This window comes from Toxotes jaculatrix, chromosome 5 (genome assembly GCF_017976425.1).
Source record: "Toxotes jaculatrix isolate fToxJac2 chromosome 5, fToxJac2.pri, whole genome shotgun sequence".
Lineage (NCBI taxonomy): Eukaryota > Metazoa > Chordata > Actinopteri > Toxotidae > Toxotes > Toxotes jaculatrix.
Window position 1 is genome coordinate 11,424,024 of NC_054398.1, and position 142,573 is coordinate 11,566,596.

The following is a 142,573-nucleotide window of genomic DNA, read 5'->3' on the forward strand; positions in this document are numbered from 1 at the left end:
AAGCTCTACTGCGATAGGTAGTTAACGGAGTGAATGAAAACTCATCTCACTTCGGTGCTCTTTAGGCTTTAGTGGCATTCTCTGGGCTGAGCGTATGCAGCGCACAGTGCTGAAGTACCAGGTTGAAAGGTTCAGCTCCTGTCTACAGGATGGCCCTGGCCTTCTCATTGAGCCAAGACACAATGTTTCCCAAAGGCTCTAAGACTCGGTGCAGCTTTAAATACAGACGCCAAGTGTTTTTTTTAACCCTGTGTGTGTGTAGGGTGCTACACCACTCAACTGCATTATTAGCAGTCGTGGAGACATTAGTGCCCGAACAAAACGCTAGCTTCCCTTTCTTTTCATCTGCAAAACAAAGTCTCACAAGTGAAATCTAAAATCTGTTCTCATTTTTTTAATAAATGGAAAATACTCTTCCAAGGGGAAAAAAGTAAGTGAATGAAACAGTGGGCTGTAAAATGCAAAAGATAAATCAAGAGTATCTGCTTTAGCATTGACTAGACAGGCAGGGCAACATGCCAGTATGTCCCAAAGCAGATGCCTCCAGGGATCGTCGAGAGAAATCCTGGAGGACCTCGAGAAAAGAAGGAAACGCCTTAGCTGCTCTCTTATTTCACTTCTTAAATGAGACCAGTACAGATGAAAAATAAACACTCTAAGGTGTGATATAGGCCTTTTTAACACAAGGCATTTTGAAATGTCACACTAGAAAAAGCACAGGTGTAAACAATACTTTAAATGACGGCTGAATTCCATTAAGCTACTTCAGCTTCAAGATTGTGCCGCCTCATTGTCATGGCTTACTGGGACACTTTAATAGAATGGAGCCATCGTTAATTTTTTCCACTGTGACAAGTCAAAAATGTCTACTGTGAAAAAGCTCTATAACAACCTACCCAATATTACCTCCCTGACAACATTTTTAGATTTTTTTTTTCACACAATAAAAACAAAATTCTTCTCAGATGATGTTTCTAAATCTCAGGTCCCATGCTAATCCATTTGGGAGCCCTCGAAATCGAGAAAGTTTAGGAGTTCTTGTTTCGGACAGTACTATTTTCCTCTACCCACTGGGCGACCTGTTTAGCATTCAGCACCATGTTGCAGAGGACCTGAATGGGCAGTAACCCTAACCACCCTAAAACAGAGCCAGTTACCGACTGTGGACCCTGAGGCAATTCATAAAGCTCGTAAACTGAATCCTCAAAATAAAACTGAAGTGAGATAAAAATAATTTTAAAAAAAAGACAACACAACAAAGATATCTGGGCCTATCAAACTGTGTAACACAGTGATAAATGAAAAGCTGGGTGAGCTTTGCACTTTGTCTTTCCTCCATGAAGAGGAAAAAAAATCAACACATAAATCTGAGGCATTTTTTTGATTTTGTTTACCCCATTATCACATGACTGCATGTCAGGGTAACACGTGATAGACAGAATTAACAGACAAACATTTTTCTGCAAAAAAAAAACCTCTGAAACGTATTAAAATGCTTTTAAACTGGACATATGCTAAAACTTTGTGCTTTTTAGAAAAGGAAAAAAAAACTTTATTATTATTCTATACCAATATATTTTTTACGCCACGTTTGCAGGCCAACAAATATGTTTTATACAAGCCATCTGGCATTATTTGTGCGCCAATTTTCTCCACACACTTTAGAAAAAAACATAAAGCAAAAACAAATTTCTTACCTTTTTGAGGTGAAAGTCAAAATCCGCCTTGGTGAGTTAAAAGCCTGAGGAGTCCAGTCTCTCTCTCTCTCTCTCTCTCTCTTTCTCTCTCAGGTTACGGAAGTCATTTCTACTTTCGGTTATCTAGCTTTATGACAGGTATTTAACACTCATACAGCTAGATAACCAAAGACAAAAACAGACCTCCTCTTACACGCTCGTGCCGTAGCCCGACGTGACGCTGGCGTGATCTAGACAGAAGTGGAGATACATGAGCAGGCCTGTAATAACATTTGTAAACACAAAGCCAGCAACTCTTCTGCAGTGTTACTTAATTACAGGTAAACAATTGAGAATATATGTGAAATGTATTAATAGTTAGGCTAAGCCAGTTATTTTTTGGTCGGTTAAAGAAGCTACAAATGAGATATTTAGCCGTCACATATTCATGTCGTGTTATATAAAGTGTCTGGTTAAAGGCCTATTCAGTGTTGACCTAATTATAATTTACATTTCATATTATATTGTAGTTATATTTCAAAAGCTTCCTTCAAAAATATGATTAGTGTCGGAAAACAAAAACATTGTTTGGTATTTATGGGTAAATATGTGTGTGTGTGTGTGTGTGTGTGTGTGTAGGGAGGGGGGAGCTAGCTTTCATTAGCATCTCTTGTAATTAACATCCCACTGTATTCATATGAAAAGGACAATATTATATAATTTACAAAGCAGAACGTGTTTGTTTCTATCAGCTGTAAAAAATATTTTTAAAAGACTTTTAAAAAAAAGTGGCCAGTCACATTACACGTGCTAAGATGTATTCAAACACATCCACCTGCACACTGCAAGATATTAGTTAACACACTTATAGCCTGCAGATTATTTGTCAGACATGCCTGTGTTCTGCCTGTATCTCGTAATACTACCCTTCCCTCACACACGATGTATTTGCCATTTAGATCAACACTAAAACCAAATGCTTTCATCCAGTTAATGGCATTTTAACACTCATAATGAATGACTGCTGGTATTTGACAACGGTTGAAAAAAAAGGCATTGTTGTAAAATCTTAAATATATATACTTAAAGCCTATCTCCACATGTAAGTTGGTATAATATCTAGAAGCCAAATTTCCATAACAGCCTGTTTTCTGACCGTAAAACATCAGTGTGACCAAAGTAGGCTGGAGCGGCCTGAACGCATGACCACGACCATGAACCTGAGCCAGCGTCAGGTAAAGAAATGGATCTTTGATGCAGCAGGTTAAATGATGATCAACAGCTGACTCTATTTTAAATTATTATTATTATTATTATCATCATTATTATTATTATTATTAAATCTATTCTATCTAAACTGAGCTGGGTTTTTAAGATGCTTGAATTTGTTCTCGGCTCTTTGGTGCTCCTGGGGGCAACGAATCCCTACTTTTAATGAGAGTTGTGATTGGCCTACTTCTTCTAAAATTAGACTATTTCACATCACAAGGATTATCCGCCTGAGCTATTACAGGAACTAATTTATTAGGCCGAGGAGCGTGGTATAATATTCAAGCACTTTAAAGAACAAGGGGTTTTCTTTTTTTTTTTTTTGCCTGTTTAGAGACCAAATACCTATCCCCTCATTTTAAATTCAACGCAAGGGCGTTTGTGTTTGTTAAATCATGTTTCCTCTCGTGAACAACAAACTAACAGATAAAGTGAACGTGCATCTTCGGTGTCTCTAAATTCTCTGCATGAGACACATGGACATGGCATGAGAAGATTCAAAGCAGGTAAAAAAAATTGTAACGCTCTCCGTGCACATCAAGCCTATTTCCACACGCGGTTCTTACCTCTTTCGGAGGCAAAGCAGACTCTTGGAAGCAAGTGTCCTCAAGAACTTTAGCTCGTGCTGAATTTTCCAGATTCATTTTCTCTGCGTTTACGTGGGGCCCTCGTACAGAGTGGGCACCGCTGCGCTCAGATGGGTCCAGGTCCATCCTCGGTCCTCCAGCCTCTGCCTCTCCTCCAGCCTGCGCGCTTCCTCTACTGTCACACAACTCGCTCCCGCACTGACGTCATGCCGGGACCTGGGCTGCGTGTTGACCAATCACAGAGTCCTCCGGCGCCAAAGAACGTCCGAGCTCGGCGAGACGTCTCACTTCGAGCTATTTTCTCTGGCTTTTTTTCCTTCTCTTTTATCACAACTACTACTTCTATTACCGCTAGTAGTAATAATAACTGTCCAGATAATTATGGCCAAAAATGCACAAGACAAAGGTTTTTCTTTTCAGCAGTTGACAGAACAATCCCATTCAAATCTCCATTTAACAACTTTTCTAGAGCTTTTGATTATATCGCATCATCTTCATCACCACATGGAGTTTGTTCTGTGGTCATGGAAACTTTCAGTTTTCTTAGACCACTCTCATCCATGCTGGCACTGAGAGTTCATCCTTGACCTTGGATATAGCAGCTGACAAAACAATATCATCTCAAGGACAGTTTGGTAACTATTCTGGGCCTTTTGATCGTTTCCCTTGATCTTTATCAGTAAATGAAGTATTATTGTTTTAATTCTATATATATATTAATACACAGTATATTTATAATTTCATGTCAGGCCAGATGGTGTTTCCAGGGGAAGGGTTAAAATGGTTGTGCCACTGCCAGAGTTCAACTTCACTTCATATACCTCTTTTGTTCTTCTGTTTCTTGGGTACTGTGCTCTATTACCATTTTCTCAGGAAAATCAGTTCCACTCATCTCCTGATTTACAGTAGCAGAGGTACAATCCTTGCATTGCTCCACTGCCATGTTCTGTACACGGTTAAAGCTCAAGCAATTTGACCTTCTTGGAACAGCAATCAAAAATGTGTAAAATCCAAGATTTACAACACCCAAGACAGCACAGCCACTATGGCTCAAACCCATTTTAAGCAACTCTGGGGGCCAAATTGTGCTATATTTGCGTTTGTGTTTTATTTTATCACTGGAGGTTACTCTCTCCTTTAGAAACATAGCCTTAACAGAATAGTATTATAAATTTAGACAACAAGAACAAAAGAAAATGACTTCCCGCCCTCCTCTGTTTAAAGGGGTTTCACAGGTTGGAAGAGCCACGGCCAAGAGTCGAATGAGCAGTTTCCAAATCTGTGCGGTCAAAAGAAAATGTTTTCTGAGAGCTTTTAATGTGGTCAACTACACTTGGACCAATGTCAAGATAACAATGTAGTTCCCAAGAAGCCATGCGTGTCTTTTATCCACGTTTACAGTACACAATGCAGAATGTAGAACTGAAGACTGAGATAATTGATACAGTTTAGGCTTCTCATCGTCTCTGAACATCTAATATAATTTAAGCGAACAGAGCTGTCTGTGCTTGGTGATTTAATCATAGATTTATAAAGTCTATGGTCTGAATACTTTTTTGAAAACTCCCACTGCATTCAAGTTTTCAGACAGGCTCCAAAGCTATCTAAATTAATATTTACTCTGGAAGTGGTTTGACCTATGCCTAGACAAACTGGTCAGTGTAAATTATCAAATTCTCCTCCAGATTATATTTGGAATCACAGAGGAATGAAAAAAAAAATCAGTTTCTCATTCAAGTAAAACAAATTATAAAACAAATGATTATCCAAAAAGCTTTAAATTAAAAGTTCTCTATAAGATTTTAAGTTAATTTAAGTTTACGTTTAAGTTTAGTTTTAAGTTTTTATGTGCTTTGTGCTTCCTATTCTTCCCATGCTCATTTATTCCCCACGTGGTCCGCCGAAGCACCGAAAATGTGCCTGCCAGAACAAACAGCACTACTGCAGAACACAACTGCCTACTTTTCATCAAACTTTTAATTTGTTTATTGACATATGCTGTATCCTGAGGTTCCATCAGCATACACTGCAGTTAATAATTTTACAGGTGCGGCGGATCAGTCTGGAGACAGGGAGTGTCATTTAGATCACATCATGGAAAACACAATAGCTCAATTTTTTTCCTTCACTGAAGTCAGTCTTCTTAATGGGCTCTAAAACCAGCTCAGGGCTCCATAACATCAGATTTAGCTCTGTGTGTTCTGTCATAGGTCCTTTCAACAAAGAGGTTTACTGAAACCAAGACAAAGAACATCAGAGTCTAGAAGTCTGGCTTACATGAACTGTTAAAAAAACTATATACTTTCTACTTCCAACAACAATAATTCACTGAGTAGGAAAAACTATAAAATGCACTTATCTTTTATTGACATATAATAAATAGCAAGAATGATCAATGGGCAGCATATGAATAGTCAGCAGCATGAAACAAAGGCATTCACAAGGCACACGGCCATTGAAGTAGATGCAATTTGTGGAAACTCTCTGTATGTCTTTCTCTCTCTCACACACACACACACACACACAAGCACGGCAGAGTGGCTGTAGGTAGAGGAGGTAATCTTCACAGTATTCCATAGATGATGTCTGGCTGGAAGAGGAGACATTATCATTGAGCTCATGTTCAGTTTAAATGGACACTGATATGTGAATAGGACAACTGTACATGCTAAAGGCTGCAGCCATTGACTCACACGCTGCAGGAGGTGCTGTCCCATGAAAGAGCGGGAGTCTGGAGGCTGGCCATCTTGTCCCACCGCTTTGCATCGTAGATAACCATAGAGGTTAGCCAGTTGGAGGGAAATACTAGCGACCACAAGAGACTGGGGAAGACAGACAGACAAATGTATTTGAGACAGACATTATGTGATGTATATGCAGAGCATGCACACAAGCAAAATGTGTCTCACCAGCCATTTAATCTTCAGGGAGAACAGAGAGGTGAAGAAGAAGAATGTCCAAATGAGAGGACAGATAATTAGACCCAGCCAAAATATCCTCTCCTCAGCTTCTGTCCCAGTGTTATTGCCCCGGGAGGCCTGCATGCACACACATGCATTATACCCATGTTTAATATCCCAAATATGCTCTTCCACACTCAAAACGGCATAAAACAATAACAGTGTCTCACTTTTTTGGCCTCAAACACCCAGAGGCTCCTTCCATCTTCATCAATCTGATTCCACCAACGCAGCCCCACCAACAGCCTGCCAGTCACATTCTGAAACAACACAGGAACAACTGTGAGTGAGTAACGGAGACCAGTGAAGTGAAAGAAAGTGATTAAACAATATACTGAAGTTCATAAGAGGGCAAGAAAAGGGGTGAGGCATAGGAGAGTGAGGGGAATTAGCCGCTGACCCAGCTGACCTCTCACCTTGACAGACCAAAAGTCAAAAGAAAGCAGAGTGATGATCAGGACAAAACAGGGTGCAAAGTTCTTGCTGATCCAGTCACAGAGCAAATAGACAACAATGGCAACCACTCGGAAGAACAGGTGGAAGAAGGATGCCAAGGGGTGTCTGCAATCAAATGCATGATAGATTAGAAATGATGAGTGAAGAGGCTGAAAATCCCAGAGAAGCAAAAGTCTTTGTTGTTCAGCAAATCTAGTCCTAGGAGCACCAAAAGAGACAAGGACACTTCTGATGATGTACGCAAACATAAATTAATATTTTGTAAAACTGAAAAACATATTAAATAAAGCAAAATACTGCTCAAAACAAAAGAGTGTGTATAGAACGATGTCCTGCACTGCACCTTAAGACTGCGCTTCTCCGCGCCCTCTCCTGCTCGTCAGCTGCAAAGTCCAGCGCAACATCCTCCGTGTCATCCGCCATCGTCTGACAAGAAGCAAAAGACAAAACACAGCACAGTACAGGAAAAATCATCCCACATCATCTTAGCTGATGCAACACGGGTAAATGCAATATATTTAGAGGCAGACTGAAAAAAATGATGAACCTAATCAGAATGTGTAAAGCGAAGTACCCTTTGGGGAAAGCGTAGCAGTACTGTAGGGCTGGAGCCAGGTGTTGCAGTGAAATAAGACCGACACCGACACTGCCTCCTCTGTCTTTCGCATCCACATCAGAAAGCTGGGTTCAAAATCACTGCAAGGTACATACATTTCCATTACATTAGATCTATAGAAGAGTCCCTTTGTCGCAAAGCGGTAAAGTCAATCACAAGCCAACGCTTGTATTCACATTTTGGTGAAGGAAATAATCCACAGGATCAGGGTATTTAATGTGAAAGGACTTCAAAACATGCGACCGCGGCAGGACTCGAACCTGCAATCTTCTGATCCGAAGTCAGACGCCTTATCCATTAGGCCACGCGGCCCACGAGATATAATGAACACAGCAACAATAAGCTTTTAAAATAGTCTGTGACCATTTATGTGGTCTGTGTGTGTGTGTAAGGGGGGTATTTTATGCGAGACACTGTGGATTAACCAGTTTCGACCATGACACAAAACGGCGACTTGTCCACCGCAGTATGCAGCAAATCATTTTCTTGCACTCTTAGAAACGGGGGTGTGGTCATCCGGACCGCTTGGGGACGCTAACACTTCGTCTTGCTTTGGTCCCACAAACCCCCGTGATGGTTGACATGCTGAAGTTACAAGTTCCTTTTCTGTGAAGCGATCTTAAACACGTTTTTAGTTAATTTCAGTAACGTTGTACCTAATAACACAGACCAGGTGAGGCGCTTTTATTTTGCTTGTGGCGACCGACGTGCTAACAAACTTAGCGAGCTGACGGCTAAACCGTTATTTTTTGTAGCTGCTCACAAGTTAGCAACAATCCCGCTGGGTGAGTGTTAGTAAACAGCACGATAAACATACATTAGCATAATGGTGGTATGTTAATTCAAGCAAATAATGTAGATAACTGATTGTCGTTATACTGTGCTACAGTTGGTTAAGCTAACGTTAATTCTAGCAATCGTATTCAGTCATTTCTAGCGTTAGAGTTAAAGCTGAGTGAAAACTTTTTTGAGTAAGTTAACCAGTCCTCAGTATTGTGACTAAACTATATGACAGTAAATAATGTAAAGTAGGTGTAGATGAGTGACGTAGTAAAGACATTCATTAGCTCACAGAGTCTCTTAGATGGCATTTAATGGGACCAAGATCATTTAAGACACTTAAAAATATCACAATACTAAAATTACACGTCACAAAATACGATCAAACATTACTGATCTACTGATCTCTCTAGCACCTGGCTAAATATAGCAGTATATAATCTCTGTAGTGACCACAATTACATCACATGAAAGGCATAACCTGGGCCTGACTAAGCAGCATCATGTCATAAAATTATTGTCTTCCAGCTCTGGTGTGAAGTCCTCATGAGGTGATGCTGCATGTGCTGCGCTGTCCTCTGCAGAGGTCTGTCATCTCTCTACAATGGACGTGCCTACGCTCCCTGTTCTCCACCAAGCCTCACTCCCTTCAGGGCGAGGACTCCACAGAGTCCCGCCTGAATCCTCTCAACATTCAGATGCTGTCAAAGAACCTCCATAAGCAGATCTTTCGAGGGCTGGAACCAGAATACAGAGAGGAAGATGTGGAGCGCAGCATTAGGCATTTGCAGAAACACCAGCTGTGGGGGAAGGAAACTTCACTGTTGTCTGATGTGGAGCTGAAACTTCCCCAAATGTATGGCGAAAATATTGATGAGCACTTTCGTATGTTGGCCCAGAAACAATCTCTTCCCTACCTTGAGGCTGCCACCGCACTGCTGCAGGCCAAACTCCCTCCCATGCCACAGGAATGGAAATGGGAGGTTGGCTGGACTCGCTATGGGCCCAATGGGGAGAGTCAGAAGGTGGATTTCCCAGAGGAGTCAGCATTAGTGTTTGATGTGGAGGTGTGCATAACGGAAGGACAGTGTCCTACACTGGCTGTTGCTTTGTCTCCCACTAACTGGTGAGAAAGAACATGGATTTACATTTTCTCACTAATGCTCGTAAAATTGCAAAAAAAAATGTGAATGGAAATGGTTAGGTTAGGTTTATTTGTTTTTTCATTTCGATGTTTTTATCTCTCACTTGCTAGGTATTCCTGGTGCAGTAAGCGTCTGATTGAAGAGCGGTACTCCTGGTCAAACCAGTTGACCCTCTCTGACCTCATACCACTTGAGACATCTATCAACTCTGCCTACGCTCCTAAGGGCCGGTGGAAAAACAGGCTCATAGTGGGGCATAATGTTAGTTTTGATCGATCTTACATTAAGGAACAATATTTACTAAAGGTAAGTGTTCAGAGGAAGTTGACTTTTTTTCCCATTCTTTCATCTATTTGTTTCAACACAGCTTTCTAGTATTCTGTTCTCTTCTTTTTTGTTGGATCTTTGTTGTATGATTCACATGAGTTAATGTGCTAACTAGTATGTAAATTTTATAACATAATAGCTCATGTACTGTACACTGCAGAAAATAATGTGTTTTCTTTCCTAAAGGGTTCAAAGGTACGCTTCATGGACACCATGAGCCTTCACATGGCCATCTCGGGATTGACTGGGTTCCAGCGCACACTGTGGATGGCCAGTAAGCTGGGCAAGAAGAGGGGTCTGCAGGAGGTCAAGGAGCACATTAAGAAAGCAGGACAGAAAAGGGATGGCCCAGTGGTTTGTGTTTTTTTTCCCTCACTACAATATGCATTATGAGTGGTAGTGTTGCAGTTTTGACATCAGCAAAAACTCAATGAGTCTTGATGTTTTGGTATTCAGATCGGCTCCTGGGACTGGGTGAATATCAGCAGCATAAATAACCTTGCTGATGTCCATGCACTGTATGTGGGAGGACCGCCCTTGCAGAAAGAGGCCAGAGAGACCTTTGTGAAGGGCAGCATGATGGATGTCAGGAACAACTTCCAGGTCAGAGGTTCATGACAAATCGTGCCAGACTGTCAGTAATCATAAGCCAAATTTATTCATATTAAAAGGTCCTTTAAATGACTTCATCGTGATGCTCAGATTGGCAAATAATTTTGCTTTTACTGACCTCTACAGGAGTTAATGCAGTATTGCGCCATGGATGTTCAAGCCACCCATCAAGTCTTCACCGAACAGCTGCCCCTCTTCATGGAGAGGTCAGTAAACCCCCACCCACAGACATTTTCATAACAACTCCATCTGATTCACTAGAAAATCAACACAAAATGATTATTTGTTCTCAGTGCTGCATAATAATCTTATCTTCACTGTCACTGTCTTTTATAAGGTGTCCTCATCCAGTGACGTTTGCAGGCATGCTGGAGATGGGCGTGAGCTACCTTCCCGTCAATCAAAACTGGGGTCGGTACCTGGAAGACTCTCAAGACATTTACGAAGAGCTCCAGAGAGAGATGAAGAAGTCTCTGATGATTCTAGCAGACGATGCCTGCCAGCTGCTGCAGGATGACAGGTGAAAAGAGCACCTATTTAACACCATGTTTCTGAGTGTAGTGCCTTATTTAATTATGGCCATAACTGAGTGAGAAGGCAAAAAGGACAAGAAATTTATGCATAATCTGTAGTTCTATAAATCCAAGGGATCAGTGCTTTAAGGTACTTTGTCCACTGAACACAATATGTTTCATATTTTTACTTAAGATACAAAGAAGACCCCTGGCTTTGGGATCTTGAGTGGGATGTGCAGGAGTTCAAGCAAAAGAAAGTAGCAGCCAGCAAGAAGAAACAGTCAAAAAAGGAAGTTGAAAAAGAAGTTGCTACTCCTCTCCCAGTCTGGGAAGAAGGTGAAAGCTCAGATCCAGAATCATGTTTATAAAGCCAAAGTTATATCTCTATCTTCCTTTTTAAATGGCAAAAATGCCAAAAAGGTTTAAAATAAAAACCAGATGAGGTGATTCAGTTGAGCTGTTTTAATATTAGATCCAGGTCCACCATCTGAAGAGGAGATGGCGGGTCCTTGCCCCAGCAGGCTGGCTGTGGAGAAGCTGAAGGAAACAGTGGATCGACTTCCCAAAAGGAGGCAACACCTGCCTGGACATCCAGGGTAAGAGCACTCCTAAACATCACAGAGCCATCAAATGTTTAATATAGTATCTCTCAGTTTCCACTCCCATTTACTACTGACACTTATAAGTCAGTCCTTCTCCCCCTTTATTACTGTGTCATCAGGTGGTATCGTAAGCTGTGTGAGAAGATGTCTGCGGACGACAGCTGGTCACCTGGCGCCAGCCTGATCAGCCTACAGATGAGACTGACGCCTAAGCTGATGGGCCTTACGTGGGATGGTTTCCCCCTGCACTACACAGAGAAACATGGGTGGGGCTACCTGGTTCCTGGTCGCAAGGATAACCTGAATTCGCAAGAGGAAAACACTGGGCCTGTGTGCCCACACAGGTAATCGATACACTGCACTTGGTGCAAAGGCATGGTAGGGTGTTTTGTAGAAGCTTGGAAAATTTGGTCAGTTATTTATCCTGATATCTAAAGTAGTTTGCGTGTATTGATGCCTTGTTGTGTTCCACAGAGCTATCGAGAGTGTTTACAGAGAGTACTGTGAGCAGAACAGCAAAGAGCGGCCTGAATATCTGGACTCGAGCCATTCAGATGACCTCGTGTTGATGGACAGTGCAGTGTGGGAAAAGGTTCATATATTTGCGAAACGTTACAGACTTAAGCAAACAAAAATCCACTGAAATATGTGTTGCCTGGACCAGGTGTTGGTGCCACTTCTGATCACTGATCAGGCTCACAGGCTCGGGAATGACTGAATATGTATCATGACAGAGTGTTTCTTAACCTTACCTCAAGGTGGAGGAGTTAAGTTCCTTGGAAAGTTTGACCGAGGAAAATGGAGTCAGAATGATGAGAAGTGGGGAGAGGAAGAGAAACGCGGTCAGTGGATTGGTTTTTGTTGTTTGCAGATGCTTAACACCTTTGTATCATGATCACTAGCAACTCCACTTATAGCCTTGTTGGAACTGCACTATCTCGAGTGTTGTTTTTTATTCTACATGTGTTTTTTTTTTCTGTTTGTTTCACTGTGATTTGTTGTACAACATACTTTGTATTCTGTATCAACAGCAATCCCAAGATTCACATCAGGTCCCAGAGGAGAGTCAGTGCCATTATCACCATGGAAACGGGCCCTACAATGATGTAGATATCCCAGGGTGCTGGTTTTTCAAATTACCTCACAAGGTAAAAAGAGTGCCCTGAATAGCTGGCATTGGTGCAGCGTCACTTCTTCAGTGAGCTACTTTCGTCGTCTCACTGAATGTTTTTGTTTCAGGATGGTAACCACTACAATGTTGGCAGTCCTTTTTCAAAGGACTTTCTGGCCAAGATGGAGGATGGTACTCTTAGGGCCGGACGGAGCGGAACCAACGCTACACGAGCTCTGGAGATCAACAAAATGATATCCTTCTGGAGGAATGCACATAAACGTATAAGGTACATGTCAGTTTCCACCATGAAATTGTTCATCCTTTTGGGTGATCACAGGTCAGCTTTGTTAATGATTAAGTTGGTGGATTTATTTATTTATCATCTCCCCTCACAGCTCTCAGATGGTGCTGTTGCTGCGAAAAGGAGAGCTTCCTCATGCTGTCAACAGGTTTGTCTGTTACATCAATAGATATCCTGTGTTTATTGATCCGCCGTATGGTGTGGAAAAGGCATTCTTGTATATAACAACCTTTCTGTCTCCCAAGAAACAAAGAGTTTGATGAAGAGGGTCAGTATGGTGCCATATTACCTCAGGTCATCACGGCTGGAACGGTAACACGTCGGGCTGTGGAGCCAACGTGGCTGACTGCCAGTAATGCACGGGTAAGAGGCAGAGTCGGCAAAGAAAAAGTGCACATCACATTGCAAGTCTGACAGGATGTGGCTCAGCTGGCGGCTTGAACTGAAGTGTATTGATCAGTTCGTAGAGGAATTTTGTTTGAACAGACTGTGATTTGTGTCCACAGCGGGATCGGGTTGGCAGTGAGCTGAAGGCCATGGTGCAGGTGCCACCTGGGTACCACCTGGTTGGCGCAGATGTAGACTCTCAGGAGTTGTGGATTGCTGCTGTGCTCGGAGAAGCTCATTTTGCTGGCATGCACGGTGAGATTTATCTCTTTCAGATCTTGTTGAGTTCTTACTTAAATTTAAAACACCGCACTATTTAAATTGTAGAATGCAGTACATTAAAAATAAGTCTCTCTCAGTCTGAACAAACCCCATCTGATGTTAACTGTGCTGAACTCACGTCTCTGCCCGGGGCTCAGGTTGCACAGCGTTTGGCTGGATGACACTTCAGGGAAAGAAGAGTCAGGGCACTGACCTGCACAGCCGCACCGCTGATGCCGTGGGTATCAGCAGAGAGCACGCAAAGGTGTTCAACTACGGACGCATCTACGGCGCAGGGCAGCCCTTTGCCGAGAGGCTGCTGATGCAGTTCAACCACCGCCTCAGTCAGAAAGGAGCTGCCAGTAAGGCCAGGCAGATGTATGCCTTAACAAAGGGTTTACGCAGGTACACTCAATTGAATAGGTTGAATAGTTGTGTGTTTAACTAAATATTTTATTTTTACTCAGCTAGATGCAGCTGTTTGTATAAATGTGACAAAGTGTTAGCTCTAGCATTTTGCATTTGTGTTTACATTTTTCATCAGATACAGCCTGTCAGAGGAGGGTGAGTGGCTGGTCAAGGAACTGGATATCGAGGTGGAGAGGGAGGAAAATGGAACCATCTCCCTGCAGGAGTTGCGGAAGATCAGTAAGCTGGCCTCAAAGTGGTGAGAAAGCACCCAAAACTTCACATAAACCCAACAACTTGTTAGGAGAGCCACAACATTTTCTCCTACATGCTTTCATTTGCTCTGCTCCTTGATTTTCCCTCTCTCTGTTCCTCATTCCCCTTAGCTCTCGGAGGAAGAAGTGGGACATTGTCGGCAAACGTCTGTGGACTGCAGGTACTGAATCAGACATGTTCAACAAGCTGGAGAGCATCGCGCATTCAGCCCAGCCTGCCACTCCTGTTCTAGGCTGCAGGATCAGCAGAGCACTGGAGCCCAAAGCAGTTAAGGATGAGGTGAGGCACTGCTGATCAGTGGGACCGATCAACATAGATCTAATCAACATGCTTGTATTCAAGCAGTCAACCTCAGGGGAACTGCTTGCCAAAACCTTCTTTTTTTTCAATAGCCAAGTGGCAACTTACGTGAAAAACTAGGGTCAGCTCTGATATATGTTTATAAAAATTAGATTGGATTGTTTATTTACACATTTAGTTTAAGAGTAGTTAATAGCACATATATGCAGACATCTAGACCAAAGCTTTTATTATGCTGTAAGCATGTATTTGTGTGCTGTTGTGAGAGCTTTCAGAAATACACAATGTCTGTTGTTACTGCTATTTTTTTCTACTGGGAAAAACTGTAGCCTTGAATCACAAAGCAATCTCATGCCTTCCGGTTGGGCCTTGCATGTTCATGTCGCCGTATCTCTTTCTTTCGGGCAGTTTATCACCAGCAGAGTGAACTGGGTGGTCCAGAGCTCAGCAGTGGACTACCTGCACCTGATGCTGGTGGCCATGAAGTGGCTCTTTGAGGAGTACAACATAGATGGCCGTTTCTGCATCAGCATCCACGATGAGGTGCGGTACCTCGTCCGCAGTGAAGACCGTTACCGGGCAGCGCTGGCACTTCAGATCACAAACCTGCTTACGAGGTCTGCTCTCCAGCTTGACATTTATCTTCCCTTGTTAAAATGGGCAATAAAATTCACATCTTTTCTAATTGTGTGCTTTTGTCTCGGGGCAGGAGTGCGTTCGCCCATGCGTTAGGCATGCAGGACCTTCCCCAGTCTGTGGCTTTCTTCAGTGCCGTTGACATTGACCTGTGTCTGAGGAAGGAGGTCACCATGGACTGCGTGACCCCCTCTAACCCCACAGGTCTGGAGCGAAGATACGGCCTACCACCTGGTGAGTTCTGCACACCATCATCAGCCTTCATCTTATGTTCTTTTGTAGTATGAGGCAGGGTATATGTGTTGAACAGATATGTAATATACATAAAGTGTATAGAAAAGACAGGAGGAGAAATAAAAGATCTTCAAAGCTTTTTAGGTGTAAAAGGTCTGAAGTTATGCCATAAAATTGTTAAAACCACAAATATCCACGTCTCAGTCTAAAATCAAAACAAACCTATTTCAAACCCAAACAGCCATTTTCCACAGTCAGTTTATTTGTACTACATTATTAGCCACTTGTAATCTGACCAGGAAACAAAGGACTGAAATAACATCCAAAGAATTTATTAATTTGAGGGAACAAATTTATGGTAGAACTCCATGCCAAGACACAATAAAAACCAGAGACTATAAATCAGAGTAAATAAACAGAATAAGGAAGAAAATAATATTTATTTTAAAATATAACAGCACTTGACAAAGCCAGGCTAAAAATCTCTTCAGGGTGCATTTTTGTGTGTGGGAAACCATAGCTCTTCTGTTAGTGTGGCCAGTGACTGATAAAATAGGGCCATCTCGAGTATCATGTAGATACAGTTGTACTATCTTTAAAGTAAGAATTGATTCTTAACAACAGAGCAGCTTATTCATCCTGATGAAATGGGAGCAGGAAGTCAAATTAGTCCTCAACAAATCTTCCAATAATATAAAATACAAATTAAAGTGTGTTTAGAAGTAAATATACATATTACAGAATTATTTTGAATAAAGTGAACAATAGAAAAAAACATGTTCAACCTTTCCTTAGGTGAAGCCTTGGACATCTACCAAATCATCAACATCACTAAAGGCACTCTGAACAAAGAAAGATAGCACTTTTTGGACCACGCTACTGAACGGCAGCACATGCACACAACCTCCAAGAGGCTTTTCATCACCAGGCAGAAGTCGAGATTGGCGAGGAATCTGGAGGTGGGTATGTCAAACGGAGGAGCTCCTAAGAGTCAGCTCACTTTTTTCGCTTCTTCTGTTTGGGTTCTTGTGACTCCTCTGCCTCCTGTGACTCTGTGGTCTGAAAGGAATGGAACAAGAAGTGTAATCAACAAAACAAATAAAAACAAACACAAGTTTGGACCATTGGAGCTGCCAGTTACAGATGGCTCTTACCTCCAGACTGTCGTCCTGCTCCTGCAGGGCTGCGTCCAGAGTCGCAGCATTGATTCGGAAATCTCTTGAAGTGCTCAGCTTCATGTACTGCATCAGATTTACCTGGACAACACGCACCCAGAGATCTTGGTGAAACGCTGTACATAAGTGGCCTGACTGATGAAACTGTACTGACAGTGTTCAGAGATTACTGTATTTTGCTCAACTCAGCTCTGAAGTAATCCAGTGCATACATACCTTTGACTTCTTTGAGAGCGTGATGAGGTACTTCTCGTACTGTTCAATGCTAAAGATCAGTTCAGGGATGGCCTTTGTCTCTCGCAGAAGTTTTGCCTATCAACAGAAAAGAAAAAGATATTTAGATGTAAATGTGTTGTTGTTATAATCAATCACAGTCATTTCAGTTATACAATTACAGTGCAGAAGTTAAGTGTCCTTACAGAAGCAGCAGAGTTCACTTCATTCCTCTTCTTTTTCTTCTCTGCACCTCCTCCACTGAGTTCTCCACTCTAACAGAGAAAACCCATTAGTTTTAAAACATCAACACTTCCTCTCGAGGATGAAGTTGCTTGTGTCAAATCCATAACTGAACAACTTGAACGTCACAGTCAGATACAGATTGTTGCTGGAGACTTTTTGTCTGAATTGAGCTGTACCTGTGCATATGTGATGAAAGTGTAGCACTGTGGCGTCAGGTGCGAGCCAGAGAGTTTAACCTGCACAGACAGCAGAGGAAACGTTAGATTAGCATCATGTCAGACGTGTAAGAAGCTTCAAACGAGGAAACAGTACTTTGGGCTCACCAGCTTCTCGAAGCGTGATGCCAGCATACCGTGCTGGGTGGCACACACCTGGATGTACTATACCAAAACACACATGGAGATGAGATCAGTGCCACACTAGGTAAACAGCACAATCGCAGTGAAATCACAGAAAGGACTAATACGCACATATTTGACCAGGGTGGTGAGGATAGTGTATGTGCGACGCAGTTCTCTCAGCAGTGTAATGGTGCAGGTGCCAGATAGCAGGGCCGTCTGGACCAGCTCGTTTAAAGCTGTCAAAAGAGTCCCGAGCTGCAGCGTCACCGCTTTCTCTATTGGATCCTGCTGGGCTGCAGTCTGAGTGGCTTCGCCTACGCATCGGGAACACAACAATAACACAGAGGTTTTAGTACCGTTCCCTTATCCCCTCTCAACTCTCACCATTAATCCAAGTGAGAATGCGTGTTACAGGGCTTCTTACCGGAGCCAGATTTGTCAGAGGCCGTCTGGCTTTTCTTTTTGGCAATCAGCCAGTCCACTTCATCAAGCACTCTGTCAACCTGAGACAGGACCAGCAGCTGGGGAATAGGGATGGTGGGGCGGCACAGATTAAAATGACGATAAAGTCCTTGAGCACGCTACACAGACTGAGTCTGGGATACCTGTGTCACAGCAAATCAGAAAACTCTTAGCACTCACCGCTGCTGTTGTAGCTGTCTTCATGTTGACAATGGCAAAATGAGACTGTTTTTCTACTTCCACGTCCTGATTGTAGAGAGAGAAAACACATAGAAAAAAGGCACAAAAAAGTCAATTACTCAAGTGAAAAGTGACATGCCAGTTCCGCCTGATCTGTCATCAGTTTACAGTCATAAAACTATTAGTAATGCTGTTAAATAAAATGGAAATTCAATAAATCAATGTTCCAACATGTCAGAAATCTCCTAATCCTTCTATACTGTGAGGATGTGGGATGATGTGAGACTGTGGACAGCTGTCAACCTAAGTACTGGGATAACCCTGCGTTTAATTTATAGTGGTGCAGAATAAACAATTAGATATGCAATAAATTGCTGGTATCAGCTGATGCCACACTGTAATTGTGTTTACCTGATCGATGTCCCCCAGCTGGCTGTGGATGTCTTGGCAGAGCTCCAGCAACAGGCTTACAGGACTCTTATAGAGAACCTGTAGGTTGAAGAGAAGAGAGAGTAGCCCCTTGGAAAAAGCAGGATCCTCTAAAAGGAGAAAGAAACACACCTGAGAACACACGTCAATGCACCTAAAATCGATATCAAGTTCAGTTTTGAGTTTTTTTTGAGTTTCTCACCGAAACTGGTCTCCTTGGAGATTTTCACAGTCCATGTGATCATCTGAACAAACTGTGGAGATTCAGACGTGTGTTAGTGGAACAAGCAGTACTGAATATGTTTTAAAGAAGTGCACATAGGAGTGCACCCACCTGTTGGGAGGAGGGCTTTAGCTGGTGTGAGAGGATGCTCAAGATGCTGACCAGCAGCTGAGCCTCCTTGCTGTTAAAGTCGTCTTCTCCTCCACTTAACTGAGTGAACAGTGCCCTCTGTTGACGGGTAAAGGAAGTTGGATTTTAGTGGTGAGGCACAGATGGACTGCAATTTTCTGCTGTTTAAGTTCACATTTAAAACACAGCTGCCTGAGAAAGTTAATATGTCAGAGCAGAAAAATATGAAGCAAATTCATATTTTGATTTTAACCTTAAAATCGATTGAGAAATAGCAACTAGATCCCTAAGAATTACTGTACAAATGCACCTGAAACTGTCGGATGTAAAAGAAGTTCGTTGCTGTAACGTTGCCATCTTCTGGTTCTGGATTTTCCTCTGCGACGTCTGCAAGAAATACAAAATGTATTCTTAGTATTCAGGTGTAAAGCCGAAAATTCCTACCTACAGTCTGAAAACTGCGTGTGTATCTAACCCATGTTGGAGAGGAGCTGAGACATCTTGTCTGGATAACGCTGCTGGCAGGTTGTGAAGATCCTGAGCAGACCGTCCAGACACATCTGAGACAGGCTGGAGCGCTTCTCTTTCTTCCCTGCCTCCTCCACCACACTGGGGATGTTGGTGTAACGCCACATCAGCACGCTGGGAAGACATTTAGACAAAGACTCTGTCTGTCGGTCTGACAGTGTCACAGACAAACGCAGCCATGAACACAGCCTAAACTAAATGCTGTTATTTAGGCTGAGGGAATCCAACCTTGTCATGTCACAGAGGAAGCGGAAAGTCCTGTCTGTGCTCTGTCCATCTGGGCCATCTGTGTGTCCAGTTTCCTCCAACTGCTGGATTTTCTGCACAGCAGCACTTACTGCATAGCGCACAAATTCTCCACTTGAGCGCAGCACCGAGAGAGCCTCCTCTTTGCTCTGAGTACTGTCCCTGAAAGAAAACAATCCAGTAATTTTAACAACTACTTTTAATGTGTTGCTGTTATCAGTATTACTCTTGATTCAATGTACATTTAACACACAATTCTGGAAACTAGTTTGTGCGTTTACATAGTGTTTCTAACTTTTAGCCCTTCAAGTTTGCATAGTACTTGTCACAGTCAGTGCAGCAATCTTTGTAAACAGCATTAAAGAGCATTTACCTGAAGAGCGCAGTGAGGAGAGTTGATACGAAACCCAGAGAGAGTAAACTGCGGGGGATCTTTTGTGAGGGCACTCGGCCTTTTCCAGATTTCTCCTTCAGAATCTCAGACAGCTTGTGGTATCGGTTAAACAGCTGCATGAGCTCCTCAAAGCGGCTTTTACTGCAACACACAGAGAAGCTAGTACATTTTATGCTACACAGTATCCACAGCTACCAAAGTGAGGTGGTGCGTTGTTACCTGTAGTTGGCTTTGATGAAGTTGTACTCTATGAGAACCTCATACACTCCCATCACCAGCACTGCATAGATATTGTTCTTCACCCCAACACTAGATCCCATGGAGAACTCTGCTGACTTGTCCTGATCAACACACAGACAATATACAGCTTAAGATGATGCTTCCACTGCCATAACATACTTACAGTAGGTTACTAAAATACATAATTAAAACAACCAATAAAATGTTATCAAAGTTCTTCATGGAAAAAATTACTGCAGTTCCTGACCAGAGAGCGTGGGAGTTAAAGATTTAGCCAGACTTTTGAAAGTCATACAGCATAGTTCAGGGAATTTTTTTTTAAACATTACCAGTTCAAAGTCTTCCAGCTCACTCTTGACCATGCGTCTTGTCATGCTCTCTAGGATTGTCTGCAGTTCAGACTGGTATCCCTCCTCCTCTTCCTCCTCATCGTCGTCGCTGCCGTCAGCGTTGGGGTTGGCTGAACGGCGCATGTTCTGCAGCCACAGCAGGCAATGTACAGTACAGCTCACCAGGTGGGCCTGAGATGGAATGAGCATTATTTATAGTAGACATTAACACAGCGAGAGCACAAAGTCTCTAAAATGCTACAGTGCAGACAGAGGCCGAGTACCAGTGGTTCCTGGAGGTAGATTTGGTCTCCATGAGCTGTGATGCACGGCTCCAGTTTCACTGGGGGCAGGAGGTCTTGTTCAGGCTCGTAGTACCGCCTCAGCTGAGAGTACGAAGACATGACGTACAGCTCCCATTCATATGGGTGACATGACAACTGGGCTGTTATATCCAACACAGTTTGCACTTAACAGACACACTTACCTGTGAGAGGAGGGTCTGCATGATGGAACTTGAAAGCTGGGAGTTGCGACGGAGAACTTCATAGAAGCCCTGAAATGAGCAAGCAAATTATTTGCTCCTTAGCTTATCAAGATTATCAGTGATGGTTAGTAACTGTAAACCAACATGTGTCAAAATTAATCAATTGGTGATCTCTAACCTCATACAGCATGAGGCGCACATCGGCCTGTTGGCCCAGGCAGCGACGCAGGCTGCTGAGGATCTCCAGACAGAACGCCTCATTGGCCGCAGAGTTGTAACGAGAATGCACGTCCACTTGAATCTGTTCCAGGGTTCACACAGACGTTACTATTCGACAGACCGTCCTGGTCAAATTGCACAAATTTTCACAGCTCTTGTTGCGTGCGTATATGTATATGTATATGTATATGTATATGTATATGTATATGTATATGTATATGTATGTATGTATGTATATGTATGTGTGTTTGTGTGAAGGCCACATGTGCAGTCTAACTGTACCTGGCTGGAGGAGATTGCCTGGCTACACTGGCTTGACGCCAAGCTGCCCAACACTTTGAAGTTCTTCAGCAGCAACAGGAAACCAGTCACTGCAGACTTCCTGCCGTCCAGTTGACTAGCAGAGTCATTTACAGGGGAGGCAAGTGTAAGAAATCATTTTTATTCCTTTTTAATTACTGTCAAGCTTTCAAATGCATTAACCAAAGCATGATCAATTAACTGTACTGAGAGCACAGTAGTACACACCTGGAGAACATGGCCTTGCGGAGAACTAGAATCAAAGCATCTTTCAAGGACATACTGACCTTGAGCAGGGGCTGGAGAATGGAAAAAAAAAGTTAAATAAGAACTTCTACAATATGTTTGTGTGTAAGTGTGTAGGCGTATAGGTACCTGGACAGCTTTTAGTAGACCCTGAACAGTGGCTAAGGGCAGGTATGACAGGTGGTCAAATGTCTCTGTCACCTTGGAGGATGACTCCAGGAGAATCATGGGAGCAGAGATCACGATGTCAGAGAAAAGGTCTGATGAAAGCGGAACGAAAACAATAAATCCAGTCTAGTCTCTATCCAGACAGATTAGAAACTCGTGTATATCTCAAAGCTAGGATCAACATCTGAAGGTTGTATTACCTAAGTAATGACTGACAGGCGAGGCTGTCTTTGTGACTAGTCGATTCAAAACCTGCTCCAGTATCTCGCCTCTCATAGGCTCATGAATCTGCCGTAGAAAAACGCACATCCTCCAGTGAGAAAATAAAATATATACACATGTAGCGAATATCAGTCATTAACATTGTGATATCTCTATAAAATGAAAATCAAATGTTACCTTAAAGCCCTGGAGGAGCACCTGACGTCCCAGCTTACATGCCTGTTGAGTCGGGGTCCTGGCTACTGTAACAGACCCCTCTGTAGTCTTACCAAAGGGTCCAGGTTTGGGTCCAAATGTGTCCATGAGGAAGAAGCCAAGCTGCACCAGCCCCTGGGTCACATGATCCCAACCAAACACGCTGCACAGATGAAAGAGTAGAACCCATGTAAAAAATTAAATACAAATATTATTTTAATTAATAATTGAGACAACACAATTTATTTTATTGTGAAGGATATATGTTTTTTTTAATGTGAAGAAAGGGCTGATTTTCTTATAGTGACCATTATTTTTTATTATAATATTAAGTGCATGCCTCATTTTTATTTAGAAATTTTGAAATAGATTAATAAATATTTTGATGCTCTGACCTGTTCTTGACTGTGTCCAGTATCATTTGAGCCACACTGCAGTGCCCAGGCAGGAGGTCCTGCAGGAACTTCGACCCCTGCTGCAGCTGCTCATCCCTGAAGCTCTTGATGATCGCTCCCTTCAAAAGGTCAAACACCTACAGAAACCAGCAGAAGGCGAAAGAAAAAGTGAGTCAACAGAAGCGAAAAAAAATGAAATAAGACTCAAAATGAGCATGGGGAAAAAAATATTTGAAATTTCTCACCTGCTCTTCATAGCGCTGGATACGTGCCACTGAGAGCAACAGGGCAACACTAAAAGGGCACAGGTCGCCATATGATGTCTGCAGGAACGCAATTTAAGATTTAGGGCATAACATTTATTCAAGCTTTCAAAAATGATTTCAGACAGATGAGTCATAAATAACCTTAAAGCTTTTAAGGAATTCTCTCCCGAGTTCATGGTCGAGTCGTATGGCAAAGACTATGTGGAGGATGGCAGTGCCCTCCACGTGCCTTAACTGGTCCTGTGGAATGGACTGAACCTGTAGATCCAGGCTCCTGTGGAAGAAATAGTGAGTAAATGGAAGGTAAGATTCAGAGTAAATACAGTATGTGTCACTTGCAGTGTATGAGTCACTCACTCTCCATGTTTCTGCTCTTCTTCCTGGTGAATATCTTGCTCCTTAAAATAACTGATGATTCCATCCAGGACCTGTTTCTTACAACCCTAAGAGACAATAGAGGGGCAGGCATTTAGATATTTGACAACAAAAAGCAGAAGACATAATTACTTGTTTGCTGCCAATCAAAATGTTATTGATTGTCACCTTTGCAGACAGAAGCAGCAGCTGGTAAACCAGAGGTGGAATCTCCTGCAGATCCAGTGTGGTGAACATCCGCAGTACCTTCTCCACCAGGAACTGCAGCTCCTCTGACGACAGCGGCACATCCCTAAAATGAGGCAGGTGCAAAATAAAGCTGCTGACTAGTTGCTGCTGACTACCCCTGAGAGGCAGCACAAGAAACAAAGAATAGCAGATGCTATCATTGTGAAACACTGTGAAAAGAGGGAAAATGTCTAAAAATTGAATGGCCTGATAGTCAGCGGTGTTACCTGAACATGGTTGTCAGGTGGATAACACACTGTGGGTCCCATCTGCGTGAAAAAATGATGTGAGTTTAAAAGGACAAATGCATACACAGCAAAACACTGTCAAGACTTCCCTAAAACCTCTATGAACGTTTGCACGTGTACATACAGTTTCAAATCTGCAATGTCCTCACCTGCTTGAGCAGAGGCTGTTGATCAGCTGCTTCTTGTATTCCTCACCACTGAGTTCTCCTAAAGTTAAGTTGCATGCAACCGTGAAAGACACAGACTCATTGTCTTTTACTGTTTCCACCTTGTACCTCACACCACCAAGTAAAATGTTTATATATTAGTTTAATATTAAATAAAGTTACTAAGGATGGTGACTTCCACTTACCTTTGCCATAGGACAAGGCTTCACAGGCAGCAAGAGCAGTAAGCACAGCAGGAAATAACTCCAGGGATTTCCCATTGCCCATTTTTCCCACCTTAATGGCTTCAACAAAAAGAGATGCCAGTTGTGCAAGCGAGGGTCCAGGCAGTGTATGAGTCTGTGTAGAACATTTAAAAGGCAAATTAGAATTAGGCAGAAACTATTTTGCTTAAATGTGTGACGTACAGGACATACACTATGTATGCCCCCAAATAAATGCTGTTTTAATCATTAGGTCTGTAATAATTTCTAAATTTTTTAAATCTTTTCGCATTATGGTATTGTATCCTAATAAGCACTGATAGCCTGTACAATCACATATTTATTTATTTATTTATTTATTTTACCTCTAGCATCAGCAGTCCAATGATATCCGACGCCACCTCAGTCTGAAGGTCCCCGGACTCACACAGAGGGATGCAGTGTTGATAAACAAGAAGCCTGCGGTTTGATCCCTCGGTGGAGCTGGGTGGAGAACCTAGACAACAGAGCACACACTTTGTGGTAGGGGTCTTAAAGCGCACACGCTGCATGTGTCCGATTAAAACTAATGCAGTTCATATTAATTCTATTGATGCTCCTTAAGGGACATATGACAATTTAAGCAGCTGTGTTGGTGTCAAACCACTGACATAATAACAGTATCTAGATGAGAATGTATAACCATAGACTGTGTATACCTACCTTCAAATATGCCTTTAATCATGGCACCGACCCTCTTACCCTTTAATGCGCTATTAGTGATCGCAGTGATTAACTAGAAAGAAAGTAAGAGAGAAGAAAGTGCACAGTTCAAGTTTTCTTCCTTTCTTTTTTTTTTGTTGAATGAAATTTAGAAACCTGCTCATTGACAATAACTACCTGGTCATTTTTTAGAGAGGACAGGTACTTCTGAAGTTCTGCGGTACTGTCTCCATCTGCCAGTTGGATGATTTTATCAATTTCAGCCCTCATGATCAACCTGCAAACGGACACAACTGCCTGGTAAACGCAGAGAAATCCCCGTTTGTTGTCGACCTCGCTAAACCTCCCGAAATTTTATATTAAACAGACTATTTAATTTAGTTTTAGTCCGTGAAAAGGCAAAAATTACGCCTTTGGGATCTTTGACGCTTTCATAATAGTTCATGAATTTCCCGCCAGTGGATACTTCCTGTTTTGGTTCGCGGTTGCCACGTTCGACTCAAAGTATCCCACAATCACCGTAGTTGACGGTTCGTGTTAGATTCCAATGGACAGTATAATACATACAATAATGTGACATATGTTTTTATATAACGTGAAAATAATTTAACAAAACGCTATATCCGTATAAGCGTGCGACAGTTTAGTGGGGAAATGTGTTTTTTACAGAAATGCCAACCCCGTTTAGAAAACACACCCACATACTGGGTTGCCAGGTTCGCAAACTACGAAGGACTTTGGTTTGCTCGTGCATACCTTTGAAAATTACTGTTTCTTTGAACAGTGTGGTGGACTGAAGTTTGTCAGCTGTAGGACAGCGTTTCAGAATTGCCGTGAGTTAGTCAGTTAACAAACTAACATTGGCAGCATTCAACCTTTAAAAAAGTACGTAATCGCTTACGCTTTCGTTCGGGCCAGTGGCGCAATGGATAACGCGTCTGACTACGGATCAGAAGATTCTAGGTTCGACTCCTGGCTGGCTCGACTGCATTTTCTCCCTGAGAAGGGCAGCACGATCAATGTGTCCATTTGTAATTTATCGAAGTTTAATTCAAATGAATGTGTCCTTAATTTTTCTCCTTTCTGATAACTGTAAAAACGCTGAGTATTACCAGCGAACGAAAGCTGCTGTGGGTTCGAGATTCCAGCTAATGCTGTGATTTATTCCTGTGAAATACACAGAGATCATTATTCCCGGTGGTCTAAATGAAAGAAGTAACTATCATAATAAACCGCTAAAGAGGCTTAATACATGAAAGACAAAAAAAAAAAAAACAATACCGCCGTCACTGCTATGAAGCTGCTTTAACTTACTTAAGGATTATTATGTCAAATGGGGAAAAAGATGAACTGAACTAAACTCTTTGTACGAAACTTCTGGTTGTGCATTTCTATCTGCTATTGTACTAAAAGTGCTCACTGCTTGTTGCGCATGCGCAGTTGTCCATACTGTTACTGTTTGGATAGGTATTGCACAATGAGGCTGGTTTACCAGCAGGGTAAAATGGGCAGATAGAAAAGCAAAGCAAAAACAATGAGCTGCCAGCTAGAGCTGCAGAATGGGGTACTGATTGGAAATTTACTAAGTACATTAACTGTACAGAAGTTGAATTTTGAGGTACGTGCATTTTACTTTCATATTTCCATTATGTATTACTACTCGACTACTTTTAAATGAGATATATACATTTGACAGCTATGGTTACTATACTGTGCAGATGGAGAATTCACATAAAATACATGATTACCTTGTAAAATTTGATACACTTTCAGACTGAACTGCCCAAGAGTATATACATAGATAAAATTAGTTCCTCTTCGACAAACTATGTATATGTTAAAACATAATAACTACCTGAATGAAGGCATTATGTATACATTTTATTTTTGATACTAAATAACATTCTGAATGGGGGACATTTTGTTATAGTGTGTTATTGCTATTTTTATTAAAATGAATTGCCTAAGTACTTTTTCCCACAACTTATTGATCCCCACTGTGAGTATTAGTAACTCTGTCAAATTACAGAGACTCATTTAACCCAACATACTACTTTAATATAATGACTGTAAAAAAAAAAAAAAAAAAAAAAAGACCTCTTCAGCTGAATATCAACAAAACTGACTTAATCTTGCTGAATGTCAAGCGTGGGTAAACCTGCAAAGTAAACAGTAACACACACTGTGCGTGACCTGTGGTAAGGAGAGAGCAGACGGCAGGGAAGTTACTCTCTTTGCGTGCGCCGATGTGACGTCGGTAGAAATGTTTCTGCCCATGCTCGCAAGGACAGGAGATCAGCCAGACTGCAGCTGATAGATGTGTTGTAGTGATGTAATGTTGCCTGTTTGGTGACTACGGATGGCTGTTTGTGCCAGGCTCTGCGGAGTGGGTCAGTCGCGAAGGTGCCGGAGGCGACAGCGGCATAACCAGCAGGGTCAGGGTAGCGATTCCGACATGGACGACGAAGAAGGGGAGCGGATCGTGGGCCAGAGGCAAGGCGACGTCTGCGGCGGCGACGGCCCGGAAAGCGGCGTCGCCACTGCAGGGCCGAGTGACGCTTGCGAATATGGCAGCGGTGCTGTCAACAGAGGAGGCTTTCTGAACCGTACAACCACGGGACCTCCACACCCGCAGTCATTAGCGGAATTACCGCCGGAGCTCTTGGTGGAGATATTCTCCCTGCTCCCCGGGACGGTGCTACCAAACGTGGCCCTCGTCTGCAAGAAATTCAGACAAATCCTCAACACTGAGACCATCTGGAGAAGGCGGTGCATCGAAGGTAAATATAGCGGTCACTGTATGTAGAGATAATTTCATCGTTAAAAGCTCAGGTTGCTAAATTAAGCGCTGAGTCACATATTAAGATCAGATGTGTTATGGGGGTTCCTTCTTGTCGGCAGGTTATTTGTGTCAGGCTCGGAGCCCAGCAGCAGCTCTGGTTGCGCGGAAATGTTTTCCCCTAAAAGCATTTATATCGATCAGCACGGGAACCATGAAGGAGCTGAACTGAACCCAGTCGCTGCGTCTTCACTCACTGCTAAAAAATTAAAAAAACAAAAAATAAACAAACAAAAAACAGCAAGGCATCTGTTTTTTTAGGCCCACGTTTGCGATTCTGCGTGGCTGATAAGACTGTTGATGCAGGGTCGGCCTCAGCCTTTTGGGGGGCCTTGAGCGTTGTTATGATCATCATCACCACCATCATCCCACCACTTCATGTGGTTAGTCAGGATACTGCGCTATGGCAAAGAATGATCAAATATGTTTCATCATATGTACATAATCAAACACAAATGTTTCCTCGTTCCCTCCCAGCCATGTCAAGCGGTGCTGCAGAAACAATTATGCATTTAGGCAATGGATAAATTAGGGTCTTATTCATCAATGCATTTTTGCAATAGAAAATAAAATCCTCTATAACAGCCTGTGCAATTTTATATCAAAGTACAAATTGTGATATAAATTTCTAGTAAATCATTGTTCATGGATAAAATGACCAAACAAACTTGCAGCATGGCTAAAAATCAATTCTGCTTATTGATGTGCAACATTGCCCCAAGATGTGGATAAGAGTGCTAGTCATTTACTCAGGGAAGTTAAAGGCAGAAATGCCTCAGTATGTGCATTGTTGGATTGCCCAACCCTACCTCATTTATCAAATAAAAATGCCAGACATTTTCTGGCTCCAGCTTATAATAGCTATGAGCTGAGGAATGTTGTGTGCTAAAAAGTTACTCAACAACCGGCACACCAGGTGTTAATAGGATGAGAGGTAACCCCTTTCGATCACAGAACAAACTTGAAAAAAAAAAACTTGTTCTTCTTTTTTTAAAAGTTGTAAAACACTTTGAAGGAAAACCTTGATTTTTAGTGGTACTGAGATACAGGATAGCAGTTATAATAGAAACAGTAAACAGAAAAAATGGTTAAAGAGACTGTCATAGAAATTAGGCACTTACAATGGAAAAGGAACAATTAATATAAATTTAATAGGGATTTACTACGACTTCTACTGCTGTTTCTAATTGACTGTCAAAAACATTAAGAAATGTGACTTAGTGCTGAAAACACTGCAGCGTATAAAAACTTTCACTTATATTAATGACAAAGAATGAGCAGTCTCCAAGAGAGTTAACTTTTCAATTTTCTTTTTTGGGTTCTTGTGATGGCAGCTGGGACCTAAATGTCTGCGTAGTTGACTTGTGCCTCGGGCCAGTGTTGTGTTTAAGAAATCTTGTGAATCACTGTGTTGCACGAATGTGATCTGATCATGTCCGTGTCTGCTGACTGGAGTTTAAGTTTGGGCTTTTTGCCATAATGTGTAACACCACAGCTCACATTAGGGAACACTGGAGATTATAGTCAATACTGCTTAAAAACCTGACTTCCTGTATAACCATTTTCATTCCCTTATGTGTTTTCTCTCTGCAGAGTTTGGTATGAAGGAGGATCTGAGGAAGATGGAAGTGGGCGGGGTATCTAGCCAGGATCTCTATGTTAAACGTGAGTTTGAATGCCATTCAGACAGCTCTCAGGTCAACCATTAATTCATCCAGTTAAGTATTTGGTCTCTTCTCCCTCCATTGTGTCATTCAGCATTTGCACCCTTACATTTTTTTGTGTGTGTGGGGTAGGTGTCCACATGCTGCTGCAGATTGGAATTTTTTTTTTTTTTATGTGAATGTGGGTTCTCAGTCCCACTTAAATTCACATATGTTGATGGTACACACGCCCCCCCCCCCCCCCCCCCCCCACCCCCCCCCCACCCCCCCACCCCCACCCCCGGGTTCCTCGTTTGTTTATCAACAGCGATATGGGGTTTATTTTGCATTTTGAAATACCGGCTTACACCAAAACCAACCAGGCAAAGTTGTGGCACCTGTTGGTTCTTTTGAATAGGTTATTTTGGTACATTACTCAATTCATTAGAGTGCTGCGTTGGACTCAGCACACCTTGGTCCGTGGTTGCTCTACACATGCCTGTGTTGTGCCTGTCCAGGTGTCAACCCACGGGTGAAGTCTGGGCGCTTTATGAAGCTCCTCCCGGACTACGAGCACATGGACTATAGAGACGTGTACACACACTGTATGTACACAGGCTTCAACGTGGATGGCTGCAGCATGAGGGGTTGTGTGTATGTGTGTGTGTTTAATGATTGAATTTGTAAGCAAACATTTGTGGAAGTGTTATGCAACCTGCGTGAACGGTAAATGTGGTAATAATGCTACTCTGAAGTCTTTGCTTTCAAATTAAATGTGAATTGGGAACCTGGATAATTCAGTGTTGCGTTTGGGTGTTGTTTAGAAACTTGGCTGTCAGGAACGTGATCAGTTTACACGTTCTTCATTTTGGGTTTACGTCTCATAGACTCCATCCTGACGCACATTAAACAAAAAGTTCAGTCTGTGGATTTTAACATCTCCTTTTGTGTTTCTAACCATGCACAGTGTAGTTTGTAGTAAAGCATGAGTGCATCACTGCAGAAAGTCACTATTGTGGTATGATGTGCTTTTTATGTTACAGTGCTTCACCCATATAGACATATCTTGGGCTTATGGCAGCCTGACATAGGCCCTTACGGCGGATTGCTCAACGTTGTGGTAAGTAAAATTTCTTAGTCAAGACATTTGCATTAAGATGAGGAACAATGACTAAAATTTACAGTTTGTTTTCTTAAAAAAAAAACAAAGTAAAATGCTGATCATTTATGATGTCGCAATATTCAGCAGCTCTTGCTTTGGCATGAAATCTAAAATTATTTAAAATAATTTCAGTGGCTGATAAATTATAAAACATATTTTTCACTCAGGTGGATGGGCTCTTCATCATTGGCTGGATGTATTTGCCACCTCATGACCCCCGTGTCGAGGATCCCATGAGAAAACGGCCACTATTCCGCATCCACATGTGGGAGAGCAAAAAGGCCACTGTGGAGTGTATGTACGGACACAAGGGTCCCCACAAAGGAGACATACAGGTAAGAGGTAGCACTGTGGAAAACCTTCTCTGAGCACCAAAGAAATGCTTTTCGACAGAATTTGAAGTATCTTCTGGAGACAGATAACTGATTCTACTTTAATTTGAGGTTAGTGGCTTATAAAAGTAGGTTATCCTCTAATATGTGTCATATTGTGTTATTATTAGACCGTCAAGAAGGACGAATTTTCAACTAAATGTAACCAGACTGATCATCACCGCATGCCAGGAGGCAGACAGGAGGTGGGTCAAATCAGGGATGTCTTACTACCTGAAGCCTGTGTGCTTTGATAACGTCGACCTTCAAAAATTGTTATGAGTCTTCTGTAATTTTTGTGTGTTTGTAGGAGTTCAGGACATGGTTGGAGGAAGAATGGGGTCGCACGCTGGAAGAAATCTTCCATGAACACATGCAGGAGCTCATCCTGATGAAGTTCATTTATACTAGTCAATATGAGTAAGAGCCTTCTCCTTACATCACTTTTTCTCTGTAGCTGAAATCAAATGTCAGTTAGTTTAAAGCTCTCACTAGCTCTCATAGGTTAAACAGTAATGACAAGAATAGCTTTATATCTTAAGAGACGCTTCTTATTTCTCAGGTGGATGAATGTGTAACCCATCCATGTAGTTCTGAATCGGGTCAAGCTCTGGCTTTCATATTCTTGCTTGTGACAGTAACTGCTTGACATACCGGAGGATCTATCTTCCTCCTGCGATGCCCTCTGATCTGCTGCAGCCAGGCCTCTTCAAAGGTACCTATGGCAGTCACGGCTTGGAGATCGTCATGCTCAGTTTCCACGGTACTTCCACAAGAGCCACCAAGCTCACTGTAAGTTAGTGAATAATCATTTTCAAAGGCTTTGCTTGTCTTAAAAAGAAACTCATGGTTTTTAAGCGGTTTTCTAACTAATGGAAATGACTCGTATGCATGTTGGACCTGCAGTGTAAAGCAATCACAGGTTTCTTGTGAATCGTTTAATATCCTGCCCTACAGGTCATCAACTATTCAGCCAAAATTCCTGATGTAATAATTACTCAAGCTTTTTAACAGGCGCTCACACACACAAAGTGCCTTTTGAATGGAACATGTTCACATTCTTGCCCTGGTGAATGAAATATTAACCCACCAACTTCATCTGCTAGTGGTGCGAACTGTAATTTTACTTCTTCTTTCAGGGAGACCCCAATGTTCCTGCAGGGCAACTCACTTTGGATGTAGATCTGAGCCGGCCCGTGGTCCTCCCTGACTTAGAGCACCAGCGCCAAATAGAGGAACTGTCTCGGCTTGTACTTGGGGTACATGAAGAAGTGCAGAGGGAAGTCGAACAACGGGCCAAGGGCACCTCTGACACAGTCAGTAGTGTTGCAGAGGGGGGCTGTGGTGGTGCCACTGGAGCAGATGGGCTGGAGGTAGACCATGGTACCTGTTCAGACAGCTGTCAGCCTGGCCCCAGCAGCAGCACCAATCCTCCTGAAGCCCAGCCATTCGTTCTGCCCCTGGGGGTTATGGCTCGCAACGAGGTGTACCCTCGTACCTGCAGGAAATGGTGAGACCTCAGCTAAAAGGGCATGAAAAATGGATGCAGTATCAATTCCACTGATTGTGGATGCCTTTGCCACAGGACCAGTGGTGTTACACACACTGCGCCTATTGTTCTTGAGCTGCTGTAAGTTGCTTCATTGTTGAAAGTTCATGGCCAAAGGCCGAAACCAAATCGGCCTCTAATAAATTTTTTTTCAGTGTGTTCAAAATGTTGGTTGAACAGATATTGTGAGAAAAATGTTGTCTTGAATCCTAAAATTACAGCTTTACAGCCAAGGATATTTAATTTACGGTATAAAAAAAGATTATGATGATATTTGGCTTCCACAATTCATTAAACTGGGTATGGTGCAAAATGGACAGATGGTGCAGAGTGTCTGCTCTGGTGCATCAAGGTAAACTGTTTTGACCAGACACAGGCATTAGTTTGGAGCTCACTGATGAACAGAACTCAAAACGGCAAACCAGCTGTTTGGCTGTAGCTGCTCATTTATTACAATCAACATGAAAGAGAAACACAACCGCGGAAATTTTTTTTATTTGATCACATGCTATTGTGGCATTATTATTATCACCCATTCAGTGAAAGAAACACGATGGGATTAATTACTACAAATGAAAAATATATGTTTTTTCCTATTCAGTTTATGTGCATTAATACATAAGGAGGTTGCCATAAAGCTTTAGGAAAAATAATATTTAACAATTATTACAAGTTATTCCATTGCCTGTTATTATTTTTTCTACTTGCTGTTTGTTAGATCAGAGTCTGCAACCACTTGAAATGGATAACCATCAAAATTCTGATTAATTGATAAACCGATGTTCCTCCATTTCAGCTTCTATGGGACAGGCCTGATTGCTGGGCACGGTTTTACAAGTCCAGAGCGCACCCCGGGGCTCTTTGTGCTGTTTGATGAGGACCGCTTTGGTTTCATCTGGCTGGAGTTGAAGTCTTTCAGTCTGTACAGTCGCCTGACGGACCATCTAGCCCACGCTCACGCCCCAAACATGGAGCGATTTGAGGCCATGCTGCACAACATGCAGTCCTGGACATCCTGATGCACCAAGCTTTAAGTCTTCTCCCACAATACAATGCATAACAGCAACCATTACACACGAATCACCTCTGTCCTCTACCGACAACATTACTATCATGTTAGTTCATGACCTTACCTCTCCTGGCTCTATCTTTGTGTGTTTCACAAACTTTGGGTACTTTACTGTCTAATTAAGCTAGTTATATCACCCTGACCTAGCACACCCGCGCTCCTGTTCCAATACAAGCACTTTGACAGGTTTCTGGAGTCAATGTTTATCACCTCACCTCTGTATGACCTCTATTCTCCAGTGCAGCATGATAACAGGTCATAAATTTTTAATTTATTTATTTATTCCCTGTAGGAGAAAAGGAATGATAATTCATACCACTTATTATGGATCAAACTGTACGTGCCTCTGATTCTAAAACCATGTCTGTACTTGGTAGTGCTTGAAGAAGATGGTGTCCAATGTATTCTACTAAATAGTATTATAATAATTACAGTGCCCAACATATTGAACTGCATGCTGCATTTTATTTAGATCTAATCATACCATACTCATAACCAAGATGTTTTACTTTCATGAAGCAGCATGCTTTGCTAATTATTTTTTTGTGTTTTTTTGCTTTAGTGACATCAGATTTTTGAAAAGACAGCATCTCAGGTGTTTTTCTCTTTTCCACAAGTCAGTTAAAAACTGGACAAAATTATTTATGTTAACAAAAAATGTGTGACGTTACATTCATTTTATGAATTTGTCCAGTAGAAATAGTGAGTGAGTTTTACAACTTGGCAATTTTCTAACCATTGACAAGAAAAGACCTGCTGTCTTATCAAACACTGTAGCTTCATCAGCGAGTTTTGGACAGACTGATATGTTTTTGTCCTTTGAACTTAAGAGATATATTTTTCAGTGATACACTTTGGCTCATGGTCCCACATCAAACATTCTTTTAATGTTACCACACCTGACAAAATATTATGTAAGTTGGAAAGATGTATTGCAATAGAATAACATAACCTATACATAAGCTGGATTTAATCAAAGTATCAAAATTATACAGTTTATGTGCTTCTATAATTATGGTCTGAAACAGAAACTTGTCTTACCTTTTAAATGTATTGCATTGTTGTTTGTTTAAATGGCTGACAAAGTGTTTGCTTGGCTTTATGCCTGCAAAGCTGTTCCCTCCACTTTTCCAATTTATTTGAAACTTGAGACCAGGCTTGCTGAACATTATACAAACTCAAGCTCAAAGTGCATCTCAAAGTACCAAGTAAGTGTCTGTATGTCTCATTATGGCCTGATGGTGGTGCCCAGTAGCTTTCTTATTCCAAGTGCACTTTTCTGGGCAATACAGTGAATCATTCAAAACCACAGGCCAGCACTTTTATATCAGACTGCAGCTTTACTAAAATTTGCAAAAAATAAATAAATAAATGTCTGCTAAAGCATTGTTTAAACTATGTTGTCACATTTTATTAGTTTCCCCTCAATTTCAGTACACTTGTTTTATACATGCTCCTGTCTGTAAGCCCCCTGTACCCAGCTATTTGAATGATTTGCCTTTGAAAAGTGTTGCTTTGTACTATTTTCAGTAGTAATACGCCTGATTTTGTGAAAAACTTAAGTTTGACCTATTGAACTGCTCACATCGGACTTCAGGGAGCTTTTCAGCTTAAGCGCTCTTCAGAGTAATAAAAATAAAAAACTAAAAGAACCTTTTTTGCCCTGTCGGTTTATTTTTTCAATAGTTTGTGTGGGTATTGCATTGCTGTAACGCAAGAATGCCAGTCTCAACTATCACCTACAACTGATTATCTTTAATCCCCAAATAGAATTTTGATTCTGTATAATAAAGATTGTAGTACTTAACATAACAGCCCTATATTACACAAGCCCTGTGATATATGAAGCCCAACTTGGCAAACAAACTACTGTTGTCAGTTGTTACATAACCCATGTTAACCCTTTCACACCAATGACCAATGAAAACATAACAACTGAACAGTTTCAAAAGATTTTTTAATTTTATATTAGAATTCAGATCAGTAAGGGGATATTAGGTTTATGGGCAAACACTGTAGGTGTATCCCCTGACTTAAGGTGCTCTTAAATACAACATATTTCCTGTGGGGCTTATAGATTTTACAGAAGTATTCCCTGAAGCTTTCTGCCCTAGATTCAAACCAATGCTCAATATACACTATATCAAGTGTTCACACACCTTTTAAATACCTACTGCTGCCACACACACAAACTTGTACTTAAATCTTTGTGAGGATACTTGTTGATGTAATGCATTCCGTAGGCCCTTACGCTAACCTTAACCACCACAACTAAATGCCTAACCCTAACCCTTTCTCTAACCATAACCTAAATTTTATTCTAACCTGAACCATTTAAAACCAAGTCTTAACCCTCAAACAACCTTTTGAAAGTGTGTCAGGAAGTGAAGATGCACACACATACACGCATTGTTTTAAGTTAAATTGTGAGATTTTAACATCTCCTGAGGATACATTTTGAAAAGATCTCCTTTCATCTCATACAGTGTTTGGTACTTCGTAAAGATTACAATCATTAAAATAATGATTATTATTATTATTCTGGCTGACTTGTTTGTAGTTGATGAAATCATTTACAATATTGATGCAGCAGAGAGAGGAGAGGTGGCTTTTCTACAGCTCGCCGTGCTCCATTTTCTCTTTATGTTCACGGATCTTCTCTGGGAGGGTCTGAGCCAGGAAGACAAACCGCTCCTTCTTCAGGCGCTGACCAGTTATCTGCTCCTTTAAACTAATTGCTAGGTATTCTTCTTCTGCTCCATACTTTGGCCAGTGCACAAGGCCGTGTCCATTAGGAGACCTTCAAACACATGCACACATACATACACAAGTCATAAATAAATGTGTCTTATCGCCATGCATATAAAAACTTACTGTATAATGAGGGGTAATTCTTACCCTGTGCGTGCAAAGTTGGCCCAGTAGTTCATCATGGTTTTGCTAAATTGTACCTCCTCTTCAGGGCATGCATCTAAAATAATGATAATCTGGTAAAATACATTGCACCCAAAGACTACCACATATCTGGTGGTCTATTGAAACAGTAATTTCTATGTTGCTCTTACCTGCTAATTTGACATGAGTAGTTGTGAGACATAATCCTAATACTGTAAAGATTTCATCTCCGTGGTCACACTTAACAAAGCTTGGCCTTTTCGTCTGCTGGAATATGGGAGGATGCTGGTACTCATACAGGTATACAGGGGCGCCTGCATCTGGTGGCAGACAAAAGTGTGTGATTATGTTGTTTATGAAAGTATTTAACAATAACTATGAAAAAAAAAAGGTTCTTGCACAGATTTAAAAAAATTACCTCTGTGGGCATTAGCAGCCTTAATGGCTGGAATGGTAAAAAACAAATCTCCAAGCAACTCAGTGAACCCATTTCTGTTTTTCACACGATCTTCACCGGTTCCAGTGTACTCATCTGTCACCAAATCTCTGATGGCTGCATCTTTGGGCTTGAGAAAATGAGCGACAGATCTGTCAGAGAGCATGATAAAGAATAAAAAGAATAACATTGTAACGTCAGGCAATCTTACATCTTGGAAGAACATGGACAGGATGTTCACGACCTGCTCCCGATCCATTCCCTCTGTCCAGTTTGGAGGAGCAAAGAACTAAGGGAAGATGAAGCTGCAATTAACATTTCAGACATACACAGAGGCAATATAAAACAATTTCATTTTCATGGGCGGATCTGGAAATCAGTAAGTTCTTCAGTCACACAATTTTGACTAACAATTTAGCATTTTGCACTTACACCAGGAAGTAACCAGCCCCCTTCATCATTATTAACACCAGTCATGAATGGCACAGTGAGAAGTTCATGTTTACGGAACAGCTCATCCACAGGTTTTGTCAGGAAGTGTCCATCAACATTTATTGGTAATCTCAATTTTTCATCCTTGAGAGAATAAAATGTATATTAAAAAAGGAACAGTTCAAATACATACAACACATAAACAGCTACAGCAGAGGACAAGAAGGTCTCATGTTCAACTCATCCCATTGAGTCAGTAGTATCTCACCTTCACAATAGTCACAACAGTATCAATATCAAGGTTTCTCATGCATTGGGTGAAATTCTCTGTGCTTTCCAGACTACAGCCAGATACATTTGCAACCATCTGAGGAAAGATACAAGGGATCCATCTCAACTATTTAGAAATACATCTCAATATTGTGCAGTGAAGGACATTTACACGTAAAAGTAGCCACAATGATAATTAACCTGCGTCGCTGGTAGAGGATCATTTAACACAAGTAAATCCACTGCAGCAGTGCCGCTCTCAGCGATGGCACGGTGGAACAGGCCATCAGACAATGGTGAGAGAAGCTGTTTATTAAAGCAACAGAAGAAATGACAGGTTGTGTGGACAGCAGTAACTTTGCAGTGACTTAACTGTGTGATACTTGCGAAAAAAAAGTGAGTTTATTTAAAAGGTGCTGTCTCTGTGGATTGATTCTTACCAGGAGGGATACGCTCACTCCACCAGCAGACTCCCCAAATATTGTAACTAAATTTGGGTCTCCACCAAAGTTGTGAATGTGCTGCTGGATCCACCTCAGAGCTTGTACCTGATCCAGCATTCCAAAGTTCCCGGAAATGTGTTCATCTCCAGTGCTAAATAGAACGTACAATTACAGTTTACCAGGCTACGGTCACACCAGCTAGATCACATATGGCACTTATCAGGTCAAAAGTAGTAGAACTAACCTCTGTATGTTCATTCTAACTGTGATTAGTGACTTGGGTGTTTTTACCTGAGAAAGCCCAAGACTCCCAAGCGGTACTGGATCAAAACCACAACCACATCCTGGTGAGCAGCCAGAGCAGAGCCATCATACATTGAGGCTGATCCCAAAGTAAACCCTCCACCATGGATCCAGACCATGACCTAGTAAAGTGAAGAAAGACCCTTATGTTTTATACAAAGCATAAAGAACATTTTTCCTTTATTCTAACTGAGCTCACCTCATATGAATCTCAATAAAAAAATCTAACTTTAACCTGACTAAATCCTGAAATATGAATTTTTTAAAAGCAATCAAACCAGTGTTTCTATCCACACTTTTTTTGGAGCAGAACCTGAGTAACTGAGTCGCATAATTTCAAAACTGCAACATGGAGTTCTTACTGGTAGTTTGGCATTGGGAGCTCTGTTTGCAGGAGTGTAGATGTTGAGGTAAAGGCAGTCTTCTGAAATGTCTGGAATTTCTCCCACAATGCCACCAAGTTTATCAAGCATATCTATTGCAATGTCTTTATGCTGAATACACCTGAAAAGGAGAATTTTTATTAATAAACACTGGACATGATTCCCACAAGTGTGGTATGCAACAGCTTGAGCATATGGGTGCCTTACATGGGAGGCTGCTTGGTGGCATCTCTGACTCCTTTCCATCCCTCTACAGGCTGAGGTGCAGCCAGTCTCAGAGCAGGGCCTATGGGTGGCTTGGCATATGGGACACCCAGGTAGGCATGGACTCCAGCCTCCTTCTCCTTAACACTCACATATTCTCCTCTCAGGCTCCCGAGCTCAGTGTGGACTTCAGGTGCTGTCAGGTGTGAAAGCAACAATGTAACATGTCACTATTTATCATTTCAATTTCCCTGTGAAAAATATGTTTTATAAATTTCTTCATGATTAAAAATGTTCACTTTTTAGAAATAGATTTTTATACAACTAACAATTAATAAAAAATACTGACAGGTTATTCGTTAAAGAAAATATTAAATATGATAATAAATAAATAATGAATAACTGTTAGTTGCATCTCTATAACTACCATTATGCTTTGTTTTCGTTTTGTTTTTTTCAGTAAATGCATTATTGATGCTGACCAGTGCAAAAAGCGGAATTGTAGAGGAAAGCGCCCATTCGCCTGTTCAGATTTGTTCTATGCTGGTAGCTACACCCTGACTCAACTTTGGCCCACTGCAAGCAGTTATGCAATACAATGGATGTCTGCAACAACCGTTTTGGGTGTGTTAACACTTTATCTCAAAGTAAGTGGTTTAAATAGTTTGACCAAATTGTACATTGAGTGTATATTTAAAACAAGCTGCTTGCCATGATGACTCTGTAATGTCAAAATTGTGTATTTGCACCTAATCTCTGCGCACTCTGCGGAGTAAAATTTTATTACAGTAGAAACAGTAGAACAGGAACACGGTTGTGAAAAGAGGAGAAAAAGAAACCTCTTTTAGAAGAGGATTTCTCCCATTGTTCAATTCTGGTTATTTTACACCACACTGACTTTCTGTTTGTACACCCATTCCAGTCATTCCCATATAACATAAAGGTCAAAGGCTTTAATAGTGTAATTAGCATCTGTCTATCTTCTGGTTGTCCTGCATCAGCATGAAGTCAGCAGAATAAATACCCTGAATAATTAAAACTCGCAATGTGCAATCGAGTGATGTTATTTTCACCTTTGGACATGTGGTATCGCGAGTATGTGGGTGCAAGGTAACGTGGATTACATCGTTATAAAATGCGAACAGGTAAGACAGAACATCAAGTTTAAAACGGATTCAGTGCTATGAGACACACATTCAAACAACGGTGCATCTAAAGTATGTCATTCTAATTAACACTGAAGTCCTAAATGTAACAAATTCTACTTATCACCGATGTCTCTGTGCAAAGAAAATAAGTTTTCTCTTTCTTACCATGCAGGTCTGCAGCAACACAGAGACAGACAGACATTAAAAAGATGCAAGTTTGCTTTGCACCCAACTTCATGTTGGCCGTCTCTTTAGTCTCTGCTGGTTTCTGCCAAAACGAAGCGCTACGAACAAATGCCGCCTCCCACGAAGCTTTCCCGGTGTAACTTGGACGGAGGTAGCGCTGCACTCACAATTTATGACGTGATTCAGCGGGTTTCACCCCACAGCAACAGGTAATCAACAGACGCCCCACCTACCGTCACCCCCTCACTATTTCGTTATTCGCTATTAGTTGCATTACTTCCTTCCACTGTAGTTCAAATCATTTTTTTCCCATTAAGGATTTCATCTGCCTTTATGAATAGCCAAATGCATGGGCATGGTATAGGACTCATTTAGTGTAGTAACTTGCAAAAGTACAATACTGTCATTTTAACCAACATAAAAGTGCAATTGTTTTTGGTTGCAGTAGACATCTCCCATGAGCCACGCAGATACAGAGGCGCTGTCACCTTCATTTACAAATCCTGGTAGATTTGTGAGTGAGTGTCTCTCCTTTTGTTATATAGTCTGTGGTGTCTCTCTACCACCTGTTAATCGAGATTATTCATGTCAATCATTTCTGATACCACTGGTAGTCTATGGTTACCATGGTTTTTCTTTCGCCAAGACAGCATTAGCCTTCAGTCAACAGCCTTAGCCTTTAGTTTAAACCAATAGTGAAGTCTGTTAGAGGGCAGAGCATGTACAAAATAGAAATAGTTGGTGGAGAGTTTTGAGGAGGCACTTAGCTCTCTAACTACCGGCCTATGCATTATGGATCTCATGGTTCCACAAAAGGTCGTACTCAGAACATCTGTGCCCCACATTATACATAGTAGATTATATTGTTTTTCTTTTCAGTATTGATAAATTTGGGTGGTGAGTTAAGAGGTACAAGGGCCAAAACCTCAACAGAAAAGTGAACCTGAGGATGCTGTTGAAAACTGCAGTTACGACGACACCTGATACATTTAATTTTAAAAGTCATCGTAGACGTTTTAAATTTCGCGGGCCAGTGGCGCAATGGATAACGCGTCTGACTACGGATCAGAAGATTCTAGGTTCGACTCCTGGCTGGCTCGATATGTTTTTCCTTCCCCCTCCTTATGCTCCAGCCAACAGAAGGTAAAACTACAATGTAAAGACCCCCTCACCAACAGCTTAATAGTCATCCGGCTTTTCAGGACTTGCAAAACTAAAGAAAAAAAAAGTTATAGGATAGTCGAAACTGCTTTCCTAGTCAGTTCCAGACAATAATTTTTATTATTTTATTATTATATTTTAGGCGTTGCTAAATTGTAATTTCTGCTGGGGCACGTATGCATTCAGAATTACTATTTAGAAACCGTCAATATTTAAATAAGCACTTACAGATACATGTTTGTTCTTTTAGTAATGCTACGTAACCTAACGTTATTTACAGACCCCGTCCAGAAATTAAAATCAGAACGATGATTTCTGCCAAAGCCATTTCACATTATTGATATGAAACAATTAGATAAACAGCTTAAGCCAGTTTACTTCATTTAGAATGTAGGGAGATGTGCAGTAATTAACGTGAAATCTGCTGATGAATGTGAATGTTTCAGCTGTGATGACTATAGGAGGCAGACTGCTTTTGACTCAGCCCGGGTTTCCCTGACTGAGAGAGGAACCTTCCATGTACGGAACACACGAAGGCAAGGGCTCATCTCTCGCGAGGAACGGCGCCGTTATCGGAATCTCTACAAACAACACGAGAATTCATCATTCACACGGTAATATAACCCAATCTTACACGGTACATGTGTTGTGTGCCAGCACTGGGGGAAAGAAGCTGAATCAAAATCAAATTTGACTGTTATTTCTTCCAACAGCTTACGGTTTTGCATTACATTTCGATGGCCTTTAGGCCTCACTAGCATGCTAATCACCACGCTAGCTTAAACAGCGTGTCCTTAGCTCTGCTTCAGCTTTAACGTTAGCAAGCAAGCTTGCAAATCCGATTTTGTGGCGCCAGCTAACATTAGCTAGTTTGTTTCTTCTCAGGCTAGTAGCAGTGCAGAATAGAAAGATTTCACCCGAAATGAGGTAGTTGTAACGTCAGCTGGGATAAACTAACTGAGACTACATAATAGGTTAAGTTAGGCCAGTCGTTTGTTTTATTTTTGCCCATATTTCATATCGCCAAGAGACCCCCGCCCAGTTAGCTACCTAGCCGTAATGTTAACCGCTAAACGCAGTTAGCCAGGCTAGCGCGACTTTACCAGATCAGTCATATTTTCAGGGTCGTAGCATCTTGGGAAGCAGGGTTTTGCCCGTCCCGTCCCATCCCGTTTCCCTTACACTGCCAGAGCTAATCTCAACCGCCAGGTACTAAAATGCTTGAGGCTTTCTCAATATAAAGTCAGTTGTTATCGTTGATAACGACGTTTTTTTTTTCATTCTTATCACAACGAAACTGCCCATATTTATTTATAGTGGACTGAAATTTGTCAACTAAGAGTTAACCCAAGAGAAGGGTCACACATGACATCTCTAGATACCTGTCTTCGCATTGTCATAAACACCATTACTGTCACCCTTCTTGTGGTTTGTATCTGAGTTGTCTCTTTCCTCTAGGCATACATGTCCCTGTAAATAGATAATGCAAATATAATAATTACAATTTGTGTTTCACTCATAAGTTATGAATAAAGTTTTGTGTATCCTCACATTTATTACATAAACTGCGTAAAGAGATGTGTTTTGTCAGTGACTGCCCTTGCATCAGTATTAATTGTCATTGTCAGAAGATTTTTTTTTTTTTTTTCAATTCAGCCATCATACTCAGGCTTATAACTCTGTGTACGTAAAGAGGGCAAATTAATTTATATGAAAATAAATCCACTGTAGATTTAATCGCCTCTTACTCTCTCCAAGAACTTTGTTGATGTGGTGCACAGAAATGATTGTTTACTCCTGTTTGTGTTTCATTTCACTTGTAGATGCCTATGCAGTTATGTCACTCAGAAAATAGCGATTGCACAATCAAAACCAAATGTAATTACAACACAACTCTCTTTTACCAAAACAGACTTATTTACACCTTAGTGGTAAGACATGTACAAATGCAACATCAGTGGTGTACAGAAAAGCACTTTTATTGTAGCAGTTGTCTTTTATGCAGTTCCTGGATAGGTTAGGTACAAACAAGACAAAGAACAAACAAACAGTAATATATAGAACATGTGGCATTCATATCTGTACAGTAACAGGTGAGACTAAACATTACAAATGACATAGTATAGTGTTACATTCAAATAGATCAGTTGTGCTCTTCTTGGTCAGAAGTAACTTTTTCCTGTAAGAAACGCTTTCTTAAACATCCCTGAATAATACAAGCAAGTGAAATGCAGTATATATTCTTTGAGATGACTTCAGTTGTGTGACAAGTCAAATTTTAAGTGCAAGAGGCATCAACAGGCACAACAGGAAGATGTTCTGTTGTTCCATATAGTATCAAGTCAGTAAAAAAACGTGCTGTCCTCCTTTTTTATTTCAGCTGTGAACAATGTCTGAGCAAGATTTGGATGAAATTGTGCAAATAACAGTGGAGGAATTTAACCAGGATGATCGCACAGGTAAGAGTTCTATGAAGCAATGTGAAAAGTTATTATTTTTCTATCTTTTCTAATCAGTGTACTGTGTAGTGAATAGCTGGTTGTCGCCATTTTCTTCTCTTCTTGACCAGATATGGTTAGGTTCCCAACTAGGCAAGGAAACATGGACATTTAATCAATAACAGTGTGGTTTAAAATCTTTATAATCAGCATTAACTTGATTCGGTGTCAGCAGATACTCAGTAATATTGCCTCAGATTGGAGCAGTGACACAGCTACAATCTGGACATCCCATAGTAAAAAAAAAAAAAAAAAAAAACAGGCTGAAGCTTTTTGTTTTGAGGGTGTCTTTGTGTATGATCCATGCCAGACATGCTGGACAATCATGAAGATGATGAAGAAAGGCCTCAGAAGAAAAAAAGGAAATTGAGCAACAGTCAAGAGAACAACAGCAACAACCAAGACATATCTTTTATCAAGGTACCAGCTCTATATAATGGACACTCTGTAAAGCACTTGTGTTTTTTTAGTTTCCCAATAACCGGATGAAGATAAAAGTTTTGGGAATAAATAAATTTCTTATTCTTATTCTTATTCTTACACATATAATATCTTATTCCCTGTCTTCCAAGAACCTGTTGGTTTCATTCACCACATCAATCAGCCAGCGACTGGAAGGAATTGAGTCAAAGTTACAGGCTCTGGATGCCACATGCAAAGCCCTTGGACGCAAGCTGGACAGTATGGTACCCTGTGCCAAGAGTCCTATACAGGTGCCTATGGTTGCAGGGTCGCCTCAGGGGGCCACTCAAACTTGGAACAAAGTGCGATGGTAAGCTACTAGTGCTTGCCCACCATCACATTTTGAGTCAGTCCAACATTGTTTCCATTCAGGGTTATAGTGCAGTTCAATGGAGAAGAATAGAATTAAAATTCTCAAGCTAAAGTAGGTGTGGCTTTTTAACAATGCAGATAACTTGTTTTTTTTTTTAGTTATTTTACAAAGCTGTATCGTGATTTCTAGCAGAACCACATTACCTAGGCTTAGTTTAGATTGTACTAAGCACACACGCATGTGGCACTTAATCAGTGTGTTTTCAACTTCTCCCACAGTGTTGTTCCACAAACAAATGTGATAGTGAGCAGTGAACACTCAAAGGGCTCTAGCCAAGAAGACACCCCTCTAGAGAATCTGCTCAGCAAGTGAGTGACTCACGTTCACACTATACATCTAGTCTATTCAGAAATGTGAAAATCCTCCTCAATACAGTGCCTTATAAACAATGTTGTGGTCACTACTCTCAAATGTTCCTTTCCCCAATTTTCAGGACTGACTTCCTCATACGAGGTGGCCAATGCTATGATATTAATGTAGGTTTGACTTACTGATTGTATATGTTTTTTTTTGTTTGTTTGTTTTTTGAAGCACTGTGACCAGGCGGCGGCAGAACACAATCCTTGTAAAGGTGCCAGGCCCTGAGGAGAGTCAGGAGGAACAGGAGAGCGGCTCAGAAGCTAGTGACTCTGTTTCCAATGGTGGCCATTCCAGCAATGCCCAAAATGGCCAAAATGTCACGCTCATCACACTCAACTCAGAAGGTATGACTCCACTCTTTTGATATAGATGCAGAAACACACATGCAGTATGTATGTTATTGCTGTTGTTCTCTTTTAGGCTGTGCATGGATAGAAATGAGGATATTGGCTATGTGGTAGACAAGGTTGTATTTTTGTTTAAGGAGCACCTCATAAATTGTAAATGTTGTCCCACACATGCATATGTACACCATTACACTTGTCAGTATTCTCTATATTTACTTGGGAGATAATCACTGTTGCAAATCTATAGTAGAACCATCACAGATAGAACAGCTGTGAGAAGAGTTTCAGGTTTATTGGTTTCAAAATCTTTTTTTTTTCCTGGTAGAGAGAATCATTACTGACCTTTGGGCCAAAGTTCTTCAGTGAGGCAAAGGAAACAAGACTTACATGTACCTGCTACTTGAACAACAAGGCTCCCTTTGATTTATTAGGCTGTCAGCATGTCTTCCAATGCTTTGACTTCTCAACACTAGCAGAGGCACCCTGCTAGTCACCCATCTCACTAATAACAAAACAAAGGTGTCCCGCAAAGTCATCCGGTTAGTAATAACTGTTTTTAATTGGGTTTATTTAATGTGGCTAACGTGACTCTTTGAGATAGTTTCCACATTGAATGGAAAACACACTGTGCTGATGTGTCATTTTCATGTCCCTGTGGTTCTGTCTCAGACTGATAAATGTTCTCATTGGTCATTCATGTTTTCAGTAGCTTTACTCAGGGGCTCTGGCTGCACCTAAGAGAGAATAGTTTATTTCTAATTGTGAAAACCTAAATGGAGTCCACATTGTTATATTTGCTGTGACTGTTGGTTGGGTTATTTTCCGTGGACTTGGGAAGTTCTTGGTTATCTTCAAAGGCAAACTGTTATTCATTTATTGGCAGCTGTGGGTTACCATGATAAAACAGTGTTAGTCAGCATTAGCTAGATAGTACCATGTGGTGTTCAGGACATTGCGTCTCATGCTTTGTTTGTGTGTTCGTTTGTGTGGTGAGCTTAACAGTTAACATACGCTATGAGCAAACAGCCAAACCACATATTCTGCTTTTTAATATATTCAATAATAAGATGGGTTTGCCCATAATTTACGTAATTTGCCTTTACTGCCACTTGGGTGTGCTGTTGTATTACACAGTACAGAGTCCCAGTGGCTGAGTACCAGTGTAATATTTGTCTACCTGTGAATCACTAAATTTAAAGGATTGGATATATTTTGCTCTTTTATAGTGAAGAAAATTAAGGTAGAATTTAAATACTGCACTGGATTTCAGTAATGCAGGTTTGCAGAAAGAGAGCCACATAGCTGTGTTTGAAGAACTGTTCCTCCTCTGTTCCTCTAGATGATTATCCAGAGGGCACCTGGTTGGGTGACGAGAACAACCCAGAGATGCGAGTTCGTTGCCCGGTATCTCCAGCTGACATGCTTCATATCAGCACAAACTGCCGCACAGCAGAGAAAATGGCACTGACGCTGTTGGACTACCTTTTCCATCGGGAGGTCCAGGCCATGTCAAATCTCTCTGGACAAGGCAAACATGGCAAGAAGCAGCTGGACCCTCTCATGATCTACGGCATTCGCTGTGAGTCCTCCTGACATCATAACCGTCTACTGTTGACAAGTGTATCAGTTTCATGCTACCTGCTTCACTTTGTGATAGGTTGTAGACAAAGTGATGGTAGACCTGGTGGTAAACATTACCACATAAAGCGTCTTTTTATGTGCCACCAGCCAGCACTGATAGGCCCCCCAAGCCTCAGAGGTAAAAAAAAAAATCATTACAAGTGTGCATAGGAGGATATTTTGCTGTTTTACAACTCAACTCCGTGTCAAGTGTTTCTGATCTGTTTGAACTTGCCAGTTTGTGATGACTTAATTGGCAAAATGACCCATTTGTAACTGCCAAGGCTAGGCTAGTGTCTAGTAAGCGGTGTTTATCTCGTGATTATTACATTATTTCTGTATAATTTAAATTCTACTAATAAATTTCTCTCAGCTGGAGTTTAAACCCTTGCCCCCTTATAGCAATAAATGAACTCTCGGAGACCTTCCCACATTTCATCCCTGCTCCATTACAAAGCGGCAATGAATTGAACACAGAAATAGACTGCAGTCTGTATTCCCAAGACGGGTTACAACAACATGTATTCATCACTGCACACACGCATTAATGTGCAACACATTTTATAACATACCAGACTCTAAATGACAAGCATATGTCTGCTCGAAAGATCCTAATGGAGTCACCCTCAATTCAGTGAAATCTTTGATTCCTGATTAACCAGACTGAAGATTATGATGGAAGACAGATGGGTATTTATGGACATCCTATGGCTATATGCTGCATTTACTGTATATGGTTCATATGATATTTTAAAGAGGGGCTCTGTTAGCTGTAGCCTGTCCTATAGCATTCTTCTATACTTCAGTTTGTTCCCCTGCAGGAGGCACAAGATGAAGTATAGTAGTGTGCAGAGGCTGGAGCAGTCCCAGGTGACTTTTTGATGACTCATTCTGCCTGCCTAAAAAAATGGAATTAAGCAGCACCTGTGCTTCCTGAACAGGACTCATCAGGTGCGAAAGGGCTGTCGTTCACTGCCATCCCAGTGTCCTCATATACCCATCAGCTCCATTTCTGTCTCATTTTCTACCGTCAGCCTTTTGCTGCGTTGTTAATTTATGTAGAAATGAGCTGTCATGCGGCTCACCCCCTTTTAAACAGTTCATAATACTGAGGTAGACAGCCACTAAATACAGCTACATCCAGTCTCACCTGCATATGTCTCCACTAACGGAGGGGTGAGGGAGAGTCACAGGCCTGTGTTAGAACAACTTTTACCTTATGTCAATAGCTTCAAAATCATTTTGATGGTACACTGACTTGTAATAGAGAGAATGGCACCTCTTTCATTCACACTCTGGGCCTGGACAGCTGTTCTCGCCCTGTTTAACTTGGGTCGAGCTGGTATGATCGAGAGAAGTGCTTAATTCTTTACTGCATTATGTTCAGCTATGGATCTTTAGCTAGCTATATGAAGAAGATAGATAAGAATTCTCAGTATGGGCATCAAGGCAGAGTTGAAGAGACTAGCTCAGTGGTGCATAAGCCTTAGAATAAGACTTCTGTGTGTTCAGATGTTTTCAGTCAGTCAAATTAGCTGAATTCTGACTTGACATGAGTGGACAGAGTGATTGCTGGTTTGCACTGATGATTTTGTGCTTGTTGCCCGAGAGATTGATAGGTTTTGTTTTCTGTACATGAGTTGTCAGCTTCTTGTGGTATGCTGTTTTCAGTGTCCATAACCAGTCAGACTCAGAGCCCAGCAGAATTTAATGTGCCAGCATCCTGTAAATCACTGCTTGTGGCTGCAGAGGCCGTTGTTGCCGCTGCTCAGCAAAAGTTACACAGTGTTGCTTTAACACTTCTTGTCAAAGGGTGTGGACTGTGGAGGAGAAGTAAACCGAATTAGGCCAATTGTTTTCTTCAGTTTCCATAAAAGTATGCATCCAGATTACAGATTAAATCACCCGATTGTAAACAACTTTTCCTATAGCTAAACAAATCGCTTAATTATGGTCAGCCTGTATCTTGCAGTAATCTGTTGCATGCTTTTGTTTTCATTAAATCCCTTCTTTTTCTGCGTCCTGTACATATTATTGCAAAGAGTGTATGTGTTATATGTAGGCTATTTTACAGTATCAGAATCAGAAGCCTTTATTGTCATTGTACAAGAATACAACGAAATTATAGCAGCATAGAAGTGGTGTTACTCCAAATCTAAATAAATAAAAAAGTATGTACAAATAGTCTAAATAAAAGTAGAAATAAAAATAGAAATAGAATAACACTTATAAAAATAGAATAGAATAATATTCTGTTGTTGTAAAGACTTTAGGACTAAGTATACTGACAGCCCTTCTATATACATATTTTATACACAGACACAACCTTCAAGCTTAATTATATAACAACATTTCTTATAAAATTTGCACCTGACATTAGCAGCTTGTGATATTCTTGCTATTGAATTATGCTGGCTGCTATGTCTTGCATTGATGCCAAGGTTACCTTCAAGTTTAGCTGAGTGGGGTGGTGTCATAAGGCTCTGAAAATGGGAAAGGGGCATGTGAAAATACTGAAAGCAATACTGAAAGACTTTTCATCCATCAATGGTCAAAGTAGGCAAATTAAAGGAGGGAGCATTTCAAAGGCAAAAGGACATGCTAAAAAGGAGATGGCTTTTGTACAGGTCAATTTGGAGATATTATACAACCATTCATGACCATGACTAATTTGGTTAATTGTTCAGTATGTAATAACCTTTGACCTTTTCATGCCCCCACAGGTCACTTGTTCCACAAATTTGGCATCACTGAATCAGACTGGTACCGCATCAAGCAGAGCATTGACTCAAAGTGTCGCACAGCCTGGAGACGCAAACAGCGTGGCCAGAGTCTGGCTGTCAAGAGCTTCTCCAAACGCACACCTCGCAATTCAGTCACAGGTAAAGTACAGATTATTTTCCATGGGCTGTAAACCTTGTATTTGTCTGTGCTGATGTTATGTTGCTGAGAAGAGGCCATGTTCTAATTAGATTTGTAAGACCTTCACATATCTGCGTAACTTCCTGTGTCTTACGACCGTGGCACATGCTAAGTAGGATGTGTTGTTGTTTGGGTCTGTGTGTAGTTTGTTGACAACACAATAGCTCAAAAATAATACAGCACATAACAGCAACTTAATACAGGCACTCCACATACCCCTGAACAGTGAGTGCTGGAGTTAATCATTAGTTACTTTGATGCATTAATATAGATAAAAAAAGGACACAGGAGCAGAGAGAATGTAAAGAGTGTTAAATCCATAAAGAAATTATTAATAGTTCCCAAATCTAAGATGGCCCCGCTTTTTTAAAGTTACTCTCCAGAACAAAATATAGTTTTACATTTGGTCCAGGAAGATATTTACTGTGTATTATCTTAATCATAAACATATCTAACAAAAGCTTAACAGAGCTTAACAGGCCATCAAAAGCAACATATAAAATAATAAGGAAACTACCATGACTAATACAGAAAATTATGCACAAATTTACTCACAGAAAATATGAGTGGTCTGAATTAAAATGATTAAAATCACATTCAAGGCAAAGCTTTGAGCTTGTGAATCTTTGTACTTCAGAAATCAAAGCACTTTAGAACCTTCTGAAATGCTTTGGGAGTGAGCACATTAACATTTATCTCTATGGTCTTAGAAGACTAATACCTACCTGGCTCCACTCTCATAAGTTTTTATCATCTAGATAATGTTGCTATGTTTCTGTGGTTGTTTTCTAATCAAACAAGATGCACAGTTGTGGGAATGAACTACAGACCTCAAAAAAGAGACATCTGCTGCTGTTTCTTTTGCTTATAGGCCAGCAACGCTTCCATTAGTTTTCAGATTCTGTTGATTTCAGTGGGGCAGTTGGCCCGTAGTTTTGAAACTTATTAAATTTGTGCTGTCAGCAACAGATTTTCAGATTTTTTTTGTCAGCTTTTCGCTGTGAATTTGACCTGGCGCTCAACCAATTCAAAAGGAACGGATGGAAGTGTTTACTTTCTGAAAACTTGGAGGAAGTTCTCAGTTAAATCATATCAGCTCCTTAACTTTTAACAGCCAAAGCTTTCTTATGGTTCTGACCAAAGTTTTGCTACAGATCTCTACCAATGAATTGTCATTTATTTAACCACATACTTGCACACCTAGATATTTGTCATGAATGTGTTAACACAGGTCCAAATAGATTTGGTGTGGATTTTCAGTTGGTTAATTTTAAAACGTGAACTACCAAGTTGCATAATTTATTTGGACCTTGTTCTCCTTCCAATAGACAAATGATTTAAAATTCCCCCTTTTCTCTTTTAGTTCCTATTCTGATACTTTCTGCAGGAAAATGACTGCAGACAGTCAACAAACATAGTCACACACACTGTGAACTCAGACAGGCCCTATTTCATCAGCTGTATGAAAGCTATTTCAAGACCTGAACCCAAATTCAGATACAGTGCGTATTGCTGCAGATGGTTGTAATCTGCACACAATGCTTGCTGTCCGTTCCTCCCTGTGAGCCATCACCCCTCACCTCTGACCAGGGAAAAGTAAGACTGCAGGGGAAACCCAAATATCCTGTGAGCACACACTCGGGGTGGATTGTCAGACCCTGCCTTTTCAGGCCACACACACCCCAGAGTGTACAACACAAATACTAGTTCAGATGGTGCACGCACAAACATGCAAGGACACACACCAAACAATCATTTCTTCCTAAATGAGATTACATGTTAATGGACTGGAAAGAGGCAGTTCTTCTGCTTTTAAAACCATCATTTACCAGTGAACCAGCAAGTAGAGCTCAGACCAAAACTGTAGTTTCCACAAACCACCTGTGTCTCACTTCCTCATCTGGCAAACAAAAGTACTGAGGATTATTTCCATAACACAGTACATAGCTGTAATAATGAAAGATGGGAGACAGCCTTACTTTTCAAAGAAGCGTAACACAAAACAGAACTTTTGAGGTGTATGTGATATGTGCTGTATGTTTTATGTCATTCAGTTTTTTTTATTTCATGGTCAAAAAATTAGACTGCCTTTTCCAGCAATGTTAACTGTTACATGATCTGCTACAAGAATGACCTCAAATCCTTTCAGTCCTCATTTCTCCCAAATGGTCTTTTTATTTCTGCACATTTTGATGTCTTGCAAGAGAAGGTATAATTTCATTTGTTTTGTGGCCTGTTGTGTAGATTCCACTGTCCACTGTGCGCTTTGCTGTCTTTAATTTCTGACATCGTGTCTGGACGTGCTCGGGTTGTTGTGGAGCTGTGGGGGGTGATGCGACACATCCATGCAGGAGTTTCAGACTGCTGCTGTGATAGGGGGTGTTTAGACTGAGGCTTGGAGTTTGTGTTTGGCTGCTAGACCATGAGTGTGTTTGGATGGCTAGTTGGAGAGTCCTTGTTGTGTATTTAGGTGTTTGATGAAGTATAAACACGCCATCATCTAGCAGATGGCCTGGGAATCAGCCAGGTTTTTAAAAAGAGGTTGCGAAGGCCCCTTGCATGATCATGTGTGGGTGTGTGTGGGATTGTGTGTCTGCCTGTGTCAGTGTCTTAGAGACCTCAGCCTTAATTCTGATGCATGCTGGAATCAGTTGCGCTGGATTGCTGACCTAATTCCACTGTACACATGAGATCACCAGTGACACTTCTTGTACTCCTAACCAGAAGGAGGCATTACAGAGGAAACGGCCCATATTGAGACTGCCACCCAGCAAACCTTGCACTACACGCTAGCCAATCAGCAGGTCCAGTTCCACCGTATTGGCGAGGATGGACAAGTTCAGGTGGTGAGTATCAGACTTTTCATCCCTTATTCTTTCACGGAATCCATAAGCAAACATTTTATTTACAAGCAAACACACAACAAAGTACTCTCTAACAATAAGAGTCTCCTCTCTTCCTCTCTCACAGTATATTATCAGATGTGTATCTTCCTGTTGCTAAAAATGGATCAGTCCTCAATCTGTTTATGCAGTGTTTTTCTCCATATGAAATCAACTCTGGTGATTGCCAGACCAGTGACAGTTGGTCTGACAATAAGCTACCAACCTAAATTTGGTCAGAAGAGAGAATATCGAACAATCATTTGACCAGTTAACCAGGGAGACTACAGCCCTTATAGCTGCCATCATATAAGGATTCCATAGAGCAGGATTTGTGGCTCATGCGGACAGATCACGCCTCCCACCACAGTGACACATACAGCATTCTGCAGAAATTAAGTACAGCTTATGTCAGTGAAGGAGTGGTCCATGCTTGGGGATTAGAATGACCTTGTACAGCTGCTGTGGTCAAAGGTCACAGTCAGGCCCACTATAGCCTTATGGGTGGGCTGACAAAGAGGAAGTGACTGGACCTCTCATCTAGTCTTTCCTATGCCATGAGTTCACCCAAAATATCTAATTGTAAGGGACAAGAGTGGAACTGGCATGGACTGTGTGGAACTGATCAAATTGATTTAAAGTGCGAGGTCTTCTACTTCAGTGTTTTTCATTGAGTTTACAGTCCTTAATTCAAGGAGAGCAGCTTGGCTCAGTCTTGTCTGCTTGTTGTGTATTGCAACAGTCAGTGACAGATGCACACCAGCTGTGGGACAGGGTTTGTCATGTGGGGTTTTTCATGAGGAAATTGAATTAAATTGTCTTGTCCTAGTGCTACAAGTGCGTGTGTCTGAATTGCAAAGTCAGTGTTAAAAACAAAAAATGTAATAGTGGTTATAACACACAATGTTATTATACTATGTGAACATTAGAGAAGAATTTCCACTCTGCAAATGACAGTGCCACAAAGCTACCTCATAATTTACAGTGTTGGGTATTTCGGTTGCAACGTGATGCATGGGTTGGGAGGTACCAATGATAAGTGACTCGTCTGAGAAAGGAAGGAACAGACGTAAAAGATAGAGGGCGGACAGGCAGGAAGAGAAGTTAGGGAGAAGGTGGAAGAGTGGGAGAGAAAGATTGTCAGGAGCTCACTGTGCAGTTATTACCCTCCCGACACTCTGCGGAGTATTAAAGGGTGCAGCTGAGCCTGAAATTTATGAGTACTGTTAATACAGCAGAGGAAATCAAGTATACTTACTGGCAGTGATGCAGTGCTGCAACCACAATTACTAAACAGGATTTGTATTGTGTTGTTGCCAGATTAGACATATCACACTAGGCTTGCTTAGTGAATTACTTTTAATTTCACTCTGTACAGTACAGCTATAATTGAGCTTAAAGTATAGGTTCACAGTTGCTTAAGTCTGTCTTTGAACAATGCTTACATGCCCACATGAACAATGAAACAGTTTTTACTAGCTACAATCATTCCCCCCTGTTCATACTGGCCATTAAGATATCCCTTTCTAATGTTATTTCAATGTAAGCGATGAGGGACAAAACCCACAGTCTACATTCCGTGTAAAGATTTTTTCAGAAGTTTATCTGAAGCTCATATGAGGCTACATTATTCAGAGTTGGACAAATCAAGCGGGGATCTTCCAAAGTTACAGCCATTTTTGGTACAAAATTCTTTCTTTTTGTTACTGTCCCTCTACTGCGGCTCAACAGAGAAACATTGTCCAGGGCAGCACAAAGAAGTTTTGTGCAAAACAAAACTATCATTTGTTCTGTGTAGATTTCATTGTACTATTTGTGCAAATGTTCCAGCTTCTGTTGTCTCTCATGCTTCATCTGTCTCTCTCAGATTCCACAGGGTCAGTTGCACATTGCCCAGGTGCCACAAGGAGAGGAGGTGCAGATCACACAGGACAGTGAGGCAAGTGTAGTGTGTGTGTTTGTGCATGTTTGTGTGTGTGTGTGTGCACGTTTGTGTGAAAGCGTGAAAGAGAAAAAAAACAAAAGCAATCAACCACTCCTTTTCTTGAGTCATTCTTCCTGGTATATAAAATTTCTCAGTCACTCAAGGGAATTTGTCTTCAAACAGAGTATAACAGTGAACTCATGCTTGAGAAAGAACTGGTTTGCTGGGAAGAAAACGAATGTTGCCTACTTTATTGTAGGAATGTGAGTATGTTGTGGTGGAAGTCTGGTTTGTAATTTAGTCGGCTTGCATTATTTGAATTGCCATTTGAAATTATCCTTGATATTTGTGTGAGCAGGTAGGTTCTGCAAATACATCCTTGATTGCTCTCGGACAAAACACAATTTCCAGTGTTTTGACTTTACAGAAACAAAGACTTTTGTTCTTATTTAGCTAGTGAATAGTGGAATTAATAGATTTAAATTAATTTAGTCATTCATTAAGCTTTTCTGTTGAACAGTAATCAACAATTATGAACAAAGGCAATATAAATGTTTCTATAAACTTTACGTAAGCTTATGCATGGCATTACATCTATTAAATACGCTGCAATTATGCAGAAATAAAAAGTCATTTTAACTATGCGCTATTTAGGCCAACAGGGGGACAGCATACATTCAAAACGGCTGTCTAGCGCATTACTCTACCAAGCCTCAGTATCCTGTGATGAGGCTCTCTTTGTCACACTGAAAGCTCGCCAAGTGTTTCTCTTCAGAAAATTAGAGTTGGACTACCTTCAGCTGCATGAAAGAAGAATAAGTCTCATTTTTAGCTACACCCATTTCCATTTCCCAATGATTGATCAAATTTGTGATTGCACAATGCGCGGTTTTGTAGACTGTAAACGAGTAAACTTCGAAAAGAAAGAAGAGAGACAAATACATCAAACTGTTATTTTTTCATCTGTCAAATAAGTTTGGTTAGAATCGTTAAACATTCATGTGCCTTTTGAGTCCGGTATGTTTCTGTGTGCCCGTGCCAACAGCTATCCCAGTGAATGCACCCGAGCATTACCTGACAACATTAAAGTCATTAGTGAACTTTAGCAGATGTTCCGTATAGAGCATCTTAATGTTTATATGTCCGCCTGCTCAAGTGGGGGGTTATGACTTTTGTTTCTACATAATGCCCAGATGTCTCATGTCTCCCACCAGACATCTCTGCATGCACACGCAGTGTTGGCCTGCCAGCTGAAATCAGAATCTAACTCCAAACCACACCGACTGTTGAAGAGGAATTTCCGCATCAGCATCATTGTTAATGATTTTTCGAGGATGTGGGAGAGAGATTTATTTCAAGGCGCCAGGCTGTGTATACACACACTCTTGCGCGCACGTAATCACATACTGTATATGATACGTGCCACACATGCATGACAGCTTGAATGTTGTGCACAGGCAATTGACACCTTGACCAAGTGTTTTTCTCATTTCCTCTTCAGTTGTGCTAAAGGACGCTCAGAGGAAGAAGTGCACAATTGAGTGAGAGAGACAGAGTGAATTGGAGGCAGAAAAGCTCTAAAGCTTTTCCTCCTCTTTGTGGCTGAGCCCAGAATTTTTTTTTCCTTTTCTCCCCTTCCCATTCCATGACATTGTTTGTTTTTTGGAGTTCAAAGCTTAGCAACAAAATCCCACTTCTCCCAACTGCCACTCATAGAATATGTTTTCATTAGGATCGGGGCTCCTTTCATCATAGACATTGGTTTTAGCGTGCTTGAAAAGGAAATGAGCTGTTTGAGAGATTACACTGCTCTCTGGCCATATGGCAGTGCAGGCAGAACTGCATATATACATGAAATACAATTAGCAAGACAAAACAGCTGAGATTTGGGGTTGACTAAATATGGCTTGTATGATGTACCTCTCTCATGTGGTGTTTTTAATATCGCTGCTGGTGTTAAAGAGATTTTATCATGGTCATTGCATCTTGATGAGACTGTGACGGGCTTGTTCATGTGCAAAATGTGTTTCTGTTTTTGTTTACAGGAGTCTTGATGTAGCCAGAAGTGGCAGAACAGTTGACATAAATTCAAGGGCACTGCATTCACTGCACATTCTTATGTCATTATGTGTAAACACTTCTCTGCCAAACCCTGCGCAAATCCTGTAGAAAGAGTCCAGACACCGTTCCGTTATTGCCGCTGTCATGCAGCACATTGTTGATTAGAAGAGGGAGGGGTTCAATACAGTTTCATGGCTTGAATCCCCTTGCAACAATGCAGGTCTTAGTAATCTGTTGTCTATGTAGGTTAAGGCGAATAGGAGGACAAAGAAGTGGGCAAGATGTTTTTTCAGTGCTTTCATGTTTGCTAAAATTTGTTAAAATAGCTAAATGACTGTGTGTGGCAGCAGGATGATGTCATGATTTTTCATTTCTGTATTTCAGGGGAACCTCCAGATCCACCAGGTGCATGTTGGTCAGGATGGACAGGTAAGAACGCATTTATAGTAATATAAATAAAACTTATGATACGCTGATAGACTGTAGATGATAAACAATGTACTTGCATCAGTTTGTACTTTTGTGCAAATCCATCACAAACAAAGGCTGGATAATAGTCCTGCTGGATTTGTGTGGTTTTGTGTTAGAAAAACAGCTGTTCAGCAGGCTTTGGTCAGCTTTATACAGTAGTTCTCATCAAAACTTCCACAAATGATTCATGTGTCTCATGGCCCCAAACCCCACGGGCTGTATGAGCAGACTCATTGTTCTTCTAATTGTGCAAACATGAAGAAAGCTGGACAGGCATCAACCTTGTCCCTTTTATCTAGACTCTAGATTAAAGGTGGCAAATTGGTGCGAGAAGCTAATTTTGAAAGGCTGTCCATGATATGACACCAATGCTGTCTGTCTGTTTATGTACTCCTAATTCAACACCAACAGCACACAGTCTCTTAGTAGTCCAATTAGAATGAGGGATAATACTTTACTTGAAAATGCAACATACCGAACATCAAATAGCAAACACATGTTTTAGTGCCAGGATTCCAATTATCTTACTGAAGTGGAGTACCATATTTTTGCCTCTCTTTGCACACAGCCTTCAATGGTTATTTATTTATTTATTTATGTGGCTGGATCTGTTTGCGCACTCATTTCATACCAGCTCTTTACCATTTTAGCTGTGTTTTCAGTCTTTGTTTTCCCACGTGACTGCATCTGGCAGAGGCTGAATGTGTTTGCTTTTCAGGGTAGTGAACCTCGCTGACTTCTGTGTATGGTAACATCTCCTTCATACCCTTCATTGTACTGCTGCTGTGAGTCTGGTGACCCTGATGTGGGTGTGTTAGGAATGTTTTTGCTGAATATTTTTCAGCAATTTATCCAATGCAGCCATTCAAGGGATCCACACTTACCAGGCGAACAAATATTAAACCAACTTCCCCTTTATTTTGAGGACCTCTGGACAGGACTAAAGAAAAGAGAAAGCTGGTGAAATTAAATGCACCAGAAGCCACAAGTACATACACAATAGATAAAGTTAGCAGCAGTAAAAAAAAATTTATTTATTTGTATTGCACTAATATGGGAAATATAAGCTCAGTGTTTACTAAGGCAGAAACGGTAACCTTCTTTCAGTATACTTTGGTATTAACTGATCATGTATTCATTCTGACATCAGGGCTCAGTGACCAGCCTAATTTTGCTCACAATGGCATGCACAGTAAAAGTTTTCCTCAAGTGCCTTAGAGAGCTATCACCTAAAAATAATACCTGTAATACTGATCTGTAAATGCCAGGAATTCTGAAGGATGTTTTTTTTTATGTATTGCTGGGTATTAGTAGTATTAGCTTTGGGCTTAACCATGTAGTTATGAAAGATTTCTCTGTTTTATGAAATCAGAGGGTATAAAATCAAAATAGAGGGACAGACAAACAGCATGATAATGTTGTCAGTTTGTCTTAAACTGATTACTTTTAATCAGCCCCAGCTTCCTGTTTCTCAGAACTGTGAATCCACCATTTGCACTGCTGCGATCTGGCCATAAGCTGTAAAACTGTAATCCATATTTTTTTTTTCCAGTACAGCAAAGATGATGCAGTATCCAGTGATGCATTTGTGAAGCTATTTCACCACATTGTTATTAATATGCAAAAGGAACAATTGCATGCCGACAAACCCAATAAACATCTCTCAATAGCAGATTACATAGAGCAAACAGAGGGGGCTTCCAACCATAGTAATTTCTTTTTCTTTCCTTGCAATTTTTGTGTTTAACCACTCTTCATCGTACAGTTGGATATACTAATGATATATCAACTAGAAACATACACTCACACAGCCTTAGCAACACACACAGGCACACACACACGAGCACACACACACAGGGACAAACACACAAAAACACCAAGGGCCCTTCCTGTTTCTCTGTTCTTTCCTCTGCGATCCAAGTGAGTCCCGATCAAAGCAGAGCCGCCCTGTGTATGACCATTGCAGGCCACATATGGACGCCTGAAGACCAACACATAATTTCACATTCATGATTTCATCATGTTTGTCTAGAAGTGAGGCTTAAGGGAAGGAAGTCCTTTCTCACGCTGCCCGTCTGGTGATTAAACTGTTTTGTGTCATTTAGTTACAACAGGTGTTTTTATGTAACAGCCGATAGAGGGCTTTTTCTTCCTAAAATGTGAATGGAGGCTACACATATTGACTATTGCAGTCATTACTGATAATTATACAGTATTATTTAGCCTGTTCTTTGTTTTTTTTTTGGCAATGAATTCCACATGACCCCCTAAGAAAAGTAGCTATACTAGTCATTACATAATGTTTGCATTCCACCCTACAACATTTGTGGTTCTCACATTAATTGGGTCACTAAATGTTTTAAGGCTAAGGCTTTGTTCAAACAAACAACAATGTTGAACCCCCTATTCATTCAGGTCATTTTATGCCGCACCTGGCGCCATGTAGTCGCACATTTCTGGCACGTTACTTTATAACATGAATCGTGTGTTTCTGATGTTGCAACAGAAGATAAAAATATTGTTGCTGTAACTTAATTGTAAAAGTTGTTTCTTTTTCTTTTGTTTCTTGTTTCTTTTGCTTTTTTGATTCTTTTTCATAGTATTATAAACTATAAACTGTGCAGTGTTTTTGGCCTCTGATAACCTTCCAAACGCATGGAAGTATTGCTCAAATCAGCTGTACTGGATCACATTTCATTGTCTCATCAGTACCTTCAACAAGACGCCTCCACCAGTGTAGCCCCTTGTGTTGGAAGGCCCAGCAAGACCACATTAGTACTCACGTCCAACGTTTATAGTAAAAATAGTGTGTAGCCTTAAATTCAGACTTTTTGGGTCATATTGGCCAATTTTGTTGCTTTAGTTAGATGTACCCTGCTCATATTTTGGCATGAACTTAAGGCAGAAAAAGACAAAGGAGATTTTTCCATCGATCTTATACCAATGAAGAGACTTGTGGCTTAAGAATTTAACTCAAGTAACAACCTATTTATTCTCTGAGTAAAGTAATGCCTTACTTTGTTCCACTGCAGTAAGTAAGTAGTAATGTGATTACAATAACATTGCTTTGTAAGGAATTACTGGACCTCCAACACTGCATTTGAAAACCAAGACAATGACCCTATGGAAATGTAATATGTCAAAGTTGGGTGAAGAAGGAGTAGCAAGCCACCCACCAACTGGAACCATGTGCTTTCGGCTGCTCATTTATTCATTTTATAGTCTGATTAAGATCTCAATCAGCCAGTCCTCTGATAGGTTCAAGGCGCCATTGGCTATCTGTGTGCGCGCACATTTGTGATGTGTGAATGCATCTGCTTTATATGAGGGGTTTCTTTTGTTGTTAGTATTGCTTTATTGGCTGTTTGGCTCTGTGTGTGTTTTCAGTTGATTGAGGTAGTCACCACACATCCTCATGCTTCTTCTCTCTCACACACTCATAAACACACATGCATGCTCGTGTCCTCGGATGACCTACTCGCTGAGCCTGACAGCAGCATTCCTCTGTCTCTCTCTAGGATCTTGGAACAAGTTTTGGCCAGAGTTTGGTTTAGATTTTGCACAACAACACACATTTCCATCAGTTTTTCATATCAGTTCACAGAGTACACGGAGTGTTTGTGCAGATTTCCTTCAGCTTTGTCTGGTTAAGCTGTTCTATTAGTTATATGTTATGCCATACACAACATGCATTAACAACATGCACTATTTGAAATTGCTGTGTGGAATATGTATGGGCATTAGTTCGTTGCAAACAGACACCAAAGCGTCCCTGGATGCAAGAACTAAAAACTGCACAAAGGCCTCTATTCCCTTGGCAATGTCTGGGAGCCTAGTCCAATAAAAAGCTCTTTTATTTTCCCTTTCTTTTAGCTCATACTTTGATTGGGTCTGTAAAATGATATGAGTGCAGTGCCAAAATAAACTCACAGTGACTTATTCTTTAAACCTCATGTTGCAGGTCGAACTTTTCACACACATACAGTGGTACACAGCAGTGGCAGCGTCTCCTTGCTTGTATATTCTCATATTTTCATGGAGCGGAGGGGCGGTGAATTTTAGGTCAACTCTTAAATCTGATGAATCCCAGAAAGAACAGAGAGACACTCAAGGGAAACAGGGCCCAAACGAGTATGACATTAGTGATAGCACTTCATTCAAGGAGATAAATTTCTTTGACCAGATATGGTTGCATACAAATGACATATTACATCTTTATCGTGATTGGTGTAGTGTATCTTGGACCAGAATTTGTAAAGAACCTCAGGCAAAGGCAATTCAGATCAGACTTAATCCTTATGTGAGCTCTCTTAAATGTCTAATTTGTGTGTTTACAGAGAGGCTTACATCAAATAGACTACGTATGATATCACTGTTTTTGTAATCTGGCAAAATAGTGCTGAGGCTATGTTAGTGTAACCTAGCCCACGCAATTCATCACACTAGAGCTCTCTCTTCTCTCCTCTTCCTTTCTCTGGGGCAGTTTTCCTCTCATCCCCATCTCACTCTTGCTTCTTTTCATCTTCCTCGTACTGTGTAGCTGTGGTTACACCTGTCTTGTAAAGGCCATCTGCCGCATCGAGTCACTCCAGGTCACTTTAACTGTCAGATGTTTACACTCTCAGGTCAAATCTTGGCTGCATTTAAACCCATTACATAAATAAAGACGAGTTGCACTCTCTCAGGCTTTAGGTTTTAACAGCTTCACACAGGTGTTTTTGCACTCTGTCTCCATCAGGGTCTCTTTAATTGTTGCTCATGTTTTCCTTGCTTGTCTGCAGCTTGCTTAGTTTGTGTCCATCTGCAGTATTTGTGACATTGAAAGCTATTATCAAAATCCACATTGCGAAGTGGCCTGGCTCATATATTTCAATCGGATCTCAGTTATGTGTGGAACTGTTATGTCAGTTGTGTCTGGCCACAAGAAACATTTATTTACTGGATTATTACAGATTATTATCAGAGTGTTATTCTGGCCTCCATTCTGGAAGCAGTTTAGCAATTCCCTCTGCTGATTTCTTTCCCATCTCGATGGGGGATTACCATGGGTAATGGATCGTTTAATTACTTGTGTGCATGCATAATCAATCTTTTTGTTTGTTTTTAATAAATAACACATATTGTGAGTTCCCCCTCAAAGCTGTCATTTTAATAGTCAACAGACTACACTGACTGCCCCTAGAACAAATGGGAACGTTAGTTTTCTTCAACAAGAGCAACTTTATATAATGGAAAATAAAAATTGGTACACCATTCTAGTTTGGCTAGTTGTTGGAGTTTTGTTTCTGTTTATGAGGCTGCTACTCTCAGCACAAAATGTTCTCTACAGGCCAGTTTCGTACTGCCTTTGTGATGTACTTTTTCTGTTGTCAGAAGGGAGGTATTTTCTCATGAATCACATTTCTGACTTGAGAATAGAATTCATTGTGGGTTTTTTGGCTGCATTATTATGGAAAAAACCTTGGGGTGTCGGTATGTGTTGTGATGCATTTTCACTACGATGAGTCCTGCGTGGACAGGACTGCATTTGTAAATTAGATTTTGTTCCCTGTGTGATCATTTGATCAGGAAATGAATTCATTTTATGATACATTTTGAGATTCCTTTCAGTAAGAGATGAGAGAGAGAGTTTGAGGCTTTCCTAGCAGTCAAACCCCAGACTGACTGACAGAAACTGACAGAAAAAAACTGAGTTGTCTTTGTAGTTGAGGGGACAGGCACTGTTAAAATGCCTCTTTCTGCCCTCTGTCCACCCATCACCCCCTCTATTGCACAGGAGATTTACTTTATACAATGAACAGAACAGCTTACTTAACACATCTCATTATTCACTTTGTTGGTGTGTTTGTCTAACTCCTCCTACAGTCAGATCTATGTAGTTTGGCTCCAGATGTTTGTGTATCCGCTTTCATGCCAGTCTGTGCCAGCTGAGCCCTGAACTTAGTGCAACTGTGCCAGCTGAAAATCTGAGCAAAACTGGATCCAGAGTTCCCTTACGGCCTATAAAAACCCTCTCATGCAGACGGAAGAGAAGGCAGACCCATGAAACTATAAAATAGCTACTCTTTTACTGCGCTCCCTGTCTGTCATAGCCTCTTATCTAGTGCCCTTCTCTTTCTGGGCTGTGATCTTACCCTGCACTGATGCAGACCAAATGGAGGATTGGAAGATGAAAGGAGTGACTGATGAGGAGGAGGGGTAACAGAAAAAATGATGGGGAGAGGAAAGCCAGAAAGGGAGACCGTCTGGAAGAGATGTTTTGCCCCATTCATGATTGGAAACTGACACCAGTTGAGCTGTGAATCAGACAAAAAACACACACTGTTAGACAAATGGATGGTACACATAAAAATAGAATATCTTTTTCTTTTATCCTGCTTTACTGTCACTGTCCTTTGTAAATATGAGAAAGCAGAAAATAGAAAAAAATAATCTAACAAGAAAACTTAAAGAGGAGCAGCAAATCCACTGTTGAGTGAGCTCAGTTTTTAGAGAACTCTTCATATCAGATAGCTTTAAACTCATGTCGTGTCAGTCTGACAAATCCAGAATATCTCAAGAGACAGTTATAAAGCTTTACCAAATTTACTAATCCTGTCATCCGCCTGCGTCATTTACTGATGATGGGCCTGAATGCCGCCCATTGGGGGGGCTTTAGATGTGACTGTCAAGAGTATGAACCCGTCCTCCCCCCTGCTCATTCCCTCCCCAGCTGAACCTCTGCCATCTCTTCCTGTCAGCACATGTTACAGTGCATCTGGTGGATCCTCCCAGGCGGCATTGTTCATGGTCAATGTGGGAACTGGGTCACAGAACAGAGTCCAGCTCGGCACTGGTCCCTTCGACTGTGCTGCCAGACCTGTAAACACAGAACCAGTCCAGGACCAGGAAAAACACAGGCAGTGCACTTCATGTTAGAGTGATGGTGCAGAGAAGGAGATGGATATGTAGATGAGTTGAAGAAGGAGAGGATAAGAAAAAGAGGGCCAAACAGGGGAAAAAGAGACAATGACCTCTGAACTCTGAATGTTATACTGCAAATGTTGACATTCTCACAGTTGTGTGTCTTTGTACCACAGAAAAAAAACCTCTTTTGATGTCTGCTTCCAGTTAGCTTTGGTAAACGTCTGACGTTCTAGGACAGTATCTCTTGTCATGTGTCATTTGCACACACAAAGCAGATGCTTGAACGATGTGTAGAGTTAACCTCTCAGAATCAGGGTGTGATTTGTCCTGGAATCAAACTGCTGGCCCGTGGCCCCAGTTACTCAGTTGTCCTCTTCTTCTCTCTGCTCAAGAATGTTGTGTGTAAGGGGTTGTTCAGATTCCTGTGATTCACAGCACTAGGGGAGGGTAAAAATGAGATGAAAAGATACAAACAAGATGTTTTATGACCAATGTTTAGTATAAGTGGGATGTATGTAAGCAGTCAAGGATTTAGAGGTCTAGTGGTGGATCCTGTTTCAAAGGAGTAGTGGTCTGCTTTGTGTCCTTGTGGCATCATGGCCTGAAGATAAAGGGCAGCAGATCGGGGAATCCTTATTTCTGAATTTGTATGTGGGTGTGTGTGTGTTTGCAACTCAGCATTTTGGAGCAGTGCAGAGGAGTACCCCCAGTGGTGTTTTCTTTTGTCTTTGTGGGCAGAGCCCAGGGTCACAGGCTGTGTGAGTAAGAGGGACCAGATGTTTTAGATGCGTTTCAGTGTGACTCATCATCAGCACAGGCCTGGCGCAGCCCTGCCTCACCGGTCCCAGGCCTACAGCGCTCCATCATCCATCAGTTTCAACTCCAGCAGTATTCTGACAGGGACAATACAGCAATAGTGAGTGAAGTGACATGGATTCTGCGTTGATTATAACCAGGTTAAGGTAGTACTTCATGCAAACATCTTAATGAAGCTATTTAACACACATGAAAATCATAATCAGAAAAAGGATGGAATAACTTGATTATCAGAACTAGATTACTCATCAGTCTTTCGAATTACTCTTGGCACAGTCTGATTTCTTTCTGATTTGTTTTTGTCTGCACACTCACCACAAACATGAAGTGAACTGGATGCAAAGCAGCTTGAATAGGAGTAGGGGAACAATAAAACTTGTTTTTCGTGGGAACGATAGCAAATCAACTGACAGAACTTACTTCAACTGAAAGGTGTTTAGTAAAATTCACTGATGCTAAATTCAAAATCCCATCAGAATTGGATATTTTCAGACCGCCCATTCTTCTGGACATTAACGTGACTATTAAACAAATACTTAAGCCAGCAATAGGACAAGACAAATGGTTGAGATGGATGTTGCATCATAGAGAGTCCTATGAACAGCTTGTTTTGTTTCTTTTACTAATGCTGGCAAATGTACAAGCACAGTAAAAGTCATTGTGTCTGATAGATGAGATGCTTTCATGAGTTAAAGACTCCTATGCTCTACACGCTGATGTAAGATGACAGATGTCTGAGATTTGAAGTAAAACTCTTGGATTCTTGGCTGTGTGTCAGAAGTACTGAGTGTATTTGACTTTGAGACCCAAGGAGGTTATTTGTACGCTGTCGTGTACTTCTTAAATGGTCATTCTCAGATTATTTAGATATTTTGTGTCGTAAAATCCAGTTTCAAATGCATTTATAATTTTTTTTTTTATATTTAAAAGGAAGTGCCAGCAATGGAAAACAGAATAAGATGTATCAGTTTAGTTGTGTCAGGAAAATGACATTTGATTTGACAAACATCTTGGCCTCCATCAATGTGCATTTGTAGATCCTGACTCAATTCTAGATTAAATTACTTGTTAAGATGGGTATTTTGTGCAGTGTGATATTTTGTTAGTTGAGTTTTACAACCTGTGTATATCATCTCCTCTGGCTCCACTGAATTAAACAGGATAATTGGAAACACGATAAAGTCATCATCTTAAATCATGAAATTTACCGTCGTTGTAAAAATGCCTTTGTCAATTAGGCAGTCCAAGTTTGGATTTGCACTAGAGAACAGAGAAAATCTTCAGTGGAATTTTCTTCCTTTTCACTTTTTTAAAGGGGTTTGACTTTTAATTACATCTGTTATTTTTGTCACGAGCCCCCTTTTGATTTGCTGGTTCTGGATCAGAATTCAAGTCAGGCTGGTTTTGTCATAAAACCTCTCTGAGCCCTGTCTGAATCTGACTCCCAGTCTGCTGGTGGGAGTTGCGGAGCAAAGGATGCAAGGGAGGGTTTGATTGGATGCAGGTGTCGAACTCTGGCGTGGAAACAGTGTCAGGGTGTGGGTGGAAATGGGAAGCAGTGGGCCAGGTTACAAGGTCAGGCATCTTGCAAGACATAAGACATATTTATAACACGTATCCATATCAAAGATTAATATGTTGACAGGAGATGGACAAATAAGTAATGTATGGGAATATCAATTGTCAAACGTTAATATATAACTGAAAGTAAGTGAGAAAATTCACAAATCACAGAGAAACAAAGCGTGATAATCCTTGGCTTCTATTTCAACTTCTGACAAAATTTGTATCACAGTTCCTCTGTTGTCTCTTCAGTTTAATTGTAAGCAGAGGCCCAGCTGAAATCAAAATAGTCCTCAGGCTCAGAGGTAAAATAAAAGGCATATGTAACTTAATGATGGCAGTGAGACATATTTAGGCCAGTGTGTTCACATTCCCAGTCTACACCAAACAAGCAAGCACTCAGAGCAACACTGTGTCTATGGGCATCTTTACAGCCAAGTCACAGCCAACCCTCCTCCATTCCCCTCCCACCCCACCTACTCACCCGGAGCTAATGTTTCTGCTTGGACATCTGTCCAGGGTTGGTAGTTGCAGATGTTGTTGACGGCTGTGAAGCTGAGAGGAAGTTCCAGCCACTCCAAAGTCCAAATGTTTCTTTTTTCATTTCCCTGTTTTTTTTTTTTTGTTTTTTTTTTTTGTTTTTTTTTGTTTTGTTTTTTTTCCCAGATCTGAAAGAGGAGGAGGTATTCCTCAGGGAATGGCAGGAACCAGATTTGTGTAGCACTCTTTTTTTTAAAAAATACATAAAAGCCTCACTTATGTGTATGTATGTTTCCTCTAAAAGGATGATGTTGTGTTGTGGAAGATTCACCGTACTTTGATTACAGCGAGGGTGTAGCAAAAACTTTAAAAGCATACCCAGACACAAACACACACATGCACGCTTAGCGGATGACTCATAGCATCATCCGATTCACAGCTGAGTTTAACTGAGACCTCCTGAGAGCCTGGGAATCGATGCCAGCCTGCACCAAGTATGTGCATTGCGGAAGCAAGTTTTTTTAATTGATGCACTGAGACTGTTAGAAAGGACAGAGATGGGAATTCAGAGGCATTGTTGTATTGCAGAACAACACGTATTTTCTTAAAGCCTTCATTATTCAGTTTTAACTAGTTTCAGATGAAAAGTGTGTTTTAAAATCCTCAGACAAGCAGAGATGAGGGCTGGGTTAAAAAGTCTTGTTTATCCAGTGGGTTATTGTCTTCCAGTCTTGAAATCATGGATGTTTTTTGCATTAAGCTGCTGCTGTTGTTCATTTTTGTGTCTTTCCTCTCCCATTGCTGTATTTCTTTAGTGTCCTGGATCCATTACTGAAAGCATTACCGCATCAGCAAAAGATTTATTTTTTTCTTTCCCTTTTTTCTCAAGGCCATGGCAGCTTGCAAAGTCTGAAGAGAATTTAAGATGGTCTTGATTGTTCAGTGCTCATCTCTCTCGTACTGTGCTATAGTTTCATAGCACTGTAATCCAGCTTGTCTGCTCTGCTCTGTGGTCCTCCAGCATGGGGGTGGCCAGCCAGCCAGTGCTGATTATTTAAGGGTCCCAATCCCTAGAACCCTGAGGCCAACAGTAACTAATGCACTTAAGATCTGCTGATGGCCCCTGTTTCTGACAAATTGAGCTTAGTGTGTCAAATCGAATATACTGGGTTGCATTTTAAGTGAGTCAGCCGAGCTCTGAGTTGCAAACTGATGCAGTTAGACGATCAAAGCACAACTGTAAAGTTTTCCCAGCTTCAGGGGACTTGTCTGCTCCAAGAAGGCCCCCTCAAATATCGAGGTGTTGTTGTATAACGTATTACTTTCTACTAACAATCTCGATTTGTTGTTGATTAAACATAATCCATAAGCAGAATCATTTTCTACCCCATAAAACCTTTCCTTGAAACCGTTTTGTAATTATTTTTGTTTTTGCATCATTGCCAACCAGCCTAATGATGATTATGTCCTATTATCTGAATGGGAGGTAATTATCATCAGTACTTGCAGAATAGCTTAATAGTACTCAGTAGTGTTTTATACAAACTTCCAACCTTGAGGTAAGATGACAAATTCATATTTTTATGCTGTAGGGAGTGCACTCTGAGTACATTTTCTGGGCAGCTTCTGTAAAGTGGATGCACATCTCTTGAGCACAGTTTTTTGATTTTTTTTTTCTCAACTGACTCATACTTTAAAGCCAAGCGTGACAGTGTTTCGCCCAAATAGTGGAGACGAGTTGTTCTGACAAAGCAAGTCCTGGGACAGGATGTGGGCCTGAGAAGTTCCTGTGTAATCGCTGCCGAGATCTCACACACCGTTCCAACTCTGTAAATGCTTTTGTGAGCCTCTGTGTGCTGCTTTTCACAGCTGAGAATGCAAACTGCTCTCAAATGGAGGTTGAGAATCTAATTGAGCGAGACAAGTGTTTACAATCTCAAGTGTCAACCATAGCATCCCTTGAACCCCAGTAATTGTACATTTAGCCACACGAGTTGGACAATACAGACTCCTCATCGTGCTTGAGTTTACACACACATGGATGTAGTTGCAGACTAACGAGCACTTGGCAGAAATCGTGTTTGATTCCTAATAAGATAACAGCATGATGAAATGTGGAGATAAGGATGCACCTCTATGGATGTCTGCCATGAAGAAACACTGAAACAGCTGCTTGTGTGTTTGGTTTCTCACTGTTCTCAGTAAGATGACTGACTGAGCAGTGTTGGCATGGATTTGATCTCTGTGGAGTAATGCCTGCTTCAACAGTGTACTGTATATGCGGCTGTATATGCACAGTCAAGGGCAGCTGTGGCTCAGGAGGTCGTCCACTAATCAGAAGGTCGGTGATTCGATCCTTCTCCAGTCCACGTGTTGAATTGTCCTTGGGCAAGATAGTGAACCCCAAATTGTCCCCGATGTATCATCAGTGTGTGAGTATGCGCATTAGGAAAAAAGCGCTCTATGCACTTAAAAAACGCTGTATGAATGTGTGTCTGAATGTCCCTTTAAGTGTAAAGCTCTTTGAGTAGTGTATACTTTTTGAGAAAAGCTTTATGTAACAGCAGTCCGTTTACCATTTATCATTTACAATCATTTTCTGGTACCAGGGGATGGTCAAGCTAAGCTAACTGGCTTCTGGCTCCAGCTTCATATTTAGTGCACAGACATAAGAGTGGTATTGATCTTCTATCCCAATGCGCTGCAAGAAAGCAAATACACATATTTCCCAAAAGTATTCCTTTAATTGTCTGATTACTGTTTACGCCAACCCTCCATGCTAATTCTGTAATTGATCAGGAATGTTTTATGGGTCATCAAACGAGAGGATGATTCATGTGACCCAGCTCTATCAGTCTGCTATATTAAGAGTCTAACTCATCTACCCTCAATCCATGTCTGTGCTTGAAGTGTCCTGGTCGTCTGATCGGTTGAGTCAGGCAGACTTCTTACACTAATAGCTTCCATCGGGCCGACTGCGCCTGGCGCATTATGGTGATGAGGCGGCAGATTTTGTGGTGCAACTGGCAAAGTCTCTTAAATGACGAGGCAAGCCGGAGGGGGGGCGGTAAACTGAACCTTTTGGGCCCATCACTAACTCAGAACTTCAAAGTAAAGATCGGACTCTGGGTTTGGGAAGCAGTGTGGGACTCTGGGATTGGAAGGGTTAGGGGGCAGCAAACATCATCTGTAATTGAGGTTTGTGAGGTTTGGGTTTTTCTGCAGGCTTGCATATTCTCCCTTAAATTTTTTAATGTCTGTTCTGCATGTCCCAGCCGGTCCCAGCACCCAGTGCAGCTGGATGAAGATTGAGCCGGAGACAGAGAACTCACGTAACATTGCAGAGAAAGCGCACAAAGACAACATACAAATGAAACCTGCTGGACAGGAGATACTGAAGAAGTCTGTGCTCAGTCCAAAGCCATGAAACGGGGGGAAAAAAATAAATAAATCAGACTATGCTGTCGGTTCATGTAGGAATGCCCTTTATTTCAAACTAGTAATCCACCCCCTCTGAGAAACTTATTGTTGGAAAGCTCTGGGCCACACTGGAGGGTAGTAGTGTGGTCTCTGACCTCTGTCTGATTAAAACGAACATGCACAAGCACAGAACTGAGTGAATGTTTCCCTCCATCTGTCTTTCTCTGTGTTTGTGTTGACAAGATGATTGTACGTTAATTTGTATGTCTCTTGTCACATGGGAGTTATGCTGTCCAAATTAACAGCAGTGCTCTGCTAATCCCAGCATGTGCGTGTGTGTTTTGTGTATGACCTCGTGCAAATGCACACACATGCAATCCTCTGTGAGTTTGTGGTTGCAGTCTATATATAGGAATGGACTCAACAAACTATAGGAATACCCAACAACACTCCAGCTGCACTGCACTGCTCTGTAATTAGTACATGGAAACCACAGAGCTCTAATGTCGCCTGGCTGACTTTCAACGCTGTGGGAGATTAGGATCCCCCTGCGATGTCTCACAAACCATTCTCTGTCAGTTCCCTCTATTCCTTTGGCAAGATAATGAAATGAACCCAAATAAAAACAAATACTAACTACCATATCACGTTATGGAGTCTGGAAAATCAAAACTTGTAAAAATATAATTGAATTGAACGGACCATAAAGTTCCTCTCCAGCTTGATGTATAAACAGGGGGTGGGATACGAAGCAGTGAGAACAGCGGGGCTGAAATGTTTATTTACATCACTCAGATACCACCACATGACTCTTTCCTTGCCACAAAGTTACTTGGTGTGTCTGTGTCACACCGTGCTTGTACACACTGATGGCTGTAATCAATAAAAGAGCATAAACACATCAGATAGCGCACAAATGAGGCTTTCTGTTGTTTGTTTTTATTTGGTTCTTGTCTCCAGCGATGTGTACTGTTGATCATTGCACAGTTGGCCAGATTGTTGCTTTTTAAACTCTGGCTGGATGGAGCTGATAATGGGAGCTTTCACTCATATCTATTTTACTTTTATTTAAAAACAGGAGCAGAGGGATTGACTAATAATATTGGAAATGGACAGAAAATGTCAGGGGTGGTTAACAACTTTCCACTGTCCTCTTCCTCCTCATGTGTCCTAGGTGCTGCGTGGAGCTCAGCTGATAGCGGTGGCGTCAGCTGATGGAGGGCCCACAGCAGTAGAAGGGTCTTCTCTCCCCTCTGACATCCAAGTGCAGTATGTCCAACTAGCTCCCGTCGCTGATCACACAGCTGCCGTACAGGTAAAACAACACACAACACAAAAACACAAACTTTCTGAGGCTCTCATACACGTGTACACGGACGCAGATTGTTTGTAACTGGGTAGCAATCCAAGTGCTAGGGTATGCAGCTATCATTAATTTGAGGTGAAACAGACCTCAGTACTAATCTAAATCAGTCCCTCTTCACATGTGTTTGTTTTTTAACCAATGCATTATAAATAACTGTTCTCAACCTCTTTTCCTCAATCTCAAGTACATTGACGAGCAATCAGTCCTTTGGTGATGTGATTAATCTTTGCAGGATACTCAGCCAAAAGATGCAAGTGCCATGATTTTGTGTATTTTGGTACTCTGAGGTGTACTCAGCGCTCTTGTTCCTCAAATACAAAAGTCCTCTGGATAATTTCATGCTACTATAGGTTTATCTTACAACCCATCAGTTATAAATATCTCTGCTTTGTTCTTAGCAAATTGCCTGGCATATCAAATTGAACTAAATAACTGTAATCATGAGCGGAATCAGAGTCTCATCAGCTGTTTCTGGTGAAGATGGTGACCCATTTCATTAAACTATCCAGCAAGGCTCTTTCTCTCTGCCAATAATGGCACTAACTTCTAAACTTTCGTGCTGCAATGCTTGTAGTTGCCACCTACAAGTACACAGCCTTGTACTTTTTAAATGTATTTGTTACTCTGCTACAGATAAATTTTGGATTAATATTCTATGCCAGCTGTAATGTAAATAGTTACCAGTCATGACAGCTTTTTGCTTCTGTGCTCTGTTTCCTATCATAACTGTAATCTGCTGAGCACACAGTATCCACTAACTGTTCTGTAATCTGAATGTTGGCCATCTAACATTGTTCACTACCAACCCTGTTTGTATCATGTTTTATATGCTGCATGTCCTTCTCCTCCTCTCCTCCATTCCCAGCTGTCCTATCTTCCTCCTTTTCCTCCTTCCTCCCAGCCTGGCCATCGGCAGAAGGGTCCGCTATATGAGCCAGGTTCTGCTCAAGGTTTTTGACTGTGGAAGGCGCTATATAAATAAAATAAAATTGAATTTGTTTACACTGTTGACTTAACAAGTAGAGTTTCATTCTCATCCAAGGCTTTATATGGTTTATACTGAATGATTCAGCTCCATCCACCTAAAAACAAATTAAGAACTCATATTTTCTGCCCTTCGTCTTTTAGGAATCTGAACTTTCTTTTTCTTTCGTAACTTTTTTCTTTTCTTCTTTCAAGAAATTAGGCGCTGACTAGGAGCCAAAGTGTCTGGTTGTCTGGGCTGACACCTGCCTTCTTTTGTGCTATTATGGTTTGATTAGCTTCATCATGCTGTAGAATACATCCTGAAATATTTCATTCGTAATTGCTGTAATGTTGAAATAGAAATATGAGTGTAATTTCAGCAATTTAGCCAAACTACTTACAGGTACAATGAGACCCTGTTGTCGTAATTTTGCCTAAATAAAAAGCACTTAGCTTTCAGTCATTATGACGGGTGTTTGGACAAACAGTAATTTAACATAATAAAGTGGAGTGGATGAAGTGTTACAAGGAGAAAAGTAGTAATTAGTAGATATGCCTAAATTCCCTTGATGATTGAGCTTGTTGTAACAGCCACATATGGAATCAGGATGGTGCACAGGCTCATGGCACAGCTGTCTTTGAAGTGGTCAGTTAAACTCTGCAAGGAATATAAAAGAACAGCACTTTGCCATTGTTCTCTCTGCTTTTGTTCTCCTCAGCTCTGTGGAATATCATATTTTCTCCCTACTGCTTCTTTAGTCACATGCTTAAAATGGGTATCCTCTAGTCCTGATGTGAGTCAAGTCTTTGTTGTGTTGTTATAACATAAACAAAGACAACTTCAAATGATGCATGGCCGTGTAAACTACCAGTCCCGTCCTGATATGATCTCCTTGCAATCTTTGTAGTGTGATTGATGATATTCGCCTCCCTGCAAGACATGCGGAGAGCAAATGTGCTGACTGACCACGCAACAGGTTTTGGGATTTCCTGGTGAAGACCTGTTCTTGTTGTCCATTTGTTGTCTGTAGTTGTCAAGGTAATTGGTTCCTTGCCCCCGAGAGCGTGGAGATAGTTAAAGTGCATCTATGTTGATTAATTTTTTTGGGTGTAGATCATATGCAAACTGATACACCCTGAAACACTATTTATTTGTGGATTCATGTTCATGCACAATGTTATTGCCACCCCATGCACTGTATTCCAAAGTCTGTTCTCCATGTTGTTTGGCACAGCAAGCAATCAAACTGTTTGTTTATTCAACTGATTCGTTTGAATAGATATTTATGTCTAAAAAGAGCGTTTTTTTTTTTTTCTTAAGACATTTTTCCTAATGTTTGATTATACGCAGATCTTGACAAAAAAATCAACAATGTTGACAGAGGTCTGATCAGTCATCAGCGTTCTGTTCAGAGGAGTTTGGGTTCAGTAAGGGCACATGGATGTAGTCAGGGACTGAATGAAACCACCTGTTAACAATGTGGCGTCTATTGATCAAACAATAATTAAACTCGTCAAAAGCAGGTTTTGATTAGACTTCAGACCCAAAATAATGTAAGGTGTTAATGCGCCAAGAAAATAGGCTGGTGTTAGGACATACCCAGTATGGCCAAGTAGAGTTTTTTTTTAAGCTTGCCTTAAAGGATTTTACAGAGTGAGAACCTAATTAGATTTATCCAAACAATACCTGGTCAAAATATGTAATGCATGCAAATAAATAGCAAGGAGGGAAGGAACTCAGAAGACTCAGAATAGCGATGACCAATTACAACGGTAAATGAAAAATGAAACTGTATTATAAAGATGCTTTGCAAATAACCATTAAATCAAGTGGCCAATGTGGGAGCATAGATACTTGGCTTGCCTGGTACTGGGTGGGTTATTGTCTCAGTTGGGCTTTTACGTACCAGAGTGTAAACATTGCCAACTTTTAGTTCAGAGTTCAGTTCAAGGTTAGCGCTGTTCTTTTTTTCCACCCTTTTCTCAAACGTGTTGAATCGAGAGAATTGCTCTCATCTGTTTCCAGACATATGGAAACATTTATAGAAGTTCTTGAAAAATTACTTAGGCTTTTGTATTTATTTATCTCTGCATTTTTCTTCTCTCTTTATATAATAGTTTCCATTACACAAACTAGATGAAGTAGGGGGCAACACAGTGATATTTCCACGAGGCATTTCTGCAAGTTGGTGAAAATATGTGGCTGAGTTTCAACTCAGCGTGGTTTATCTCCATTATCTCCCGCCCAGGTCTAAGGTCTGGGCTGTAGTTAGGATACCTAACAGCCCGGTTTAAGCACACTTCTTCCGAAACTGCCAAAACAGCTTCTGATACATGACAGTTTGACATGTCCAGAGTTTGAAACGCTCATTGAAAAACATGGATCCACATGAGTTTTACTTGGCCTCTTTACTGCCATTGGTTACAGCGGCTGAGCCTGTTGTTGCATTGTGTGTGCTGCTGTGGTGCAGCTGTGCTCCAGTCAACACTGTTGTCTAGTGACAGCATGCTGGGCTGGAGGGAGGATTAAATGCTGCAGGTGTGTTTGAGGGAACCTTTGGCGTGCACTCGGGGAAGGAGTGAGTCACTCTTCATGGTCATCATCCAGGACTGAGTCATGAACCTCTCATCTTTTAAGGGGTTTTTACCCGCACAATACCTCGCTCTGTCTGACACTGACCATAGAGAGAGTCAGAGAGCATTAAAACACAAATAGCTCATCTCTTGTCAACCACCTATCACTCTGCTTCTTTTCTCAATCCTTTCACTGTCGTCCTCTCTCTTCTCTCTGATGTATCTCCTCTCTGATCTCTCTCGTCATTCCTCTGCTCCTTTTCTGTTTGGTCTATTCACTGTGCTTGTCAGCTACAGTGACGCGGGGGGGCTATAGTATGGCTTGGCCTCCATCTGTTAGTTCACAGGAAACACCTTTCCCCTGTGTTGCAGGGTTTTCAAAATTACGCTGATGAGCTCAAGCAGGTTGCTGCATAATTAGCGTGTGCCATGTGTAACATCTTACTATCTTCCCTCTTCCTGTCTTTCATGTGTCCCAGGCGGCTGAGCTGGCCCCAGCCCTGCAAGCGGACATGGAAGTAAAGGAGGCCATCCAGGGCGCCATCCAGGGCGAGAATGGCGAGGTGGTTCAGATTGTCACCTCTGTGGCCACCTGAACGCCAGTGTCTGGTTGAACGCAGCCCAGAACTCTGCCCCACAGTGTGGTCTGATGTGGTTCATAGAAACATCAGAGGTCAACAAATGCATACAGTCTGAAGAGCGGCTGAGTCAGAAAACGTCTTTAACAAATTCTGAAGGTTGCTGATGAAATGGAGGGAAGAAGCTTTTTTTTCTGCAAACTGCTCTATTCATTGCCAACCAGATGTCGGAATGTTGAAATGTTCACAGAGAACTCGAAAAGACCATGATACTCCAAAATCAACTGTGGTCTTTCTGGTGTTTTCATCACTAGGAGGACCTGGCCCACCGCAGAATACACAGTGGGATTATTGTCTATCCAGGGAGGATGCTGCTTATGCAGACCATCACCCTGCCACTTCATCAGCACACATGCTTGTTTACATCAGCTTTGGAAAACAGTGGAGTTATTTGGAGTTAAGCTGCTTGGCTAACCCTGAAACCCCCATGAGGGTTTGTAAAACTTCTGAATCCCACCTACAACCCGTACCGCAGTCCTTTTCTTGTCATTTTCTCTCACTTCTTGTCACGGTGGACTGCAGTGGAAAGCAGATTTAGCTGAGGACAGCTACTCTTGGTTGTGATTAATTTAGTTTTCTTGTCACTCTCCATGAATTAGTCCATACTGTGTCTCTCGGCTGTGAGACCTGCCTGCCTGTACTTTGTTCAACTTGTTTTCATATTACTTTAGCCGCAGAGCTTTGTTTGCTTTTTGATTTATCTAATTGTAATATGCCGAAATTTCTGGGGAGCTTTAATTTCGGAGGTAGAAGACCATGAAATAGAAGAAATGGTTCCAGTGGTAGACAGTACAAGTTGCTTGTAGAATACCAAGGAAACCTTGAAGTTGTTTATTTCCCCCTGTTTTGTCTCTGTGAAGATACATTCATATGAATAAAACATGTTTGTGGTTGCCATAAAAGTGTGTTTTTATTTTGGTTTCCTTCTTTATTCGCTCTCTGTTTCCATCAGCCGTGGTCATCAAAGTAGCTTCAAAGTTTTCCAAGACATGACTTCGCTTTCATCCGCTACAAATAGACAATTGAGGAAAGCGTGAAATAATAGTTTGGTTTTGAGGTCTTGTTTCATGTTGAGCTAATTTATTTACTATTTTTGAAGTAAATATGTATCATGTCAACTTCAATAGCCATAGGATTAGGCTACTGGGTTGTCAGCAATCTTGACAAAATAGACAGCAAAAATAAGCTTTGGTCTCTTAAGACTGTAATTAATATGTTGGCCGTCACAGTTTCTGAGCTGTAATTGCTTTTCTTCAAAATCCACAATGTGCCTACTTTGTGGTTACATTTTTCTGTCACTAAAAAAAAAAACAGCAAATGTTTTGTTGTGCTGGAGTGACGCTCCTCTAATGATGAATATCTCTGCAGTCAATGAGAAAAGAGATAAGTGAGACACTCTGAGGCCGTGTGTTGGATTGGGGTAGTTTCCCATGCTCAGTGTGATGTAATAGTGTATTTTGGAGTGGGGGAAAGAACCAGGCGACAAAATGAACTTGATAAAACAACATCCACAGTCTTGGTTGCTTCCTCTTGTTTCCTTTCAGTCTGTTGTTGCTGTCTCTCACCCCCTTTAAACTGCCTCTTTGTCTTGTCCAGTCCCCTCTCGGCCTCTCCCATGTATTTCTCTTCTCTCACTCAACTTTGTTTTCCTCTCTCTCCTTTGGAAGCTGTGTTAAAGTCAATTTACTTCCCTTTAAAATTATCCTCTAAGCTGGGCTAAAATTTCATGGGATAGACTGATGGGTCCATCCCTTTGAAATAATCTTGATGTGACTAAGTTCAAATGTTGGCTTGGACAATAGCCCCCCCCCCCCCCCCCCTCCCCAGAGACCGCTCCATTAAATCTTGAACTTGGAAGGAGACAGACCCCCGCTCATAACGGTCTTTTGCTCTTCATTTTTACAAGCCTGGGCTCCATCCAGGGGCTGGAGTGGTTACCATAGCAACGGACCCTCTCTCAGGCTGCCTCTAAGATAACCTGTTGAAAACAGAAATGAATGATAGATGGAGAAATGAGATTGTTTGGAAGCAGTGTGCATGTTTGGGGAGAGGGAGTGGAGTGATGGGCAGAGACCAGGCGGTGTATCTTTCTCCCCTTCTCTCAGCAGCTCTGTGTTCTCCTGCAGTGACAGCAGCTCTGCTGGCATCTGCTACAACACGCTAGTACCAACCTGGCTGTTACACTCCTGGCTCGGACTTGACTTTGGCTGCAGATATTCCCATGTTCAAACTTTTAACAAGGTTGGAGGAGTTATCTCAGGATGTGTAAAGATGAGTGAACATATTTGTTGAAGCAAAAATGTCCAAACACAGTGTGTGTCCAGGATCATAAATCAGCAATTGTTAAACTTGGGGAAACATAGCTCCCCAGAGCAAGGATTTATCTCTCTCACGCCAGTGGACAGATTAGTGAAGAACAGCACTGTCACAGTCAACAGCACACACACTTTTTTCTTTTTTTGTTGTTTTTGTATTTCTTACTTGCTGAATATTTCAAAAGGTCACAAGCAAGGCATGCAAACTTTGCCTTTAGAAACAACAGCTTAATTATTTTGGATGTATGTGTACGTGTTGCTGTGTTCTTAAATCAGATGGCGGCAAGTCTTGGACCTTAGCTTCATGGCTGCTGTTACATGCATCATAAAATGGCATAGGCTGCTGAATGTCAGTTTTTGTGATGCTGAAATTTGTAGTCAGTAAAAGTGCCCTTTTGGTTGCATAATATAAGATGACAAGCTGTTAAAAAGATTTGTCTTGATCATGCATTAGTTTTTTGTTTTGCTTTGCTTTTCATTTGATTTATTACTCTGTTAAGCTTTCCTTCCCACAGTACTAATAAAATACGTTTTTTTAAAGATACATAAATGTAGTTTTTGTAACAAAATCAGAAACAGAAATAATATAAAAGATACTAAAGAAAGGCCATCAATGTAGAATGGAAATAATGTTTTCTTTTTGGTAATACAAAAAGGAAGAAGAAATCAACTGATTTGAAAACTACGAGCAATCAATATAGACTGAAATTTCCATTTTGTTGTCATTGTTGGTTAAAGGTGATACAGTTAAATGATTACATGTGAGTGCTGTGTTATGATTTTGCGCTTTGCAACATTATTTTCCCAGTAGGAACTCTTAATTAATCTGAACATTATTAATGTTATTAATATCTTCTATGTATTAATTAACACTGCATCAGCTAGCACGAGGCTTTTAAAGAGTCAGGAATAGAGGAATAATAGCTCCATCCTTTTCTTTTTTCTTTTTAACTTTTTTTTTTTTTAATAGTTCTTATTAGGCCGAAGTTTCAAAATTAATGATAATGAAAGATGATTCATACGGAACCAGCCGGGAATCCCTTGACACATGAAAAGTGGTGAACTCTGTGAGAAGCGGGTGCGCAGAGAGCAGCTGAAGCTGCGTGGATGGGAGGTACTCCCTCAGTTCAGGGACCAGATGTGAGACAGAGTAGGGGTACAAACTCACCCAGACAACGGCTACAAACTGCTTCCTGGTCAACGAGTGTCCAAAAAAACAAACTGTTGTCAGCTCGGACTCTCGGTTGAATGGTTCTTATTTTAGCGTCGAAGGTAAGTTTAGCGTTCATTGATCGTGTGTGTGTGTGTGTGTGTGTGTTTTTGGTTTTTTTTTTTAAGTTGAAATGCGCATTACGTCGGTGTCCCGAAGAAGAACCTAAGACGTGATGACGTGAAGGCGTAACTACCTTTGACAGGCTCACGGGACGCTTTCTGATGTTTCTCTGCCGCTCTCTTTAAATGGTGTTTACTTGCATTTTATTGCCGGTATTGACTTAAAAGCCAAGCCAGTCCCAGCCTAAGCCAGACCAACTGTTGAGATAGGCTTCTCACAGGACCGTGGCTCACAGTGTGCCTCGGATGACAGGTTAACAAACGTCGTAATGTGAAGGATGAAGCAGGTGCATCATGCCGCGGACCTATAAACGGGTAAAGAAATATACAAAAGAGTATTTGAAGATTAAAAAAAAAAAAAAAAAAAAAGTGATTTAGCCTAAAAAATGCAGACAGACAAGTGAAACCTTATATCATAAAATAAGCCTATACCACATGCAGCCTCATTGGAGGTGGCCCTAAATTGGGAATCACTACCTGTGCCATACCTGTGAGTATGGGGCCTTCCCTTTTACTTACTGTATAACTTAGAAACTAGACATGATTCATTTGAATAGGGATATCATCAGTGTCTGGTGTGTGTGTTGTGGTGTTAATAGGGGTGAGGGGGTGGGTTGCAAGAAGTCCTGTCTCAGATGACTAGGAGGCCATGCCTGTTTTATGAGCCACAGTGCCATAAACATCAAATCTTACTCGCAGATATTAAGTGTCTGAACCAGAGGCATTTATTCAATGAGCTCTGTGGTCTGTTTGAGCAAGTGAGTGTAACACATTTTATTAGCATCGAATGCCATTATGAGCTAATTTCATTACAAGTTATTGAGAGCATACTGTTTACTGTAAGCTGCGGGAAATTTAATAAGATCAACACTGCCTCTGTCCATATAATAAGATTCCTGGGAAGACTTTTGCACAGTACAATATTTTGTGGGTTGATAATGAATAGTTAGCTGTGTTTGCAGCAAGTATTTTGGCCTGGTTGTTAATACATGGAAGACAGTACCTGACACTGTGCATCTTTTGCCTGTTTTATTTATCTTTGCTTATCATGGAATGTTCTTTGGCGGATGGCAACTCACTGAAAAATTCAGATTGATGATGAGTGTCTAAATATGCATCAGGGTGAGGATAACTTTGCTTTGAGAGACATGTATTGTTCTTATGGTATATGTCAGAGACGGAAATGACTGCATCTTGCAGTGTATTTTTGTTCACGGTTTGTGAGTTCTTACATGCCAGAAAGGTCCTTTGTTTTCAGAGACATTAGGGACTGAGAGAGGTCGTTCAGTTTGGACAGAGGCCGACTCTGATTCCATGGGAGAACGACTGCTTGTTTGTTAACGCCAGAAAGCTCTCACGTGATGAAAGGAAACTCCAATTTGCTTTTCATTGAGCAGACATGTAAGTGCTCTGAGGCTGTGTTTGATTTACCTCCTCTTATCTTTGTTATGGTTATAAATATGATTATGCCAGATGTGGCATGCGGTACAAGGCTTTGTCTGGAGCCATAAATGATTGATATCTCGAGGCATGTTTTTTTCTGGTCCAACCGTAACAGGAGGTCAGCCCAGGAAAACAGGGACTCAGAGGTTTCTGGAGCTGCTGAACACCAGTGTCTGACACTGCATCCCACCATCTCTGGTTATATTCACACATTAACCTATCAAAATTGTCAGAGAGTCAATGTGTGTGTTTGTGCGTGTGTGGTTGTCTAGTTCACATTAATTTACGGTGTGTTTGAGTGTATGCAGGGGAGAGAGACATGTGTTTTGTTGTGTTTTCTGAGTGTTTATGAGCCTTCATAAAGTGAGCTACTTGCAGTCAGCAGTCTTCTTGTCTGATTCTAGGGTTGTGCTTTATACTATAAGCACATAGTCTCAGGCGAAGCCATCCACTGGCTCACCTAATCCCAGTCTGCACGGGACAGCCTGCCACCAAAGTCACTACAGGACGAGAGACAGTAAAGCCTTGTTCAGTCTTCGAACATGTCTCTGGCTAGACAGGCTGGATAAACGACAGCAGCGCAGAGTTATAATGAGTTTTCACATTCATTGAAAACATGGAGAGATCAGGGGGATTGGACTGATCAAGCGTATATGACTCATGCAAGGTTTTTTCCCGACACTGCAGTGAGTTGGGGGAGTGAACAGGAGGATCAATGGATGGAAGGATGGATTAAGACATATCTTAATGTAGTGAAAGAATTACAAAAGGAGACAGGGAGAGAGGAGGAGAGCTAAAACTACAACAGGATTTCCAGTTTCAGCTGGAAACTGGAGAGTGAAGCATGTATGCTAGTGATGGCAGGTGTTTACTTAACAGTTGACAGATGTTTAGCAAATACTTTTGTTTGATCCAATCAACCCTTACATCTTTCTTCTAAGTTAATGTGGGTCATTGTCAGCTAATTAACATTTCAAATACAAGCTTGAAAGGGATTTAGTCAATCATTAAGGGATATTTCATTTTCCTTGGTTTATCATAGACAACTGATACTTTTTTTTTTTTTTTTTAATTTCTTATCATCTATGCAGTAGAAAGTAAGAGGAGAGATGGGAGGCCGAGTGGGAGTGACAGATAAAGATTTTTATAAAGTTTGAATAGTCTCACAAGAAGGAAGCCTGGTAATGTTTTTCGTTAGTTCTTTCTGGAAATGACCATGTCATACTATATGTAAGGAGCAGAATTTTACCTTTCACAACAGAAAATGTTCACTTTTAATGGTGTTAGTACTGGCTCTTCTGTTACAGAGTGATCTCTTTCTTTAAGAGAGTGATTCATTATGGGTTGTTTGTAGCCTTAATGTCGCTAAGATAGCAGATTTCTATCTTGCTGACTACAGGGAAGTCACCAGTAAGCCCAGTTCAATCTAGTGGAATTATTTGCTGGCTCATGATATGTGATTTGCTGCCACAGAGGAAATAAATTGTTAAACAGGCATCTTTACCACAGAAATAGGTCAAGCAGAGTCTTTAGCAAAGTAGCCACAGAATGTCTCATTGGAGTCCAAAAAACAGTCAGAGAGAATCTTTTTGTGCTACCAACTCCACCTGTGTGTATGTGAGTGTATTTCTTTGTATGTTTCTTATTTTTAAAAAGTTTTTTTTTTTTTTATCACAGAGAGCCAAAGTGAAATCAGAATTTCCAGTTTCTGATCCAAAAATAAGAAAACCTTGTTCAGAATCAAATTAGAAACGCAGCCCTAGCTTAGACATTTTGATTTGCCACAGAAGGAAAAAGCACAGGTGAAACAAATTCGATGGCCATGAGGTGTCCCAGTAAGCCATGTACGCCAGCGACGCACCAAGCACAATACCAGGACCCTGCAACTATAGCTCATTTAAATGGAACGCAGTCATTCTTAATGTTACAAACTACACCTGCGCTTTTCTTGCTATTAAATGCCAAAATGTCTTCTGTGAAAAAGGTTTGTAGTATGTCTTGTAGTTCACTCAATTTGTGTAGACAGGGATGATACTTGCATTTATGTATTATGATAGGGATAATCTGTTTAAGGTTACTTGAAATCTGGTGATGTGGCCAGCAATTTACAGAGATCATTTCACAGACAACCTCAGCAGTAACTTTTTGCTTGGATTCTCTGTTGATGAAAGCTTTGGTGGGCCTAGCTGTGGTGACTCGCATTGCTCGTGGTAATTACTATGTTCCCCTTCATCTATCTATTTGAAAAGAAAAAAAAAATCCACACCCAAGCGTCTTCACTTGGGAAATATCTACATTACTTGACATAGGATGTTTAAACATCAAAACAGATTTCATGAGCCAGGCCAAGGTTACACTGTTTATAGGTTAATATCAGTCAGTTGTATGTGGCCAAATGTAGATTTATTCTTATGACACTGTTTAGGATGATTACTTTAAGTTCCCAGTCAATCACGAGAATGAGTTTCTTTGACCTGTAGGTCATTTCTTAGCACCTTAATGCCTCTTCTGGTGCCTGTCACGTCATGTCATTCTCTTCGTTTTTTCTTAATGACCTCCAGAAAGTGTGTGGCAAAACGGAGAGAGGAGAAAACTAGAAGCAGATCCTCATTAAATCTCTCACAGTGAAATAAATCACATGCACTGCTTTAGCTGGAAAAAAACAGGAAACACAAGGAGGAGGATGTGATACAAACCTCCCAGCCTAGGCTGTACTTTGGCTGAGCTGTTACTGTTCGGGTCCAATCTGGGTCTAGTGCTGTAAGAAGGACAGTGGCTCAGGATTGTGCCATGCTTATGATGCAAGTGAAGAAAGGAGTGTGGAGGAAGAGAGTGGAGAGAAGACACAGGGCTTTGTTTCCTTCCAGCTCTGACAATTATTTTTGCAATCAGTGCTGAACAAGAACCTTTTCATTCAAAGGATGCGCCCTGCCTGCACCACTCAGCTCAGCCGTACTCAGCCTAGGAAAATGAGGTGAATGTTGCTGTACCCAGCTGTGTCTTGGCTCAGCGATAGTTTAGCGCAATTAGAAAGTGAGAGACAAGATCAGGAAACACCCAAAGGCCGTGTTGTCACTGCTGCGTAACATGATGAAGTGAGTGTGGCTGGCAGTGGCCCTCAGAAGGCCCAGGGAGAAATCAGATGTAAACCTGAAGGATTAACAAACCTCCAGGGCCTGCACTGAGTGAACTCACAAAACCTAACACAACTCTAAAGTCAGCCAGTTCGTTGTTTGGGCAAAAGGCAGCGTAGCATCAGTGAGACAGTATTATGAGGTCCAGCTGAAACAGAGCGCATAATGGCCACAGACTGTTGTTGTACATCTGCATCAGTGAAGACTATACACTTGATTGGATGGCATGTTTTTGAACTCCAAAGAAAGAAAGAATATTGTGTTAACGTGTTAGAGCTCCGCAGGTGTTTGTTGTTATTGTTGTTGTTGCATATGTGTGTGTGTGTGTGTGTGTGTGTGTGTGTGTGTGTGTGTGTGTGTGTGTGTGTGTGTGTGTGTGTGTGTGTGTCTTAACAGAGAGCATTCATTTTTCAGGATAATTATTCACCATCTGGTTCAGCTCTTCTTGATCACATGATCAGTGGGTAGAGGAGTTTGGTTACAATACAAACAGCACACACACACACACACGCACACATTTTAAAGGTCACATTTAAGATTTCCTGTTTTTGTGGATGTGTTATTTTCTAACCAAGCTTGAGAGCAGGCCAAACATATTTTATTGTTTATATCTTTTTTTCCTTAGAAAATTTGATTGAAACACTTTCTCCTTTTTCTAAAATATCCCCTCCATAAATTTTTCACTACCACTCTTGTTTCCACTTATTTGATGGATGTCGTTAACCTACAAATCTGCACAGTTTAAAATGCACAGAGTTAAATCACATCTCACAGCACGAGACTGGTGTACTCTGAATCATGTTGATTCATCATGTCAGCAATGTTCAACTATATTTCTTTCTACCCACAGTCATACTGGATTTATTAAAGATTTTCTCAATTCAACCTCATATATCAGACTAATATCTTTATTAACCCATATTTCCAACAGTGGTACCACATAGAGCAGAGTCTGTCTCTCATCATTCACCCTGTCTTCTTCTTCTCTACTTCCCAACAGTGTTCTACAGACATGCACGAAAATTTAACAGCTGGCTGTTAAAGTTATGATGGACATATCCTCAGGTGGAATCAGAGGGTGGTAAATTATTTGTTCAGGTTGTAATTGCTGAACTCCTTTATGAAAAATTGGGTCACAAAGCTGTTATTGATGTTGTGTAAGGATCAATTGCTGTCAAGGAGATGATTGCGTGATGCGTGCGGGAGATGAATGAGGGGTCAAGATTACTGAGCAGGCTCTCGCTTTGTCTCAGAAACATTCCGACTTTATGATGCAGAGAGTGCTACCTGAAGATATATTGACAGAAACGTGACATTGGATTCCTGAGAATGTGTGTATGTGCAGCCTGTGTGTGTGTGTGTAGGCATTGACTATCCATGTTCTTCAGAGTGATTTTACATAATCTATTTGTTCTATGAAATTATTGCATTATTTGCATTTGTTGTATTGCAGTATAAACCTAGCTCGTCCTAGTTTTATAGTAAAGTTTTATAAACAGAAAATCTAAAAGAAAGCAGAACTTAGATTTATACTTTATTCTTCGTATGTTCAAACCACAGTATAGAGCCACTAGTGTTATTGAAATCTCTGATATAGGGATTTTTTTAACCAAACCTGTAATCCCACAATATGATGTATGACTTTGGAAGTAACTCTGCAGCAGTTTACTACTGTTTGTTGAAGGCTATGCAGAACATATGTAGCTGATATAAGAGCAGCTAAATCTATTTCTAAATCCATTACTCGCATTTTATCTTCTGTTGTTTTGCCTTTTAGAAAGATTACAAACAGACACCACTTTCGGCACACTGTGTACAGCCTGTGAAGTATTGCTCTTAGACCACTTAGGCATGTGGAGAAATCCAAAGCTCGACAGATCTACTGTGTTTAGTTACGGCTGCTGCCCTGTGATTGGACATGATTGGAAATAGGGCTGAACGATTTATCGTTTTCTGATCGAAACTGCGATTTCAGACAACGCGATCACGTGATCGCCAAAGCTGCGTTTTTTTTTGCAGTGCTCCTGACTGACCCAGGATCTGCTGTGTCAACTGTTTGACACACACACACGCCATCCCCCTACCTGCCAAGCTCACCAATCAGAAGCGACATGCTGCGCGTGGATAGGTCACGGTGAATCAGTATAACCTGATTGGTTACCTGCTCCCTCGTTTCTGAAATGGCTTCAGTTGGACCATAAGCAGAGTTAGTGGGTTTAATCCCCAAGAAAAACAACATGTCGGTCCTTATTATCAGTATTAGTATCAGTATCTTGGGTTTGGCGATGCAGACGTGCATCTCAAACAGGTACTGTGCAAAACCTGTCGCGCTAAAGTTGCAACATCAAGCGGAAACACAACCAATTTAAACCGGCACTTCACCGCAGGCGTTTGCATGACGAAAAAGTCCGGTGAAAAGTCTAGCGAAAATGATACTCAGGCCCGTAGAAGCAAACAGACTACAATTACAGCATCTTTTGCCAGCGTATCTGCGTATGATAAGAACAGCCGAAGACACCGGGAGATAAGGCTGTTGGGCAAGATCATTTGGTAATTGTTTATTTTTCTTATCATTACTTACTTACTTACTTAATTACTTACTTACTTATTCGAATTGTTTTGTATTTTTTAAATTTAACACAGTTAAGGATTGTTTTGCCCTACTTTAAGTTAAGACAGTCAAAGCTCTTTTAGTTCATTTGTATTAACTGCCATTGATCAAGGACTTTATAGAATGTACATGCATGTTTCTTGTTAATAGATACATTTGAAATCAGTTCTTAACTTTAGTTTTGAATAGTGGCATTTAATGTTTTAATGGTATGATGTAATTATAAAATCGTGAATCAAATTGAAATCGCAATAACTGCCAGAAAAATCTCAATTAGATCTTTTCCTAAAATCGTTCAGCCCTAATTGGAAACATGTACATAACTGAACACAAAATGGCCAGCAGCGGTGTACCTGATGGTCCAATCTGTTGTCAGATGTGATGATTTATTTGTCTTAATCCTGTGGAAAACCTGGCAAATAGAGATGATAGGATTTCATGCCAAGATATTTCCACTGAAGCTACAATTGATCAAAAGACAAAGAAAAACAGAATTGCTCAAAAATACTTGTATTTTCACAGCTGTAGATGGTGTCAGGGTACTCAAGAGGGAGTGGTACGTACTGTATGCACACTGGAACAAAGCCTAAATGACTTAGGCTGTAGGAAAGTTGGGTAAGACGGCTTAAGCAAACCTGTTAATACATATCATGCAGTCACTGTGATTCAACAGAAAGAATTTAGTGATGTAAAAACAGAAGAAAGGATGGTGTTTTCTAAATAGTTACGGGGTATGTTTTCACCTGTTGTATTAACAAACTCATTCTGGGTCTTCCTTTATGTCTTACAATTACCCTGTTTGATTTAATGTTCTAACCCTGAAAAAAAATCTTGTGGTTGACACTTGGATGTACAGTGATTAATCTCTTTTTTATTCCTTTATTGTTCTGCACTACTTCTCTGAACACACACCGGTTGAGACCAGTGTACAACATCTTGCACGGAAGCAAGGAAGCTATCAATTAAACTTCAGTAGCAGACTCAGTAGACCACAATGCACTGTGTTCACAGAATATGCTGTATTTCTCACCTGGAATGACTCACTCTCTCACTGTTACTGTCCCCCAATTGCTGTGACTCTTATGGTGTGCATATTGAAGTTAACAAGTTCACAACCCCCTCAGAGGTTTGCTCTCTGGGAAAAGTGGAAAATCACTAACTAAAGTGGAAGTCGATGAGGCAGGCTGAAGGAAAGTGGATATCGAACACTTCATTTCTGTGTAATTTTTCAAATGCACCTTATTGTGTATCACTGGCAAAATATTCTAGGATGAAAATTGCTTTAAAAAGTGGGTACTTGGCCAGAAGGATGATTTTTCATATTGACGATCTAATCAAAATGGACAATCTGATATATGACCAAATTTCTGTGTGATAAGCATCCATATCTGTTTTCTAACATCGTGGGTGTATGGATTCCTCATTATCATTTTGATTTCATGGTCTATTATTTCAAGTAGAGACGTGGTTTGGAGGCAAATGCAAAATACAGACATTTTATTATTTATTTCTTGGCAGTATACACAGAAGTTGGTTTTCAAAAGAAAGGGAATGACTGGTTTACAGGAACTGACATACAGTAGATGTCAGATTGGTCATAGCAGAGGCAACTGTAACGGATCTCTGTGGGCTTTAAATCCTGGCAGACATTTTTATGTGATGTACATTTTTGGCTGCAGCAGAGATACATATTATCCCATCTCAATACATAAACTAATCTGCTTGTTGAATGCAAATCTGTGTAAATCCCATTTTCAAGCCTATTGAGGTTTAAAGGAATTGTTCAGTGTTCTCTCAGTATACGCTTATTTGCTTTCTTGCTAAGAGTTGGATGAGTATGTTGATAACATTCTCATGTCTGTTCCCTAAATATAAGGCTACAAACAGCATATGGTTAGCTGATGTGTTGTTCCAGGGTTAGCCTAGAGCTAATGTTCAATTGAGTGTAACTTCTCCTGCTTAAACTTTCGACAGTTTTAGGCAACAACACTTCAAAAAAAGCCACCTGGTTAGCTCAGTTGGTAGAGCATGAGACTCAACCTCTCAGGGTCGTGGGTTTGAATCCCACTCCGGGTGGCACCACCTCCCATGGGCTCACCACCCGTGGAGTTGCCATAGGTCTTCGGTGCATTGTGAATTGGGCAGGGCTGCCCCCGCGACCTGGGCCTGGACCCAGATAAGTGGCAGATGATGACATGACACTTCAAAGAAACTTTACGCAACAAAATATATGAATAACTAAGAGCTTAAAGAAATGCCGGATAAATTACATATTTGTTATTCTTGTAAACCAAATGAATATTTGGAGCTTAGAAACGGTGTATGTTTTACCCACCTTAAACCAAATCAAAAATGGAGCCAGCTATTATGACCCAACCCAGTGTATCTCAGTATAATGATGGGTAATTTGAGCAGCTGAGTCAAGCTGAGACTAACTCCTACCAAAGATTCATTGTGAAGAGTATGATAGGCATGAGAATGGGTCTGTTGGCCTTGTTCAAATATAATGACTTAAATGAGGGTAGCTCAGGTAATAGGAATGATTTCATGGCTAGAAAAAGGAAATGTTGGATATTTAGATACCTTATTCAATTTTTAATATTTTAATATTTTACCCCCTTCAAATGCTTTATATTTTCTGTTCATGCTAGCAGGATTGCTGTATGAGTAGTGCTGTGCTGTATGAGTTTCTGTGTGAACAGTAGTGTTGGCTTATATTTGTAATAGAAGCACTTGCATTTATGTATTATGATAAGATATGTGATCCAGGTCATTACTGAGCAGGGCCCCCACTTTGAGACATAGTCCCAGACCTATGAAGTCACTTCTTGTGTTGAGTGAATGTATTTTGATTAGACATTAGATCTCAGTTATTACTGATCCATCTATGTATCAGTTCTATATATCATTTCATCTCTCTTTGCTGTGATTGTTTCCACATGTCAGGCCCTGGGCCTCACAGGGCCCACACAGGGCTATAGCATCTGTGAGCTTGTATGGGGGTGCAGGAGCCCCTGTAATGGGCTTAGGCACGTCCTACAGCCCCCCTGGATTTATCAATGGAGGGGACACGGAAGCCTGCTGATGAAGAGGTTGGTGGGTGGGATAATGTGAGGACTGTCAGGGGAGCAGTGGGAGGACAGAGGGGCATGCAGAGCAAATTGAGGAAAGAAGGGGATTTGAGCAGACACATCCTTGGGCTTGCCTGATACTGATGAAAGAAATTTGGATCATGCGGGCACCACATGTATATGTAAACATCTACTACATGCAACACTGTGTTAACTGTTTACAGTTAATTGTGTATATATTTGTTTTTAGCTTATGGGAAAGGTGGATTACCCAGCGATTAGTGTGTGTTTGATGGCATGACGTTGTTTGAGTGAATTCAGCAAAGCCCTTTACATGATATATCTTAAAGACAGGATATGTTCCATGTAGCCATAATAAGCACAGGGGAGCTTTGGTTGTCAGATCTATCCCAGGTGGGGTGTACATCTGCCCAAATGATCTGTGTCGGGAAAAGCATGGGAGAAATGGGGAAAACATCTGTGGGCGTTCGTGAACACACAAAAACAACCTCACCACGATTTTCCACTGAAAAAAGGGGCTTGCAGTATGATCAAATGACAGACGAACAGTTTGGCAGTTTCCTCGGCTCGTCTTTCTGGCTAGCTGTCCCCGTGGTGATGGGAAGCCAGAGGCGTCAGTGGTGAAGGAGACCCCAAACTTGAGAGGAAGAGGCATACAAGGGAGATGAATTTGAATCGCCATATTTTGATTTGTGGCATCTTTTTTGGACAGGGGGACTAATGTTTTTTTTTCCAAAAGAGTATTGCTAACTGTTTTGAGTCAGGTCCCTGAGCCAGTTGAACATTTTGTTTTTGTTGCATTTACACATAATTCTGCATGGCTTGATGAGTGTCAGAGAGGTGGAAAGAATGGAAAGTGATGCATACCCAGGCCATAATCCACAATCAGTTGTAATCAGTTTTTTCTCCTCTAATTCAGAACATTTGTTTGTACAGCTTTTTTTTGTTCTGCCTGTTACTATTTAGGTTACATAGTTAACCCTGGGCTTATCAAATATATTCTTGATTGGTGCTCTGAAGATAACAATGCTTCGCAATTACCCAGCCAACCGAGACAAGCAAGTGAACACTGAAACTGACTGAAAGAGGCTAAAGATATTTGGTTTCTTGGGTGTGAAAAAAAACTAAATTAAAAAAACACCACCAGTTTCTGGGCTATATCTTTCTGCACAGTTCATGGTAACCTGAGAATGACGTTCACCATGATTTGATAAGAACCAAGTGTTACACAGGCTTTTGGCCGTGCCTCTTTGGCTTCTCTGCACTGGCACGGTGCTGGAGAGCAGCAGAGCATCCTCATGTGTAGCCAGTGTTTCAGCTGAACCCAGTCTCTTCTGTCTGTTCCAGAGATATGTCCCTGTGTTTGGTGAGGAAAAGTTACATCGCGCAGTACACAGACCCCGAAAAAGGAGGCTCGTGGACCTTTGAAAATAACAGCTTTCCAGAACTACCCCGAGCGCAGCCAGTTGTCCTTGATTCAAACCATGTGCATGGAACAAGATAATGTGTTTTCAGAATAGTCTATGAAGAATAGTGTTTGCACTGTCGCATGTGCAGTTGTCAGTGTGGCTCGAGGGCCTGACTGAAAAGCTTTCATTTTGTGGATGGGGACCCATTTGCTTCAATGACTATTTAGACGACAAGACCACAGTGGTTATAAACAAACAGTGCCTGTTTGTTTCAATGCACAAACATGTTGTAGACAATCAGATAAGGATTATACACGACTTTGTGTGTAGACACACTACAAGAGCAACTAAACATTCATCTATGTCACTTTCCACACACCACATACTTTCTATTATCAGTGAGATTCATTATGAGTCTTATAGTTGTCAACAAAAGGTTGTTATGGTCAGTAAAGCAGGGAAAACCTGCAAAAAACACCTTTATTTTTTCCTTCCTCTGCTGTGTCCTCTCCACCTGTTAGTGATCTGTTTTATGTGTTTCACGTGTCTCTCCCGCTAATCAGTTCTGGCTTTTGGCACAGAGAAGCGCGTTTTACCCTAACCCTTGTTTGCCAGCTTTCTCCCCCGCCCCCCTATCCACTTTTAGACCTAGATGCACGCTGTGGCTTTTCCTGTGTACATATTGCATAGCTTGTATAAGTGTCTCAACTACTGTACTGTAATTGCTCACAATGTCTTCCACATGTGGTTGTTGTATTCTACCTTCATGCCTTCCTCCTTCTCAGGATTATCAGAGATTGAGACCCTGAGATGTCCTGGAGTCCCCTAGTGAACACGAGGTCCTCGTGTTGACCGGGTGGTGTCCTTTTTCCTTTGCTCAAATACTTCAAAAATGGTTTGTCTGTGAAGGGGATCCCTCTTTTAGGAAGCAAATCCCCACATATCAGAGAAGTGCAATCAGATGACATTCTCAAGGAAGAAGTAACATGTTTACATTTCTCAGTTGGTGGAATGTTCTGTGCTGTATTGACTTACCAGTGCTGTCCGTGGCTTTTCAACCTCAAACTTGTCATACTTTATTGACCAAAACAAAATCCAGCTCAAGCTCATGTTGCATGTTAAGTCTCCCTGCTGACAAACCAGTGTTCAAATCCACTTTAATGAAGCCCTTCCAGAAAAAAAAAAGGAAAAGGAGTGCACTAATTACAGTTCCACAAGCCACATTGCTGTGTCAGGCGATTGAGATTCAGATTTGCCATTGAAAATCCATTTAAAAGTAAAAGTTTTGGTCTTTAGGTTTTTAGGTTTTTGATTTTATTCGCCTCTTGTTTATGGCTCTTTTGTCAAATTCAACCAGAAATAAATCTTAGATTGTCACCATCCAGCTGGGCTGAGTTCAGTTGGAATTAAGATGGGATGCCTAGCTGTTCTGTAATATGAGTCATTGTCAGCATTTCCACTAATATATCACTCCACGCTGGAGGCTAGGAGGAGAGCTTACTTTTTTTATGTTTCTCAACCCTAAGCTGATTCAGAGGCCCTTGCATGCTCTCACAAGTAACTGTGTCTATTCTTTCCTTGCAAGTCTCCAAATGTCAGAACCCCTGTCTTTTATTTAGTAGAACTGACTTTTACCAAACATTTTGCTGCTTTTAGTGACCTGAAAAATGCTGGCTTCATCAAATGTGGCATCATATCGCTTTTTATTGCTTTTCTGGATATGTTACTGTCTTGAAGTAAATACACGAATAAATGAAAACAGTGTTTGGAACCCTTTTCAAGAACACGTCCTTCCCCCGGTTGATAGCACAGGGACAGATTCCGAGTACACAGTGAGCGTCATCACTTCAAGCCACTGTTTTCATTGGCTCCCTCGCGCTCTGTGGAGCTCTTGAGTTTGATTGACACAGCGTGGTTGCCATTGCTTTATGCACCCTTCCAAAACATTCCTATCTTTTGCTTTTATATTGATGTTGAACATGGAAGTCATATTTATTTCATTAGCTGTGGCTGTGCATCTATCACGCGTTAACCTTTTTTGTGACTTAACAGTGATCCCAGTGTTTGGCATGCTGTTTTTTACCGCTGCAATAGATGGGCCGGGCCATTCTGCTGTCATTTTCCTGATTGATTAGCATTGTTTTTGCATTGTTGCATTGTTTATCTTGCCAGAGATATTCAGGGTTTCATGCAACTATTGAAGTGTGTCCAAGAAGCACTTGCACTGAAGCAATCCTACTTTTTTATGGTTAGCTTTCTCATGGCATGGGAAGGGATACTGGGATTAGGAGGGTTCCTTTTATTGGGATCTTCTAAGTGATTATTTATTTGTTATTTCCTTTGTGCCATCCTTTTGTGTGATTATCTGTCATCTAGATGTGTGTGTGTGTGTGCCCTTGTTCCTCTGCCTCGCTGCACTACTGTCTTTTTTTTACATATCAAACTCATTGAGTGCTTTAGTGAGCTGTGGATGTGTAATTCTTTCACTGATGTGTCTGAGTGTATAACTAACGACTGTTTTGTCTGCTCCCGTCCCTGATAGGAGAGTGTGACCGAAGAGCAGAGATCAGCTGCTGAAAGAGGAGCTACTCACACAGAAACTCAAACAGTAAGTACAGAATTATTTTAGCATGTATTAATGACCGCTTAATATTTTGCACTTGTTTTGCATGTATACCAACTGTATGTTGACTGTGATGCACAGTATGTGCACTTTTGCTGCACACATACATCACCAATGTATGGAAAGAGGGAAGTCTCAATACAAATGAGAAATGTGTCATAATACACAAACAAAGATCTGAATATTATATAATACAGAGATTTTTTTTTTCAGAAAATACCATACAAATTAAATGAATGTACACAGTTTTACAAATAATCACAATTTACGTTGAATAAATGAATATATGTCAAAAATTACTCTTTGGTCCTAAATACAAAGGTGCTTAAAAAGTCGAGCCAGTTGAGGATGCATGTCAAAAATAAGTCTAAAAATTACAATATTTCTCTCTTTCTCTGTTATTGTCTTTTGTGTACTCTGTGTATGCTGGGGGAAGTGTCAGGAGATTTTATCAGGTTAAAATGGCCAGTTACCAGGGGAGGGAGGTCATTATCTCTCCTGGGGTGCAATGTGATCGTAAGGATTCTCAGGACATGCAAAAATTGCATTCGACTTCCAACCACATGATGCGTTAGAAGAATACTCCAAAACATATAAATAAAATCTTTTCAGTATCGAATACTCACACACAGTCCTTTGTGGTGGATGACAGCTGTTGTCAGCTTGAATTCACAGCAGTTAGAATAAATTCTAATAATGGCGACCCAGAGTCATGGCAGAAATCATGTCAGAACATATAAAAATGTCCATAGCAACTTCTCAAAGTCCACTGATCCCAATCATCCATTTCTCCACTGCTGCTCCAGATGTTACAAACAGACATTGCTTCACCATAAATTGCTTAATATTCCACTTCCAGCAAAGTTTCAGATCTGTGAGGAGGTAAATGCCTGACAGGGAAGTAGTAGCTAACTAGGGGTGTTTGGAACATACTCAACATATGAATCAAGGGTGAAGGAGAAGATTATGCTGCATGAGTGCTGATACTCACTTTTGCTAGACACAGCACTGTGGGTTTACAGAGCTGGGATTATAGCTGGGTTAAGGTACTTAGTGTGGTTAGTTTCAAATTAAATGAAATGGAATTTTATTTTCAGCCATTGAAAGTCCTTTTGAAGAAAAATAATCCAGTTAGTTAAAGTTATACATTGAAATTTTCTTGATTGCCTGGTGACTGGCTACATACCGTTCAGATTATCCTTTTGATGTCTTCAAAGCTTGAGTTGTCAAGTTAGTACAATCTGGTTTACGCTTGATGGCTTTTCACATAAAACTGGCAAAACAATGTTCACAAAGGATGACTAAGGGGAACCTCCAGGCCAACTTTCTTTTAAGCTAATAAGGTCTTGATTCTCTCAACAAATCTTGTCAACAGAAATTTGGTTGACTTGGTTTCTATCTGAAAGCTCTATAGCTTTAGAGAAATAGGCAACACGTGAGACTCCTTGCCGCTAATGTACTCTAAGAACAATACCGCATTAAATGTCGCACAGTTTATTTATAATACATAATGCAGACTAGTGCATATACACTCACTGTTCCCATTTTTAAAATGACCTGATTGTTCTGATTATGCAGATGTTGAACTATTTATCCAACTTCAAAACGCAACATGCATGTATGGATCTGGAGGAGTTGGAGGACCTGAGTCCTCCAACTCGGAGACCTGAGTTGACAGTTTTCTATAGTGTCAGTGAATGCATTTCTTTAAGATGGGCAGTATTATTAAACAAAGGAGGGTATATTTGTCATCACCATGGTTTATTTACAAATCATCCAATGTGAAGGGGTAAGGAAAGAGGGTTCATGCAAAATTGTATGTAAGATTGTAAGATTCATCGCGCAGAAGTTGATGTGGGTCTTCAGCCTGTGATGGGGAACACAATGTGTCTCACAGTACAGCTCTTCTTACTCTTGAATGTTCATAAATTTGGGTTAAGCAGAGGAGGCTTCCTCTGCTTTTACTTTGCTGTTTGGCTTAGTGCAACTCACCAGCAAATTCATGTTCCTCAGAATGTGCCACAGGGATTTTGGTGAAGGCCTTGTTGGATTTTATCAGCAGACAGCTGCACACACTGTCCACACAGCCCCGCAGCTCTCTTGGGTGCTCTGTACAGTAGAAACTGGTAAGCTGAGGAGCCACGTGAGGACAACATTGCCGGTCATGTACAGAACATTCAGCATTGGTGGTCTGTGATACCAGGTCCAACCACTAGGGGGCAGTGGTATAGTAGTGGTGATGTGCAGAAATTGTTTATATAAACAGATTGATAATGATCAACTTCTTGGTATCAGTTTATGTTTTTAGCTGTTATAGATTTAACATGTTCATAACATATATAATTCTCTATTTGGCAATTATTTGGAAACAATCATTGATATGCCCTCACTGGTAATGGATCCTTTGTTGAAATTCACCTTTGGATCCAATTTTATCATTAGCCCTCAAAGACTTGCTTGAGTGATAATCAATATGAATCTCTAAATTGTTACCAGCTAGGTTGTGCCCCTCTTCTCCTGTGAAAAACAGATACCCTGCAGATTGCAGGTAAATGCACAAGATTAACATGGAGGAAATCCGAAGAATATGAACACCAGGTTCCAGATCTCAGGATCTGCTTCCTTTGGGCCTCAAGGCCTCTCTCAGAGAGTTTTCAGAACACAGTATTAGTCAGCTGAATAAAAAGGATCTTAAGAAAATATTTTCCTCATTAGTTTTCAAGTTTCCCACGAAAAAGGAGCTATGCAAAGCCATTTCCTTAGAAAATTCTCTAAAATCAAGATTTTCCCTGTGAAGTATTGTATAATGTAGAAGTCTTATTCATTGGAGAAATATCATTGCAACTATTCATCCAGTCTGCTATATTTGTGCATTGCTTCTGTGTATTGAGGTTTTCCCAGAGCCATGCACAGTGATAATCATGTTAATGACAGCACTGCCAGACAGGAGGCAGAGCTCTGAATGCTGCGGTGTGGTCTTTGAAAGGACCACTGTATTTCAGAGACAACTTTCACCTCTCCTTCTCAATGGATCATTACCCCCGTGTATGCAGTGATTTATGAGCTGCGTTACAAATGCTGGGAGCAGTTCCTGTCTGGGGGGGCTGACATCCACCCATTGATTGCCAGTATTTGTCTATGTGCATGTGGGTTTGTGTGTGTTATGGGCATGACAAAATGGGGGCTGGACTGCTGTAAAGGTTTGTTAAAGCCAATATGAGCATGTCTCTTTCAGTCTGTCTGAGTGTGGGTGAGTGTTTTCCTGTCTGCATGTGTGATACCTGTGTCCTCTCAAGTCTAGAGTTTCACCCCTGGTAACTGGATACAGTAATGTTTCACTCTGCTGGGTGCTGATTGATTGTATTTTAAATGGAGCAACGTGAACCCTAAAACCAAATGGCACTGAGTGCATCACTGAAATAATGCCACACACATGCTCAAGGCCGCTAATGGACCTGATTTTGGACCTGAGCTAAAGAGAAAAAGTAAGCAAAGGATGAGCAAAGACCTGCAAAAAGCTGCAGCTTGGTGTTTTCTCAGATTTGTCGTTGCTAATGTGCTCAGCTTTGTGTCTTTTGTGTAGAGATTAGCCCAGTCCTGCTTCTATTGGGCGAGGTTGAACACGTTGTTGTTTGGACAGGTCGGTGTTGAACTCTAGCCATGGTGAATCTCTGCCAGCATCAGCTCACATCTTCCACTGACAGGCTACTGTGAGACTATATTAGCCTGTGACTGATGCATATCTCTCAACATGTGTAGGCATGTGTTTATGGACATACTCTTACGTGTATTTAGTGTTTCTGGCGACATGAGTCATCACTGGGTGAGTTTGCCTGTGTGGATGTTTTTACTGTAAACAGTTTGCACTGGTTACATGGAAAAATGCATTCCAGAGATTAATTTTGTATATGAAAGTGCGGGTGAATGCACTGCATGCGTTTTTAGGCCAGCGCAAGCAGCGATGTGTGTGCTATCATAAGAAAGGAAATAGCAGGTGTTCAGAGAGCTTGTATCAAAGTGTCGTGCATAGTTTTATTTGCGTGTGCCTGCTGTCTCTTGTCTCTCTCTCTCTCTCATATGTGTATGTGTATGCGTTTGTGTATGTGGACCACCCAAAGCCTTTGAGGTCATAACAATAACAGGTCCACTTCCTTCCAGCGATAGGGCAGTGGTTCCAGCTGAGGGGCAGCAGACGGGATAGACGCTATCAGTCCACATCACAACAACAGCCACTCCTCTGTTTAGTGGACTTGTCACAGCTGTGTAGAAGGTTATTCCCCCTCTCAGTGCCATTATCTACATTTGCAGAATCCCAGCTATACTGCCACAGCGTTGTATTTAGTGTGATCTTCTTGAAAAGCATAGCTCAGTGTGTTAATCCATCTTTCAACAGATGTTGCAATTAATATTTTTTCTTTTGTCTAAAGCATCTGTTGCAAAATGTGGTGTATTAGAAAATCTTCTCTTAGTGTTTTAGGTTACTTCACTTTTTTTTTCCTTTTAACTTCTGTGTAAACAAATTCCTCTGGTTAGACAGCATTTTCATTTTTGCGATTCTTTATTTTGTGATTCTCCCTCCTCCTGGTGAGCGAAAATACACTGCGGTAATTAATATGATAATATGTGTGGTGGCATAATTTTTTCCAGGCATCACTGCGAGCCATGTTGAATTGAGGTCTGAGTGAGGTTTCAGCTGGAAACACTGAGGAGAGGCCTAGTACAGTATGTCTCTGTCGGTGCTTGGCCAGTTAAAGAGGGGAAATAATATTTGTTTTTTGGAGAGACGAGTGCTTTGCCCACAGCCAGAACTATTCTTATTTGCCCAGATAACTGAGTCGAAAACGTAGCTGTGTTCACCTTAGTGCAGCGTTTGCTCTGTGTGAAGCAGCATAGGTTTAAAACAGTTCACTTTCCGCTCCAATTATTATTCTGCTTTTCTCATGAAACTTGAAAAACAACACAACGTGCTAACACACAATGTATGGGAACCACAGAGATGATACTGTAGCTTCAGCTTGATGATTTATGGCACCGCACAGTTTAGCCTCAGGAATCAAGTGCGCTAATGCGTTTGATCAAAAGGGAATTCCATCACAGAGCTACTTATGCTTTGAAACATTGTTTTCAGATTACTCTTCAAATTGGTTTCTCAACACCCCGACCCGTATAGGCTGCTAATGTGCAAGGGGCTGATTTATGATGTTAAATGACAGTGGAGCACTCATCTGTGGTTAAACTGGGTGCAGTATGCTACTCAGATGCCCATGGCTGCCAGTCCCCCGGTCTGTCTAGACGGGGTAAACACCAGGCTTTATAGACCTGCCGACTGACAATAACTGATGACTCGGTTTGTGGGATATGAGAGGCCGGGTCAGTTAAAATGATTGACAGCTAGTGGCATTCTTTGTGTGTGTTTGATGGGGGCTGTGGTGTAGGATCTGGTGCAGCGGCTTCATCCCTTTATGACTGATGTAAAACACCTTCAGCGAGGAGAATGAAAGCGCTCCACCTGCACAAGCTGTTATGAAATGATCAACACAAATACTGCTCATAAATGTCAGGTGGATGGGGATACAGTGATATAAATGGTATTTATCTGTGCTGTACTTTTGCGTTATGAGAAGAACTTTTCCCATAGCCAACAATAACATCCATAACACAGCTGATGAATCATACTGGTTTGATCAGATAACAAAGGCCCTGGGACCTTCCCAGGAAAGAGAGTGTTGGCTTTGATTTGCTTTAAGATCCCCAGATCTCATGCCTCCCTTGCTGTGCTTGGTGTGGCTGCTGTGTGACTTTGGGGTGATGATGGTAATTATTCTTGTTCTTATTTATGTGTTTTGCTTTTGGAGTTTCTGTGTGCAGCTTTGGCAGGGGGCTGGTTCCCCTGTGAGCGCCATGGAAACCCCTTCACAGCACTGGCACTGGATAACAGGTATCCATACTGTCACTATTAGATACACGGACATTCACATATACTCGAATACATGGATGTTGTTTTATCCGCTCACATTATTTCATACAGAGAAATTAGAAATGACTTTGATTCACAGAAGGATGTCAGCTTTCTAAGAACTACAGTATGGTTTGCCCTCTCTGCGTGATGACTGTCACCACTGGCATATCCGTCTTGAGAGAGAGGAGCTTTAATAGCCAAAGACTGGAATTTGTCTGCCACTGATTGAAGCAAGATGGTGAAACACAAAACTGTTCTTTGCAATTTGGTGTTAGAATGAAATCTATTTTATATCATCTGTTTGCACCACTCTGTCTCAAACTGTTTTCTGCATCAATTGTGTAAATAAAATGGAAACAGCATGAGTATCCAACAACTTCTTTTCCCTCTTTGTGCTTATTCATTTGGGCGTGCATGTACAATATTCGCTGTTTGAAGGTCTGAGTGGCAAATGCTAAATTAGTGAGTTAATGAAAAAAAATCTCATCTGTTTTAAAGACTTTAAAGTAAATCAAACACATCCTCTTAACAGGAGAACGTGCTTTTGTTAATGGGCAAGAGTCACTGAGTAAGCAGTATTTCTGTGATCAGTATCAGAGTTTCACCACACTGCCAAAGACATCCAACACTCTTTTGTAAACTACATACAACTTTAGGACGTACTAAATCGCCTATGTCTCTCTACAGTCATGCTTCTAAGGAAATACATTTTTTATTCTCAGTCTGTGTGGAAAGATCTATCAGAGTTCAGGATCAGTTTCCTGTCTTCTTTTCCCTGGTGGAGCTTTGTGTGCCAGCCTCACTCTCAGTTAGAATGATGAGAAGAGGAAGTGAGAGGTGAATGAGGAAAACAGCATGTGTGAAAGAGAGAGTGGGGGCATATCTGCTATACTTGGAATAGCAGTCTTAAGTTAGCACATTGAAGTGACAGAGATATTAGTGTGATTTTTCTTCAGCTGAAGGTTGGCAGGTTCATTGCACATTGCTGCTCTGCCCACAGTATGGCCTGTAGGGCCTGACATTGGCAGCCTTTACTTTTTAATGTTGCTTGGCATAAATAGTCAAACCACAGAATTGCCTCAGGTTAATGGAGATTACCCTGACAGTTGTATTCACAAGACCAGTGAGGGCAGAATTAGGGATTCATGCCTTCACTTTCACATCTAGGCTAAACCAACAGAACCTCTGCATCTTTACCTGTTAATATTTTTTTAACATCAAATGGGATTCAGTCCTAAATCCTGTTTTTCTTTTCTTTTTTGTACTGTCCTGGTTTGAAAATCCCCTCTGTTTACTGGTGTGCTGCACGAGACTGAGCAATATGTATTTTGTCCACAAGGGGGTAGACATTCAGCACACATACACCACCTTTTTTCACTGTCAAAGCTGTGGATCAGTTTTAGCAAGTGACTGGGGACACAGTGAATCCTGTCTGACTGTCTTTTAGCTGACTGTGTCTTCATGCTGTGTTTTGGTTTCGCTCCTGAATGAACACTGACACAAAATTCCTTAGAAACCAGATGCACAGTCATACCCCTCAAAACCCCAAACTGCACTTCAGCACAACACAGCGTGAAAGAGGGGACTTGAAACTCAAGAGGGCCCAGTCATTACTTGTAAGGACCTGGTTAGTACCCCATCAGCGTCTAGTTATCTTTGTCGTTTCTCTATAGTTCCACCTCTAAACCCTTAAGTAAGAGACAGACAGCCATGCTTGTGATTATATATTCATAAAGAAAGATGAAAGTGACAAACGTCATGAAAGATAGATTAGAAAATAAAGGCAGAATGAGGAGGAGATCGGTTAGTGACTGCGTGCAGCTTCCCTCAGCCACATTCACTTATCCTGCATGATGCATAAGGAAAGGAAATTATGATTAAGCTGAAATTTCAAATAGTTACAGATCTTGAGACGACCAGCATTTGCGACTCTCAGATGCTTTATTTATTTCTTTACTTCATTAATTATGTTAATGTAAGCACTTTGTCCTCATCATCTATCATGGCCTTCATCAGTGTTGGATGGGAGGTGAAAATATCCAAAATTTTGTTCTCTAACAACCTTGAACAGTGTTCAGTTTATGTTGGTTTTGCCATTATATGTACACAAGCTGCGCTGTAATTGGGAAATAATGGTAAATAATTTGAAGCAAACATCTTTGGTAGATGAATGAGTTTTCGCAGCGGGAGATATTTTGTGTAATTTCGCAGCAATATTTATGGCTGGTTATGTTTCCAGCATTGTGAGGCTTCTAAACAGTTTGTGTTTAATGTCGTTCTTAATGGGAGCCATGGTAACGCACACACACACGTGTGCACCACAAATACTGCAAAAAATGATTTAAAGGAGTTCACATATACGCTTATTCAAATGTTACATTTTCCAAGAAGCTATCAAAAATGCGAATGCAGTTCACATGTCACAATATGTCACATGTACGTTATGAGTTTTGTATGATCTGCTGTATGTCAGGTGAATGTCATGTCAAATATCTTCTGTGTGTGTCATATGGGTGCAGGGGATGCCTGATTTGTGGATGTGTCTGTAGATTTATGAGGCCCTGCACGTCGTCCTCGCACAGCCTGATAGTCACACTCCTCCAGCATATTCCTTTCCTGCTCTGCTTCTATCCCTTTCTCTCTCCCACTGCTTATTCCTCCACCAGGATACCACCACAGCACTGCATATCATATCTCTACATGATGTATGATCCCAAAACATTTTTGTCCCATTGTTTCTGGAACCACAGTTCTTCTATTGTCCCTCCACTGACAGTCCATTGTCACACTTTCCAACTTTGACTCTCAAGGGAAATTTGTTGGCTTGTATTGGCAGGATCCAAGCTTGTGTTGGCAGGACTGTACTGGCAGTATGCTGGACTATGAGTTCAAACTGGGGACGCTTCCCACCGTACGTTAAGGTGGCCTGTTTAATCTCTTAAAATCAGTGGCTAAGGAGGTGGACAGACAAAGCCTAGATTTAGCTGCTCTCAGTCAAGATGAATAAAAAATGCTTCTGTTCTCCAACAAGGCCCTGCACCAATACAGACAAAAATAAATATTTCCTCTGTTTTTATTGCCCTATCTATCATCCAGTGTCACTCATAAAATGGGCCTCTATTGTTTTTGAGGTGACCTGCTTTGACCTTTTTTCTTATGACATTATTTCATCAAGTTTCAACTGATTCACTTCAGGCATGTGTGTACTTTAAAAGCACACACTGTTAAGTGGAATTTCTGCTACCATACCACGACATTTGCTGATTTCATACCCATGAAGCAGATGCCATTGTGGTTGACGAAAGATACGTAGCAGTGTATGATACTTGTTTGAGATTGCATTTTCAGTTTAAAGACACACTGGTATGCTTGTAATAAGCCTAATCCGTCTTCATTGTGTTTGAACTTGCTGAACTCCACTTTTCAGATTCAAGCTCCACTGATTCACACATCAGAAAAGCCTGGACAAGTGCCATTCCTAATTCACTCAGCTTTTCCATTCATGGTCCCCATTTTAAGCTGCTTTCATAACATGATCTCAGTTAGGTATAAAAACAATCCTTTTTCATGTTAACATCTGGACTCTGATGGGCTGCTTGCTACCTGTCAGAAATGCAGAGTAGTGGAGTGTATATTTTCACAGGTAGAGGGGGTGTGACGCACTCATCTGTTCATGACCATCGGTTGTTTGCCTGTCAGTGCTGGAACAACACAGATGACTTGGCATACACGAGCATGTGTTTATATTCTCCTGTTCATTGATAGCTGGGGTTTGACAGTCAGAGCATCTCCGACCCCTACTGTGTTTGTTAACGTGCTCGCATTTGCAGATGCCGTGAAGGTCACCAATGAACACTGGGTGTTGCTTGACCTTGACCTGGGTGTGTTAAACCACTCAGGGTTGTTGTGAGAGCAAAAGGGATGGGAGGATTTGAGGGAGTGGGGCAGAATTTAAAGGAAGACAGAAAAGTGGGACAGTCTATTGGAGCAAAAACAGAAATCAAGAATAGCGAAAGGGACCTGCTGGTTGAGGTCAGTATTAAAGAAAATCGCATTTTGTGTTTATTGGTCATCTAAGGACAAAATATTGAACATATTTGAGAGCGAACTACAGTGGATAGATCGCCTACTATATTTGTTTTGGAACAATACCTTCTCTATTCTCCTGCAGATGGAATTTGGAGTCAGGTTGGTGGCTCAGGAAGATCCAATCATTCCATTGATATCTGGGAGAACGATGGTGATGTGGTTGTCCTTGAAGACAGAAGGGGGACTTAGTGCACCTGGACAAGAGTCGGCAGTTACAGAAGTCCAGTGGCTCGCGGCATTTTTAACAAATATTCCTGGAGCAATACGAAAGCGAGTTATGTAAGCGGTAGAGGTAGCCTCACGGGATCTATATCTGTTAGTGCAGAAATATTCATGCCATAATGCTGAGGGTGGGCGGGAGAGTGGGTGCAGTATTTTTATCATCTGTCAGACATTGGCGTAAAGATTAGTGAAGTAAAAATTTGGAGCAGATTCATGGAAGATGTTTTTTTTTTTTTTTTTTTTTACATGAAGCAGAGCAAAAGAAATGGAAAGAAAAGAGAAAAAGACCAATACAGATGACAGAGGATTTAACAGGGACATTAATATGTGAGAGGGACTACTGTGGACTGAGGGAGTATGTTTACTTGTGTAACTGTTGAGCATTAAGAGTGGATGTTCATTTACCCGTCATTCATATAAAGACGTGTGGCAGCCATTCAGGTCTCTTCTGCAGCCCAGTCCAGTTTGTGTAAATGTCTCGGAACCTGGGTGTTAAGTAATGAAGGGGACTCATGGAAAGTGTCATTTAATTCAGCACTGCTTGCCTCCTGTGTCCAGCTGGCTTTATATACTCATGCATATAAATATCCATGTATGCAATTAAATCGTGAAATGCTGTATCAGTTTCAGTTATTGGTTTTGTTCTTTCCTACGGTCTCGGGCACGACTCGAGCTAGGACTGTCTGTCACTGTGAGTTTATGACTGGTGAGGGAGGCGGCTGGTGAAAACGGGGTGTTTTGGAAGGAACAGAGGAGAGGAGTGATGAGGGAGACCAGCTACGCTGCCTTGTTCTGTCACAGATGTGGGTTTGGCTGGACACCGGACTGCAGTCTGACATTCTGACATCATCGGTTCAGGAAAATGAAGTGACAACAACAAAGTGTCTTTTCTTACGATGAGCCCCTACAGATTAATAAACCATCTGTAACGTTGCCCCCATCAAGCCCACAAACTGTCAACTCGTGCCAGTTCTTACTCTTGGTTGGTCTTAAAACAATGACAGCCCTTTAATTGTGCTCTTTTGACATGGATACAAGTCTGAATGAGCAGACAGTGCTGCCACATGTAAGGACCCTGATGGGGTTAAACTGGTCAAACAGAGTCGTCGCTGTCATCGAGAGCTTCAGTTAATATTTTCCGTGAACCCCATCTTGTCGCAAATTAAAAACATGCTCATTAAATGCGAGGTCAGAACAGTTGTGTGGCACATGTATTTACCATGCACACGTATATATTCAGCAGACATACAAATGAAGGCAGTGTCTGTCGCCACATGCATGCAATAAACACTGTTTGTCTGCCTCCAATTCTGTTGTATGATACAGATCCAAACTGAGGCTCCGTTCATTATCAGCTCTGTGCTAGAATTGTTCACAGGCCCAAGTTAAGCCCAGAGATTTAACTTTTGCCCTCAGAAATAAAAATTTCCAACTGCACAGCAGTGAAGGGCCCTGCTGACAAGCCTCAGTTACATGTTTGGAGGCAGTTCCTGTGCACTGACCTGGCTCAGGCCAGTGTAATCTGGATTACTGTCTACATGGTCTTTGTTGTTGTGGTTGGTGAAAATCAGGCTCCTCTGCAACTTCAAGTGTGGTGAAATCATGCTGAGCTGAGAGGTGTCCTCGGGGCGCATTGATTGAGGAAGCAGCAGAGTGCAATCAGTGATATTTAATAGCGCACACATGCATGTGCATATTTCTAGGTGTTTATGTATCATGCATGTATCTCCGCACTGAGAGCGTGTGGAACATGAACACTGATCTCAGGTTTCAAGGCTGAGATAGTTTGATTTCAAAACTTAATGCGTGTGTATCTTTGGCGTGTGTATCTTTGGTATGAATCTTTCCCTGTATGCGTATGTACTTGCGCACATTCATGAATGTGTGTTCTCTCTCTTTTATCAGTAGTTGGTAACAACCACAGTAAATAGCCTGTGGCAAAGTAATAGGTTGCATGGAAAATAAGGACTTGTACTATCAAAGTCAGGGTGTGTTTTCATTTGCTTTGGACGTTGTTCAGTTCCATCATAACTTCCACAAATGAAGCACTTGTTGTATCTGTTACAGGAGTGCTGTATCTATTCCAGCTGTCAGCTTGTAGATACAGGTGGTTTTTTTCTTTTTTTTTTTTGTTTAACAAAGGTAAATAATGTATGTACAATACAGTATCTACCTTTTTCTGCTGGACTGTATGCACTGTCAGTACAGATTATTGATTAGAATTCTTATATCACTGTTTGTTAATACTTCTATGCTGACAATAATATTTTATTAAACTAATGAAAAGGAAATTTATCTTTTGTGGGACGGATGTTTTCACTATGAATGTATTTAAAAAGTTGTGATGGCTTAAAAATAGTGTGTGTATTTTACACGCTGCGCTGTTCTCTGCCCGTATGTGTCTGTGGCACGTGTGCTTGTGTGTATCTGTGTGTGTGTGTGTCTGTGTGAGAGAGAGTGATGATGAGCTTTCAGTGACATATCCTGACATTAGGGCCTCAGCAGTCATCAGAGGTGCATCTCTCAGACACATTGAAGTGTCAGCCTTTGAAGATTATGACGTGCAATGCAATAACATGGATCTTTTTCCATGTTGTTATTACAGTTTTGTTTAGAGTATCAGGGCTCTGCACATGGAAGCTATTACCCTGAGGGCTTAGGAGTGCTTTTCCACAGGGAGAAAAGGGGGCTGGAGACCATCTATGCATTATGCCCAGGGGCTTGTTTTTCCCTGAAGCCCCCTGTCTTCTCCGTGGAGGAGAGGAAGGCCTGGTTTCCTTTTGAGGCTAACCACAAAGAGTGTGAAACCTGGCCCACAAGAAGTTATGTGTAGTCTTAAAAGAAAATGCCACTTTAAGGTCTATGAAAAGAGTTTGCAGTACAGTGTTATATTATGCATTTTATGAATCATTAATAGAACTAACGTAGGCTGCTGTTCATCAACCAAGATAACTGCAACCCACAGAGGAGTGAAGTCCAGTTCTTTCTGTCACTTTCTGTGCACATCATCTTTCCATCCCTAGCTGGACTTCACACTTCAGTTCACATCCAGCTTTGCCATGATGGAACATCAACCATCTCTTGCCTCTCAATTAAGAACCATCTGTATTCTTCCTTGCCCATTCAGTGACGATCCATGCAGCTCTGCCCGGCTGCTGGAATCAGTGGTCCAGAGTCAGCGAGCCTGTAAAGAAGAGGAGAGTCATAGGAAGCCCATCTGGACTCCATCAGGACTAGGTAAACAGAGCCAGATCCTACATGGAGCAGTGAAGCCAGGCCTTGGCTCCCACCCACCATCACAAAAGACTCAGGCAATGGCTCAAGATACAAAATGATACACACATTGTCATTAACTCAAACCGTGTGCAAAAATGCAAATCTGCTCAAAGCTCGATGTGCACACTCTCACCCTTGTGCCATTTTGGTTTAGTCCTCCAGCAGAGTAGAGCAGAACAGAGGAATTATAAATCTTCACCAGGGCCAGGTCAAATGTTTTCCTTTCGTCTTCTTTGTGATACATTAAAACTGTTTTAATAACGTCTGCTGTTTTACTGGCCTATATCTTTATCAACTTCCCCCTGCATCCACCACACACCAGTAGGTGCTATCCCCACTTTACCTCAAGTCAAAAAGGTATTCATCAAAAAGAGAGAATTATACCCACAGTGGAGTACAAAGAGAGAAGGAAAGATGTTATTGCACTTGGAGTATATTTTGATAAATGTAAGAATTTTGTGCAGCCAATTCCAGACTATAGAATCTGGGTTCGGTGTTCTCATTCATGACCTTTTGATACCCTGTGTGTAAGTATGAAGATTCTCTCCACAGTTGATTTAATGCTGCTATCTTGGAATTCCTCTATTGGGTGTCTCCACCTGGATCTCTTTGTAGTTTACATTAAGCTGTGAGGTTATGTAAAAAGGACGCTGAAGGAGAATGAAGTCAAACAACAAGTTTCTACACGTGTTCGGGTCATACCCCTCTTTCTCTTCACTCTTGAAACAACAGCCTTGTTCCTTCAGCACTCCATCTCCCAGCAGCCGGTCAGCGCTGTGTTTCTTCCTGCTAGTATATATCAGAGTCATCCAGCTTTACTTCATGTTCCAGTATCAACGTTAACTGTTGTGGACCTAACTCGGCCTTGTTGTCACACACTGCAAGGTTGGTTTGTTCTACTGGCACTCTGTGAACTCTACACTTCATTACCGTAGTGTTTTATTGACTTGAGATGTTTTTCCCTCTTTCAAATAGAGAGATTAACTGTCCCGGCCTTGCGCTCACTGCACATTTGATCTTTTGTTCTATGTGGTGATCAGCCTTGGAAAGAGGACCAGTGGCCATAAAGAAGCTAACTGCTCTGCGTCCTGTTTCTGGAGAGATTTATTGTAATAATCAGGTTGTAAGCGGTCATGGCCAGGGCAACGACATATGGAAATACGCAATGGTAATAATGAGAGTAGGCCTCCTTTATAAACACTGACGTTTGACCGAGCCTCTCATTAAAACGTATCGGAACCCCAGTGGTCCGTGTTGCAGTCATTGTCGATGCTCCGCAGTTGGAGATGTAGGATGGTTTGGACTGTGGAGTAGAAGTTCTCTCTCATCTGGAGTAATGCTGTTTTTTTGGTAAGCACTTCCACTGGGATCCTGCCTCCAGACACTGGAAACAGTTTGGGGTTAGGGGCAGACTGAGGCATAGCTGGCCTCTGCTTGTTCCCTTGCTACAAAGGATTTGTGAACCTCAAGTCAGGCTACTTTAACCTTCACATTAATGTGCAACTGGAAAGCATAACCACTGCATAGCACTGATTTACTCAAATTTATTTCGATGAATACAACTATACTCGGGTGAAAAGCTGCATGAGTCTATTCCCCATAATCTGCCCTGTTTGTTCTGGGGTTTGTGCAGTTAAAACTGCTTCTGATGGGTTTCAAACCATGTATGAGTGTGGCAATCCCAACTCTATCGCCAGACCTCAGATAACATTTTTATCCTGTTCATGGCATCTATAGCATGGTGACGGTTAGGGGTGTAAATTACATTCATGGTTAGATTAAGGCAATTAAAACTCTTAATAAAAAGGTGAATGTTTATTGCAGGTTTGTGATGAGGAGGTTCTGCGTGCATGAAACTCAGACGTGCTGCACCCTTACTTTCAGCCTCAGTACATAAAGGGCACATTTCCCTGCATTTGCAGTGATACTGTGCTGATGATCTTTACTTACTGCCTGTTTTTGCCCACAGCAGGAAAGATGGATGCTAACTTTAACAAAATCTATATTCCAGACATGCCTCATCTCTCAATCGAATGCAGGTTTTTACATTAAGACAGGAATTTGAAAAGAGTGCTGACAATCTAGATTATGAGTATATGAAAGGTGAAAAGTGTGGAAGAGACAAGGAAACAGAGGGAATGAGGACATGGGAGATGTCGTCTGGCTGTGGATGTGTGCATATATCCATATGTCTGTATTTAATTTCTCTGTGCTGTGGGGATTCCATTACCTTTTAGTAGGGAGAGCATTATGTCGCTTATGAACACCATGTGTCTGTCTTCCTTGTGTACATGGGAAACGTTTATTAGATCTTGCCCCCTGAAAATGAAGACTGCACCATATGTAGGTCTGTCATTGTTTGAAATTGACCAAAACGGAGTCTGCCAGTGTTACTGTTCACAGACATGTAAAAGTTCACTGCTGCTGTGGGGAAGTCTGTACTATACCTGATGCAAACTATACACTCACCGCTGGATATTTTCAGTTTGGTGAGACTGATTATTGTTTTTTATCAGGAGCAGATGCACTGACTGGCATCGTGTTTGTTCCAGCTTCAAGGCAGTTTCAAACAGGATCTGCCTGATTTAGGGCATGAAGTAGTGTGTTCCACATGCACCTTCAGTTAACCTGTCCTTAAAATTGGTCATTTTATGCCCCTTTAGACCAACCTAAACATGCTGTATGAGATAGCTGGGAAAACAGAGGTAGTACAAAAAAGTCTCTTCCTGAGGCCTCTTAGCCAATACAGACAAAGTGTGACATTTATAAAGAAATATGGTTCAAAGGTCAATAATTATCTCAGGAGAGTGATGAATTCTTATGCCCTTATTACAGAGCAAGAACTAAGAGAGATTTAAATTTCAACAGAAAAGGAGTTTGGCTTTGTTGATGATTTATATTTAACCCACTTTAAATAATTACTTGCTTCATCCTAGCGGCAGGTAAACCTTTTCTGTATATGTCAGAAGTGATAAGTGTTGGAAACCCACCCCATAATTTGAGCACGTAAGTCATCTTAAGTGCACCATAAGCCTCAGTCCCTCACCACATTCCTGTGCCACCCAGACTCCAAATTACTGTAAACTAAACCAAAGCCACGCCATGGCAACGGAAGGGTGTCAATTTGGACAGGAAAGAATTTATTTGAACGTGACTAAAGTTTCTCTGGCTCAGCTCCCTGGTGGGGATGTGGAGAGGGTCTGTCTCTGGTTACTCTGTCCCTTGACGAATATGCCACATGCACCCCAAACAATAGCTGATTCATCCGTGTCTCTGTCCATCTGCGGCAGCAGCCGTGGAGGCCGTCAGGAATGAAAAACACCTCAACCCATACATGCATACAGTACATATATAGATAAAACACTTACAATCATGCATAAATAGAGAGCTATGTACATCTATACATGCTAAATTAGTATTTGATGACCAGAAAAAAAAGTTAATAACATCAAACATGTGACTAATGATACTGAAGTCTGAAGTGATACTGAGTCTGTTAATTTCCTATTGTAGAACTATAGCATGCTCCAGCATCTGGTAATGCACTGATCTGATCCACCAAAATTGATTTTGGGGTATACTTGGTATTAGTATACTCACCTTATTAAGTGGATAGATTATCAGCTACATAAGACCAAAAGATCAAGAATGGCCAAAATGATGGGGTGACCCGGTGGCCCAGCGGTTACAGCTCCAACCATTAACTTATCTTTAGTTGGCATCCCACCAGGGACCTGGGTTGCATGTCTTTCTATCTCCATCTCTCTCTCATCATTTCCTGTCATCTCTTTACTGTCTACTGTCAATAAAGGCTTTATGCCTTTGCTGACCTTTAATGACCAAAATAAATTACATGCAGTGAGGCGCACAGATTTTAATTAAAAGGAAAACACTGCCGTCAAATCAATAACTGGTAGTGGCAAATACACTGAATTGAGAAACAAAAGTTTGGATTGATGCATCACTACTTTCATTCAATCTCCTACAGTCTCCCTTTGAGTACCTGGTATGACCTTAGCTGACTGATTCTTATCAGTCTCACATTTCTGTGTCTCAGAATTATCTGGGAGGCCCTGCGATGGAGCTGTGACCCAAAATGTCATGCCCTTCAAATGAGGAAACCAGCTCTGTTTGTTTTTTCTTCTCCACAGCCTGCTAGCATGACACACATACATGCACCGTGAAGTTGTTTTTTTACTTAGCTAGCATAGAGAAGTAATTGATTCACAGCATCTTGCGTGGACACATACAGTAGGTTCTGTAGACGCCAGGGCAGCTGGCTCAGGTCACACTCCAGAATAATAAACCTATAGTGGGGTGATGTGTGTGAACCCTGCCGGACAGTCCCCCCTTCTTCTCTATTCTTCCCTCCCCCATTTTCCCCTCCCAAGCCCAGGCCAGAGAGCGGAGGTGATGATGGGCCCCAGAGTTCCCCAGTAGGCCTCTCTTACTGGTCCCACCCTGAATGGGTGTCTGTTCCCTGACATCTCCGTCTCTCATCACCACCCCATCAATACCGTGCCTCTGCGACCATCCCCGCAGAGACAGGGCTCCACTTTGTCCCAAAACCCACCCTACTTCCCCACTGGTCCCCCTACCTCATAGAACCCGCTGTGCATGGGTTGTGACAGCTACCTGACAGCAGAGGCCCCTAAATAACAGAAATTTTAGTCCAAGCCTCCCTCTGTCCCCCCATGCATCAAAACACCATTGCTAGAAGCATCAGCATCCCCCAACATATCAAATTACTGTGTGTCTGTCCAAGAGTGAGAGACCATCCCCCCACTCTGTATATCCATAATGGAGCCCCTCTACCTTGCTTTCATCCACATCAAGGTCCCCTGACCCAGTAAACGCCTGCAGGATCAAGGCCTCCTCTGGGAATAGAGGTGGATGTTATCATAGCATTCCAGCCCACGTGAAAGTATGCCAATTAGCATAGCTGGAGAATGTTGTTTTGCTAGCCTCTTTCACTAAACTCCCTTCCCAATGGCAGCAGGGCCCGTGTGGCTGCCTTCTAGCGGTAACTGGAATTGCCATTCATGTTGAAAATTGATACTTTCTGTTGCAGCTGCTCCTAAATTTATTGCACAATATGAAAGAAATATAAATTCTACAGTAGGTGGCATGTGACCAATCGTGTCAGTGTCAAATATGACCGGTATGCCTAAACAACAATTCCAGTCTTATACTTCTGCAATAGTTTTTCCCAGTGTTCCTTGGCTCTGCGGCGTTGGTGCTCACAATGCGGTGACGTCAGATGACTGGAGATATATTATGATAGTTAATGAATCTGGCCAGCCACGCTGTACGCACTTCCACTGTAACCTAAGCAGTTTGGCGGTGATCCTGTGGCGTGTGCGTGCGTGCATGCGTGTGTGTGTGTATCTGTATGTGTGTATTTTACATACTCCAGTGCTCACTTGTACACTCCAGACAGGTTTATTAGGTGTTTGCACTGCAGAGTAAACATGGACTCTGATACCTGTTTGTGTAATTTTCCTCCTGTCTCCTCTGGGAAAAGGAGCCAGATTAGAAAAAAAAATATTTTTCAGACAATCCATGGCCATGTAGGTCAGACACTCTACTAAAATTGGGGGGCATCCAAAGTAATCTTTTTTTTCAAAAATGATTATTATTTTTTATTGAGTAGTAGTTCAGAGGACTACATTTCATTACACTATAGTCAGATAATGAAGTCCTTTAACCTTTGACCTACTTCACATAACAGAGACTGTACTGTAGAAGAAGTGGATCTGGTGTCCTTATGATGTCACCCATTGGTTTGTATTGAGGCCGATTTGAAGCCCAGTTGTGGCTGTAAGACTTGGGAACATGTCATAATGTAATGTTTGTTAAAAAGAGGATGACCACAGGCTGAGTTCCAATGAGTTTATTGTGTCACACTTACTGGAATTTAGTCATCCTCTTTCCAAATTGCAGAACGGATGCAAAGCACATTTTTATTGGCAGCGATCAGCATGTGCTTCTTCAAAGCTGTATTAAATCTTGCTGACATTAAGAGTAAGAGCCCCTCTTGTTTTAATTTGTAAACGTTAATTGTTAGGAGGAGAAAAAAGGTCAAATCTATTAGAGACATTATGGGAAGATTACCAGAGCTAACTGATTTGACACTCTTGATCAACACAAAGAGGGACAAATCGACAGGCTCATCCATCCATTAAATATACCCGCTTATCTCTTGCAAGGTCACGGGGGACTGGGAGCCTATTTCAGCTCACACTGGGTTAGATACAGGACAGGTTGCTAGTTAACACATAAGTTGCCAGTTAACTTACTTACTGACAGACAACCACTGAGACCTATGCCAACGTCTTTGGACTGAGGGAGGAAGCCCATGCAGACATGGAAAGAACATGCAAACTCGCAGAAGTTTCTGAACTTGAACCCAGGACCTTCTTGCTGTCAGGAGACTTAGCTAACTACTACATGGCCTATGGCGTGATCAGCTGCACTACTATGTCTCCTTAAACAAGAGATTCACTGTATAACCTTTGGCATCACTCCAGTAACAAAGTTATGCAGTTATCTCTACCATTTCACTAAATTGTGTTTGGGACTCAGATTTGTCACTGCATTAGTTTGGGGAAGAGTCCTGTGTATTAATTCACATAGTGATCGGCCCATGATAAAGAGCCTTACTTGCTCCTCTGTATATATACTTTTTTGATGAACTGCATTTGCTGTATTTGTGCTATACTGAACATTTACAAAACAGTATTACTGAAATGTAACCGTGGAAGAGAATGCATCATAGAGCTACCATGTTTTTTTTGTTTTGAGTGCCAAGATTTAAATGAAGAGGCAAAGACAGTGGAGTTCACAGTGTGCACTAGACCTCTACTCAACCACATGCCCTAACCTCAGACAATGTGTTGTAACTCAAAAGCATTGTTTGAGACACGAGGCACACTCTTAACGCTGGCTCGGGACCCAACCTGACCACGATACCAAATGCCTTCAGTTCCCTCAGAGATACAGTACATGCCTCTGTCCAATCCTAGCACACACTTCCTACAGCAAATAACCACTTGAGTACATTTGCAGTGTACTTTGACTCTAACCAGAACTACTCCTGTCCTCCACTTTCCACTGAATGCTCCTCCTGTAGGCGGAATAAAAACAGGCATTGCCGTCTCATAGGGCTTTAATGTGTTATTGTAGACAAACCTTCTCATAAATTTAATTTCTTGGCAGAACGAGCTGTAACTAAAAAGGAACCTCCACTTTTAGTGTTGTTTTTTATGTTTTGGTGCTTGACAAACAGTTCTGTCTTGGCAGGGGTGAGTCATTATGTCCAGTAGCCAGCAGGGGGCCGGAAGAGTTTAGAGAGGGATGTCGGGTGAGCGGGTGTTCGCCGCATTAGGGTGGAATAGCAGTCTGACTCGCCAAAGAGTGCCGTGGTCCAACAAGAATGCGATACCACTACTGTCCTCTCTATAAATCAATGGGCTAGCTGGTGTGCACCGCAAGTGAGCATTTTGTGAGTCCAAAGCCTAATGATTTATTTGTATGTGCCGTTACTGCCAAGTATTTTAGAATGAGATCATAGACTTATATGTCTACAGATCTGTTCAAAATAACTACTACTACTACTACTACTACTACTACTACTAATATTAACTCCCATCGCAGGTACGGAAACAGTGGTGCTGCATGTGTCTGGATTTCTATTCATTCTGCCCCCAGAGTCCTAAGGGACTTGTGGTTCAGTGTAGTGTAGGTTCCCGGCCTCTCTAGTTCTGCTGGTGGAGGGATATATGATAGGATAGGTTGTGGTGTGGCTGTTGTCAGTGTTTGTGTTTCTGTGCTGACTGCTGCAATGTTTTCGTTCCTGCAGGAGTGTGATTTGGCCTCAGGCCGTCATGGCTACTGGTTTCAAGTGGGACGTTGGTTTGGATTACAACAAGATCTTGATTTAAGATCTTGATGCTTCCTGCAGATTCACGGTACACATAAACAGTTCATCATATGACTGGATACCTCTGTTTAAAGACCCTGTGTGCTCCACGGTTGAATCTGCTATATATCAACTGTGGATTAGTTTAGATATTTGTTTTGACTTGCACATCTTGCCAATTTGTGATCTGATCAAACATGATAACTATGTCGCTGGAGGATATACAGAATGTTGACATTATTATCTGGATTGCAGCTGAATGAAAGAAGCTCAAGTAAATGAGGCTAGAAGCATTGGGTGGGAAAAAAATCTTGAAAATGTGCCAAAAATTCATGTGCTATTTGTGAAGTGGGTTTTCCCTCTATTGCTCAGATTCGTAGTCATGATCATCTCATCGATAAGCAGATGGTATTGTAGAGGGATTGCTTAATAGGTTTCAGTATGCATTCAGAACAGCTCACAATAATGTGAAATAAAGTCAAATAATGTGAAACCATCACCTGCCTCTGGGATAAGTCAGCATGACCTAATAAATCCTTCAGCAAAGCACAGACTGAATTGCCTTTGTGAAAACTTCTTTTACCCCAAGGGTAAATGATAAGGCTCTTTATCATAATTAACATGGATTATTTGGCAAAAGAACCCATGTTAATTATAAATTAAAGCAAGAATAGCCTGTAGTTGTTATTTTGCAGCTATAATGGGTTTCTTTCTTTCTTATCGATCGGCAACCCTCAGTCTACATATTCAGAGCATCGTTCCCAATGTGTTTACAATTACGTTTGTAAATTTTGACGAAGTATTTGCATGTTAGCTGTGCAGTGAAGCAGTGCTAAAGACTTTTGGGTCACCACTAGGTCTTGGAAAGGGTTTGCTTGATGCAGGTGGGACTGCAGTACACTAGGGTCTGATACTCAGATGGATAATAATTCAGAAAAAAAAATCTGGATTCTGACCTAATTAGAAGCAGGAATAATAATATGTCATGCTGGTTTAGTCATGGTTTCAGCAATTTAAAGGACTGGGAAATCATCCACTTATATCTTAGTCCAACCTTGGGACCACTTGAAGAGGATTTGATTTTTATCATGGCTCCTGTTCAGGTTGACACTCCTCACATGCACTTGTGACAGTGATTTATAAGGGACCAAACTGAAACCCAATGCCCTGAGTGGCTTTAAAGTGTAGACAGTGTTTCAGGTTGTGGACACACTGTAATCCCTTATGTAAAAGCTTGGCTCGTAGAGTTTACCCTGATGACACTACCAGTGTTTTTGTTGTTACTTTTGTAACATTAGTTCCTAAATCTGTTGCTGTGACAGTACTTTGTTTTCACTGGGCTCTGTGTGAGTGTAAAGGCTGCATGGTTTTGTGAATTTGTGTGCACACAAGAGTGATAGTGAGATTGCAACAAAAGAAAAGTGTGTCTGTGTGTGTGCCAGAAAAAAATGTGGAATTAATCAAGGAACCCTCTCAGTGAGCTATGGTCTGGTTTTCATTGCCCCTCTAAATCCTGTCTCACTAATCACCTTTCTGTCTTTATATAAACCTGTGACTAAAACCAACCTTCACAAGAGTGTCTGGGTTTGACAGCCAAGCATCAGCTCTAACACACAGAGCCAGAACCGTTCACTTCTTTCCTATGAATCCATTAAACCCCTTCATTGCCTCATTCTCAGTAAATATTAATTTTCTTCTCGTGTGGTCTGAAGTTGTGAAACACATTGATAATCTCCCGTTTGTAGCTATGTGCAAGTAGCGAAAGACCTCTTAAACCCAGGGGGGACTTCTTGTTTTATATCTGGACATTGTTTCACATTTGGGAGCACCTAGAGTACCGTGAAAATTGGAGTGACATCCATAAAATTATGCTTACTTTTTGTAACTGAAATAAATAACTCAGTGAAAGGCGGTTCACCGGGCGCATTTTCAGTAACACATTTGGTTAATTTAATGTTTATGCTCTGCTAGCTCTGAGGTGATGAAAAGTGGCTGCCCAACAAAGTGTCATTTGCCTGTTCTGTGCATCACAACAGACTGTGTCACTTGATCCTTGTAAGTGCGCAGAGACAGTTTGATGAAAGTGGAAAATGTTTGCGGAGTATGATGGTCTGACACACCGTTAGCTCTGGTTGCTTTACTCAAATTCACTTCTTGTCCATGTCATTTTTTTTAATGAAAATGTATACTGCCAAGATGAATATTTCAACAGCGTTGAGAGCAATGCATGGCTTCACAGTGGGTTTTACTGGAGCAGGTCACTGCTTTGCATCTGTTTCCACAATTGAGACTGAAGAAAGGCAGTCAACGATGTCTTGCATTGTTGACCGCCTTTGTACAGAGAACACAGTCATCTGCAAAGAGGCGAAGGTTGTTGATACTGAAGTCCTCACTATGTGCAGGCATGGGATATATTCATGTCATGCCTGAGAAGCTGCAAGTTCAGATGGGCTGGATACATCTTCCATACAAACACATGGCTCCACTAAGATGTGTGAAAACATCCAACTGACCGTCCAAGACTGTGGTTGAATTTGAAAATTGTTCTATAAAAAGCCTGGCAATTGCTGTGGACAAATGAAAGAAGCAAAGCTGTGATTGATTGACCTGATCTAGAAAGACTGCAGAAGGCTCTGAAAACAACAGAATTTAGAAGCAACGATGAAGCAGGAGCAGCCATGAAAGTAAAATCTACGATTACCTTCTCATCACTTATGAGTTTGGGTCAGCACTGCAAGAAAGCCTTATGGGCCAAAATTGATCTCCTTAGTCATCTAAAAATACATCAATAATCAAATCAAATATGCCTTGATGTTTGTTGTCCTCATTATTCACAATGGATTAAAAAACATCACAGAAAATGGAACCTTATGTAACTTCAGTCCTTGTTTTTTTTTTCTTGAATTTGGCAACCTAACACTATATCTAACATTAACCACATCAGTGAAAGATGTAGATTACGTTAACACAGATGCTGAACTTTTAGTGACCCATTATATTCAGTTGTTAGCTAACTGAATACCAACATTTAAAATACCTTGTTTTCTGTAAAAGCTAGTAGTCAGGTAACAATGAATAGGTGAACCAATCCCAGTGGACATAAGACTAAGTTATTAATATTGCACCTTCACATGATTTAGTTGAAGAACTGTTGAATACATAAGTTATTTCAGGCATGACACTAGTTGAATATTAAGATCATAAAACTGCTGCTTTTTCTTTGTGCTCCCTTGTCTAATATTGTTGGATTTTCCATTCATCTCAGATTGTGACAGTATTTTCATTTGTAACATAAAAATGTTCTCCACCCCATGCATCACTTTATGACAGCTTTACAACAGCCCGTCCTCCTGAGTTCATCAGACATCAGAGACTAGATGTCAGTCGCTGGGGCGTGTTAATTTTCAAACTTCCCACATTTTGATGCCTACATAAACAGCCCAAATAATTTCAAGATCAAACTTTTGATTCCACAGTTAAAACAAATCACATGTGAAGAAAAAAAAAATGCAGAGGTCAGAGAGGAGTTTTCTACTCTACGTTACACTATTCTCATACAAGTAAGGGAATGGGCTGCTATTTTCGTTCTTCTAAGAGATAATTAAAACTTTCCCAGGGAGTCAGTGGAATGAGATATGTTCTGTTGATTGTGGCAGCCAGCTTGCAAAAGGCAAGTAAAACTAAGAGCTTGTTGACACATATGGTTTATTTCTCTGTGGCCATGGATTGTAAATCACTTATCACTTGTCACTATGTCAACCCTTGCCTGGCGTACACTTTACCATTTATTTTTGTTTGTGTGCATGTAACGGCTGCACCTCATGTTGTGATGCTTATCAGCATGCCACTGACTCATTCCTCACGGCTGCCTTTGGTTTATGTGAGCGTGAAAGGCAGCGATAGTGTCAGGGTGCGTTGAGAAGCCAAGCAGAGAGAAGACTGGCTGTACGTGTGTGTGGATGTGTGTTTGTGATAAAATTCTGAAACCAGGAGCCCAGTGCTCGTCCATCTTGGCAGCAGACCTGCGACACTGGAGAGGGAGAGTAGCAGCAGCAGCAGCAGCAGCGCCGTCAAGCATTCTGCCAATCTCTCTGTCTCTCTTACTCCTGGAAACAGGTCTTTTCCACTCTTTATTAGATCTGATTTATACGTCTTGTGAAGTATTGAACAACACAGGTTCATGACATTATGCATGCTTTGGAACAGGGAGGATACAGAGTGAGCGCTCAAAAGGGTTAACCAAATAAAAGTGCTGCAAAACAGAATGAAAGCAGAAAAAAACTAAAAGTCTGTACCGACCTCATACTTTTATTACTGTGCCAGAAAACTGTCTTGATCCAGCGAGAGACCGTTTCTCATTCAATTACGTGTTCCATGTGTGCGTTCCAACACACAGCGGCTTCTGAGCAGGCCCAGTTTTTCACACACATCCTCATCTCCAACACTCAGTCCATTGCCTATCAAAACAGGACTGCACAGGGCCTGTCTGGCACTTGTGTGTACGTATGTTTTATATGCATCTGTACAGTGTAACTCAGCCGTTTTAAAAACTCGTGCCTACCCCAATTAAAATTTTAAATAATATTACTTGACGCTGCAGGGGTTGTGAAGTAGCTTCATGGTGTTCATATCACGCTGCCTGTGTAATATTACACGTATGTGTGATTTATAGTTGTGCAGTATGTACAGCTCTGTTTGTATGTGGTTTTTTATTTATTTGTTTATTTGTTTTTTATTACTATGGAAGTGATTACACATGTGCAGCGCTTGAGTTCAAGACAAATTTCCCTGTGGGGACCATTAAGGTGTATTGCATCGTATCATATGTGTGTGCATGCTGTATTTTAGGGATATTTCCCAGAGTATATGTTGAGACACATGCCACGTTGTTTACTCTCTCCGCAGTTCATGCAGTGCTGTAGGCACTTACCATAGATCTTGTTTAAATGGAATGGGTACATGTCTCAATCATCAAAGCCCTCTGAAATGAGAAAAAGGGCACTTGTGAAGGTACTGATTTTGGGGAACCTGGATTCTAGGAGATTCCAAGAAGATTCCATTGGATAAAAGAGTACAATGAAAAAACTAAATGGAAGACCTACTTTTGAGCAGAGCTTTGCATGTGAAATGTGTTGTCTCTCAAACTGCTGTACAAAGAGCCACCTGCAGTTATAAAAGTGTTTAGTTAGAGACTACGGTGTCAGACTTGTTGCCTTATAAGACGTGTTTTATGTTATTTTATTTTGCCAAGTGACACATGTAATTATAGTTCAAAATCAAAATAGATGTGTCCTGCTTTATGTGGCCCTAAATCACTTTGAGTGTCTGTTTTGTAACTGTTAATCTGCAGGTCTATTGCAGCTCATGGCTAGTGCCATTTAGCAATTCCTGTGTTTCACAACACCAAACTTGCTGAGGTTTGCACAGGGCAGGCCAAACTACATCCTTCATGATGTAGATGTTGGCGGCACAGGAGTTTCCTTTTTATTTTTTATTATTTTGTTGAGGTGTGGGTGAATACAGGTGGACACATTTTAATGTGCTGTCATGATGTAATCTGGTTAGCTGGTAGTTTGCATGCCATAGCTTGCCACACCCGCACCAAATAGCAAGGTGTTTGGCTACAGATGCCTGCTGACAGAAAGATTTGCTACACAGGATTGCAAGAGTGGGAACGCGTGGCACGATGTGAGTACAGGCACTTTCAGGGCAATAAATAGAAGTTCTTCCACTAGCAGTGCTTCTACACTGCACTCTCTTGTTTTGATGTGTTCTCACTTTTAGAATCAGATATTAGGAATCAGCTCAAGTTGAGGCATGAGCACCGATACAGATGACAGGCAGTGAGTTTTATTGATTTTAGCCTCATCATTGTTTTGTCTGGCCTTAGAATGGGCCAACACTATTCATACATGTGTTCAGTACGAAGTGCATTTACTTTTTTCACTATTATCTTTTATTTATTGTTACTGTCATCTCCTACATGACAGTTTATAGTTCCAACATTAAGCTTTCAGTATGCATCTTTTCCCAGACCTTTGCACCATGTCAAGATAGTGCTTTGACAGTTATTGTGACATGTGTTCATATTGCCCGTGTCTTCCCCCAGCAGGTACCTAGCTTTTCACTGAACAACATTAACATTAGAGGTCATATGTAGCGATGTTTGCCAGAGGAATCAAAACTTGTTCTCAGCTGATTTATTTGTTTGTTAGTGTGAGTCTACGACTACTGGCTGCAAAGCAAATTGGCCCACAGGAACAAGAAAGATTTACCCTGCCATTTTATGATGATCTTGCTCAGTCCTATTCTAAATCATCACAGTTTCCACATTTTTTTTAACATGTTCATCTCTGCTGCAAAGTCCTGTCAAATGTTTATGACTACCAGAGTTTACACCCTGTGCCTGTCTGCATGCTAAGTTTGTGGTGGGATAGGACACATAGGAGGAGTTTTTTTTTTTCTTTTTTTTTAAGCTTAAGAGGACTAAAAGTTTATCATTTTAAATAATAGCATAATAATACATAGCAGTAATAATGAATAATAGTAAATAATGATTGATATCACTGATATTTATCATACTGTCATATGAAGACCAGTGTAAACAACCTGCTAAATGCAATGAAATTATGTTGCCACTTCACTTTGAACTCAGCTCGTTCTGCTTTTACATCACTAATGGATGAGGTCAGTCTTATTTTACAGCCTCTGAAATTGGTACTGTAGATTTCTGTAAATGGCCCGTGGATGACCCAGTTTATTGGCAATGTCTAGCTACAGCTGTGTAACATATTTTCCTTTTGTGTCCTCCAGCCTCAGTTTTGACCTTTGCCTCGGCTGATTATCCAAAGACCAGAGACCACACAGGTATGAATTAAATTTTCCCTTCCAAAATATTGTTGATGTCATGCCATGAGATATTTACCTGTGCTAAAAGCAAGCAAATATAGACCTACACATGCACACTCTTCTCCTCTGTCTCTATCTGTCTGTCTGTCTGGTTGTGGTTAAAATGTGGTTCACATTTTAATCCCTAACTCCCCCTCTCCCCACCTCCCTCAATGTGTGTGAATCCGATGCTGTGATTTTAGTAGCTCTGTCTTTGTTTTAATTACATGCAAGAGTGCCTCACTCTGTGAACCACGCCACTGTTTTTTCCCTGCAGGATCTGGCAGCTTGTTTATGTATGGATATGCATTTTATTGTCTGGACGACGCACAAACGATAAGTTAGCAGCCAGTGATCTGCTTTCAATGCAGCTCAATCAGGCCTGTAAACAGAGCAGGGCTGGGACAGCAGGCTAATGAAACAGAGACTTAGTCCATTTTCTGCTGCTTTGATCCATATTACAGGCCCCGCTGGACCGCAGCATGTTCCTTCAGTGTACCGCTTTCCCCCACTTCAGCCTCACAGCTAATTGGTTCTGGTCTCCCAACTTTATTTCTGTTGACTGCAAGACAGTGACCAGAAGATTAGTGATCAGCAAGCTCGGGTTCATGCTCTGCAGACACCGCAGTGCAAGGCACATACTTGTGTGTTTTGTTTTGTGAGCTTGTGTGCTTGTGTGCACACTGCGACTGGAGGCGTGCATGCTTGTCTAAGTGTGTGTGAAAAGGCCTTGTGTAGAGAAGAGAGAGAGCCCTGGAGGCTTGTCAATCCCCAGCACTTGGTATCACAGCGGGGTCATTAAGGCCTCCGTTTTTTCCAGGAAATAGTAAAGAAGACATGCAGACAAACTGAGTGTGGTGTTGCTGGGGTTGGCTTGGTGTCGATAGAATAATGCTGGAATCCTCTGTCCCCGTATCTCAGACCATGACTCAGAAGAGCTATTAGAGAGATGGATAAACAATCCCAAGTGGGGTTGTTGAGTTTGGTTTGATCTCTACCACAACTGTGCTCTGCGTGATGTCTCCTCATCGGTGAATCATATCTATCAGGAAGCTCCAGGTTCAGCTAGGACCTGAGTAGAGAGGGAGAGAGTGCAGCACAGACAGACAGACAGACAGACAGACAGACAGACAGACAGACAGACAGACAGACAGACAGACAGACAGACAGACAGAAAGATACTTAAACACCTTCTGATATGGAGGTTACACTAAATCTGGCATGAGTGTTTTTGGCTTTTGGACTGGGCCTGAGGGGGAGGATGTGAAGAGGGTGGGTTGGAGTGAGAGCAGGAGAGAGGAGAGGGAGGTGTGGAGGCAAGTCTGGGTCTGAGTGGAAACTTGAATGGAGTGGAAACTGGGCTGGAGGCCACTCAGCAGATCCACCTGAACCCTGCCAGAGCAATCAGCTATCGGGAGTTTAGAGAGGGAACCATTTGCCCCCTAAGTAAATTCAGCAGGGGTTTGTAGGGATTTGGCCTCCTTTTTGAGCTCTAATGTGGGGATATTTTGGTAAGTGAAGTCCTCTTGTTTTCTGGAGAGGGTGCCAAAGCCTGTCTGCCTTTTAATGGGATCACAGCGGACATCCCAGGAACCACCGCCAGGTGAAGTGATTCCGCTCTCTACTTCCAGCTGTGTAAACACTCACATGCAAACACACACACACACACACACACACACACACACGCACACACACACGCACACGCACACGCACACACACACGCACACACACACACACACACACACAGACAGACCACAAACACATGCATGCACTCTCCCGCCCACACACACACACACATACACACACGCATAGACACATGTACTATCACTTCTAATAGAGTGCTCTCTGGCTCACATTGAGGGAAATACTCACTTTCCCTTTTTCTCGGAGATAAAAACAAAGCTCATTTTGCTGCTTTTGAGAAAGTTCTTGGCCTTGTTAAAAACAATGAGTTGCTTCAAAGATGTAAACAAATTTAACAAGAGCTGGTGTTGTCTTTTCTCAGGCTGGGAACGTTCAAAGGAGCATGACATTGTCCCTCCTCTCTCTCACTCACTCTATTGCTTTTGTATTTCATTTTCTCGTAAATCCTTTATTTAGCCTTTTCTGCTGACATTAATTCTGTGTGCAACCTTTATTCCCCCCCGGCATTCAGTCAGTTCTGCAATATTATTAGGCCTTGATGTAGTGAAATCTCACATCATCCAGCTTTTGAAGATTAATGCTGAAAGTGTTTACACTAACAAAGCGTATAGTTACGAACTTATTTGGAATTTGGCGCTTGGTCATTTTAAGACGCAGCTTTACTCAGCCAACGTGGCCTATAGGGTAAGTTTGTGCAAAGAAGGAGGGAGGGAACAGTCTTAGTGGCCGGGCAGTAGCTGTACTGTTAAAGGCATTTGGACTTTAAAGCTCCATTGTTTATATAACCAAGAGAAAGTCGAGACTCCCTTATGGCCCTTTTGAAAAGCAGATGCCGGAGATTTTTGCCTCTGCATTTTATGGCTTATTTGCTACCAAGGAGATTCTGAGATTTCTTATGGGACTAAATCTTTCCTCACTTTGCATGTGTCAGGCAGAAGTTACAGGGGTTTAACTGCTAGTGTAATCATACTTGTGTACAACTGTCCACTTTAACACCTTTTAACCCTTAATGAAGTGTTTTTGTGCATGATAGATACAGCTGAGAATCTCTGCAAGAATGTCTGCTCTACTTATGAAACTACTAGGACCTGTCCGTGAACGTTCTTTTTAATATGGTCTTTAACTGATGGTCTCATTCAAAACAACTCTTAGTAAAATTAGTCCAGTGCCCTTTTTTATCAGGGCATATGGTTTTAATTGGTAGATGTGGAAAAGAAACTGTGATGTTGCGGTCAGTGTTATGGTATGCAGATTTGTATATTGAAGACTATACAGGACTCACTATACAGGTATAACACAGTAATTCACAAAGCAGGTAACACAAAATTAAAGTTCCAGACTAATTTTCCATCCCTGGTGATGATTGCAGTGTATTATTTTTCAGCTGTTTTCACTTAACCATCAGGGCTGCCCTCTCAGCAAAAACACCCCGTCTTAACAAGTCATTTAGTTTCCTACTCAGACTTGAGGTCTTATTTTTCATTAAACAAGGAAAATGTTCTGCCATTTGGGTGAAATGATTCCACTTGCTAAGGCAGATCGCTGCACTAGCATCAGTGCTACACCTAAGGCACACAAACACAAATCAGTCACTGATGGCACTGTCTGTCTCCGAGTCACCACACTGATCTTAAGAGCAGTCAACCGCAGTCATCCTGAGCTCAGAGAAGCCATAGTGTTGACAGAACTTTCATAACCAGGATAGCGTTATATAAGGCCTGTGTCACAGATCCTGCTCTGTGTGTGAGCATATTTTTCTGTGTCTTGTGTGCAGTCATGGGTTAAATTACAGCTGGAAGGTGTGATGTTTTTAATTATGACTAACCAGCCATGCCTCGCAGCTACAGGAAGAGGGTCCAACCTAAAGAGTCAATCTGACAGTGTCTTTTGCCAGAACAGACAAACTGGTCCTAATAAGACCACGAAGGCCCAAAAGTTAGTTTTTCCATTCTGCCTGGTGTGTGGAGGTGTAATGTTAACCCTGTGGTGTTACGGTTGGTTTTCTGCAGTTATAGTGTGCATATATTAATGATAAGATCAACACTTTTGCATTTGTTCAAAGTTTCATCCTAAGAAAAGTTGTTTTGCCCAGTTGCATAGTTCTCAGAAAACAAGCAGTAATTTTCTTGAATACCATCACGTTCTTTTGTGTGACCTCCTCCAATACAGAGTTTGTGCAACAACAACAACAGCACAACATAGATTAGTGTGGTGTGCATATCTAGTTTTTCTACTGGGAAAAAGGGTGTTAAATTGCTAGAAAATTAGAATAACTCCAACGTTTTAAAACATTCTTAACTTTCAGTAGGTGAGTCGCCGAAACAGCTTCTTAAGACTAATTCTTTACAGTGTAATTTCTCTCCATTCATTTATTTTTACCTTCAGAACCTTATCAGGACTGTGCATTTTGAGACAACTTGCCAATTCCCAGCCTCCCGGACTGCATTAGTCCGTGTGTTAGCTCAGAGCTCAGCCTTATTGAGAGCCTTATTGAAAGAGTCTGGATCGCAGCCTCATCTGTTTGCTCAGCTGCATGACTCAGACCTCCCCTGGGGATCAGTCAGCTGCTGTCCCTCTGGATGTGCCACCATGCCTCCAAACATTCACTACTGTTGTGGTCCCTGTTTGGTACACATACAAGAATTAATGTTGAAAAGTCCTCTATGTATGACATGTCATACATAGAGGACTTATCTGTTTTATTTTGGCAATGGAGGGAGAAACCTGATGTGCCACAGGGTACATGCTAAAGTGTAGTGTATGTTAATGTGCGTGTGTATATTTATAGACTGGTTTTCTCATTTGAGTGTTGTATGCAGGGCTGAATATCAAACTTAAGTATTTCAGTGGTATCGGGTATCATTAGTAATTGCCAAAAACTGGCATCTATCAGATTCATAATGTTGCTTACTTATTCTTTGATTCTCTGTTGCTGTTTTGAATGAAAACTTTCCTAATTTTTTCTAATATTGTTTAGGCAAAGTTCTGGTTTGGCTGCTTCTATTTCACATTTGAGAACCTCTTTTGTTAGATGAAAAGTATTATAGGAAAACAGCCTAGAAGCTTGTACTGAACAGTTTCAAACAATATGCATCTCCAGTTTTATGTGGTATATGCACAAGATGTGGATGTATGTTGTGTTAAATATACAATATACAGTTTATGCATTTGCAAAATTCATTCACATGTGTAAATGAAACCTACAAAAGTCTACAAAAAAACTTTACCCGTACCGTAGGGGTGATCCAGCACTTTTATTTGCCCTGCATGTTGACCCCAACCACAGTCACATTCAGGGCTTTCACAGTGACCCACTGGCTTGCTAACCCACTGGATTAGCAGCACAGTGAGCTGAGAGGCAGCTGAGTGATATACTGCGTGTGTAAAAGTAAAGGGCGTTAAGTGGAACACAAGCCAACAGCAGTAAAAGCCACAATATATCTGGCAAGACGTGTCTTTTCTGCAGCATATCCATCCTTGGCCTTAGTAGTAAATGTGTGTGCTTGTGTGTGTGTCAGTGTGTATGTGTGCTATTGTGTGAGTGTGCACAGTCCCATTTCCCCAAAGTGGAGCCTGGCCTTACAGATTGACCCCATGAGCTGATTTATGTTTAGATTTCATTCCATTCATTCTGTAATGCTGGGTGGGTTTCAGCAGGAACTGTTAACCAGTAAATCACCCAATGAAACGTGTGTCACATGTAACTGACATCATAAGCTTTACATTTTAAGATACATTACAGGCTACTTAAAGTTCTGCATGCGTGCAGTGGCTTGGGAAGGAGTTGTCAAAGATAGATCCAGATATGAACTGAAAACATGCCTGTGTCACTGTGTGTGCAAGTTTGTTTGCATGTCACCACACGTATCTGACTGTACTTGTGTGTATGTGTGTGTGAGGGAGGAAAAGAGCAGTAGGCTAATTTGTGGAGATAGTGGAATCATTAAGCCATGTCTTGGTAATGGAGACTAATGTGGGATTAGGCAGCCGTAATGACATGCACTCGTCTGGAATGCTTCAGTAGCAGCAATCAGCGTGGAAAATGGAGTGATATGGAATTTCTTTGACAAGCTTTCATTCATATTCATAAATGGATACTAATGTGGAAAACTATGAGAGAGTAGCTTACTTAAGGGAAATGATGATATGGTCTTGGAAAATTATCTAACTTATTAAATATGATTGTGTCCTTAAGCACATTAAAATGACCTTGATGCCCCTTTAAAGCTGTTTGCGTCCCTGTTCCCTTTGAAGCATCCCTAATCATTTGTGAAAATATCTATACAGTGTGGCTTACGACCAAATTTAGTTGTGTGAGCAGTTGAGGCTTCGTAAGCTTGCTGTGCACTTTACTTGACGTTATCAGACATGAGAGAGAGGCTCTAAGACACTGATACGATACAGGACTAAAGCTCTGGATGGGCATGGGTTTTCCATAGTGACGCCATCTGCAAATGAGTCTGTGTACAAGATTGGGCCTGCCTCTTACCTTTAGTTATGCAGCAGTCACTGATCACTTCCTTAGCTGTTTGTGTGACAGCCACAGCATTAAGGAGGCAGGCGGAGGAGGAGGAGGAGGGACATAAATGACCAATTTATGTTTTTCTAGGAATCAGAGTTTTGGAAAGGACTCATACCCTCCATTTACCCCCCTGGACTGCCTGAACTGTACCCCCCCTTAGCCAGGACTCTCTCAGTGGTCAGACCGCTGTGTGCCCCCATGCTGGGATTAGATGCATTTATAAATGGAGATGTTCTCCAGCCTTCCATGACTCCTTAGTATTACATTTCCATGTCCGTTTCCTCTTCTTTCCTTCATTTTGCTTCCCCTGCTTCCCCCCCTCCTTCCTGGTTTTCTTCCTACCCCTTGCTTCATTGCCTTTTTCTCCACCTTCTGCACCTCAGCTTTTGTGGGAAAGTACTCAAAGAGGACCGGGCCATCTATCAAACAGGTCATTAAAAAGAAATACAGAGACAAACTGCACTTCGAACAGTAAAGCAATGAATCAATTAGTTTCTTGTTACCATGGGTTATTGTCAATAGAACAGTGGAAAAAGAAAAATGTTGCATGAACAACAAACCAACACCGTCAAGGAGCTATTTATACATACATTATTAACACAGCTCATAAACGCCTACTTGTTTTATTACTCTTCTTTCCAGGGGTGTTTTCAGTTTTGTTTGATCAAACTATAACTTGTGTGATTGATATTTGGATGTAGATCATACTGCTGCAACACGCTGCCAGATACAAGACGCAGTAAAAATCTTGGTAAGCAATACACCTTGAGCAATGAAACGCCCAATGTACTGCAGTAAAACTACGATTATTAAATGTAGTTAAGCACACCTTGTATACAATGCCACACCACCCAAAAACGTTTAACGGCAGTGTGCTGAGCTGCAGTCGAGTTTTCTTAAATCCGCATTTATGAATTCTTGGATTTGTACATCATTGCCAGTTTTACCACCCTATCCATTTCCTGCACTCGGTCTGGCTTATGACATTGATATGACTGGAACTGTTATGTCATCTAATAATACACCCAGCGAGATTTATTTTTGAAGGTATTTCCTACATAACTCTGGTTGTTTCTTCTCTGCTGCCATGTCTACTGAAATCCTAGGAATGGAAAACAAACACTGCTGGTGTGTGGGTGTGGGTGGGAATCTGTCTGTGGGGATTTAAATCTGCTGCACTTTGCTCCAAATATTAATGCTGAGATTTAGAGGTCTGAGTGCTCCAGTGCACACAGAGATACATGTAGTCCCATGCCATCTTTTTTATTTTATTAGTATGTGCATCATGCACGTTCAGTGACAGTTAACTCTTTAGCGTAACATCAGTCAGGATACCCAAGATCAAATTATTTCTTTGGGGTGTCAAGCTCTGACAGCTAGGCCTGCATGGGTATGTCTTATGTACTGTGTCCTGCTTTATAAACTGGGGGCAATGATTTTCTTTATTGTTTGCACTGATTGCATACTAGGAACTGGAAGTCATGACATCTCTGTCTCTGCTGTATCGATTTTTACCATTCTTGTTTTAGGATGGCCATAAAAAAAGGAGAGATTTATTACGAATAAAAAACATAATTAATAGCCACAAATGTTAACTACATGTTGTCATGTCCTGCAGCTAAAGCTAGACAACTAGAGTTTTGTGTGCACCAATCTTCTTCCAAAATCCACTAAGAGCTGCTGCTTCAAGTATTATTGAGATTCTACAAATTTTGCCTTCAGTGTTGAGAAACCTTCCTCACATGATGGTGATGATAAAACAAATCTTGACTGTTTCACCACCTCCACCCAAACCCCTCACTAAGAAGAGGTCATTTCTAATGTCCAGGGAGTGTATGTTTTACTGATGTCATGTTGCATGATTTCTACTTTAAGTCTGCACAGTTCATGCATACTCCTCTGGCTGCCAACGGGGGAACTTGTGAAGCTTTTGGTGTCACCTCCTGAGCGACCAACACACTGACAAAGACACAGCATGCTGCATAATGATGGAAAAATGCTTCACAGCCCCAATTTATGAGGTGCAGGTTTTTCAGATGCTATTTTATTGCACCAGGAGATAATCTCCTGGGACACAAGGCATTATTAAAATTGTTAACACTGTGTTTGTCAAAAGATAGAAGTAATACTGCTGGGCTGATGTCTTTCTTGTTCTAATGATGTCACTGCTCAGTGGTCACGGGGGACCTGTCCTCCTGCAGCGCTTAAGGGAGAGAGATTGGGTGGAACGCATCTGTAGACACAATACATCATTGGCCTATTTCATTGCGGTACACAAAGAATATTTGTCTTGTACTCATGCTTTTACATGCAAACACACATCTGCAGATATCTTGAAGGCCACGTGTCTCCACGTTTGGGGCAGATAGGGATAATGATCTGATCAAGAGCAGTGTAGCAGGGAATGCATTGTCTTGTTTGAACTGTTGGATGAAACATGTAACCTTTTTTTTTAGCCTGGGCTGCTTTGTGTTATATTTCTCAGTTTCCTCTTCAGTGCTCAGTTGTCATGTTTATGCCTCTGTTTCTCATTTGCATGCTGATTGAGTCAAAAAAAAAAAAAAGACAAGTGGATTTCTGTTTATTGCTCACTTTTTCTGGATCCTAACGGCACACGCGCCCAGTACATCAGCAGACCTGCCCTGTGTATTTGTCCAACTCTTCCTCTCCTGTAGGCATAGAAGACCTGATGTTAGTAATTTTACTGCTGGATCTTGTCCTGTAGACCCATATGGTTTCACTGGCATGGATCAGGATTATTAATCATGCTCTGCTGCCCATGAAAAATGAATGTGATACTTCTATTGTACTACAGCAGGGTCCGATGAGTGAAATGACTTGAACACTTGGTCTGAACGACAGCATCAGGTTGTTTCCTGACTTCTCAGTTGACATGGTTGTCTGGTCAACCTTTGTTGTGGATATGTGGAGTGATATGTATGGCTTACTTTGTTTTATATCTTACACCTTTTCTTTCATTTACTTATGTTGCTTATTTGTCAGTATTTTTCCACAAAAGTCTCACAATGACATACTGACACTCTGTGCATTTGTTTTACCTACGAATAACACAACTCACAAATGAATTGACTTATTTAATTGAGGGTATCCATTTACTTTGATCCTGTTTGATCCTGATTCCAGGTTTAGATCTCACACTAGCTTTCAGACTGACACTAAGGTATTTGATTGGCTGTGACCGATTATTTACAGTACATCATTGCGATTGGCCCACAGTTTGAGAAGCATGAGTTGAAGTTTGCCAAGAACCACTACCTTTTTCCCCTTACCCCTACTTGGCTGTCAGTCCCCTGTGTGTGCACTGTATGTGAATGTATATACTTCTGAAGGATACCTTATTACTTTATGGGGCTCGACAACGGGAAAAAGGATGTATCCATATTTTTTTTTCATATCAGTGGTTAACTGTTAATGATACATATCGCAGTATAAAGTCATTGTATGCTGAGCTTAAAGATTACCTTGAGGTGAACCTGAAAAATGACCCATAATTATATAACCTATAACATAGAAAATGTATTTAAACAATTAAATGTTCAGTTCATGGCCAAAGCTTTAAGTCATCAAAGTTTTGTCACTTCACTGACATCATTTCACCACTTTTATCCACAATAGCCTTTTGTATGACTGTTGATCTGTTACTTTCTGTCCTGACTCTTGAAGCTTTCTCTGAGGTAGTGCTCATCTCTCCTACCTTTGCAGCATCTTAGCAATAGCATTTATTGTGCTGGCGTTTGAAAGACGGCTTGTGTTCCTAAAGAACAGGCCTTGTTTTCCTTTGTCAAGCAGTGTACCTTATCAACAGTATATGGATGCTTCTTTTTTTCTTGGTGAGCACGTTTCTATCACAGTCATTGTTTATGGTGTCTATATCGCTCAGCAAAACAGTGCTATAACTTAAATCGCTCTTTTCCTTTGCATGCTAATAGGACTTGTTCATTCCTTTTGGACATCCATTTCTCATCAGTCAGCCTTGTGCAGGCATGCACGTTGCCATCCATGCTGACTACTGTATAGAGGTTGCATGGATCTTTAAACTCTCTTTCCCCCTGACGTCATGCGTTTGGGTTGTGACAAGTAGCAGTCCCTCTTCCCAGCAGAGCTGTAGTGCACGCTATACTGCAGTGAGGTCACCACAGTAAAACAACACAGAAAGTTTCCTAAGGTCGTAAAGGCTGGCCGCTGAGTGTTTGGAGCACTAGGGGAATACGTCCTGGATAATTGGTGGGATAATTTCCGTAGCGGCAGCTGAGGTCAGGCATGGGCCTCCTTCCCCCACTGTCCACAGTCCACACATACAGCCAAAGCCCCTAATCTGCCCTTCCTCTCATCACCATAACATCTCGTCTAATTGTAGTTTTTCCCTTGCCTCACCAATTTGCCCCAACTTTCGGCCACACTCACCTCATGTGTACCCATTCTGGTCTGAAATAATGTACTCCTGTGGAGATATGGTCACTTAATGTCAGATAATGTCTTGTCCCTGACTGTTATGGTGGGATTTAGGACTGACCTTTTGCCCCCCAAAAGAGACTCTTGACCTGAACTGTTTTGACAAGAGCAACAACAACAATATGTACACATTCACAGCAAGGAATACACACATACTGGAAACATAAAAAGCATGTAAATACAGAGAGACTGAGGCATATAGCCAAATGATTTTCAAGCCGCCTCTGTTTTGAGCTATGCTAAGTGCCTTTTAATGGTGATCATTTGGCTCAATAGCCTAGACCTGGACAGAAGGTCAGAATTTGTAACTGCAGTTTGAAGCACTTTTGATGGCACTTGCAGATTACAGTAAATTGAGGTACACGCTGAAAGGTAATGATATTGTTTCTTTTTGTCATAAAAAAGAAAGTGTTGCTTCTGATGAACAGGGCAATGGCAGAGTGTTAGGAAACAGTTGTCTACGTGCACACAGAGCATTTATTTAGTTGGAAACATGTTTCTGGTAACATGACGAATGTAAGTTGGACATTCACTCCCCTGTCACGTCTGGTTTGGACTCCACCAGTTCCTGAGAGAAATACTGGGCTCTTTAGCTGATTGATGCTCAACTATGTTCACCAGCTAGTTCTGTCTGCCATTTGGCTCAAGGCATTTTGCATACAGTGGATTTTTTTATTTATTTATTTATTTAAAACAGCTGCTTGCTGCTGAAAAAGCAAAATAAGGAACCTGAGAGATGTTAAAATGTTCTGTGGAGCTGAGGGGAACTAATTCTATGTTTGTCACTGTGAGTCACCCCTTTCACATTACACTTAGTCATTTGATCCGTTGTTTATATAAATATTTCAATCAGTGCAGCTTAAAATATAAGCAAATTACTTTAACAAGTTGCATGTGGACAATAGATGCAACAGATAATCATTTTCGGCTCTTTTCTCTGTTTGCAAGTTGACCTCATCTTTGCTGTTTCTTTTATTGCTCAATTGTTTCCTCATTTTTTCCCCTTTATTTCCTCTTAATTGCCACTTTTCCCTGATAAATTCCTGCCTTGTTCATCTTCCTTTGCTCCTAAATCAACAGTTCTGATCTATCTCTAGGCCTGTGTGTGTGCTGCACTGCTGCATGGATAGCTCCAGCTTTCTCCATCCCAGTGCAGCTAGCACAGCGTGTTGGAGACTTGCTCTGTGGGTGGGAGGCAGTTGCATGCGAGGCACACTCTGGGCCGCGTGCTGTGGGCTTTTCTCCCCTTTAAACCTCTGTAGATTTTCTCTTTCTCACTCCATTTTTCTTTTTTTCTCCCTTTTTCTCTCAGTTCCTGCGGCGAGGGAAAAACTTACGGTGCGGTTTATTTGTTCTGGTTTGGTGTCGGTTCTCACATGTCCTTGGCAGGCTTTCATACCTCCATGACAGTTGCCTGGATTGCGAGGGATTATCATGATATCATGTGCACGTGTGTGTCCGTCTGGCTGTTCACGCCGATGCTGTTGCAGCGCTACTTTTTTTCTAGGGCAGAAAACGTATATGTGTGCATTGTGTGTGTGTGTGCGCGCTATACAGCCTGTTACTATTAATGTTGGAGTGCTTGACTGCCAGTGTATTTCCCTGCCACAGCGCTTTGGTCTCCAGCATCCAGAGACTCATCTTTCCCCTCTCCCTCACCTCATTTGTGTGTCTGTCTTGTTTATGTTCCTCCTCGGAGAAAAACCACTCCGACCTTGTAGGAAGGAGCGCGAGGCCTACAATTCAACTGGTGATTTGAGGGAAATGAATGAGGGGGTTCAGAATGAGGGGAGGGCTTGGGAGAAGGAGGGGGGTTAAGTGAAAGGCAGAATGGGAGCTGAGCTGTTTCCATCTGACTGTTTCCACTAATGCTAAATTGCAGCCACTGGAAGACAGTGACCTCCTCCTAACATGTGTTCACCATTAATCCAGCCGTGGTGAGAGAAGGCCTGTTTTCACCAGGAGAGAAAGATGAGACAGGAGAGGAGATGCCCCACAACCCTCATATTATTCACACCATATTTATGTACATCATCTGTGTCTCTGTCTGTGTGAATGTATTTTTAAATATGATACTTCACATTACTTATGAAATGAAACACATCTTTGTTTTTCATACACTTTGCCTTGTGAGCAGTAAATCATTTTAATTTCTAATATGAAATGAATACTTTTAAATTAAAATTGAAATTGAAATATAAGTCCAGGTGCTCAGAGAAACAGAAGTGCTGTAATCACTGATCTACCAAAGTTCTCTAAGGACAAACCAAGACAGAATACAGCTTTCAGCTGTTGAGAGAAACAAACTTGAGTGTATTATTGGTAAATAGAGGTGGTTGAGTCATTCCCTTTTCTTTCCAACCGCGATTGGAGATTAGATATTCCATTTCATGTCCACAAATATGCTCTGCTGCTAATTAAAGGGCCAGTGCTATATATTTTTTTTGCCTGGGTCAGCAAAAGATTTGACACTTCGGATGTATTTAGCAGATGATGACCTTTGCTTCCCCCTTTACTTTACTTTTTTTTCCCTCCCCTAAACATCTCTCACTCAAAAAGAAATGAATGTGAGGATTTATGCTCTTCACTTTCTCCATTATTTTTTTCTTCTCTTCTTGCGTTATCTTTTCTGTTTTTCTTGCTCTTCGTGCTGCTTCATATTGCCATATCGAGCCACATGACTTTTGCTGTGAGTGGGAGAATGTGCAGGGGACCCAGGGCGCGTTGACATCCAGCTCCTCTGTGTGATGTATGAGATGGATATAGAGGGGGTAAAAGGGGGGAGGAGGGTGAGGGATGCAAGCCCTGTTCCAATATTTGGGAGGCACATAAAACACATTACAGAAGGGCCAACATTAGTGTCCAAATTTAAAACATGTCCCAGGTCTCAGCTGTCATTCGCTAGGGGATTTCTCCCCCTCCTCTTCTCCAGAGCTTTGGCAGAGAAAAAGAATAGAACAACAGAGGAGAGGGGAAACTGGCAGCCTGTACGTTTCCCAGCATGCAGACTTTGTTTGTCTGAGACATCATGTGCAGCGTTTTTCAGAGTGTTAAAGATCGGGCACCAAAATAAATCAAAGCAGGGCAATCTGATGGATAAAAGATTACCACACAAACACATGTGGGTACCACACAAAGGAGAAGGAAAGAGACCAATTTAATTACATTATTGCATACATTTGGTATCTTTTAAAGGATCAGTTCTCCCAAATTACAAAAACACATATTTTTCTACTTAGCCATACTCATATGTAGCCATGCAGCTATATTCAGTTAATTCTGCTGAGTCTGAGATTTGTGCTGCATCTCTACAACATTTGAGGTGAATGGAATTTCAGTTGTGGTGCTCAAAGCTTTAAGAAGTGACATATGAAAAACTAAACAGCAATTCCTATTTCTTTCTTTCTCTGGATAGTGCACAGACCTCACTGTCAACAGCTTTAAGAGAGCAAGACTATTTTCTAACAAAGAAATTGTTATTGTCGTGAAAACTGTTGACAGTTAGGTCTGGGGATTATCCATTGAAACTGGGATATTGTTTCTGGAAATACATACTGCTGTTGAGCTTTTCAAATGTGACTTTTTTAGTGCTTTGAGCTGCGTAAACAAAATTCCATTTACCTGAACTGTATACAGAGGTTGATATCACAAAAACCTTATCAAAACACACATATCTACGTGGTATGGATTTGGGTGAACTGGCCAATGAAAGACTGTCATACTGTAGGCATGACATGAACATGATGGCACTCTTTTTTTCATGTGTATTTCATATGTGGTGGTTTACTGGGTGTGTAGGTATATTTAGAATTTATTTAGGTTGTGTGTACATGCTAATGAAAACACACTAACAGAGGACTTTTGCAGCAGCACCACCATTAACATTAGTGATGCATAATGATTAAATGTATGTTTTTACAGACTAAACCTTCAACACCTAAAGTGTGGTACATTTTAATTGCCCCCCTGATCATCAAACCCCATATTCAGCCTTGCTCTAGCTCTATGAAAAGGCCCATATAGACACTGAATATCCAGCAGTGCAGGGAGATTCAAGAAGCAATCCAAATATACAGAGGTATTCTCAAACAACGTAGGCCTGCCAACTACAACACTCCTATTTATTTATGTATTTATCTGGATTTCCTGTATACTTGTCGAGATGTTGGGGCGCTGCGGGTCCTGCTATCTGAGGCCCGTTTGACAAGGGTTGGCTAGCCCTGGCCAGGCTATGCCGTTTTGCGTTAAGGCTGGGTTATTTATCCTAGGGGCTCATAATGATGATGCTGTCCCAGTGCCTGAGAGGGCTCTGTTCTCTCAGTCACCTCCCGCCCTCCGTAGGATGCTGGACCTGGCAGGTTCCCACTTGTGCTCCCACCAGGAATGTTGCACAGGAGCTGCAGATGCACAGTGTTTGTGTGTAAGAGTCTACATAATCCAGGTAGTGTAAAGTATTTGTGTTAAATGATTCTTCAGAGACCTGAAGGGATTTGGCCAATAATACAGTACATCATAAAATTTAACAACCAACTATGATGTCTTACTTAACAATGTTGTATCTACACGCAAATGTTTATATCAAACATTTTTAGATGGCTCCGGGGAAGTCAATGAGTATGTTAGCATGCTTATGTTACCGTGCCTAAGAGTAGTCTCAAAGAACCACAAACATGGCTGTGAAATCATGATCATTTGATTTAATAGTATTCAACCTTTTTTCTTGGATACAGTTGCCTTAAATGAGCAAAGGTCATTTATCACAGCAGACACTCTGAGTAGTCACACACAGGTGTAACCCAGCTCATTAATGATGGCTCTGTTCACTGCCAGTAAGCCATGCCAGTGAGCCATGCCATGCATACTACCAGAGCCCTGGAACTGGCACACCTGTATGGAAAACAGCCACAACTAATGTTATTCGTCACTCATACTGTGAGAAATGCCCATGCCATAAGATAATGTGGAGCAGCAATGACAGTCATGGGAATGAGTGAGATGTGAATTTCAAATTCAGTCATGTACTTTATGTCTCTTTCACTGTTAAATCATTTTTATTTGACAAACAGATTTTGGCTGATTTGAGCAACAAAATGTTTGTAATTATCTTTGTTTTCTCCCACAGTTATCAGTAATCTTGAAATCATAATTTTCTGCATGTGTGGGAAGCTATTTACTTCCATTTGCTTTAAGTTTATATCCTCATATTCCCTCTTGGCTTGGAGTCCATATACATATATTTCAGATTCTCCCTCTCTCTCTCTCTCTCCCTCTCTTTCTCTGTGTCTGTCTGAACTTGAATGTTGCTCATGGTCCCTCAAAATGAAGCTTTGTGAGGCTTGTTGGTCTTTATGTCACATTGGCATGTACTGTAGATTTACAATGAGTGTGTGTGTGTGTATAGAGTGTTGTGCATGTTTGTAATTATAAAATTATAAGGAGGAAATGGAAAGGTTTCTCTAAGTACTTGCAGGCACTGTCGAGACCTTTCACATCTACTTAACTGTTTTAAATGAACATATTCATATCAATGGTGAAACTTCACACAAAACCAAAACTATCTGCTAGATACTACAAGTTTATTACTGTATGTGTCCTTGTGTGCATGGAGGATGATGGATATTCTCATTAAAATGACCTGCATTCATAACATTCCCCTTCAGATATGATCAGCACACCTCACTGTCTGTAGTGGCGGCTGTCAGCTGACACACAGTGATATGGTGAGAGCTTGCGGTATGTTACTTGTTACTCTGTTACTCTGAACATGTTTCATTGTCGACCTTGTGAATCACGTCAGCCGGCCTTGTCAGTGGGGGCCCATGCTGCGTCTTGTTGGACGTCTGCCTTGCATGTTTCAACCAAATTCATGCTGATTGATTCTGGCAGAAATAGGCCTCATTTTGACAGGTATTCTAAGTGCAATGTTTGACACAGGGTAAAAGTATATTGTTTCATTTTCATATAAATGAACAACTGATTTTTCCATTATTCAAAAATGTAGCGTGCTGACAGCAAGCTCTTTAACTCACCTTCCAACCACATCAGTGTGGTTTTTTTTTAACTGGAAAGGACACAACATTAATTATAAAAGCACCTTGGAAAAGCAGCTGCCACTGATTTCAGCTCCTGTGTCAGGTGAATTTTACTGCAACAAATATAATGTACTGGATGAGTTTTTACATCACTAGCTGAGTAACCTTCTACAAGGCCAAAATAGACAGCAGGATAAAATACACAAGGAAGCAGTGTGCAAGCAAACACTCCTTCCTCTTTAATTTATACTGTGAATCTTTCCTAACCAGAGGTTGCTTTCAGGTGTATAAGCAAGCTGAATATAAAAATCTAAACAAACATTTTGAACCAAACTTGATTTTCTACATGACTTGGGGAATGGGAGGTATGAGGAATGCAAACATAGTTATTTTCCAGCTTTGCCCACATGCTCCCTCAATATGTGCATATGTTTCAGCAAGTGTTCATTCAATAATTCATCTCATACCATCCTGCCTCCCTGCTCCCTCTGTGTACTGTCCAGCTTTGCCTCTCAGTTCAACTAACGCTCATTCAGTCTCATCTCCATCTGCCAGACTGGGCTGGAAATGCATGGTTTTAAAAGCAATGGGGTCTATCCTTGTTAGTTCACCCTGCAAATTCACCCTGGATGTGGGTAAAGATGTGGGTGGAATTCTGTTATGCTTGGAGTGAAACTTTATCAGTCAGTGCACAAATGTAACAAAAAGCAAAAAAAAAAAAAACACCACTATACAAGAAGAATGTTGTCAGAGTTTTAGAATTTAAAGTCCCTCCACACCCAAACAAGAAACTAGCAACATCTGCATAATGCCCTATTTAGTTGTAACTTTCTAGACTAATCAAACATAAACATGTTTAAGGATGTAAACTTAGACATGGTAGGGTCATAAAGTATATTGCATAGTCATTTCTTTTCCTGGAAACAGATACTCTTTTCCACACTAGTGATGTCTGATTCTGCAATTGGACAAATCAAAGGAATGACTCCTCCAAGTGAACATATCAAATCAATTCCCAAGCTTAATTGAATCTGGAGAAACTATACACAGTTTCTGAGGCACTGTGTGCGCATGTTGGACAACATTGTCCTGTGTCTGATGTAGCTACAGGTGCATGACAGACACAAGCAAATAGCTAAAAACATTGATTTTATTTTTTTTCTCCTCTTTTGTTGAATAAGAAATAGTTTTGCCTCACTCCTTTGTTAGTTCTGGTTGACATTCCACCAATACCTGGCCAATACTTGCAATAGTTATTAATCATAATTGCAATTGTAATAGTTAGCACATGGTGACATACCTAACAGAGTTAACAAAATAACGTTCTGTTCCTACTTGGGGCCCCCCTCACCTTCAAAATAGGATTCTTGCATTAACTGCTCTTTATTTGTCATGGAAGTTAAAGAAAACAATATTGTAATTGCATATTTTATGCATTTACTGATTAATGGTGTATGTGTTCTGTTTGTCCTGTTAGATAAATAGAGTCAGTAAGACCCATACACTATTTCCCAGTAAGTATAACTCTCTATCCACTCACAATTAATGATCGGTCACAGTTTGGTTTATTTATTTTCTCTGGGTGGTACCTTCATGTAGTGATCTGTGTTTTTACACAGCCTCTGTGGGAGCACCAGTAAGCTGTAAAAACACTACCACCACATCACAGCATTGCTTTTTATGCATAGCACAAATTTTGAATTGAATTTGAAACGCCACCCTTTAAGTCTTTTTCGGGAGTCTTTTGGTGATCTTGATTCCAAGATCTTGAGCCAAGTTGCAAAAATGCCAACTTAGTTATCATCTGTATGCCTTTTTTTTCAGGAACTGTAATATGTTTTAGCTGACTTTCAGTTCAGTGTCAGTGTATGTCGTTAAAGCTGTGTGAAATATGGGGCTTTTGTGTCTTGTTCACTTGCTCTGTTTTTCTGTTTTATGTGCTAACGATTGCCAAGACAGAAAAAGCCTCCTGAAAGGCCAGTAAACAAAATAAGAAACTAACTGTGTGTTGCTTGATGCTGTATATAAGACCTCTACATGTCTACAGTTCGGACAGTATTGGCATTTTCTTGTAAATTAAAGCAATTTATATGAACAAGAATGAATCCCAAATTGCCTTGTAAATAGCAGCAGGACACAAGTAACTTTTACAATGACTTGTGTCAGCAGATAGAAAGAAATAGAGCACAGACATGAAGGGATGCCAACCCTATGATACTGTGTTTATGTAGATATAACTAATACACATTTACTGTATTAACTTTCCTCTTGCTCTCTGTATATTTTCCCTCCACATTTCTCCGTATGCTATTTCCAAATTTAGAGCTCACTATGGTTCACGTGTGCACACATGGCTGAACAGTAGCTTGTTTGTGTTGCTGAATAATCCTTAATCAACAATCCAAACCAAAGCGTAGTCTCTCATTATCCCAGGGAGCACGCCAGCTTGGCACACAGTGAACCCTGCCTGTCTGTTTTAAACAGGAACCTACTGAAACAGCGCAGAAGAGGCCCTGACAGGAGCACAAGCTATCTGTGTGTGTGTGGATTCACACACACACACACACATGCACACACGCACACACACACACAGACCAGTACAGAGGCAAATTGGCATCAGGGGGATGCACATGGGTGCAGAGGTACACAACAACACAGGCAAGAACATGCACATGTGCTCATACTGTCAATGCAAGTCAGAGTCATAAAGAGAAAACAAACACAGTGGTACACATGGCCTGACACACACACACACACACACACGCACTGCATGCATCATTTGAATATAATAGTTGGGTATTGTGGCAGAGACGAATAGCACACAGAGGGATTGTTAGCTTTGAAATTAGCTTGAATTGTTGAGACTTTGAGAGAGCACTGTATACTGCAGAGAGCCATCTTTCTTTCATTAGGTAGTATAGGAGCTGCAACACAGGGCCCTGAGGGCATTAATTACACTGAGAGCTGGGTCTGTGTGGGCCCTACAGTAGGCACCACACATGGCATTGAGTAACACATGGCTGCAGCTCCTCATTATTGGGGCTTTTTTATTGGACCTTTCATCACTCCCCATCATGCAATCCAAAGAGGGAATCCTAAGCTTGCGTAGCCCACTAACCAAAGAAAACATATATAGTTTTTTGTTTTTCCAACGGTATTTGCCTATTGAGATGCACGTAAATACACACACATCCATAGACTTTGGATTTGAGTGACACGCTTGACAGCTCTGACTTCCTGCCACCCAGTGGGAGGAGCTGTCCATTACACTGACAGACTTGACTTCTTAAAAATATTATTTCATATCAGGCCAGAGAGGTTAGAGGGAGACAGATGCTGTCAGGGAGTGATGGATGAGCCTCTTTTAAAAGGCCATCAGGGAAATAATAGACAGCCCAGCGAGCCTTGAAAGCAGCAAGCTAAGCCA

General features: G+C 41.2%; 6 protein-coding genes, 1 long non-coding RNA gene and 4 other non-coding genes across 22 annotated transcripts in view; 6 read left to right on the plus strand and 5 right to left on the minus strand.

Moving 5' to 3' along the window:
* Positions 1-1,806, minus strand: part of LOC121182492 — an 8,911-nt gene extending 7,105 nt beyond the window's left edge. The window contains exon 1 of the long non-coding RNA XR_005894120.1: positions 1,698-1,806. This is a non-coding gene — a long non-coding RNA (uncharacterized LOC121182492). The remainder of the gene's footprint in view (positions 1-1,697) is intronic.
* A 4,289-nt stretch (positions 1,807-6,095) lies between these two features.
* LOC121182238 (Golgi apparatus membrane protein TVP23 homolog A-like) lies at positions 6,096-7,371 on the minus strand. Its single transcript, XM_041038637.1, has 6 exons — positions 7,292-7,371; positions 6,909-7,053; positions 6,663-6,752; positions 6,442-6,570; positions 6,226-6,354; positions 6,096-6,122 (listed from the first exon to the last, which is right to left on the minus strand). The coding sequence occupies exons 1-6, from the start codon at positions 7,369-7,371 to the stop codon at positions 6,096-6,098; spliced, it is 600 nt and encodes a 199-aa protein (XP_040894571.1).
* Positions 7,372-7,803: 432 nt separating this feature from the next.
* On the minus strand, positions 7,804-7,876 carry trnar-ucg. Its single transcript has one exon. It is a non-coding gene; the product is annotated as a tRNA-Arg (tRNA).
* A 261-nt stretch (positions 7,877-8,137) lies between these two features.
* polg (polymerase (DNA directed), gamma) lies at positions 8,138-18,309 on the plus strand. 5 transcript variants are annotated; one of them, XM_041039299.1, is made up of 23 exons: positions 8,138-8,349; positions 8,873-9,470; positions 9,600-9,795; positions 10,003-10,170; positions 10,273-10,419; positions 10,555-10,634; positions 10,766-10,948; positions 11,137-11,279; positions 11,416-11,539; positions 11,665-11,889; positions 12,020-12,137; positions 12,304-12,387; positions 12,577-12,693; positions 12,785-12,945; positions 13,055-13,108; positions 13,206-13,323; positions 13,467-13,602; positions 13,767-14,013; positions 14,153-14,275; positions 14,403-14,571; positions 15,001-15,209; positions 15,302-15,462; positions 16,258-18,309. In XM_041039299.1, exons 2-23 carry the CDS (start codon positions 8,899-8,901, stop codon positions 16,320-16,322), a joined length of 3,600 nt encoding a protein of 1,199 aa, XP_040895233.1. In that variant the 5' UTR covers positions 8,138-8,349; positions 8,873-8,898; the 3' UTR covers positions 16,323-18,309. The 5 variants fall into 5 exon arrangements, 4 of the variants coding, with proteins under 4 accessions (XP_040895233.1, XP_040895235.1, XP_040895236.1 ...); XM_041039300.1 differs by having other exon boundaries at positions 8,139-8,237; XR_005894126.1 differs by lacking the exons at positions 15,302-15,462; positions 16,258-18,309 and having other exon boundaries at positions 13,767-13,970; positions 14,153-14,256; positions 15,001-15,132.
* Positions 16,387-25,456, minus strand: fanci (FA complementation group I). 2 transcript variants are annotated; one of them, XM_041039298.1, is made up of 37 exons: positions 25,196-25,455; positions 25,019-25,091; positions 24,682-24,812; positions 24,299-24,452; positions 24,096-24,153; positions 23,926-23,967; positions 23,639-23,762; positions 23,453-23,538; positions 23,237-23,369; positions 23,075-23,152; positions 22,830-22,966; positions 22,417-22,597; positions 22,218-22,305; positions 21,979-22,109; positions 21,832-21,902; positions 21,586-21,700; positions 21,263-21,385; positions 21,085-21,153; positions 20,882-20,983; positions 20,598-20,789; positions 20,248-20,369; positions 20,008-20,169; positions 19,617-19,796; positions 19,336-19,502; positions 19,171-19,247; positions 18,843-18,959; positions 18,711-18,762; positions 18,491-18,618; positions 18,080-18,145; positions 17,862-17,958; positions 17,567-17,751; positions 17,420-17,476; positions 17,273-17,332; positions 17,057-17,125; positions 16,854-16,949; positions 16,617-16,718; positions 16,387-16,521 (listed from the first exon to the last, which is right to left on the minus strand). In XM_041039298.1, exons 1-37 carry the CDS (start codon positions 25,286-25,288, stop codon positions 16,459-16,461), a joined length of 3,981 nt encoding a protein of 1,326 aa, XP_040895232.1. In that variant the 5' UTR covers positions 25,289-25,455; the 3' UTR covers positions 16,387-16,458. The 2 variants fall into 2 exon arrangements, with proteins under 2 accessions (XP_040895232.1, XP_040895231.1); XM_041039297.1 differs by having other exon boundaries at positions 16,431-16,718; positions 25,196-25,456.
* A 10-nt stretch (positions 25,457-25,466) lies between these two features.
* fbxo31 (F-box protein 31) lies at positions 25,467-35,302 on the plus strand. Of its 5 annotated transcripts, XM_041039307.1 has the most exons (12): positions 25,467-26,218; positions 26,262-26,636; positions 27,395-27,798; positions 29,451-29,522; positions 30,019-30,105; positions 30,544-30,620; positions 30,830-30,997; positions 31,165-31,239; positions 31,344-31,453; positions 31,672-31,825; positions 32,173-32,543; positions 33,379-35,302. In XM_041039307.1, exons 3-12 carry the CDS (start codon positions 27,474-27,476, stop codon positions 33,599-33,601), a joined length of 1,662 nt encoding a protein of 553 aa, XP_040895241.1. In that variant the 5' UTR covers positions 25,467-26,218; positions 26,262-26,636; positions 27,395-27,473; the 3' UTR covers positions 33,602-35,302. The 5 variants fall into 5 exon arrangements, with proteins under 5 accessions (XP_040895241.1, XP_040895240.1, XP_040895242.1 ...); XM_041039306.1 differs by having other exon boundaries at positions 25,467-26,636; XM_041039303.1 differs by lacking the exons at positions 25,467-26,218; positions 26,262-26,636 and having other exon boundaries at positions 27,144-27,798.
* trnar-acg lies at positions 25,930-26,002 on the plus strand. Its single transcript has one exon. It is a non-coding gene; the product is annotated as a tRNA-Arg (tRNA).
* A 289-nt stretch (positions 35,303-35,591) lies between the features above and the next one.
* Positions 35,592-40,463, minus strand: LOC121181896 (cocaine esterase-like). The gene is made up of 13 exons (XM_041038114.1): positions 40,331-40,463; positions 39,021-39,213; positions 38,793-38,934; positions 38,419-38,552; positions 38,125-38,278; positions 37,886-37,990; positions 37,683-37,781; positions 37,415-37,558; positions 37,194-37,271; positions 36,965-37,112; positions 36,717-36,866; positions 36,550-36,622; positions 35,592-36,451 (listed from the first exon to the last, which is right to left on the minus strand). Exons 1-13 carry the CDS (start codon positions 40,401-40,403, stop codon positions 36,265-36,267), a joined length of 1,680 nt encoding a protein of 559 aa, XP_040894048.1. The 5' UTR covers positions 40,404-40,463; the 3' UTR covers positions 35,592-36,264.
* On the plus strand, positions 40,435-77,057 carry LOC121181897 (BTG3 associated nuclear protein). 3 transcript variants are annotated; one of them, XM_041038115.1, is made up of 14 exons: positions 40,435-40,560; positions 41,959-42,126; positions 43,893-43,971; positions 44,321-44,430; positions 44,583-44,782; positions 45,064-45,153; positions 45,377-45,549; positions 46,892-47,131; positions 49,896-50,054; positions 52,819-52,940; positions 54,844-54,915; positions 57,346-57,390; positions 71,792-71,932; positions 76,003-77,057. In XM_041038115.1, exons 3-14 carry the CDS (start codon positions 43,902-43,904, stop codon positions 76,117-76,119), a joined length of 1,539 nt encoding a protein of 512 aa, XP_040894049.1. In that variant the 5' UTR covers positions 40,435-40,560; positions 41,959-42,126; positions 43,893-43,901; the 3' UTR covers positions 76,120-77,057. The 3 variants fall into 3 exon arrangements, with proteins under 3 accessions (XP_040894049.1, XP_040894050.1, XP_040894051.1); XM_041038116.1 differs by lacking the exon at positions 40,435-40,560 and having other exon boundaries at positions 41,689-42,126; XM_041038117.1 differs by lacking the exons at positions 40,435-40,560; positions 41,959-42,126 and adding an exon at positions 43,371-43,390.
* trnar-acg lies at positions 41,379-41,451 on the plus strand. The gene has a single exon. It is a non-coding gene; the product is annotated as a tRNA-Arg (tRNA).
* An 11,942-nt stretch (positions 77,058-88,999) lies between the features above and the next one.
* Positions 89,000-89,072, plus strand: trnal-caa. Its single transcript has one exon. It is a non-coding gene; the product is annotated as a tRNA-Leu (tRNA).
* Positions 89,073-142,573: the final 53,501 nt, after the last annotated feature.

Excerpts from the sequence above, each read along its gene's own strand:
- LOC121182238 (XM_041038637.1), bottom strand. The coding sequence starts at position 7,371 with ATGGCGGATGACACGGAGGATGTTGCGCTGGACTTTGCAGCTGACGAG. Across the intron at positions 6,753-6,908 it reads TTGACTTTTGGTCTGTCAAG|AATGTGACTGGCAGGCTGTT; the intron begins GTGAGAGGTCAG and ends GTGTTGTTTCAG. Across the intron at positions 6,123-6,225 it reads GACAGCACCTCCTGCAGCGT|CCAGACATCATCTATGGAAT; the intron begins GTGAGTCAATGG and ends CTCCTCTTCCAG.
- polg (XM_041039299.1), top strand. The coding sequence starts at position 8,899 with ATGCTGCATGTGCTGCGCTGTCCTCTGCAGAGGTCTGTCATCTCTCTA. Across the intron at positions 9,796-10,002 it reads AGGAACAATATTTACTAAAG|GGTTCAAAGGTACGCTTCAT; the intron begins GTAAGTGTTCAG and ends TCTTTCCTAAAG. Across the intron at positions 12,946-13,054 it reads AATGCACATAAACGTATAAG|CTCTCAGATGGTGCTGTTGC; the intron begins GTACATGTCAGT and ends CTCCCCTCACAG.
- fanci (XM_041039297.1), bottom strand. The coding sequence starts at position 25,288 with ATGAGGGCTGAAATTGATAAAATCATCCAACTGGCAGATGGAGACAGT. Across the intron at positions 23,370-23,452 it reads GAAGAGCAGAAACATGGAGA|GAGCCTGGATCTACAGGTTC; the intron begins GTGAGTGACTCA and ends TTTCTTCCACAG. Across the intron at positions 22,306-22,416 it reads TGCTCCTCCAGGGCTTTAAG|ATTCATGAGCCTATGAGAGG; the intron begins GTAACATTTGAT and ends TTTCTACGGCAG.
- fbxo31 (XM_041039303.1), top strand. The coding sequence starts at position 27,378 with ATGGCTGTTTGTGCCAGGCTCTGCGGAGTGGGTCAGTCGCGAAGGTGC. Across the intron at positions 31,454-31,671 it reads ATTTATACTAGTCAATATGA|TAACTGCTTGACATACCGGA; the intron begins GTAAGAGCCTTC and ends TGCTTGTGACAG. Across the intron at positions 32,544-33,378 it reads CCTCGTACCTGCAGGAAATG|CTTCTATGGGACAGGCCTGA; the intron begins GTGAGACCTCAG and ends CCTCCATTTCAG.
- LOC121181896 (XM_041038114.1), bottom strand. The coding sequence starts at position 40,403 with ATGAAGTTGGGTGCAAAGCAAACTTGCATCTTTTTAATGTCTGTCTGT. Across the intron at positions 38,553-38,792 it reads CTCCCAATGCCAAACTACCA|GTCATGGTCTGGATCCATGG; the intron begins GTAAGAACTCCA and ends TCACTTTACTAG. Across the intron at positions 37,272-37,414 it reads GGGGCTGGTTACTTCCTGGT|TTCTTTGCTCCTCCAAACTG; the intron begins GTAAGTGCAAAA and ends ATCTTCCCTTAG.
- LOC121181897 (XM_041038115.1), top strand. The coding sequence starts at position 43,902 with ATGTCTGAGCAAGATTTGGATGAAATTGTGCAAATAACAGTGGAGGAA. Across the intron at positions 43,972-44,320 it reads TAACCAGGATGATCGCACAG|ACATGCTGGACAATCATGAA; the intron begins GTAAGAGTTCTA and ends GATCCATGCCAG. Across the intron at positions 44,783-45,063 it reads ACTTGGAACAAAGTGCGATG|TGTTGTTCCACAAACAAATG; the intron begins GTAAGCTACTAG and ends CTTCTCCCACAG.